The 122,938-nt window shown below is 55.0% G+C and overlaps 7 protein-coding genes and 2 long non-coding RNA genes across 20 annotated transcripts in view; 6 read left to right on the forward strand and 3 right to left on the reverse strand.

Moving 5' to 3' along the window:
• ENOX2 (ecto-NOX disulfide-thiol exchanger 2) overlaps positions 1–14,623 on the forward strand; it is a 28,741-nt gene extending 14,118 nt beyond the window's left edge. The window contains exons 6-15 of one of the 2 annotated variants that reach the window (XM_027662356.1): positions 471–704; positions 1,977–2,189; positions 3,692–3,798; positions 5,873–5,987; positions 6,924–7,105; positions 7,623–7,730; positions 8,512–8,568; positions 9,594–9,702; positions 9,961–10,046; positions 11,986–14,623. In XM_027662356.1, the coding sequence (XP_027518157.1) occupies positions 471–704; positions 1,977–2,189; positions 3,692–3,798; positions 5,873–5,987; positions 6,924–7,105; positions 7,623–7,730; positions 8,512–8,568; positions 9,594–9,702; positions 9,961–10,046; positions 11,986–12,117 (1,343 nt within the window). In that variant the 3' untranslated portion in view covers positions 12,118–14,623. The remainder of the gene's footprint in view (positions 1–470; positions 705–1,976; positions 2,190–3,691; positions 3,799–5,872; positions 5,988–6,923; positions 7,106–7,622; positions 7,731–8,511; positions 8,569–9,593; positions 9,703–9,960; positions 10,047–11,985) is intronic. The other variant, XM_027662357.1, reaches the window with a different exon arrangement.
• LOC113956150 lies at positions 3,806–5,670 on the forward strand. Its single transcript, XR_003530759.1, has 2 exons — positions 3,806–3,948; positions 3,982–5,670. It is a non-coding gene; the product is annotated as an uncharacterized LOC113956150 (long non-coding RNA).
• A 707-nt stretch (positions 14,624–15,330) lies between the features above and the next one.
• On the forward strand, positions 15,331–28,769 carry ARHGAP36 (Rho GTPase activating protein 36). Of its 2 annotated transcripts, XM_027662359.1 has the most exons (12): positions 15,331–16,156; positions 18,371–18,522; positions 21,451–21,513; positions 22,539–22,795; positions 23,321–23,516; positions 24,058–24,113; positions 24,562–24,712; positions 25,222–25,370; positions 26,293–26,463; positions 27,577–27,674; positions 27,826–27,918; positions 28,604–28,769. In XM_027662359.1, the coding sequence occupies exons 2-12, from the start codon at positions 18,408–18,410 to the stop codon at positions 28,740–28,742; spliced, it is 1,488 nt and encodes a 495-aa protein (XP_027518160.1). In that variant the 5' UTR covers positions 15,331–16,156; positions 18,371–18,407; the 3' UTR covers positions 28,743–28,769. The 2 variants fall into 2 exon arrangements, with proteins under 2 accessions (XP_027518160.1, XP_027518161.1); XM_027662360.1 differs by lacking the exons at positions 15,331–16,156; positions 18,371–18,522; positions 21,451–21,513; positions 27,826–27,918 and having other exon boundaries at positions 22,056–22,795.
• Positions 28,770–28,953: 184 nt separating this feature from the next.
• LOC113956147 (regulator of cell cycle RGCC-like) lies at positions 28,954–35,238 on the forward strand. 4 transcript variants are annotated; one of them, XM_027662382.1, is made up of 6 exons: positions 28,954–29,112; positions 32,344–32,499; positions 33,133–33,213; positions 33,535–33,597; positions 33,761–34,027; positions 34,659–35,237. In XM_027662382.1, the coding sequence occupies exons 1-5, from the start codon at positions 28,974–28,976 to the stop codon at positions 33,793–33,795; spliced, it is 474 nt and encodes a 157-aa protein (XP_027518183.1). In that variant the 5' UTR covers positions 28,954–28,973; the 3' UTR covers positions 33,796–34,027; positions 34,659–35,237. The 4 variants fall into 4 exon arrangements, with proteins under 4 accessions (XP_027518183.1, XP_027518184.1, XP_027518185.1 ...); XM_027662384.1 differs by lacking the exon at positions 28,954–29,112 and adding an exon at positions 31,647–31,744 and having other exon boundaries at positions 34,659–35,238; XM_027662385.1 differs by lacking the exon at positions 28,954–29,112 and adding an exon at positions 32,050–32,205 and having other exon boundaries at positions 34,659–35,238.
• Positions 35,239–43,394: 8,156 nt separating this feature from the next.
• Positions 43,395–79,902, forward strand: LOC113956128 (H(+)/Cl(-) exchange transporter 5). Of its 5 annotated transcripts, none has more exons than XM_027662351.1 (13): positions 43,395–43,468; positions 54,791–54,940; positions 64,243–64,394; positions 66,451–66,550; positions 67,949–68,133; positions 68,790–68,912; positions 69,359–69,565; positions 70,140–70,220; positions 71,290–71,832; positions 73,143–73,329; positions 74,496–74,894; positions 76,761–76,977; positions 78,254–79,902. In XM_027662351.1, exons 1-13 carry the CDS (start codon positions 43,465–43,467, stop codon positions 78,342–78,344), a joined length of 2,439 nt encoding a protein of 812 aa, XP_027518152.1. In that variant the 5' UTR covers positions 43,395–43,464; the 3' UTR covers positions 78,345–79,902. The 5 variants fall into 5 exon arrangements, with proteins under 5 accessions (XP_027518152.1, XP_027518153.1, XP_027518151.1 ...); XM_027662352.1 differs by having other exon boundaries at positions 43,395–43,444; XM_027662350.1 differs by lacking the exon at positions 43,395–43,468 and adding an exon at positions 51,442–51,576.
• A 6,614-nt stretch (positions 79,903–86,516) lies between these two features.
• Positions 86,517–92,258, reverse strand: LOC113956140 (tumor necrosis factor ligand superfamily member 10-like). The gene is made up of 5 exons (XM_027662371.1): positions 91,963–92,258; positions 88,544–88,690; positions 88,239–88,275; positions 87,752–87,859; positions 86,517–87,432 (listed from the first exon to the last, which is right to left on the reverse strand). Exons 1-5 carry the CDS (start codon positions 92,212–92,214, stop codon positions 86,996–86,998), a joined length of 981 nt encoding a protein of 326 aa, XP_027518172.1. The 5' UTR covers positions 92,215–92,258; the 3' UTR covers positions 86,517–86,995.
• Positions 92,259–99,455: 7,197 nt separating this feature from the next.
• On the forward strand, positions 99,456–105,209 carry LOC113956143 (carcinoembryonic antigen-related cell adhesion molecule 1-like). The gene is made up of 6 exons (XM_027662378.1): positions 99,456–99,686; positions 100,839–101,168; positions 101,258–101,527; positions 101,706–101,765; positions 102,935–102,983; positions 103,716–105,209. The coding sequence occupies exons 1-6, from the start codon at positions 99,509–99,511 to the stop codon at positions 103,717–103,719; spliced, it is 891 nt and encodes a 296-aa protein (XP_027518179.1). The 5' UTR covers positions 99,456–99,508; the 3' UTR covers positions 103,720–105,209.
• A 5,582-nt stretch (positions 105,210–110,791) lies between these two features.
• On the reverse strand, positions 110,792–111,620 carry LOC113956149. Its single transcript, XR_003530758.1, has 3 exons — positions 111,564–111,620; positions 111,270–111,371; positions 110,792–110,831 (listed from the first exon to the last, which is right to left on the reverse strand). It is a non-coding gene; the product is annotated as an uncharacterized LOC113956149 (long non-coding RNA).
• Positions 111,621–118,250: 6,630 nt separating this feature from the next.
• TMLHE (trimethyllysine hydroxylase, epsilon) overlaps positions 118,251–122,938 on the reverse strand; it is a 15,847-nt gene continuing 11,159 nt past the window's right edge. For all 3 annotated transcript variants that reach the window (XM_027662362.1, XM_027662365.1, XM_027662364.1), the window contains 3 exons: positions 122,381–122,617; positions 121,605–121,743; positions 118,251–120,730 (listed from right to left, as the gene is read on the reverse strand). In XM_027662362.1, coding sequence (XP_027518163.1) covers positions 120,599–120,730; positions 121,605–121,743; positions 122,381–122,617 — 508 coding nt within the window. In that variant the 3' untranslated portion in view covers positions 118,251–120,598. The remainder of the gene's footprint in view (positions 120,731–121,604; positions 121,744–122,380; positions 122,618–122,938) is intronic.

Consider the following 122,938-nt stretch of genomic DNA (forward strand, 5'->3'; position numbering starts at 1 on the left):
AGAGAAAGGAAAGACAGGGTAAGGCTAAGGGAGAGAAAGGAAAGACAAGGTAAGGCTAAGGGAGAGTAAGGGAAAGCAAAGCTGAGAGTGGAAAGATGTCTATAGTCACCACCCACGGGGTCCAGCGACGAAACTTGGTAGTTGCAGCTTCCATGTCTGTCAGTTGAAGTGGTGGCCTTGATCTGCTGGGGGTGAAGGAGGGAAGCCCCCACACTCCAAGAAGTTATGAGTTATTACATCCATGGTCAGTGTCACGGGCCATGCCTCGAGCCTCCAGCCTCTCCCTGGGCCCTGCACAGAGTTTCTGTGTCTGGCCTGGTTCCCACCTTTTTTTTTAGATTGGCAGAGAGGGGGATGGGCTCAACTGTCCACCCGAGGTATAATGCAAGTCAAAAGCCTGCAGAAGTCTCCTAGAACGCATAAATCATCGACCATTTCAGCCTCTGACAACCGCTTGTCGTCCCCACCAGGCTACCGCATCCGGCTGGGCTCCAGCACGGACAAGAAGGACACGGGGCGCCTGCACGTGGATTTTGCCCAGGCCAGGGATGACCTGTACGAGTGGGAGTGCAAGCAGCGGATGCTGGCGCGGGAGGAGCGGCACCGGCGGCGGCTGGCGGAGGAGCGCTTCCGCCCGCCCTCGCCGCCGCCCGTCGTCCACTACTCCGACCACGAGTGCAGCGTGGTGGCCGAGAAGCTGAAAGGTGAGTGACTCTCTGGGGGGCCGTGGCCACCCTTCTGTCCAGTGCTGGACAGAACTCCTGTGTTCTCCTGGGGTTGTTTTGCTGAGTTGAGGTTGCCCCTGGCAGCTCTCCGGGCCGTCTCCCTCTCAGAATTGTTTCTTTTTTGTCAAAACAAACCTGTACTTGAATTTATATTCGTAGAATCCCGGCTTGGAAGGGACTTCAAGGCTCAGCTGGCCCAACCTTTCTTGGCAAAAGCACGGTCTAGGCCAAATGGCCCAATGTCCTGCCCAGCCCAATCTTGAAAATATCTGATATCACAGAATCAACTAGGTTGGAAAAGACCTCTGAGATCATCGAGTCCAACCGATGACCCAACACCACCTCGTCAATTAGACCATGGCACTGAGTGCCTCATCCAGTCTTTTCTTAAATACCTCCAGGGATGGTAACTCTACCACCTCCCTGGGCAGCCCATTCCAGTGCCCCAATCACTTCTTCCTAATGTCCAACCTAAACCTCCCCTGGTGCAACTTAAGACTTATGCCTTTTTGTCCTACTGCTGGTTGCCTGGGAGAAGAGACTGACCCCCACCTTCTTACAACCTCCTGCCAGGGAGTTGTAGAGAGATATTGGGGAATCCAGCACTTCCTATGGCTGATTGTTCCCACTGTGAAAAATTGACCTCTTGTGCCCAATGGGAATCTCCCCAGGAGTACCCATTCCCCCTCATCTTTTCCTTGTGACTCCTTGTAAAATAAGGAGTTTCTGTATTTTTTGTAGCCACCCTTTATATCCTGGAACATGGTGACATGGTTTCCCCTAAATCTTATTTTCCCAAGACTGAACAAACCTTTGGAGTGCAACAAACTTGTGCGGATCAAAACTGCTCAGTACAAGTTTCTTCCAGAAAATTTTGGTTAAAGGTTTAAAGGACTAGTATAAGTCCTATACCTAGTTTGAAGCCTGAGACCCATGTTTGACCTGATGATTTTGGAGCTGGAGGGTATTTCCTTTCACAGAAGGGTACATCTGAGTAGACATGAAGTTTTGCAGTAGGTTTCTAGCAGTTGGTCCTCCTCTTGTTGCACCTCAGCAGATGATTTGCTCCATCAGTTTGGTTTTAGACTTTGTACAGCTGTGGGTTCAGATCATTCCATGCTTCCAGGAGTTGTGATGAGCCACCTGAAGGAAGCTGACCATTGAAAGAGCGGTTCAGCGCCAGGGAAAGGACCTGAAAGCTGCCCAGGCAACCCCATACCTGTGGTGTAAAGCTGTCCTTTCTTGCTACAGATGACACAAAGTTCTCAGAAGCCATCCAGACCTTGCTGACCTGGATAGAGCGTGGGGAAGTGAACAGAAGAACTGCCAACAACTTCTACTCCATGATCCAGTCGGCCAACAGCCACATCCGCCGGCTCGTCAACGAGAAAGCGGCTCACGAGAAGGAGATGGAAGAAGCTAAAGAGAAGTTCAAACTGGCTCTCTCAGGGATCCTGGTGCAGTGTGAGTAGTGTTTCCACACTGGATGTTGGTTGTCTGGTGTAGGGAAAACTCTCAATTTCTAGTCTGGAGAGGCCACACTAAAAGGGCTCCAGGAAAAGAAGTAGCAATGGCTTCCCTGCAACTACAGCTCGTTTAGAATCAGGTGTCATTCACTTGGCAAAAATTCCTCATGGTACTTTTTGCTGGGGTAAGAGTCCACATCTGGGGGGGGAGAAGAGAATGAATGTTGAATTTGTTTCCTCTTTTAATTATCATCTGTTAGTAGTTCTGTCATCTTTTCAACTCCTCCTGTGCACAGACAAGGTAAGTTCCTGGGAATCTGGTGCCTCAGCGAAGTGTGCAGGATTTATTCACCAAAGGTAGGACACAGCAGAGTGTTTCCAACAGCCTGTTGCAGAACCTGGGTCTTTCAAATCCCAGTGCTTTATTAAATGAGGAAATAAGGAAGAGGCATGGACTGTATTAATTCCAGAACGTGTTTTGTAACAGTTCCTCAGACCGTTCATTGCCTCTTACACATCTCTGTTAAAGTAAATCTGAGTATTTTTACTTCTTTATGAATACCTTCTCCACAATTGTACTAATTTTCTTTGATCCTCTTGCCTGGGTTGTGAACATTCTTAACTTTTGATTTTATATCTAATAATTTCAGCTGCTACTTGATTTTTTTTTTTAAATTCTTTTTTTCTTTAAATTCTGTTACTGGTAAAAAATATGGGCACACGGTCCAGAGGGACATACATTGAGCACTGCAGAGTAAGTAATTATAGAGATTAGTGTGTAACTCCACTCCCTAAAACACAACTGAGATCTCAGCCACTCTTAGGTTACTCTGAGAAGCAGGGAGATGCTGTAATTGTTACGAAATAAAAACTACTGCATCACAAGCATAAAAACCCAATCAGGTAGATGTGCTTTGTGCTGTGGGTGAGCACTCAGCCAAGGAGAAGCACTTTGTATATCCGAAATGCTTTGGGAATTTTCTAGAGAAACAGAAGGAATAAATTTCAGGACCAAGAAAAGCTGATGGAAAGTGCCAGGATCCTTTTCCTGTAGGTCACACAGGCTGTGGCACTGCCCTTTGGGATGTCCCAAGGGCCAGAACTCACGGTTGTACCTCATCATCCCCTTGTGGAGGTCGAGTCCTGCCCCCCTGGACTCCTTACACTCCCAGCCAGCCTTGCACAGCAAATTTGGATATTTTTCAGCACACACATGCTGCCTTTTTTTCCCACATGTCCTGCCTGTTTCCCAGCTGAGAGCAGAGCCCGTTTCCCAGTTGGTCGTTACCCGGGAGTGTTTGGCAGAGGCCTGGTGAAGCCCACACTTCTCTTTCCAGGCACTGAGCCTCTTCCCTGAGCGTAGCATCAGCACAGTACAGTGTTATAAGAAAAGGGTAGCCAAACCACCTGCCTGATTCCACTTTTTTACTCCTTTACTCCTCTTGTTCGCCCTCTCTGGATGCTATTCGGGCCCGATTTGCTGCTGATTTGACACTCCAGTCGAGCAGATAGTGGCCGTGTACCATTCTGCCTCCAAACAAAAGGCTTGGGACCATTTCACGAAAGCTCAGCGTAAGAACATCAGCGTGTGGTGCAAACAAGCAGAGGTTGGTAATCTTTTCTTGTGTTAGAATCCTCCAGCACGGTCTCTTGCTTGTCAGGATGTTGATGTTAAGTGTGCGCGATGCTCGCGTGGATAACAACACCTTCGTTCACAGTGTGAGGTGGGAATTGCTCACTCAGCTCTCCTGTTACAGGTAATAAATTTCCTCTTGGTATTCGTGTTACAGGTAATAAATTTCCTCTTGGTATTCGTGTTACTCCTAGCGACACATCGAGACCTGTCTGCTGATTGAAGCTGTGCACAACGATAGTAGTAATAATAGTAATAATAATAAATATTGATTTTTTTGTTCTGCTGGTTTTAGTATTAAAGGAAGAGGGATTTCTAGAGAGATGGTAAAAAAAAAACCAAACCAACAACAAACATTCTGATGACATTTAGGTCATCAGAATCTGTTTTATCACATTTTTCTGTGATATTTCGACCTTGAGAGATGGAAATAATTGCAGCTGGACAGTGTGGAAGGCTTGAGGGAGGTTTTTTTCAGATAAGGGAGTCAGGCAGAATGTCAGAAAAAAGGGAGCTAAGGTAAAGAAAGGGGGTCCATTGGGAAAGTGATGGTCTGGTTTGTCCTGGGGTCTGTGACTCAGGTGCAGGACCTTACACTTGGCCTTGTTCAGTTTCATGAGGTTTGATCCCACTCCTCCACACTGTCCTGGTCCCTTTGGTTGTCATTCTTTACCTGTAGTATAAATCATCCTCCAGTTCTGGGTTTTTCTTGGATATAGAGTTCCTTATTACAAACTTGGAATAGGCACATCTATCCCAGCAAAGCCAGGGGTCGTCTTTCACCTCTAAGATTATTTGACATCAAAAGTGAAATCGGGCAAAGCTGAGAGTCTGGTGGTCCGTGATCACCACAGGCTGGGCATGTCCAGGCCTGTGATCCCCATGGATTGGGGGTGTCCAGCCCACCTTCCCATACAGCTGCTGCCTGGGAAGAATCTGTGGCGCTGGATCATACCCAGCCAGGGCCCTTCTGGTACCAAGCAGATGGTCCCTCCTCCACCATGGTGGGACACTTTAAATGGCTGTGTTGTCCTGGGAAGTTTCCTACTCTGATCTCCCCATGAGTGTGCACTTCTGGGACTTTGAAATTCCCACTGAGTCAAACCTCTGTAGTCGCTAAAGGAGGAGCCAAGGTTTCCTCTCCACCTGAGATGCCAGGTGCAGTGTGACTCAGACTGTTCCTCCACCCCGAGCCCCAGTGCTCCCGTTCTTCCCTACTTTCTGATTGCTCACTATGGCTGGGGTGGGAGCTCTCTCTCCAGTTGGAGCTGTCTTTTGTTCCAAGGTAAGTTCTCCCGGTGGGAAGAGGCTGTGAGACCACTGGTGAAACCTCTTCCAAGAGCACTTGCTCCTGGGCTCAGCGTCCTGCTCTCCCCCAGCTTAGGGTCTGCTCTTAAATGAAGGTGGAGCCACAAGATGCAGCTTCTTGGTACAGATTTTGACAGATATAGATATATATATATATATATATATGTATAAAAACATTGCTAGCATCTGCAATTTAAAATGTCTCTTACGTCACTGTACATATCACATGCTGGGTAAAGGGTGTCTCAGCCTTTTGGGGTCACCTTGAGGAGGTCTCTGCTCAAGGGACACCCCACTCTGGTGCTGCACAGGTGGGCTCAGGGGGCTGCAGGTATTTGTAGTGCTAAGAGATGGACCTGTAGGCAAACCTCCTTTGCTGTACATGCAGGTGTGCAGCTGTAGCAGTCTTGGTTTGGTCTGTCCCAGCTCAGGCTGGGACTTCTTGGCTCCAGAGTATTTAAGGTTGAGCAGAATTCCTTGTGGTTTGCACAGCAAGTCTGACTTGCCTCGTCACAAGAGCAGAAGGAAGATGGAAGAGTCAATAACTGCAGTAGCACTGACAGATTAACTCATGCTGGGTATTGCCCTTGATTTAAATCATCTGTGTCAATTTTTAAATCATTTCCCCTTTCTTGTGTCACAGAGTTGTGTTTTGCAGACTTACATTTCAGCAACATTTCATCCAACCAACCTGTTCCTTCTAATCTGTATTGAAATTCCCTCTACTTTCTGAACCCCAGGAAATCCGTAACATCCATAACGATGAGCTGATGGGTATCCGGAGAGAGGAGGAGATGGAAATGTCTGATGAAGAAATAGAAGATCCATCAGAGATGAAAGAAACGGAAGAATCAGGTAAAATCAATTTTTGCAGCTCATAAAGCGCTTGTCTTCAGCGGTTTCTTTCAGGAGGCCCATTCTGAGTGTTTTGCACCCCAAAATGGTCATGGGCAGAGCAGAATCAGTGCAGTTCCCTGGAGTCATTTCCTCTCAGTGCCTGGGTCTGCAGCCAGTGTTTCACTGCTCCCTGCCATGGTCAGGGGAACCTGAGCTGCTGTCCCTAGTGAAGTGTGCTGGGATTAATGGGGCAGGATGTGGAGGAGCTGGAAGCTTTCTCCAGAGGCGAAAGCAAAGCTCTACCCTATGGAAGCTAATCCAGAGACAGCAGCTCAGCAGCAGTGTTACACTACAAACCCACAACCTGCCTTCTCCTGGAGATCATAGAATCCTGGGGTGGTTTGGGTTGGAAGGGACCTTAAAGATCATCCAGTTCCACTCCCTGCCATGGGCAGGGACACCTTTCACTAGCCCAGGTTGTTCAAGCCCTGTCCAACCTGGCCTTGGACACTTCCACGAATGGGGCAGCCACAGCTTCTCTGGGCAACCTGTGCCAGAGCTTCACTACCCTCGCAGGGAAGAATTTCTTCCCAGTAACCCATCTAACCCTCCCCTCTGTCAGTTTGAAGCCATTCCTCTTTGTCCTGTCACTCCAGGCCTTTGTCCAAAGTTCCTTTTCAGCTCTCTTGGAGCCCCTTTAGGCACTGGAAGGGGCTCTAAGCTCTCCCTGGAGCCTTCTTTTCTCCAGGCTGAACCCCCCCAGCTCTCCCAGCCTGGCTCCAGAGCAGAGGGGCTCCAGCCCTGTTGATATCCCAAACAGTGCCGGGGAGGCATTTCTTTGGGTGCTCAGCACTTTTCACCGGGAGCTGCTGAGCCCCTGTATGTGGTGTGTGAGGGGAAGAAGCACCCAGGAGCTTCTTGCCCCGGGTTGTTTGACTTTTGTTGCGTTCCCAGCGCTGGTGTCGCAGGTGGAGGCGCTGAAGGAGGAGAACGACAGCCTGCGCTGGCAGCTGGACGCCTATCGCAACGAGGTGGAGCTGCTCAAGCAGGAGCAGGGCAAAGCCTCCCGGGATGAGGACACCACCAAGGAGCAGCAGATGAAGCTCCTCCAGCAGGCCCTGCAGGGCATGCAGAAGGTGGGACCGGAGGCAAAAGGGGCTGGGATTGGGGGGGGCAAAAACACACGTAAAAACACTCCGGCTTTGGCGGGATCCAAACCGGCAAATGGGAGCGACTTTGTCATTACCAGTGTTGTCAAAAAAACCCCAAATGGCCAAATATTTCGACTGGTGGCTGTATAAGCTGATGAATCCCATGAAAACGAGTCATAGTTCATGGATTCCTTGTGTGGTCTTTGCTTGACCCTACTGTGACTTCCAAAGTACCAAGCCTGTGTGCCCCTATAACTGAGTAAGAAAGTGGGAAATCCATCCACTGGTGATGGAATTACTGTCCCATATTTACACAGTATGCTAATAGGCAAAGGCATTTCCAAGGTACATTGTAGACTCTTCTTGGTTTATGCTTTACCTTGTAGTAGTTCTGGATATGACCTGTCTGGTCTTCATGGAAAAGCCCTTCTTTGTTTTATAGTCTTTAAATAATAGGAGGTGGAAGGCAGGTTAAGAACTGAGTTTATCTTTTCTCTTCCAGCATCTTTTGAAAGTCCAGGAGGAATACAAAAAGAGAGAAGCAGAGTTAGAAAAAGTGAAAGAAGACAAATTAAAAGTGGAAACGTTACTAGAAAACCTGAAGGAGCAGGTATGTGTCGTCCAGGGCTTCTTTGTGCAGTCCTTGGATTCCATGGTCCATCAGGAGCGTGGTGAAGGACCTCTGTCCTTCTGTAATCTTGTAGAGGATGCCCAGCCCTGGTAGGAGCAGTTGTCCTTGGAAAGTGAGGAAAAACGAGCTGTTAAATTGGAGGATGTCTGTCAGTAATGGACCTGCTGGTGGCTTCATGTACCTGTGAGAACAACTGTATAAATAAATAGTAACTCTCATTGTACACAGCTGGTATCACAGCTGGAATGGGGTTTTCTGCAATCTGAGCTTTACAAGATAAGAAGAAAGGTCTCAATTATCAGACATTGGTTTTTAGATTTGTGGTTTAGGGGCATGTTTTGATCTGCCCTCCTTAAACCACTATGGAATTGAAAGTTTTTGTCAGTGGTGTAATATTTTTATGCTTGCTTTATTCCAAACGTAAATGCATAGTGCTGCTTCTCAGGTGTGATCCACTCTGCTTTCATTGTGGATCCCTGCATGAATCTGCACTTGCTTGGTCCTCTCCTCTGTAGCACAGAGACAATTACACAAGAAACATGAGGCAGCACTTCTGCCCATGGAGCCAGACGCTGGGTTTTATCTCAGATTTTCCATCTTTAGCCCCATTTTTTTTGTGCCATGAGCTAGGGAAGACAGTGAACGTCTTTCTAGGAACTAAATATGGCTTTGCATATCCCAGTAACAATCAGAGCAGGAGCCTCAGAAGAGAAATAATAGATTATCATCAGTAATCTTTCCTTTCTTTGCCCATATATAGCAGAGCATGGCAGATGAAGAGGACAAGGAGGGAGATGCAGCTGATTGTCAAGGGAATGTGAGTCCAAGAGCTTCTTTTCTCTTGTTTCAGACAGAATCTCTCACTGATGGAGTAACAACACCTTAGTGTAAAATGAGCAGTGGTTTATGGGTTAGTTTGTGTGAGGTGAGCCTGGTACAGACAGATTGGCTTCATGTCCAAGGGAGAGGTTCTTCCCCCAGAGGGTGGTTGGGCACTGAACAGGCTCAGCTTGTCCCTGGATCAACTTCCACCAGGCAGAGCTTTGCTTTCTCCTCTGGAATGTGGAAGCTCAGGCCATTTGGGCACAGCCTCAGCCCTGTGTAGCTGAGAACTGCACTGATGTATGAATTTGAGCAAACCCAGGGGACTATTCAGTTCTATGTTTGTCACTGGCCCCCCTCCAGCCCATCTCACTGGTGACTGGAAGCTGTTCCCAATTATAGCTGTCCACAGCTCTCAGGCCACTGGAATTCCGCATAAAACTCAGGAATAAAAGCAAGTCCTGCTTTTGGTGCACCCACCATCTTTGCATCGCTGTCAGACTTGTGTTTATTTCAGAGATAATAAATTACGCCAAATTCTCTTTTAATTCAGTACCACAAACTCAAGTCAGGGACAGTCTGATCCTAAACCCTGGGCGGCCCCTGGGCACTTGGTCCATCACATTTGCCTCAGTTTGGGCATTTGAAAATTAAAGCTCTTCAGCTGAATTAGCCATGGCAAGGCTTCTTGCTCTGGTCTGTATTTTGTTATTTAAAACATGACCCTTCCGGAGCAGACATCGTGTCACAGAGCAGGGCTGGTGCACTGAGTGTGGTGGCATCTGGCTGAACTCCATGGGCTTTTCATCTCACTTGGCAGATCACACACAGGACCACGGACACGGCTGTGCTTTGCTGGAAGCGTTTTGGAACATAACCAGTAGATACACCAGTGATGGGTGCAGTGACTCAGAGAAACAGGAGAACCCCAGGGCAGGCTCTGAGCCTGCCCCTGCCTCTGCCTGGTGTGCCAGGGTGGCTGCTCTTGCCTGCAGCGGGCCCTGTGGTTTTGTTTTGCAGGAGAGCAGCACATCCAGAGTTTGTGCCTGCAGCCAGGAGAAGGAATGTCCAGTGGAGAAGACGTTGAGCAACAGTCCTGTGAAATCTGAACGAGAAGTTCTCCTAGTTGGTGAGTTCTGAGGGGCTTGGTGGTGATGCTGAGCTGGGGGGACTTGCTTCAAGGTCGCCTCGCACTCCCTCTGGCCTCCTTTGGTTCCTTTGGTTATCCCAGGGGAGGTGGGACTCCTGGAACCAAGGGAAACCTCGAGCTTTGGCAGGGTCAGGGTGTCACTTTGTGACACTCTGGCCCCCAGCAGTGGCCCGGGGCTGGTGTTCCCAGCTGGTTCTTGTCTCATGACAATGACATTTGTGGTGTTCCTTTCCCCAGGAATAATTTCCACGTTTCTCCACGTGCATCCCTTTGGAGCCAGCATTGAGTACATCTGCTCCTACCTGCAGCGCCTGGACAGCAAGGTGGGTATGGGGACTGGTGGGGGCTGGACAGAGAGGACTGCAGGAATCTGTTCCCTGCAGGAATCTGCTGGAAGGGGTGAACTTTCTTGGAATCACACAATGGTTTGGGTGGGAAGGGATCTTAAAGCCTATGTCATTCCACCCCCCTGCCATGGGCAGGGACAGTTGCTACTAGACCAGGTTGCCCAAAGCAGCTCAGCTTTGGGGTTCTCCACAAACCCATGTCCCCAAGTGCAACATCCACATGGCTTTTAAATCCCTCCAGGGATGGGGACTGCACCACTGCCTTGGGCAGGGAAAAATCTCTGTAGCAGACGTGTTTTTGTTTATTCTGTTGAGTTTGCTGCCTTTGGGCAGTTTCCCTTTATTTTCCTTATGACCTCCAAGGAGAGGAGCAAACAACCACCTTGTGCATCAAACATCTCACACCCTCTGCTGTGGCCCTGTTTGTGTGTGTTCTCCCTAAACTGAGCAGTCAGTCTGTCTCTGAGCAAAGTTCTTGGGTTTTTTTTGATCCTGTCACCCTTTCCTGAGCCTGTTCTGTCTCTGATCCTGTTGGTGGGGGTCTGTGGGAAGACAGGGGTCGATCCCTGGTTGTGGGGTGACTGAGGGCAGTAACCAGCCATGCTCATGCTTTTCCCGTGGCACAATATGGAGCTGCTGTGTCCTGAAGAATTCCTGTGTCCTGCTGGCTTCACACTCCTTTTTTGGAGTAAATGGGAGCAACTGTCCAAAGGCTTTCGGATGTTCAAGGGAATTTCATCTCGCTCCTCTGCTGTCCTTCAGTTGTCTTCCCAGGAACAGGAGGCTCAGCAGCAAGGGAATCGTCTCTTGGGATTGGAACTTCTGTGCTGCTTGTGTTTCTAACTCAGTGTTTAATTTACCCTGGCCTGACTCACTCCAGCCCTACCAAGACAGAGTTAACAATTTATGTCCTCATTCTAGCTTGGAATTTGTCTGTGAGGCCAACAGCTGCCTTTATTTTGGTTTGGAGCTCTTATAAAAATGCCATCATAGCGTTCAGCTGCCTTCTGGCACTTCCTCTTTGGAATCCACAGTGCAGAGCAGGGCTGCTGGAAGTTTCTGCTGCCAGCTTGGGAGAAAAGGCCTATGCAGAGCCCATTCTTGAACCTCTGCTGTGGCATCAGTCTCCTCTTGCTCCCTGACACTCTGGACTCTTGTGCCTGCTCCCTTGGAGGATGTTCCTGCTTGTCCTTCGGGTTCCTCATGAGCTCTTCTGTCTCCCTCTTCACTCCTGCAAGAGCTCAAATTAGTTTGGGTGTTATTCTTAATTTCTAGCAGATCTTTGGGCCTGAGGCGAGGCAGGAGGAGAGGGAGTACCTGAAAGTACAATCTGGTTTCTTAAAGCTGCCAGCAGGAAAGGACAAGGAATATCTTTCCCCCTGTTCCCTGCCCATCAGTCTCACCAAGAAGGTCAGCAGAGAGCACAGAAATTAGGATCAAAGGTAGTTTGGAGCCGTGAAACAGCCCTTCAGAGGCTGTCTGTAGCCCTGAATGGGGCTTGGCAAGGCCTTGGGCTGACAAACTGCCCAAATCACCTGCTCAGGTTCCTTCTCTGCACCGATGCAACCCCACTTGGCTCTGTTGGAGCAGCTCCTGCACCATCAGATATGTGGGACTTAAAAAAAGGTAAAAGTGCTCCCTGTTCAGTGACTTAAATACCTGGGAGGTTTTAATCCATTATCCACAGGAGAAAAAATCCAGACAGTCCCTTTACCCTGACTGCCAGTGTTCATCCTTCCAGTCTCACCCCAAAGCGGGACAGCAGCACAACTCACCCCTGTCCCAACATTATCCCCACGAGTCCAGGGAAAGCCCAGATGAACTTCAGCAATTAAACCATTTGAGTTTGAGTATCTCCAGTCATCACAGGGCTTCCATCTCCATTTTTAGTCACGTTTTCCCTGTGTTCCTACAGATCTGCACGGCGGAAGTGGAAGTTCTCATGACGCGACTCCAGAACACGTTCCGGCAGGAGCTGAGCGGGGTTGGGGCCAGCTTGGAGAAGAGGTGGAAGTTTTGTGGCTTTGATGGGTTGAAAATGACTTGAGCTTTTGACTTAATGCTAAAAACAGCAGGATATGGACACCGAGAAAACCCGGGATGCTGTTCCCCCTGTTCCTGATGATTCCCTCGCACGCTCCATGGCCCCGGGGTACAATGTGTAAGTGAAACAAAGTCTGGAGCCACCACTGGAAGAACCCTCAAGTTCTGCAGCTCCTTTGATCAGTTATTTGTTAATGGGCAAGTGCTGTTCAATATATTTGGGGAAAAAAGCTCCTGCCTGACCTTTTGAAGCCCAGCGTGTCGACTCTGTTCTGCCAATGTTGTATGTGTTTGTGTGCCCAAATTCTTCCCCCTCAAGCTTCCTGCCAGCAGGAACAGCCATAGACTGTCCTGAAGCAACAACAAAGAGGCATTTTCTGGTTTCTCTAGATCACCAAAAGGGGAAAAAAAAAAAAGGCATTTTTTAGCCATTTCTATGAATAAAACCCGAGGTATGTTTAGATAGAAGATTCCGATGGCTCAGGGCTCTCAGAGCCAAGGAATTGGTTCTTTTTCGTGCTGTTTTCCCTGTTAGCAGTAAAGTTGAGGTGGGGGCAGAGCCTCTGGGAGCCAGGGGGGGATTCTGGCAGTGCCACTTGTGCTCTGGGTCAGTCCGTAACAAATTTCTTACATGGGAAGGGTGTTTTATTTTCTGTGGATGTGGGTGGAGCAAAGAAGCTACATCAGCCTGGGTTTTGGTGGTTTTTACCACACGATTCCTCTCCACCCGCTTTGCTTTGGAGACCGAGCTACAACCAGCACAGACTTCTCTGCTCCTGAACCTTCCCACCACTGTTCCTCATGCTCCCAGTGCCTTCCAGGCTCCTCCCCAGCCCTCTGCAGACGTTGGTGAGGTGCAGGGTAACAGCCTGCCCAGATATCCCTGTGGATTTTCCTGCCCTCCAGCAGATCCTCGCTCCCGCCCAGCCTGCTGTCACCTGCAGAGCTTACAGCCATTCCTTGAAGTATTCCCGTTCTGCAGGGCATCCTGACATGTTCCTGTGATGGCAAGTGTCACAGTTTTCCAGCTGCACACTTCCAGCCCCTCCTCTGTTCCCCACACAGTGGCCATTGGTGTAGGTGCCCTTCAGTTGGGCTGTTGATCCCACCACGTTTTTGGGGGAGAAGCCCCAGTTCCTACGTGCCTGTTCTCAGGCTCTTCCCTGATTTCTGACCCATCCACAATTCTTGTGTCTTTGCTGCTGGGGGTTCTCCACCCCCTGTCCCCTGCCATGGCTGAGGTGCTGCCCATATGAGCACAGGGACACTTCAGGTGTCTCCAGCACGGAGCAAACACCTGGTGTTGAAACCAACCCCTCACCAAAAACCCCAAAATCTGCTGCTGATGTTGGGCTCAGAGTCAGGTATTGACCTGCTGGCCCTGCCTGTTCCTCCCCTCATCATTCCCTGCAACTGGAAGGACAGAGGAGGGCAATACCTGTGCTCCTGATCCCTTAGCCCTGAAGTCTCTCTGGATCCCTCAGACTTCTTCCTGCAACTTCACCCTTTAACCCAGTTGAACTGTCATCCTTGTTGTTGCTTCCACTGGCAGAGCCCGGTACCGGTTCTCCCGAGGTGCTGGGGGAGCTGGGATGGTCCCGGAAGAGACACATCTCTTGTGCCAGGTGGGAACCTGTCACTATGTCCCCCTGTCCCTTGGGGTCAGCCAGGTGGAGAGAGGACAGGGTGCTGTGTGCTCAGTGAGACTGTCCCTGGGAAAATCAGGGAAGAAACTCCAGAACCAGGACTGTTTCAGAGCCCTGAGTGCCTGGAGCACACCGGAGCTGGGGCAGACATGACATCAGTGGGATGAGTGGGCCCAGGGGCTGGATCTAACCCGGGGTGGGAGCTCACGCAGCACAAGGACTTGCTGGGTCCCAGCCTCTGTCAGCTGCAGGGTGGGAGCTGGGATGGGGATGGGCCACCCTGGGAGGCCAGAGCCCCCTCCTGTGGGGCTGGGAGGGCTGGGGCTGTCAGGGGCTTGTTCCTGGGGGCAGCAGGACGGAGCAGAGCCAGGACCTACAGAGCAATGGCTGATGCTGTGGAAGCGAGTCAGGGCCAGAGCAGTGCAGGGTCCTGCTGCCTCCCCTCTCCTGTCTTTCCCTACCAGGGCCCTTTCAGAGGGACTGAGGTTTCCCCCAGGAGAAATCCACCCTGCAGATGGGCTCCCTGGCCAGCAGGGAGGCAGGTGAGGTGCCACTGCAGGTGCCAAACGCTCTCTGTCTTCAGGGAGAGCTCGGAGTGGTCACCCCTGGAACTGGGGCAGCAGTGGGAGCCCTGCCCACAGCCTGCTTGGGTGCAGGGGTGGGTGACAGGGACCTTCCCATTGGGACCAGGCTGTTCCCAGGTGGGATGTTGCTCTCTCTGCTCCTGACACCCAGTGCTTGCAGATGGAGCAGATGAAAACCCTTTAAAAGAATGTTCTGGATAATTGTGTCCCTGCAGATGAGTGCTGTATTTTTAAGGAATAAACATTTTTTTAATGGGCAAATCTTGGCCCTGCTGCTTCCCTTGTTTTGTCTAGTGTTTGTTGCCTGCCAGGGAAGAGGAGGGGCTCCATCCCAGGTCCTCTGCCATGCTCCATCCCAAGTCTTCCACCACCATGGGACTTCACCTTCCTTGTGAGTGTTGAGAGCTCCCTGCTTCCTCTGCAGCCTCTCTGATGATGTCTTTCCCCGGGCAGTGAATTTGGGATTCACGACCTCTTTCCTCCCTCAGAGCAGCTGGACTTTGCAGATTGTGGCAGTGTCGGGGTGGATGTGGCTCAGCAGCACCAGTTTATACTGGTGACAAGGACGGGCAGTGAGGTGATGGCAGAGAAAACAGAACTGGGCAGCCCCCCCCAGGGTGCAGCCGCCTCTGGAGGGAGTTCTGTGCCGTGGCTGTGTGTTTGGGAGGAAGCTACAAATGGGGCTGTGGCCTTAAAGTGGAGCTGCCTTGGGGAAGGGAGCTGGTGGTGACTGGTGGCTGCTGGATCGGGAGAGCCAGAGATCCCTCGGGCAGCAGGAAGGGCAGAGCAGGGGCCCAAACAAGCAGGAGGTGTCAAGGGTGAAAGGGAGCCTTCCCTCCTGGGGAATGATGCTCTGGAGATGCAGAGCTGGCGCGTGTTGCCCAGAGAAGCTGGGGCTGCCCCATCCCTGGAAGTGTTCCAGACCAGGTTGGATGGGGCTTGGAGCAACCTGGGACAGTGGAAGGTGTCCCTGCCCATGGCAGGGGGTGGGATGAGATGAGCTTTAAGGTCCCTTCCAACTCCACGATCATCACCAGGTCATGGCTGTGGTCCCCAGGGAGCTCGTGGGTGTGTTAGCAGGCAAGGAGGTGCCAATTTTGGGTGTTAACACGTGTTTTGTGGGTCACTGTAGGTTTGTGAGGCTCTCCAGGGTCTGTAACCCTCCAGGGACAACCTGTGAGCTGTAGATCCATCCTGTCAGGCCTGGGAGCTCCTCAGTGCCAGTGCTCTGCAGGGACTCTGCAGTCCCCCAGGCCCGTGGTGGGTGTGGAGGGCATCCCTGTGCCCTGCCTGTGCCAGACTCCTCTGGAGACACGATCACTGGGAAGACGCCGTGATGGAGCAGTGGGAAGGTCTGCATGGAGAGCTGAGGTGGAAACCATCTGCTTGGCCCACACTGACCAGTACAGGGAGCACATTCCCAGTTCAGGTTCCACCTGCTGGAACAGCCGGTGCTCTGGTGGGTGTCCTGGTGCAAATGGATGGGAAAGCTCAGGATGGAAGGGATTGAGCAATGGTCAGTCCCTGCCAAGGCACAGTGTCCGGCGTGGGAAGCGCGGCTCCTTCCATCTAACCCTGCCCTCTCTCCACACGCTGCTTCTGGCTCTCGTTTCTTTTGGCAGAAAATTCACATTCTCATCCACCCTCTCCTCCTCTCGGCTGTGGCGGCTCCTCTCCAGCATTTCCCTGCTTCTCCTCCTGCCTGTGGGCTGGGAAGGGACCCCAGAGCCATAGTGGAGACGCTGCTGTGAAAGGAAGGAAGAGCCAGGAGCTCCAAGAGCTGCTGGTCCTGCTGTGAGAGGACACAGGGAAGGTAAATGTGGGCCCTTTTTTCCAGCTGGGAAGAGAGAAACTTTGCTGCTGAAACTGGTAGAGTAGCCACAAATCCTTGGGAATGGAAGGGGCAGCTTGACTGAGCTTCTCCCCATGAGATTCCATAAGGAAGCCCTACTGCTCTTTTCGAGTTAGTGAGATTCCTGCTCTGGCATCCCCCTGTGAAGGAGGATTTGTGGGGCTCTGGCTTTGCCCCTGCTGTGAGCAGCATTTCCCTTCCTGCGGGGAGCCCTGGTGCCTGCCCAGGCTGAGGGAGCCCTCCTGTCCCACAGGGCTCTGCAGGGATCACCCACCCCTGTCCCCAGCAGGGACACCCACAGAGCTGCTGCTCCGCGGGGCTGGGGGTGCTTTTCCCCATTTCACCTGTTCCCAGGGCATAAACCCGCAGCTGGGGCAAGAAGCAGGGGCAGGTGTTTGGGGTTAACTCCTGAAGGATGAATTTTGGGAGCACCAGCGGTGGGGGCACATCACTGGGTCTTCTCACGGCGCCTGTGGTCGGGCAGATAAGCAGCAGCCTTTCCGGACTTCTCCTTCCTGCCTTCCCTCCGCTGCTCCCTCTCCCAACCGGGATTCCTTCTCCTCCTCACCCCGCGGCAGCCGCATCCTCCGGGACTCCGCTCAGGCAGGGGCTGTGCCTGTGGGCTCTGCCAGAGCACGGAGCTTCACCTGCACGAAGGTAATTCCTCCCTTCGGGGGTGTCTCTCCGGGGATTTGTCCGTCCGTCCAGCTGCAGTGGAGCTGCTCTGTCCTGCCGGGAGCTCCCGACGGGCAGAGCTGCTGCTCCTCCTTCGCTGCAGATGTGGCAGAGGCGCAGGAGCTGTCCCTGGCCCACGGAGATGCTCTCAGCTGTCACAGACAAGGTGTCACCTGTGCTCTCCCCAGCCAGGCTGTCCCAGGGGAGCAGGATGGGAGTTAAAAACCCCCCCTATATTGCATTTATTTTACTCTGCCAGAGGGCAGGGTTAGATGAGATACTGGGAAGGAATTGTTCCCTGTGAGGGTGGGGAGGCCCTGGCACAGGGTGCCCAGAGAAGCTGTGGCTGCCCCATCCCTGGAAGTGTTCCAGGCCAGGTTGGACAGGGCTTGGAGCAACCTGGGCTAGTGGGAGGTGTCCCTGCTCACGGCAGGGGGTGGGACTGGACGGGCTTTAATGTCTCTTCCAACCCAAACCAGCTTGGGATGCTGTGATGTAGCTGAATTTCCTTTCTGTTGTGCCCTTCTGACGAGCTCCAAACAACCGTTTTATATTTATTTCCTTCTTAAATTTATGTAACTTTCTAAACACCTCAAGGAACTGAAATTGAAAACCCGGCCAAAAAGAACCAGCCCCAGGGGCTGGGGGTGGCCAGCACTGTCCTGGGGCTGACATGGGAGACCTGTCGCGTTCCCGGGTGTCTCACCCTCTTTCCTGGAGACTTCCAGGCGTGTATTTTTCATTCCTGCCTCAAGCCCTCTTTGGGGAGGCTCCATTCACAGCCTGTACTCCGCCCTCAGCCCTGTTTTCCGTCTGCTGCTGTCGTTGCTCTTTGGACCGTGCCGGGCTGTGCCGGGTGCCAGGCCTGTGGCACAGGAGGCACCGGGCTGGAGGCACCCAGGTCAGTGTGGGGTGAGGAGCCACGTCCCTGTATGGGCTCTCCTGGAGGGTGCACACAACAGGGAGGGCTCCCCAAAGGTGTGGGAGAGGGGATGGGGTGTTGGTGTGGGGCTGTGGGCTGTGGTCCAGCCTGTGCTGGGGGTAAAGGGAGATCTGGTGACGTGCAGTTGTGATTTACAAGAGGTGAATCATAGAATCATGGAATTGTTTGTCTTGGGAGGGACCTCAAAGCTCATCTCGTTCCATGCAGGCACACCTTCCACTGTCCCAGGTTACTCCAAGCCCTGTTCAACCTGGCCTTAGACACTTCCAGGGATGGGGCAGCCACAGTTTGTGCCTCATATATCTTTCAGGGAATAATTTCTCCCTAATATCCAGCCTAAATCTCTTCCTTTGATGCCTCCAAGGCCCTTCCTTGGAAAGTCAAAGTGGGATGGTGTGTCCAGGGCACCTGCAGCCTCACTGGCTCTTCAGAGAGGTGACGGAGGGACAAGTCTCCTGCAGAGACTCCCTGGGCTGTTTCCAGCAGCTTCTCTCCAAAAACTGGCATCCCTGCTGTGTGCTCCTGACTCTTTTATTTCACATATGTGTGTTTTCCAGAGGACCTTTGTCTGGGCTGCTGTGCCAGGCCCCTGGGATGCAGCCCGTGGCCCTGCAGAGCCTGTCGGAGCTGGAAAGGGCCAGTCTGCAGGAGCTTGCGCTGTACCGGCTGCAGGAGAAGCTGCTCGTGGGGGATCTCAGCCTGGACAGAGGTACAGGGTGGGAGAGAGTGGAGAGGGTGGGAGAGGATGGAAACTAAGGCCCAAGGAGGGCTGAGGCTGAGCCATTAATGGTGCACGTCCCCACTCCAGTCCGCGGGATGGTGGTTACGGAAAGACATTTGTGACACATTTTGGTCCATTTTGTTTTTCATTCCTGCTTTGGTCTGAGCCCCAGGGGCTCAGTCAGCCTTTGGAAGGGGTTTGCATGTCCACAGGAGTGTGAGAATGTGACCCTACCCGTGTCTGCCTCCAATCTCCCCCTAACCCAAACCAGATGTGATGGCTTGGCGAGGTCCCCACTGGGATTGCCTGAGTGCCGCTGGGTTGGGACAGGCTTTGCTGTTTGGATCCACATCCAGCACAAATTCCCAGTGCTGGGAAGGGGCTTATGTGAGACTGGAAGACGCGCTGGGAGATTAATGGGTGGATAAATTTAGGAACTCCACAGGGACTGAGCACAGAGGCCCTGTCGGGGTTCCCAGGGCTGCCTGTGTCCCCCAATGTCCTCACAGCAAACTCAGTGAGCTGGGCTTCCACTGACTCCTTCCCACGTTTACTTGTTACCCCCTTGATGTGCCTCCTCTGCCCTGGGCCATATTTTGGCATCCCAGCAGGGCAGGGGGTGCCTCCAGCTCACCACCTCTGGGGTCATGGGGTACCAGCAGAGGGAACTCAGAGTTTCCAGTCCCCCCATCACTTCAGCAGGGCTGTCACCAGTACCAGGGCAGTTGGGGCTGGGACCTTCCAAGGATGGAGTCCCTGCAGTCTCTGGGGAGCTCTCCCAGGGATGGAGCATTTCCCAATGCCCAGCCTCATCCTGGGCAGCAAGTGACACCCGACTTTGGTTTCCTGTCTTAATTACTATCAGTAAGGTTTCACACCATGAAATGAAACTTCATTCATGAAATGGCTTCAAGAAGAGTCCAACAAAGTCCCCCTCTCCCTCCCAGAGCTCCAGTTGCTCCAGGGCTGCAGCAACAGTCCCTGAGGGACTTCGACCACAAACATCCTGGTTCTTTTTATATTTCATTTTATTTTGGGCTGTTGTGATCCCATTTGCAGTGACACCCTGCAGCAGTGGCTTCTCTAGGGACTAGTGCAGTGCCAACCCCCCCCCCCCCAACCCCAGTATTTCCTTCCTGGCTGGTTAATGTGCTGCTGGATAATTTTTTTGGCTTCTACACTCATGTTCCTCATTCCAGCTGTCACAACTTTCCTCTAAATCTTACAAAATAACCCAAACAACTAGATATAATCTGTTCCTATGAAGAGAATTGCTTAGGAATGAGGAGCATGAGTCAGAATAGGGTGATGGTGGATGAGGGGAAGGCTGTGGATGTGTCTACCTGGACTTCAGCAAAGCCTTTGGCACCATCTCCCACAGCACACTCCTGGAAAAGCTGCAGCCACAGCTTGGCCAGGGGCACCCTGTGCTGGGTTAGGAACTGGCTGGAGGGCCGGGCCTAGAGAGTGGTGGGGATGGAGCTGCATCCAGTTGGGATCCGGTCACCAGTGGTGTCCCTCAGGGATCAGTGTTGGGCCCAGTTCTGTTTAATATCTTTACTGATGATTTAGATGAGGGGATTGAGTCCATCATCAGCAAATTTGCAGGTGACACCAAGTTGGAGGGGAGTGTGGATCAGCTGGAAGGCAGGAGGGCTCTGCAGAGGGACCTGGACAGGCTGGATCCATGGGCTGATTCCAAGGGGATGAGGTTCAACCTGGCCAAGGGCCGGGTCCTGCACTTTGGCCACAACAACCCCCGGCAGCTCCAGGCTGGGACAGAGGGGCTGGAGAGCAGCCAGGCAGGAAGGGAGCTGGGAGTGGGGATGGACAGGAAGCTGAACAGGAGCCAGAGTGTGCCCAGGTGGCCAAGAGGGCCAATGGATCCTGGCCTGGATCAGGAACAGTGTGGCCAACAGGTCCAAGGAAGTGATTCTGCCCCTGGACTCAGCGCTGGTGAGGCCACCCCTGGAGTGCTGTGTCCAGCTCTGGGCCCTCAGCTCAGGAAGGACATTGAGGGGCTGGAGCAGGTCCAGAGAAGAGCAACAAGGCTGGGGAAGGGACTGGAGCACAAGTCTTATGAGGAGAGGCTGAGGGAGCTGGAGCTGTTCAGCCTGGAGAAGAGGAGGCTCAGGGGAGACCTCCTGACTCTCTGCAAGTCCCTGACAGGAGGGGGGAGCCAGGGGGGATTGGTCTCTTTTCCCAGGTAATGATCAGCAAGACAAGAGGGCTCGGTCTTCAGCTGTGCCAGGGGAGGTTTAGGTTGGATATTAGGAAGAATTTCTTTCCAGAGAGGGTGATCAGGCATTGGAATGGGCTGGCCGGGGAAGTGGTGGATTCTCTGTCCCTGGAGGTGTTTAAGGTGAAACTGGATGTGGCATCAGTGCCATGGTCTGTGAACCACAGTGGTAGTGGATCAAGGGTTGGACTTGATGATCTCGGAGGTCCCTTCCAACCCAGCTGATTCTATGATTCTATGTGTTCTCGAAGGATTTAAGGTGTGCAGTGACTGAGCTGTCAGTTCGTTGCTGCTGGATGTGCAACATGGGAGTCCTCCAGACCAGGATGGGATAGGTGATGGTGTTTTGTCCAACTTTATATGTCTGTGCCCTCTAAAACACTCCCAAAAGCCTTTCTGGGCCGCATTCCTCGTGTAGTGCCACGGGGTCCTGGTACCTGAGTGCCAGTCCCTCCATCCCTTCACTTGAGGAGGATGATGCCCGTCCCCAGGACTGTTCCCCAGGCATCTCATGGGACTCATGGATCCCTGCACGTTGGCATCTAGTGAGCCCTGGCCATCACCACAACATCCCCACATGCAGAGGCTCCAGAGAGACAGGTGTCTGTGAGGAGAGCCCATGCTGAACCAGCCCCACGATCCTGGTGCCGAACCTTCACCTTCTCTTCTCCTCCTAGATGGACCCAAAGGCAGCAAATCCATCCGACAGAAGCTGGAGAGCTTCTCAAAGGAGAGGAAAGGTGAGCAGCCTCCCCTTTCCCTGGGGTTTGGTCCCTGCTCTCAAGTGGAATTGGTGATTTTTGGTGGGGTGAGTCAGGAGGTGCCTGAATCCAGCAGGTTGCTTCATCCCAGGTTGTTTTGCTGTTTTTGGAGTGAGGTGGAACAGCACAAACGTGACAGAGCCTGGAAGGATGGAATATGTGTGCACATAAACATGCATTTTCAAGCTGCTTATAAATGTTGCATATAAATGTTTCTATCTGCCCGTTTTGCCCCAGTCTCGCTGCTTCCAGTTCCATTTTATCATCCCTTGAAGGATTTCAGTGACAGCCCTGGGGAACCCAGAATCCTAGAGCAGAGCCAGGTGGGAACGAGCTTCCCCACACCAGTACAAAGCCAGCTCAAGGAAACTATTGAAATTATTGTCTCATATTTTACTAAATGGATTTGTGGCTTGTGCTCCCAGGGTAGTGCAGAGTCTGGGGGTGAGAAGAGCTGCAGAGTCTGGGGATGAGGAGAGCTCTGCTTGTCAGAGGGATGGAGAGGGACAGTTATTTGGGAAGAATACCACTAACACCAAGGCTGTTCTATGTCAGCAGATGTAGCTGAGACAAACCCTGTAGAAAACTGGAAGGTTAGAATTTGGGAAGAACCTTTTGGTTTGGATATTTGTGGTGATTTATGGAGTCTTTGCTTCATAGGTACCATGGCATCTTCATGGGGTTGGAACCAGTAATATGAAAGAAAGCCCAGGAAAAACTGGGACAGGCTCAAACAGGCTCTCTGATGGAGACCAGTTTTCCTTCCCAGCTCCCCTGTGTCTTTTTCCTCTTCCTCCAGCATCCCATTTCCCATGCCATGCCCTCCCTGCTCAGATTTCTGGCACTCAGGGTCCCACCACACAGTGTCCTGGTGCTTTCCAGGGGCAGCAGCCTCCTCCGGGTTTGCCTGGGCCCTTGGGAATGCTCCTGGGGGTGGGAAACCTGGACTGAGTGCAGCTCCCTCCCCAGTGATGCTTTTGCTTTTCTCCCGTGTTGTTCCCCAGACTGCTCTCCTCACACCTTCGGGATCCCGCTCTCCCAGGTCATTGCCAACGACCGCACCCACCGGCAGCTCCAGGAAGCCGTGGGGAAGAGTCGCCGGCTCTGCCTGGAGGTGGAGGCCACGGTGACCAGGTTTCGGGCTCAGAGGCAGAAGAAATCTGGGATGGGCCCAAGCTGTGTCCGAGCACCTGATGGGGGCTTCCCAGAGGAGCCTCTTTCCCCAACTCTTCCGGACAAGAGCTTCTGGAGCCAGCGAAGGGTACGGTCCCAAAACGGGCTGTGATGGTGCTGTAGGATGGGGGGGTCTGAATTCAGCAAGAAATGGGGTTTTCCTGGGCCTTTTCTTAACAGATGTAAGTCAGTCGTGCTCCATGCAGGGCTGGTCCCAGGTTGCCCTCAGGGAAATGAGGATGGCCCTGCTCCCCCTGGAGAGGGACTGTGAGAGGTGGGAGGATCTTCACCAGCTGAACTCTTACTGAGCCAGGGTTACCAGGAGGACGTTTCAGGGTCAGGAGGGTCAGTTTATATCAGATATGAAGAAATTCTCCCCTGTGAGGGTGGGGAGGTCCTGACACAGGTTGCCCAGAGAAGCTGTGGCTGCCCCATCCCTGGAAGTGTCCAAGGCCAGGTTGGACGGGGCTTGGAGCAGCCTGGGCCAGTGGAAGGTGTCCTTGCCAGTGGCAGGGGGTGGAATGGGATGCTGCCTTTTCCCACAAACCTCTGAGGTGGCAGTGAGCACTGGGATCTGTGGGGTCATTCCTGCCACCCCTCTGCTCCATCCCAGGGGGCCATGTCCGTGGATTCCATCACCGACCTGAGTGACAACGCGTCCAAGCTGCTGGAGGCACTGCAGCTCTCACACCCCCACGAGCTGGACCCACGGAGAGTCCTGGGCAAGAAGAAGATGCTGAGCCTCAACCCCATCACCTGGCAGGTCCCACGGATCGTGGACAGGTGCTGCACACACATTGAGATGCACGGTAAGGGCGTGGGTGCCTCCGGCAGGTCCCGTGAGAGGCAGGAAAAACCCACTGTGTGTGGTGGGCTGGGACATTCCAGCCTGGCCATTCCCCAGAGTGGGAGGAGGCTGCTGGTTTAGAGGGCATGGATTTGTTTGAAGGTTGGATCTGATGATCTTGGAGGTCTTTTCCAACCTTAAATTATTCCACAATTCTGGGGGCAGACCACGCTCCCAAAGAGCCACCTGTGGAGAGTCCTCTGGGCTGGAAGCTGCGTCAGAAGGGAATGTCACTGTGTGTATCAGTGACCATGTCTGGTGCCTTAACTCCCACTGCACATCCAGGCCCTCCCTCAGAGCAACTGTAGGGATGAGCTCTCCTCCCTTGCCTACAGACAATCCCAGAAAATCTTGCAGCTCCACAACCTTTCCTTTTCCCCATGCTGCCTGGAGAGGGAAGGGTGCACACGAGAGCCCCTGCTATGGTGCTGAGGTGCTCCCAGGACCAGCTGGGGTGGCAGGGATCTGTGGGGATGCACAGCACTAACCTGCCTGTCTCCCAGGTCTCCAAACAGTGGGAATCTTCCGTGTTGGGAGCTCCAAGAAAAGAGTTCAGCAGGTAAAGGGAGACTTTTACTGCGTCCTCGTGGCCATACCACATCCAAAGGTCAGAGGCCTGTATAGATGGGGATGAATAGAACAGGCACTGGTGTGGAGAGGTCTAAAACATCCCAGGCACATGCTGGATCACAGGCAGCCTAGATCCTGCTGCTGGGTCCTTCTTACAGCCACGAGACCAGTCCAGCTCCTTCCCTCCAGCCTGTCTTGGGCAGAGAAGCCTCCATCCCCTGGTTGGCACTTCAGAGCCAAGGGCTCCATCTGGTCCCATGGTGCATCCAAAGGGCAGCAGAAGGCTGCTGGGCTCTGACACACCTTTTTGGGGTGCCCTGCTTTGGGGGGACATTGGGAGTAGCCGACCCTCGTATCCTGCCCTCCTGACAGGATGACCCCTCCAAAGAGTAAGAACTGACCGTTGCATTATTCTTTTCATCTCTTCCATCTCTAAGCTGAGGGAGGAGTTTGACCAAGGGCTGGATGTTTTTTTGGATGAGCATCAAAGTGTTCATGATGTGGCTGCTCTGCTCAAGGAGTTTCTTCGGGATATGCCGGATTCCCTGATTCCCAGAGAGCTCTATGGAGCCTTCCTCAGCACAGCCAGTGAGTACCTGCAGAGCGGAGACTGCACGGAGTCATGGAATGGGTTAGGTTGGAAGGGACCTTAAAGCCCATCTCATTCCAGCCCCCTGCCGTGGGCAGGGACACCTTCCACTAGCTCAGGTTGCTCCAAGCCCCATCCAACCCGGCCTTGGACACTTCCAGGGATGGATCCTTCCTCACCACCCTCCTTTTCCAAAACCACTGGACAATGGTGGGATGGGTGACGTGCTGCCTGCCACTGCCATGGGCAGTTACTATCATCTGTGGGTTTGGGGGATTTTTTTTAAATTGGATTATAATAATCCCTCTGGACCAGGACAGTCTTTGACTGTGGGGCTGTGAGATACACAAGACCATCACATCACAGCCCTTGCTGGGGTCTCTCATCCCATGGGATGAAGGATGGGACACCAGCCTGGCTTCCTCCCGAGCTCTTTCCCGTGGGTGTAGAGGAGGGCTGGAAGTGCCTGGTGGGCTGGAATCCTCACTAACAGCTGCTCTCTGCCCAGCCATGGAGGGGCCAGCACAGCTGGATGCCCTCCAGCTGCTGCTGTTCCTGCTGCCCCCCTGCCACAGCGACACCCTGCACCGGCTCCTGCGCTTCCTTGGAGAGGTGGCCCGGCACGCCGAGCGCTCCTGGGATGCCGACGGCCGGGAGGTGAGGCTGATCCAAAGGGAACCACTGCACGGGGAAGGGGTGCTCAGGCTGCAGTGGTTAGAACTGAGCAGAGCTGCTGCAGGCCTAGGTGAACCCTCTAGAAAAACCAAATCCATCACAGAATCGTTTAGGTTGGAAAAGCACTCCAGGATCACCGAATCCAACCTGTGACTGATCACCTGGGTGACCTTGTCACCCAGAACAGAGCACTGAGGGCCACATCCCGGTGTTCCTCCAGTCCATCTGCAGGGATGGGGACTCCACCACCTCCCTGGGCAGCCCCTTCCAATGCCTGACAACCCTTTCCATGAAGAAATTCCTCCTGATGTCCAGCCTGAACCTCCCCTGGCACAGCTTGGGGCTGTGTCCTCTTGTCCTGTCAAGACAGGATGAATCCCATGTCCACAACAGGCCTGTGTGGCTCAGGCTGGCTCAGAGATTTTCAGGGTGCCAAAAACCCCAGAGAGACCTGGCTGTGTGTGCATAGGCAGCGCAAGGGACATTTTTTGTGGACTAATTCTGGTTTCCCACCTCCCAGTTCCATGAAGTCACTTGTGTGACTGTATGTTGAGGTTGATTTTGATTCCTCTGGACAGCTCCGAGTCTCTCCATGATTCAGGTGTTGGTTTTGTCCCCTAATGGGAGATGATATGGAAATATTGATCCTTGGTAGGGGCTGGGAACGTGGGACATGTGGGAATGGAGGCCCTGATGCAAGGAGGGGATGAGTGTGTGCTTCAGCACCTCACACCCTTTGTGCTGGTCCTGACACCAGCTCAGAGAGGACCAAACTGGACCCAGACCATCACCCCAGCCCCACCCACCAGCTCATGTTCCTGCCCTGGGGTGGGTGACAATATCCTGGGACATCCCATGCTGGTACTTCCATAGTCCTCAGTTTCCCTTTGTGCTTCCTTGCTAGGTTCCTGGGAATAAAATGACAGTTTCAAACCTGGCCACAGTCTTTGGTCCCAACATCCTGCAGAAGGAGAAGCCCGGAGAGAAAGACGCCGGTGCCCTGAACTTTGAGGACAGTGCTGCCATAATCCTGGTGCTCCAGAGGCTGATCGAGCACCACCAGGCCCTGTTCATGGTAGGTGAGGCTCCTCAGGGCAGCTCCTCCAGACCTCCCTTCCCTCTGAACTCTCCCAGTGGCAGCAGAGCAAGGGGGTGTTCACAGCCCTGCCCAGGAGCAGGTGACTCTAGCTGGCTTTGGGAACACGGCTCATTCCTCACGGCGCAAATACGGATTTAGGATGGCTCGATTTAGGTGCCATCGTAAGGGCACAGCTGAGGGTTGTGCCGTGGAGGTCCCCTCTTCTCTGGCATCTCCCACCCTGGTGATGTCTGACCGAGCTCCTCTGGGACAGGGAACATCTGGCCAACAGCCGGGGTGGCATCTGGGGGCTGTTTCTCCCCCAGACTCCCAGTGAGGGGGGAAAGAAGTTGAAAAATGGGAGAGCCTAGAACAGGGAAGGAGCTGGAAGAGGATGGCATGGGGTGGAGTGCCAAAGCCTCAGGCAGGTGTGGGCAAGATGTAACAGCAGGGAGAGCTGGTGAGGGCAGTGAGGGACCACTTCAGATCCACTCTTCAGCACGAGTCAGGCAGTGCTCATCTCATACTGGGGCATGCATCACCCTGGGATTCCCAAAAGCTTCTTTTAGAGTCATATAAAGGCTCATATGGGAAGAAGAGAGCTCTGGGCCTCCAGACCAGCCAGATCAGGGCTGCAGTCCAGCTGGGCTTTACTTCTTTCCAGGGATGGGGAGCTGTGACCTCTCCAGGTTCTGTCCCAGGACTGCACCATCATCACGGGAAGGTTTTTGTCCCTGTCAGAGGTGCCCCTGCTGCACCTTGGTTTGTGCCCATCCTCTGCGATGGGTCTGGCTCCATCCTCTCTCCACCCTCCCACAGGATACTTGCAGGCAACAAGAGCCCCCACGGGTTCATGAGAATGGGACATTTCAGTCAAAAAGCTTCATAGCAATTTTGGGGGTCTGCGGGGAGCCAAAAGACCAGAGTTGCTGGGAGAAAAGCAGGGGCTGAGATCCTGCAGACCCTGGGAGGTGTGTGGGATGTGACACCAACATGGTGTGTCCACGACCACATGTTGTCCTGGAGTCCTTCCACTATCCTCAGCTGCCCCTGCTCAACCTCCTGCCGAGGGGGCCCCCATGAGTGAGTTGTGTCCGTGTGTGCCCCCAGGTGTCTCCAGAGACGCAGTGTGACATCCTGAGGAGGTTGTTCCAGACAGATCCCGATGTCATTGACTACCTACTGCGCAGGAAGTTCCCTGCTGTGCCGTAAGTCCCCACGAGGCTCCTCCCTGCTGATCTTCCTCCAGCCTTCCTCTTCCCTTCACTGCTTCTGCTCATGAGCTCCCCAGCAAACGCCCTTCACATCCCAGCTTTCCTGTCCCTCAGAGCTCCCTGTTCTCCTTGTTTCCTCCCTCAGGTCCCCTCCAGAGCATCAGAATCCCTTCTTATCCAGCCCCCTCCTCTGCTCCTGCCTCTCAGGGTTGCACGCTGATACCTGCTCCATGTTCAGGCTTCTCTAAATCGTCTTTGCCCTTGGTGCCCACATTTCCATGCATTTTTTTGCCTTGTCCTGTGTGGCTGTGCATCTACTTTTAGGCTCTAAGATGGGACAGTCCCACTTTTAGGCTCCAAGATGGGGCAGTCCCACTGAGGCTCAGAATTGGAGCTCATGCCCTTCCCTGTGATTAAATACAGTGGGATTAAATATAGATTAAATACCTCGTGTCCCATAAGCTGAGCCCACCATCACAGCACCTAATGCAGGAGGGGGTTTGCTCTCTGGGGTTGGAAGCAGAGGATCTTTGGAAGCAGGGGACACTCAGGAGCCTTTGGTCTCCTGGTAGAGCTGATGAGTCTTCAGCAAACAGGGACTGTCCTGTGTGAGGGGTTTTCCTGGGCCACAGGCCACATCCAGGCCAGGTTGGACAGAACTTGAAGCAAGCTGGTCTAGTGGAAGGAGTCCCTGCCCATGGCAGGGAGTTGGACTAGATGGTCTTCAAAGTCCCTTCCAACTCAAACGTTGGATTCTATAATCCATGGTACAGTTCCTTGTCTGTCTTCACGTTCCCTTTGGGGCTGTCCAGAGATGGCAGTCTTTGGGATCTTTGGGATCACTGCTAGAGGACATTTGGGAGTGGAGTTGGCAATAGAAACATTTGCAATTAGCATCTCTCTCTTTTTTTTCGCTTCCTTAGGCACCTGGAGCGCGAGGGTTCCGCAGAGGGCCACTCTCCCTCCGCACTGCCTGGCTGGACACGCAGCCTGGAGAGCAGCTCGGTCTCCTCGGAGCTCTACAGCAATGTCTCCTTCCTAAACCTGCATGTTGGCATCTAGTGAGCCCTGGCCAGGCCCTCTGGACAAACTGGGCAGCCTTTCCCAGCAAAAACCAGTCCTCTGCCCCACTTTGGGGGAAAGCCCTGTGCCTGTGCCGTGGGGGTGCGTGTGTGGGGCAGAGCTGTGCTCGGGAGCCACCAGCACGGGCTGTCACCTCCTTGCAGGTCCAAAGGACTGCTGTGCCCCTGGCACAGCCCTGCCTCTGTCATCTGCTTCATTGGAGTTTGGGGAATGAGATTCCCATCCCCAGAGCTGAGGGGACTGGAGCGTTCATCTTTCGGGGGAAGGCTGAGGGAGCTGGGACTGTTCAGCCTGGAGAAGAGACAACTTGTCCCCCAAAGGGACCTTATGGATGTATCTAAGTGCTTTTGTAAGGGCCTGGAGTGACAGGACGAGGGGGAATGGCTTCCCACTGCCAGAGGGCAAGGTTAGATGGGATATTGGGAAGAAATTCTTCATTGTGAGGATGGTAAGGCCCTGGCACAGGTTGCTCAGAGAAGTTGCCATGGGCAAAGACACCTTCCACTGGACCAGGTTGCTTCCAAGACTCCATCTAGCCTGGTCCTGAACACTTCCAGGGATGGGGCAGCCCCCGCAGAGGGATGAAAGAGTACTTTTGCAAACAAAACCAGGCTGGAGTGCCTGGTGGAACAGCAGCACGGGGAGGGATGGGGATGTCTAAAGGACCAAAGCTCCATCAGTGCTTCACTCCATGAGGGTTTTCCTACATTCACATCCAGAGTTGGTCCATGGATGATGGTCCATGATTCTAGATCATCTTTAAGGTCCCTTCCAACCCAAAACATCCTGTGAGAGGTGGAATGGGGAATCGCAGCCAGGGCCAGCTCTCCAGGAAGCTTTGGGCTGGTGGGATGCTCCCATGTGTCATAGCTCTGGGCACATCTTGTAGTTCTGAGAGGATGATGAAGGGCTGGATGACCCTTTCCCTGCTGCTGGCCTGAGAGGGAGGGTGGATTCATATTCCACATTCCATATTCTGCCACAGCCTGTGCCCAGTACTGGTCTAAAGGCACCAGAGCCTTGGGGCTGGGCTCTTATTTTGCAAAGGTCCCTTCCCTGAGGATGGGTACAGTTGGGATGGGTGGGGAAGTATTTCCTGGAGGAGTGTGTCTGTGAGATAGCTGGTGAGACCTCCCAGGTCTCTGGTCTCTGATAAGCTCCAGAGACCAGCAGTGCTGTTGAGTCTGTGGGAGTGGATAAGCTCGGGACACCACAGGACTGCTGAAGGTTCCTGAGGCCACCAGCACACCCGAGTGTCCACTGTGAAACCAACACCATGTCCAGCGGCTGGGCTGGGTGGGATTGTACCTGCTGCAAGAGCAGCCCCTCTGGGGACCTTCCAAATTCCTTCTTAGGGTGGTAAAACAATGGCACAGGTTGCCCAGAGAAGCTGTGGCTGCTCCATCCCCAGAAGTGTTCCAGCCAAGCTGGACAGGGCTCGGAGCAACCTGGGACAGTGGAAGGTGTCCCTGCCCGTGGCAGGGGGTTGTAACTGGATGGGTTTTAAGGTCCCTTCCAACCCACTTCATTCCTGACTCCGTGATTCTGTGGATGAGACAGGGATGCTGACACACGAGGCAGCTCTTTGCAGAAAAAGTCCTGTTGAAGTTCACTTTCCCAGAGCCACAAGGGGGGCAGGGAGGGCATGTGGGGCTCGCTGGGAAGTGCCATCTTTCTCCTTTTACTACCAAAACTATAAAAATCACTGTAGGGTGTTTCTCCCGCCACATCAGAAGCCTAAAACTGCTCAGTGCCGGTGGGATATTGCTGGAAACTCCACTTGAGGGCAGCCCAGCACCGGCCTGCCCACGGCCTCCCTGAGCTGCATGGACACTCCTCCGCCTGAAGGAGCAGCCGGCTGGCGCTGCTGGAACACACCAGTGCTCGCTTAGAGCTGCTCTCTCTCAGCCTCACAAAATAAACCCCGTCCCCAATCAGCTGCAAAGCTCATTCAGGGAGCCTTGGCATTGCTCCGAAGAGTCCAGTGGCTTTTGCCATGCTCCAGGTTCTGTTCTCGTGGGCTCTTTGCCCTGGTTGTTGTTGGGTTGTTAATGTTTGGGGGTGTCTGTTGTTGTTGAGGGGGGTGGTGGCTGTTTTGGGGGGTGGTGGCTGTTGTGGGTGGTTGGTGTTTCGGGGGCAGTTGCTGCTGTTGGAGTGGTTCTGGCTGGTTCTCAGCACCAACCCCACCAAAACCACCTTGAAGCAGTCAGCACTGGTGGGGTTTCACATCTAAAGTCAAGCTTAGGGCTTGTGTGAAGGGCACAACAGGGAGTATCTACAGGAGTGGGATCAACTGCTCGGATTCATGAGTGATTTTAGGGTCAACAGCAAAGAAAGTAGAGCCCATTCCCTTCATTTTTTTTAATGCCCCTGTCTACCCTCGTGCTGCTGAGCAGGATCCAGGGTGCTGCCCAGACACAGAGCTCTGAGCTTGACAGCTCACTGGGAAAACTGGAGGAGAAAATCATGGAATTGTTGAGGTCGGAAAAGCCCTCCAAGACCATCCAAGTTCAACTGCTCCCCCAGCACTGCCAAGGCCACCACTAACCCATGTCCACAAGTGCCACGTACACATGGCTTTTAAATCCTTCTAGGAATGGGGACTCCACCGCTGCCCTGGGCAGCCTGTGCCAGGGCTGGACAACCCCTTTCCATGAAGGAATTTTTCCCAATATCCAACCGAAACCTTCCCTGACACAACTTGAGGCCGTTTTACCCTTGTTCCCGGGGCGCAGAGCCCGACTGCCCCCTGCTCCACCCACCTCTCCGGGGTGTGTGGAGAGCTCAGGTCCCCCCCCGAGCTCGGGTACGGACGGGGGGACGGTGATCCCGGGATCCCCTGGGAGCGCCCGTTGGGGCGGAGCCTCTTGGAGGCCCCGCCCACCCCATCACCGGTTTGGGGCCAAAACCGCCGGGACCGGGACCCGCCGCTGCCGCGGGACCGGAGCGCAGGGAGCGGAGCAAAGCCCGCCGAGCAACCGGTGAGTGCCGAGCCGAGCCGAACCACCTCCTCGGAACCCCCCCTCCCCACCCGCAGGGATTCTGCTCCTGCATTCCCCCCCAAATCTCGCTGCGCAGCCCGTCGGGAATCCCTGGGAGCGGGATGGAGCCTGGAGCTCCCGGACTGTCCTGGCCGGGGATTGTGGTCCCTTCCACCTCCCATCCAGGCTGCCCAGAGAAACTATGGCTACCCCATCCCTGGAAGTGTCCAAGGCCAGGTTGGACGGGGCTTGGAGCAACCTGGGCTAGTGAAAGGTGTCCCTGCCCATGGCAGGGGGTGGGACTGGGTGGGCTTTAAGGTTCCTTCCCACCTAAACCATTTCGAGATTCTATCAAGCCCCTTACCTGGATAGGACCGTCTCGTACTGGGCTGGACACCAGCTTAGCTGTGGGATGAGCTGGAGGGATGTCCGGGGTGTCCGAGGAGCTGGATAAGCTCAGAGTAAGGCTGAGAACTGCCTGCAGGGAGGGGACCTGGATCCTGGCTCTGTCCCGTGCCCAGCCTGGGGCTGCTCCCAAGAGGGTCTTGCTGGGGCTGCCTGCAGGGTGGGTGCTCCAACACCCCCTTCTTGCCCCCCAGCGATGGCCGAGGAGCTCAGTGACCTGCTCAGGGAGTTTGATGAGGTGATGGAGGACTTTGACCGAGGCCCTGCATGTCAGTACCAGCAGCACCTGGAAGAGCTGAAGAGGAAAGTGGGACACAGCGTGTACGACAGCGGCATCGATGAGCTGGAGAGTGAGTCTGGGGCTGGGGAACGAAATGGATGAGCTGGAGAGTGAGTGTGGGGCTGGGGAACGAAATGGGTGAGCTGGAGAGTGAGTCTGGGGCTGGGGAATGAAATGGATGAGCTGGAGAGTGAGTCTGGGGCTGGGGAATGACGAGCTGTGGGGGAGGATGACGTCTGTTGGTGTGGGAGCTCTGGGGTTCCTCCATGGAAAACCACTGAGCTTTCTGCTGATGCTGCCTGACTCATCCCTGGTGGGCTGGATGAGCAACACTGCGGGGATGACCACTGGATCCTGGCCCACGACCTGCCAACATCTGCCAGGGCTCCTTCTGCTGGGCTGGCTGCTGCACTGCTGTGGGAGGCTTGGGATAAATGGGAGCTCAGAGGGACCCAATTCCGTGTAATAACCCTGAGAGTCCTCGTGACTGTGCCCAGACAGCCTCTTGTGATCTTTGGCCCAAGAAAGAAGCTCAGTCGCCTTTTTCCAAGCACTCCTGGTACCAGGGGAAGAGCAGATGGGCTGTCCAAGCACGAGGGAGGACCTGGCACCCCGTGCCACGCGCGTGGTCGGTCCCTGCTCCTGCAATGTGCCCATCAGGTGCCTGTGGCCGGGGCCAGGGACTGATGCTTTGTGTGTGCAGGTGCCAGCACGTCCCCGGGAAGCAGCCTCAACTCCAGCGAGGAGCACCTCAACACCCCAGCCGACACTTACCCCACCAAAGGTGAGCCTGGCTCTGTCCCCAGGGCTCTGCCAGTGCTTCCTTCCACGTGCTCAGCCTGGCTTGGTGACCATTGGGCTTCCCTGTATGGGGGGTGTCAGTGGGGTCCTGCAGGATTAGGAGATGGGACTGAGCCCTGGTGTTCTGGCAGGATCCTGGAACAGCCATCGAGCTGGATTAGTGTGTTCCTGGTCAGGAATGGATTGGCTGGGATGGAAACGGCTGCAGCTGGAGCAGCTGTGATTAGGAACAAGGGGTAGGGGGTCCTTTCTCTCCCAAGTAAGAGGAGGAATGGGAAGACCTGACCATGTTTCTCCCCACTAGCTAAGCTTGGTGACACGCAGGAGCTGGAGGAGTTCATCGCGGACCTGGATAAAGCCTTGGAGGGTACGTGCCCAGCTCTGATCCCTGCACTTCCCACGTGCTGGGGCTCCTCCACTGCCCCTGGCCAGCACCCCTCCTGCCTGGGGATCCTGCTGCAGGGCGCTTGGAGCCCGGGTTCGGTCTTTTCTTTTGTCGAGGGGCTCATGGATGTCACTTCCCTCTTCAGGCTCTTTCAGCTGGGGCAGAAATACAAAGGCTTAAGTGTGTTCCCTGTCTGCTGCCTCAGCTTCCCCCAGCTGATGAGCTGGAGGTGCTGGTACCTGGGGAAGGGACTGAGGATATGAAGGCCATGTTGGTCCTGGCAATGATGCCCAACAGGACAACCTGCAGAGCTGTTGATGTTTTTGGGAAGATGCAGAGGTGCCTGTGGCTCTCTGCCTGCAGCCTCCCTCCAGCTCCTGCTTGGAGGCTGCTCTTTGCTTGAGGGAGAAAGGTGAGCAGGAGGAAAAGAGGATTTTTCCTTGTAGTATATCCTAGCCCTGTGGAAATATCCCATCTGGAGGGAGCAGAGTGAGTCTGTGCGGTGGCAGAAAGGGGAATCCCAGCCTGTGGGTTGTGTTCTCCTTCTCCATGTGTTTCTGTCCTGATGAGGGCCAGGGGGTGTCACTGGGGAAGGGGGTGATGCTGTGTTGGGCAGCTCTGGCAGCTGCACCACAGCAGCTCTGTGATCTGTTGAGGTTGGCTGCTCCCCAATAGCTTCCTTGCTGGGGAAACTGAGGCAGGGGCCACACTTCCTCTCACAGGGGAACAGCATGACAGGCTGGAGGTAGAGAGAACTTGATTTAAAAAAATAATGAGATGTTTCCCCCTACACAGACCATGTAAGGCACAGTTCTGGTATCTGTTCCCTTCCCTGAGTATCCAAAATGAGGTGGCTGGTGGGAAGTGTTGCTCTGCAGGCCCCAGCTATGCTTGGAGGGAGTGAGACAAGAAGGGGACCAGAGCTGTCTCCCATCCCCCAGATTTCTGCTCTAACCCTGCTGCTGGTGGTGCCAGGGGGTCCAGTGCAGCCCCCCCCCAGCCATCCTCTCACCATCTTCTTTCCCCTCTGTATCATCCTGCAGAGATGTGAGATGTGGTTCGGGGTTTGGAGAGGAGGATCCCCAGCAGCTGAGCCCCCCTGATGCCTGCCTGATGCACCCTCTGCTTCTGCACCCACTGCTGGCCTGGGGATAGCTCCTGGGACCATGCTGGGGACGGGGACAGGCGCGGGGACAGGCGGTGGGGACGGATCTGGCCATGGGACAGTGGTGGCAGGGCCCTGCCAGCGCCGAGAGAGGAGAACCCGGGGTGGGCACCAGGCTGTGCCCTGCACGGGGGCTGGTGGCTCCTGGGACTGAGTGGGTTGAGGAGGTCTGTGCCACTGATGAAGCCCTTGGAGACCCCCTGGGTGATTTTGGGGAAGGACATCAGTGTTACCTTGGTGTCCCCTCCAGACTGGGAAAGCCTGTTCCCCCGGTGGCATCTGTCACAGGTGGTGGCAGCCACTGCTGGCCCTTTGCTTTGCATGGGGACCCCCAAATCTGGCCCATCCCTGCCCCCCAAGTGCCTCTGCCCCAGCTGCTGCTGCTGTAAATACTGTAAAAAGGATGTTTTGGGCTGTACAGAGAGAATGTGTTTCTATAAACAGGATTTTAAGCCTCTGTTTGTCTTTGTCCATCCTTTTCCTGTGTGTGTGGGGGGGAGCAGGGATGCCTGGGCCATGCCCTGGCCCTGGGGCTGCCAGCTGGTGAGACTGGCATTGGAAAAATGGAGGGAGAGACCTCAGGGAAGCAAATTCAGCAGCGTGTGCCTGCCCGAAGGAGGGTATTGGATTGGGAATCCCTGGTCCTCCATTCCACTTGGCTCTTGGACAGTGTGGAGTGGGCGAGGGGGCAGAGTCCATCCCTTTCCCACTCCATCTGCTCAGGGAGATGGGCCACTGCCTGCTCCTCTGTCTGGGGTGGGTGACACTGCTCTGAGGGTCCTGCTTCCACATGGACGTGCCCTGGTACCACTTTGTCTTGGTACTGCCACTGGAACAGCCCCAGGAACAAGCCTCCCGGGATATGGGTTTGCAGCCCTCTGCCAAGCTGAGCTTGGACAGAGGTTTGGCTGTTTACTGGGATGATGGGTCCCCCCCGGGTTTCCTCTCCTTCGTTTCCCTCCTAGAGTTTCCCCTCCCCAGGAGCTGCCCCGTGTGCATTGGAATGACCGAGAAGGAACGTGGGCGTCTGCTCGTCCCAGGGCTGGCAGCACTGCCCTCCCTCCCTCCCTCCCTGTGATCTGCGTGTGGAGCAGGGTCACATGTGGCTCTGCTGCAATGTCTGAGCAGGAAACGGGCAGTTTCGCTTTCTTCCCTCATCCCTGTCCGCGGGTGCTGAGCAGGGGGATGTTGGTCATCTCCTCTGCCAGCCCCTGGACTTAGAGCTGCCGCAGGAGTCTGCTGAGCCCGCACTAATCCGAGCCCTGGGAGGGAGGGCAGGACAGGAGCGGGGGCTTCTGGGCAGGTCCGGAGCCCCGGGCAGGGCAGAGCAGGCATGGGGACACTTTCTGCTGTCCCTGTCCCCGTGTTGTGTGATGTTACCGCTGATCTCCCTCCCAAACAGACCCCGAGGAGCAGCCAGAAGATGGGGGTGAGAGTGTGTGGCAAGGTGGTGATGTTTGGAGTGTCTGTGACACTCAGGGATCTGCCCGTGATGCTCTGTGGGGTCACACAGCCCACATCACCGGGGCCACAGGGACAGGAGACACGAGGACTGTCCCCACAGTGCCGATGGCAGCAACCCCCGTGTCACTGGGGACGTTTTTCCCCTCTGAGTCACTGCCCGCAGCGTTTCACCCTCGCTGTCTCGCTCTGACTCCAGGGTTCATTATTCCACCCACGGTCCCGTTCTGCCTCTGGGCAACACCAGCTCCTCCCCTGTGTGGGAAGGGGTTTTTAACCCACCACCCGCAGTGCTGTCCTCGATGGGTCACGGTGGTGCTCCGGCTGTCGCTGTCCGCAAGTGCCACTCACCCCCTCGCCCCCTGCGGCAGTGGCAAACGTTGCCAAGCAGCTACAGAAATAAATATTTTCCAGCCCCCAGTCTGCTGTGGCTGATACACCCCCGCAGCCACAGCACAGCCCCGGGGAAGCTCTGGAGGTTGTTTGTTGTGGGCGTTGCCAGGAGCGGGTTGGGGTGTCAGCCCGGGCTCCTGCAGCCCCTCAGGGTTGGGATGGGTGTGTGGGTGCTGCCCACGCCCCACAGCTGAGCTGTCCCATCCCGTCAGTGCAGGAGCCTCTCCAGGGCTCATGGGACCTCCTACCCCCCTGACTGTCAGCATCTGATTGGGTTGGGGCTGGGGGGACAGTGGGATTGCACTGGATACCCCACAGTGCCAGTACTGGGGGGGGGGTGACAGAGGACCTAATGCCAGCCCTGTCCTGCCCGGCCTGTGCTGACAGCAGCTCAACCTAAATCTCCATGATGGGCTTCCCAGGGCAGTGGTGGAGCCACCATCCCTGGAAATGTTAAAAAAAACCCAAGGAGATGTGGCACTTGGGGACATGGTTTAGTGGTGGCTTTGGCAGGGAATGGCTGGACTCTGATCTCAGAGGGCTTTTCCCACCTCAGTGATCCCATGATTCTATGGCTTGTGCATGCTGGTGAAGCAGATCCCTGTAGGCACAGCAGCTCTTCTGCTGGGACAGGGGCTGGATCTCTTTTCCTGGGAATCTCTGGAAGGGCTTGGGGACACACCTGGATGGTGGGGTGGCACTGAGGTGAGGGCTGTGGCATCCACTGCCCTGTGGAGGGACAGTTGCCCAAGGGCTGTTGTGTAGCCTGGGAGGACCCCTGACCCCCCCATGCTCATGGGGGTACTGGGGCTGAGCAGAGCAGTGGGTTGGAGGCTCTGTGGGTCGGAGGTGGCCCCGCTGTGCACGTGCCATGGAGGGGCTGCAAAAGCAATCAGCACGAACACGCACGTCCTGTGACACTGCCACTCCTCCCCTGGGCCCCCTGCCCACGGCAGCACGGGCGGGGGGAGCTGGAGCAGGGCCGAGGAGCAGCTGGGATGGGCTGGATGGGGTGTGGGGCTCTGCAAAGAGCCGTGAGAGGGACCTGAAGGGAACCCACTCTCTGGAGGTATTGGGAGCTGAGGGTGCCAGAGCTGCACAGGGGGTTCTGGAGGCCCCACCATCAGCTGGGAGCTGCTGGTCCGGGCTGTCGGGGTGCAGGGAGAAGAATGCCAGCCCTGGCCAGGCTGGAGCAGGGCTGTGGTGGTGCACAGGGCCCCCAACGAGGCTGTCCCCGCTCCCTGAGCGCTCCCCACTGCCGTCCCCAGCGGTTCGAGTGTTTTCTTAGAAGCGAGAGCAGCGTGCGCGGGACGGGATGTGGGTAATCACCGGAGCCGAGGCGGCTGCACGGGCCCCCTGCCTGCAGCTGTTCCCGCAAAACCAGCTTTTCCGGAGCCCACCTGGGTGTTTGCCAGCGGAGCAGGCGCTGAGCCCCACACGCTCCCTCCCCCGGCCCTCAGTGAGCCCCCTTCCCCAGGCTGGGGGATGCAGCTCCAGCCTGGAGCAGATCTGGCATCCTGGAGACCCAGATGGATGTGCTGGGACATGGAGGGGACAGCTTTAGCAGAAGTGGCCCTGGCTGGAGACAGTCACCTCCCTCACTGACTGCTGGGTGGGCAACCAGAAACCTCCCCGGTGGCCACCACTGTAGGGACCACCTGTGGGCAGGTGTTGCCTGCATCTCCCTGCTGTTCCCTTCTCTATATTCCCTGGAAGAAGGCATGTATGGAGGCATCCCTCAAGGCAGGGCCACCATGCAGGTGTCAGGGCTTCTGTCTGTGCCTGGGAGCTGATAGTCCCTCACCCCCCATGCCAGGGCTTGATGTTCCTCGATGAAGTTGCTGGGAAAGATCCCAGAGGGATCTTTCCAGCCTCTGAGGGGGTAAAAAGAGTCACCAGCTCTCCCCTAAAAGAAGTTGTGGCCACTCTGTGCTTCAAAGAGGAACCTCAACCCTCTGGGGAAGGGAAGTCCCCAGCTGCTCAGACAGTCTGGCAGTAGTGATGTAAGAGGCTGTAACTATTTTGGGAGACAGTGTAACCCTGGGGATGCCACCTGCTTTCTTTCCCGTAAAACCCCCTCACATGTTTTTGTGGAATGTAGAATGGTTTGGGTGGGAAGGGAACTTAAAATCCATCCAGTCCCCCCCCCCCTGCCATGGGCAGGGACACCTTCCACAAGCCCAGGTTGCTCCAAGCCCTGTCCAACCTGGCCTTGGACACTTCCAGGGATGGGGCAGCCACAGCTTCTCTGGGCAGCCTGTGCCAGGGCCTCCCCACCCTCACAGGGGAGAGTTTCTTCCCAGTATCCCATCTAACCCTGCCCTCTGGCAGTGTGAAGCCATTCCCCCTTGTCCTGTCACTCCAGGCCCTTGTCCCAAGTCCCTCTTCAGTTCTCCTGGAGCCCCTTTAGGCACTGGGAGGGGCTCTAAGGTCTCCCTGGATCCTTCTCTTCTCCAGGTGAACCCCCCCAGCTCTCCCAGCCTGGCTCCAGAGCAGAGGGGCTCCAGTCCTTGGAGTATGGTGGGATCTTCCCACATTTACAAGAAAGAAGGGAGAAGTTGGGCCCTTTTGGGTTTTCCAGGAGGCTGGTGCCTGCAGACCAGGGTTAGGAAATTCCTCAGCTGTGCTGGGACTCTGCCAGCTCCTGAAACAGTCCCTGGGGAGCCTCCATGTGACCCCAAATCACCCGGGGGACAGGAGAGCTCCACAGCAGGGTCAGTGGGGAGTGGCTTCTTCCCCCTCCCAGGGATGCCAGCATCCATAGATGGGAGTAGGCAACCTCCTCTGGGTCCCCCCAAGCTCCAGAGCGATCAGGGGGGTTTGGTGTTTCTTTGGCCACTGCTCAATCTCTGACTTCATCCCCCAGGTATCCAAAGAGACAATGCCGGTGGTGGTGGCCAGCAGGGCATCCTGTCCCCTCGCCCCCCCTCCCTGCCCCCAGTCACTTCCCAGGATTGTTCTGCTCCCTTGGCCAGGGGCTGGATGGGGAGTCCCCCGGGAGCGGGAAGGGACGAGCCTCACGTGCCTGGTGGCTGCTGGAGTTTCGTTCAGCGCCGGAGCACGGCCGGGGCACGGCATGAACCGGGGTAAGGTCATCCTGTCCCTGGGATTTCTCCTGCCACCACTCCCTCTGCTCCACTAGGAACTGCTCTCCTGCCCTGGGCTGCAGGGCAGGAGCCCCAATCCCATCCCGGCCAAAACCCTCTGTCTGATGGCACCGAGACTGACCCGGGTTGGGGTGAACTGGAGGGAGAACAGCGGATCACGGCGGAACCAGGACGTGCTCTCTGCTGGCTTAGCTGGCATTAACCTCGTGATTAAACTAATTAATGCAACACCAGGAGAATCCAGCCCTGTGTCACCGTTCCCTGGCTGCAAGCCTCCATTCAGGCAGGGGCTAAGCCTGCAAATACCTGTCCCTGACATAATCCCCCCCATTTCTGTGCCTGGAGGCCGGAGGCTGTTCCAGCAGCGATCTTTGGACCTGGAATATCTGCTTTTCCCCTTGCAATTCCTCGTGGTTTGGGAGCACAGTGCTCAGACACATGCTCTTTCCTTGCGTATCCCATGTCCTGCCCACCCAACTGCTGTAGGGAATGTTTAGATTATAAAGTTCAGTTCTTTTCCCGTTTTGCTGTGATATTTGCTTTTTTGGGGGGATGTGTTCACAGAATCCCACAATGGTTTGGTTTGGAAGGAACCTTAAAGCCCATCCAGTTCCAATCCCCCCTGCCATGGGCAGGGACACCTTCCATTAGCCCAGGTTGCTCCAAGCCCCATCCAACCTGGCCTGGGACACTTCCAGGGAAGGGGCAGCCACAGCTTCTCTGGGCAACCTGTGCCAGGGCCTCCCCACCCTCACAGGGAGGAGTTTCTTCCCAATATCCCATCTATCCTTGCCCTCTGGCTGTTTGAAAGAATTATTCCTTGGTCTCTGCTGGCTCCAGCAGCATTCCAACTGTGCAGGCGAGTGGGGGGACACTGGATGCTCCCAGATCCCCCCACCCCAGCCACGTGTTTCCAGCTTCTGCTATTTCAGGGCTTCCTGTTTCCCTGAACCAAGCAGCTTCCTGGCAGGCTGGGACGAGCCTGGGGTTGTCCCTGCTGTGGTGGGATGGGGCTGTGTTCAACATCCAGCCAGGGGCATTTATTCTTCCTTCTGCTGATGCTCCTGAGCATAGAAAACAATGGGCAGGAAATTGGGGTTGGGGGCTGTGTTCCTTCCCCATAGAGCAGCCCAGTCCCAGCCGAGGGAGCTGGGGGGGCCCAGCCTGGGGAAAAGGAGGCTCAGGGGGCACCTTCTTGCTCCCTACAATTTCCTGGTAGGAGAGTGGGGCCGGATGGGGGTCGGGCTCTGCTCCCAGGGAACAAGAGATAGGACAAAAGCACATGGTCTGAAGTTGTGCCAGGGGAGGTTCAGGTTGATTATTGGGAAAATTCTTTCATGGTGAGGGTTGTCCAGCCCTGGCACAGCTGCCCAGGGCAGGGGTGGAGTCCCCATCCCTGGAGGGATTTAACAGCCGTGTGGATGTGGCACTTGGGGACAGGGGTCAGTGGTGGCCTTGGCAGTGCTGGGGAAGGGTTGGACTTGATGATCTCAGAGAGCTTTTCCAACCTTAATGATTCCCTGATGGATACCATGATCCTGTGATCACCCTAGGGCTTTATGCTCTCCTGGGTTGTTTCCCAGGAGGGACCGGCCACGATTCCAGATCCGGAGAGGAAACCAGTCGGGTTTTGAGCCAGTCGCCATGGGGTGAGGAGGAGGAGGAGGAGGAGGAGAACATGCCCCCAGGGACACGGCGGGATAACGGCAGCTCCGGGATGCTCCCGGCCGGTGCTGAGCTCTGTCCTGCCCGCACCGCTGCTGCCCTCTAGTGACCCCCAGCACTGGGACTGGCGGCACTGGTGGCACTGGTGGAGGAATGGGAGGGTGGGCTCTGCTGATGGGGCTGCATGGGAGGGCTTGGCTCCTTCTGGGGCATCACTCCTGGCCCGGGGAGCTTCGTGCCGCTGAGGATGGATGCTCGCGGACAGGGGTGGAGATTCCCCCTAAACCTCTTGCCGGTGGTTCTTCCGTCCCAGTGCTTGGTCCAAGGTGAGGAGTACGGAAACTGAGGCACGGGGACTGTCCTTGCCTCCGGGCTGGGACGAGGATGGAGGGGGTTACGGGATCGGGGGGTCTGGGCTGGGGGGCGCCGGGTTAGGAGGGGGTCCAGGGCTGCCTGAGCTCCAGAGGGGTCCGCCCTGGGGGAGAGAGGGGATGGAGCACTCCGGGGGGCAGCGGAGTGCTGGATGGAGCACTCCGCTCTGTCAGTGGAAGGGGGTCAATGACAGGGGGGGTCTTCAGCAAAGGAGGAGTCAACAGGAGAGGGATCATTGATGGGCGTCTCTTCTGGGGAAGCCAGTGATGGGGGTCAAAGATGGGGGGGGCAGTGATGGGGGGTCAGTAATGGGGGATCTGTGATTGAGGGTCAGTGATGGGGGATGTCAGTGACGGGGGTCTGTGATGGGGGTGTAAGTAATGGGGGTCAAAGATGGGGGAGGGTCAGTGATGGAGGGTGTCAGTGATAGGGGGTGTCAGTGATGGGGGGTCGGTAATGGGGAGTCAGTGATAGGGGATCAGTGATTGGGGTGCCAGTGATGGGGGTGTCAGTGATGGGACGACAGTGATGGGTGGTGTCAGTGACGGGGGTCTGTGATAGGTGTCTACAAGGAGAGAGGTTGAACAGCGGGGGGGAACAGTGATGAGAGTTCTGAGATTGGGTGCGAACCACAGGAGAAAGGCGACAGGGCAGCGTGGAGGTGCCAGGACCCTCTGCCCCCGCTCTCCTTGACCCCCCCCCCCCTTTCATAACTTGGCGGTGCCGCTTTAAGAGCGCGGCGCCCACACTCAAGATGGCGCCGACACAGCGCGCCCGCGCTTCAGCGGCCCACAGTGCGCCTGCGCCACAGGCCCTGCCCGGAGGGGCGGGGCGAAAGGGGCACGTGACCCAACGGCGCTCCGCCCCTTCCGCCCGCCCCGACGGAGGAGCCGCCGGAGGGGCCGCGGGGGCGCCGGGCCCGGGACGGGCCGGGCGGGGACAGCGGACACAGGTGAGGGCACAGGGCAGCGCCGGGGGCCGGGGCAGGGCTGGGTCGGGCGGACAGAGCGGGCACGGAGCTGCGGGGCCGGGGGGAGCCCGGTGTAACGGTGCGGCCTCTCCCCCCTTCTCCCCCGCGGGTCCCGGTGGGGAAGGACGCGGCCGCCGCCGCAGCGGGAGCTTTGGCTAAAGGTGGTTTTGGGAGCCGAGAGGAGTCACCGATTTGGAGAGTTGTGGATCCCCCGCGTCGGGCAGGGAGGTGGGTGTGACAGGAGTCAGTGAGTTCCAGGAGGGAGGGCACTCCCCCAGGGGCAGAGGAGGAGGGTTAGGTGGGATAGTGGGATGGAATTCCTGCCTGGGAGGGTAGTGGGACACTGGCACAGGTTTCCCGGAGAAGCTGTGGCTGCCCCATCCCTGGAAGTGTCCAAGGCCAGGTTGGACGGGGCTTGGAGCCGCCTGGGATAGTGAGAGGTGTCCCTGCCCACAGGGTGGGACTGGATGGGCTTTAAGGTCCCTTCCCACCCAAACCATTCCAAGGTTCCATGTGCAGTGTCTAAAGTGTCACCAGCCCCTCTGCTCTGGGTTCGGGGCTGACCCTAATCCCACAGCTCAGCCTGGGAAAGGTCCTGTGTCCTGGCTATGCTTCCCTGCCTGAGTCACTGTTTCTCTTCCAGCAGCTCCAGGAAGTGACAGAGAGGAGGCAGGAGCAGCTGAGCCTTGGGAGAAGGTACTGATGGCACTTGTTGGATGGGTAAATGATCCTCTGGAATCGCCACTGAGCTCTCCATGGGGGAACGCCAGTGCTGGGAGTGGAAAATGGGACCAGGCAGCGTGTGAGAATAGGATTCCCTCCTGTCTGCCCCTGCTGCAGCACATGGGGGCAGAGCTGGTGTCCCCCTGGGTCTGTTTTGGTGCTCAAGCAAAGCTCCCATCTGAAGGAGCCTCCAGGAATAGATGGTGTGAGAAATAGTGCAGCTGCAGTTTGGGAATCCTGTGGCACAGCGAGTGTTCCCAGCCTCTGGTTCTGTGACTTTTGGCTTGCCCAAGCTTAAAACCCTTCCTTAACCTTGGAGGTTGTTCCTCAGGTTTGTGCAGGCAGAATGAAATGAATGGTTTAGCTTTTTACGTCTGTGGGGAGCAGGTGTTTGTGGAAGGCACAGCTGGGGAATGTTCCAGGCTTGGGGGTTTGTGGAGCAGGACTGGAAGCACCAGCACCTGGGAGGCTGCAGGGACGTGGCTGGCAAACACTGCTGCTCCTCTGACTCATTTTGTTTCCAGAAGGACTGGAAAACAGGACTGTTTTTGGTTTCAAATGCTGCATGAATGGTGCTTGTGTAGAAGAGAGAATTGTTTTTAATTCTTTCAGATGTAGCAGCCAAATCATCTCATGACTGTGCTGAGCTGCCCCCTTGGAAATGGCCCCCGTCCTCTGCAGGGGGCAGGGAATGGTCTCTGGTGTGTGTCCTTACACTTGGCTGCACCAAAATACCTTTTGGGGCTTGGATTTGGTTTGCCCAGGATTTTGTGGCGTTGTCACTGACAGTTGTTCTCCAGGAGCTGAAGTGGGTTGTTTGCTGGAGCTGTGGTGTTCCTGCACCTTCTGCCCCTCCCTTACTCTGCACACCTTGGAAACAGCAGCAAACCTCTTTTGCAGCTCACCATCCTCAGCTGTCAGAATGCTCAGAAGTAGGAAAATCACCATGGGTCCTAAAATTCCAAAGCTCATTCCTCTGCCGTGTTTGTAGGAGGTTCTTGGGGAAACTGTGCTACTCAAAGGTGCTTTTCCTTTCCCATGCCCTTCTCTGTACAGCTGTGCTTCTGCTTCCTACTGCCAGGTGCTCTTGGCAACTCCTTTGCCTTTCAGGATTGGGAAGGGTCTGATTTCAATCTAAACACATCCCTTCAGCCTCTCTCCAGCATTATTTGTTCGATCCCACTTGGCCTGGATTGTTTTTTATTTAAAAAAAAAACAAACAACAAAACCAAGAAGTCATGAAGCTGGTAAGAAATGGGTCTGTAACAGGAATATTTCAGGAAATATCTGTCAGGGATGCAGGATTCCTTTGGCTCCAGCTGCCTTGGCAGGGCAGAGGCTGGTGGTGCAATGACCACGTGTCCACCTGCAATTAGAGAATAATGAGCTGCTCAGCACAAACAACTGGTTTAATGGGAGGGGTCATGGGACAAGCTCTGGGGTTGTCAGCTGTCAGCATGTGAGCTGGGGAGGGGTTAAGCAGAGGGGCTCCAAAAATTGAGGAGGCCTCGCTGCAGGAGCACCAAGGCTTGTGCTGCTGCCCCTGGGTGTCGTGGGAGGGTTCTCAGTGCAGGGTGATGCACACAAAGCCTCTTTTTTCACCTGGGAATAGGATTTTCAGGGATAGATCTGTGGGGTGTTGGTGGCACCTGCCCTGCAGATTGAGGTGCTGCCTGCAGCCCCTCGGCTCTCAAGGCTCACCTGCTTCTTCTCCTTTGTCTTGCATCCACCTTCACCCCCTCCTCCTTCCCCAAATCCCATATTATTTCTTTCCCTCTGCCACAGTCCTTTATTTTCTTCTTCCATCCTCGTTGTGGAAGGTGGCACCAGCTCTGTCTCCAGCTGGATGTGGTCACCAGTGAGGGAAGGCAAACCCGTCCCGCAAAATTCCTCACCTGGAGCACGTTCAGGTAGGGGTAGAGTTCATCCATGTAGTATCCCAAGTCATTTGGGTGTTCTGGGAGTCTTGACAGGGCAGCTGGAGCCCCAGGCTGCACAGCCAGGGGAGGGCTGGCACTGACTGGCCTTGCCATGGTCTGGTCACGGGCTCATCCAGCAGGTTTGTCCAGCTCTGAGTGCCCGAGTGCAGGGCCGACAGCGTGGGGTTGAGTAGCTCTGTGCATCTTGCATCACACCTTTAATTATTCCCTCTGGGATAACAGCTGACTCCTGGTTGTGCAGCACAGCTTCACGTGCAGGTGTTTCTGAGGGACTGTGAGCCCTGGTCCTGTCACTGGGTTAAGGGTCCAAACCCCAAAGCCTCGTCGCAGCTGTGGGTACAAGGGTGGTGCCCATCAGCGTGGCACAGTTTCCTGTCTGCAGAGATCAGAGAATCATGGAATGGTTTGGGTTGGAGGGATCTTAAAGCCCATCCAGTCCCACCCCCTGCCATGGGCAGGGACACCTTTCCACTAGCCCAGGTTGCTCCAAGCCCTGTCCAACCTGCCTTGAACAATTCCAGGGATGGGGCAGCCACAGCTTCTCTGCCCAACCTGTGCCAGGGCCTCCTCACCCTCACAGGGAACAACTCCTTCCCAATATCCCATCTAGCCCTGCCCTCTGGCACTGTGGAGCCATTATTCCTTGCTCTCTGTGGATGAATATGTTTTATTTGGAACAAGGAATGCTACAGGTGTTCCTGGAGTTCCGGGAGAGGAGTGAGCCCAGCTGAGTGCTTTGGTCCGACACAGCAACCAGGGGCGTTTTGGGGTGGGAGATTTCCATCATGTCCCTGTTTTCCTTCTTAGTAGTTCTTTTGCCTCTTCGTGGCTTTTCCTGCAGAACATTTGGATGCTGCAGCGTCCCAGTTTGTACTGTTGCTGGGTGGAAGGTGAGGTTGGAATGTGTGTCCTGCTTTGGGAGGAGGCTGGAACCGTCTGTGGAAATTCAATGAGTCCCGGGAGCAGCTTCAATGCTGGGAGTCCCCCCATGGTGTGTGTGCCAGCCTGTTCTGCCTCAATGCCTCAGGGTTCAGAGCCTCTGGGCTGTGATCCAGCACTTCCTAAAGGCTGGCTTTATTCCTCCCTTCTTCAGGAACTTCAGTCTGTTTTTTAAACCATCCACAAGGAAGGAGAGTGCACAGTTCGGATCGAGGAGGTGCCTGTGAGCAGGATGAAACCCATTGCTTTGACAGAAATGCATTAAATCTCCATGTGCTGAGCAGCTAGGGCAGATTTGGTGGAGAGGGAGGGGTTGGAAAGGTACCTGGTGTGCTCAGCCCTCGCTGTGTGCCAGCTGTAATTCCCACTGCAGTTGGCAGCAGCTCCGGGTCGTTCCTGCTCCCCAGGAGCCCAGCAGCAGTTCCTGGCCTGGGCTCTGGCTCTCTTCCCCTAAGCCATCCCCTCACCACAGGGAGGCTTTCCCAGGCTGTTCTCTCCCAGGATTTTGTGCAAGTTGAGTGCTTTATGTTCTCTTTGTGCTTGAAAATCCCATTAAATCTGTTGTAGCCCATATTTCAGTATGTTGGGTATTTTCTACCTTGTCGAGCAAGAGGCTGAGCTGCATCTCCTCAGAATGAGTCTTAACCCCAATTCCACGTGGTGCTGTTTGGATTTCGGGGTGTTCTGAGAAGTGTCTCCTAAAAACAACACCAAAATGAAGGTGTTCTGCTGGAAGAGTTCCAGTGCTGGGTGTTCACAAAGTGTGGAGTGACAGCTTTCCAGCTGAGACTTGATGCAAGCATGACACTAAACTGGACTATTGACCATAATTGGAAATATCTGTTGAAGTCTTGCTTTTGTAGCCATGACAGTCCTTAAAAAAAATAAAGGGAAAAAGGAAAGGAAAACGGGAAAAAGACATGGTGTTTGAGGTGAGATGATATTTTTTTAGTGGTTATGTGGCTTCTTTTTTTTTTTTTTTTTTTTGTCTGAGAGATTTGGGCATCAACTTTCTCTGTTAGATCTGTAACTGCAAATTCTTGTTCTTTTTGAATTCCAGGAAAATAATTAAAGGCAGCAGATATGGGAAGAATGGGATGAGTGTAGGTCATGTAATCTGAAGGTGCAGATCCTCTGTGTTGGTGTTGCACAGGTTGTGGTGGATGGACAGTGTGTGACTGCCAGGAGGGACATTTGTAACCTCCAAACTGGAAATGGGTTTACAAAATACGACAAAACGAAGTTACAAACAAGTAACTCACTTATTTGGGAAACAGAAAATGATCTTATTTGTTGCCCAGAGAAGCTGTGGCTGCTCCGTCCCTGGAAGTGTCCAAGGCCAGGTGGGATGGGGCTTTGGTCTGGTAGAAGGTGGCAGGGGGGTGGAATGAGGTGGTCTTTAAGGTCCCTCCCCATCCAAACCAGTCTGGGATTTTAGGGTTCTAGGTGTTAAGATCTTCTCATCTTGCATCCCAGCCATTTTCCCGTTGTTTTTGTGGTGGATGTGCTAGGGCTGGTTTCACAGGCTGCTGGGAGCTGCCACACATTGCGCTGTCCTGGGCTGGGTCTGCGGGTCATGGGGCTGGACCCTCTGCACCCTTTCACAGGGAGAGGATGGAGAGAGGTCCTGAAGCCTCTTGAGTGCCTTCACTGCCATTTGGGAGTCCCTGACTCCACTTTTCCTCAGCGTGGACTTTGGCTGTGGCTCCTTGGTGTGGGCTGTGTGATGTGGAAATTCATCCAAGGAGCAGCCTATCCCCATAACAAAAAGAGGGCCTGTAGGGGATGTCCTGATTCCCAGAGCTCTCCTAGGGAAGGAGCTGGCCAAGAGGACAGCTGTGGTTGTGATCCAGTTTAAGAGGAGACATTTTGGCAGGAGGTGGCTTTGGAGCCTCTCTCCAAGACTCTGATGTTTTCGGGATGAAAGCGGTGCCGGATGAGTTCCTGATGCTCCTCGATGGAAACCACATGTGTTTATTCTGGCTGTTTCCCTCTGGGTCAGGTGTTAGTCACACTCTTCCTGTGTGCTGGGAGGGCTGAATGATGGGAAGGGTTTGCTAACCCCAGGGTGGCCGTGGATACCTGGGAGTCATCGCTTACCAGCCACACAGCTATGTTGGAAAAACAAGGCTCTCTGGTGATCCTCCTGCAGTCAGTGATGTCACCATCCTGGATTCCCAAAGAGGCTGGGAATGGCAGAGAAGCTGTTGTGTTGCAGTCTGGAAATTGCTGTAAGTAACTGAACTTAGTCTGGAAAATACAGCTTAAAATCCAGTAGCAACCTCCCCTCAACAGATCACAAGCTGCCTGTAAATTTGGTCTTGGGCATTTTTGTGCCGGGCTGTTTTTTGTCAAAATATTAAACTGAAAAACTGAAAGTGGTTGTGAAGAACCTCATGAGAAGAGGTGTCTGAGCTGACATTGTACTTTTTAACTGAGAATTAAAATGGAAATGACAGAAAGTTTAGAAGGAAAAAAATGAGGTTTCCTGGAGAAAGCAACGGATGGAGCAGATAACTGAGGCAGTAACCAGGAAAAGATGTTCCTAATCATGAGCTGTGATGTACAGGTGCTTCCAACTCAGCTGCCTTTGTGCTTAACAACGTTTCTTTTGGCTTTTGGAGGACTGATGCTGGTTTTGAACAGGGCTGGCAATGCCTTTGGTCACAGCTGTGCCCTCACTGTGCATCACCTCGGTCCACACGTGCCGGAGTGATGGCTGGAACCTGGAAGTGCCTGTCGTGCTTTCGGGATGGGTGTGTTTGCTGTTTGCCTTCCCTTGGGTGTTCCAGTGTCCTGGGCTGAGAGGCAGAAGCTCTGGGGAGTGATGGATTACTCCAGAAGAGGTGATACTGGTGTGGCTGTAAGGCTGTGGTGTCAGTGCATTCCAGGATAGCAGCGAATCCCAGAAAGTGCTGTATCAGCCCCATGTGCAGAAGTGCCAGGAAAACCCAAAATGTCACAGGGTTCGTGCTCTGCTTTCTGCCATGACCCAGACTCGTGACAGCGCCTGTTACCTTGCTGGGAGGGTGTCAGGGCAGAGCACTCCAGGGGCCTGTGTGAGTACGTGTCAGAGAACAACAAAAGAGCCCCAAACAAGCCCTAAAACAATCCAAGTCTTTGTGTTCGGCTTGTGTTGGTAGAATTCCCAGTTTCTCACAAACCTCCTATTGTTCAGGCCAGTGTGACTGGACAGCTCTGGCCCAAGGCAGCAGCATTCCCAGGGGGTGTTTGTCTTCGCTGGAGCAGCTGCTGAGGGCAAAAGGCTGCCTGGAGTGGTGGAGTCCCACTGGCCAGGTCAGCCTCCTGCCAGGGCCAGCACAGCCTGAGAGGGACAGGATTCTGCTCCTGCACTAGTGTGAGGCTGGGGGAGCCCCAGAGCCCCCCTTGGCCACTCCAGGAAGGGAGCAGTCATAGAATCCTGGAATGATTTGAGTTAGAAGAGACCTTGATGACCATCTACTGCTGTCGGTTGCTCCAAGCCCCGTCCAACCTGGCCTTGGACACTTCCACCCTTCTACAGCTTCTCTGGGCAGGGAACTCACCACCTTCACAGGGAAGAATTTCTGCCCAGTATTCCATCTAACCCTGTCACCGTGAAGCCATTCCACGTTGTCCTGTCGTTCCAGCCCTTGTAAATTTGGTGTAGTTTCCCATCCACAGAAGCAGAGGCTGGTTGTAGTCGCTTCAGACAGCACAGGGAATTGGAGCAGGGAATGACTTGGAAAACCAGCATTTTCTTGCCTGCGGCGAGTCACCGGCTTTGCTGTCACAGCGTGGGGAGAGAGGGCTGGTCCCTCCCTGGGGATCAATTTGGCAGCACGACTGTGCACGAGGCTTCTCCTTAAAAATCTTCCTGCACAGGGTTACAGGTCTCGAGGGCTGGAATTCAACAAAATCCAAACCAGCTCACTTAGTTTAGGTGTAGATGGATTTGCCCCTTATTTGCTTCAGGAGGGAGATGTGGGGGTTTTTAATGGCCCGTGAGCCTCTGGAGGGGTGATGTTGCCCAGAGAGTTTGTGGTGAGGGAGCTCCACGAGCCCCAACCCCCCTGTTGCCCAGAGAGCTTGCTAGACCAGCAGGCTGGTCTAGTGGAAGGTGTCCCTGCCCGTGGTAGGAAGGTGGAATTGGAGGAGTTTTCAGGTCCCTTCCAACCCAAACGGTTCCAGGACTCTGTGAAAGCCTGGCTCTGCTGGCTCCCAGCCAGGCACCATGAGTGTTGACATAACACTTGTGTTGACATAACACTCGTGTTGACATAACAACTAAACAGCTACATTTTTCTCTCCTCTCCTTTGTGTTTTTTTTTTCCAGTTACAGTTGGTTTATTCTGTGTGATTTTTTTCTTTTTATTTATTCTTATTATTTACTTATTTATTTATTTGTTTGTTTGTTCTTATTATCTGGTACTTGCCAGAAGGGACTGTCCGAGAGCCATGTGGGGCTGGGAAGAAAAGGGAGCCCTGAGCTGTCAAAGCATGGCTTAGATTTGCTGATCTTTAAAAAAAAAACCGCACTGTCTTGTGATCCAGGTTTTGCTTTTCCAGAGGAAACAGCCACTAGGTGGTAAACTGGCTCCTTCCCACAAGGAGAGTGACTCTGGAGGTGGCTGGTTGGGATTGTTACCCGCTCCTGGTGTTGTTCTGCTGTGATGTCCCTGTGGTGCTGGTGGAGCTGGGGTCAAACCTCCCCTCCGACAGGGACGGGGAAAATGCTACAGGAGCTTTTTCCACGCTCTGACTGGGAAAACCTTGAGCCTGTGTGCTGGAAGGGCTGCTCCGAGCGTGGCAGTGCCGGAGCTCTCCGGGGCTACACCTCAGCACTCCCACTCCCCTGCTGCCGTGGTGGCACTGGGACGGGTGCTGTTGGGTGACACTGGAGCACAAAACAAGGAGAAAATCTTGGAATGTCTGTTTTTTGGGTTTTTTTTTTGATTGGAAATCATGGCGAGGGCTGAGCATCCCAGCCGAGCTGGGGCTGGCAGCAGGATGGCAGCGGAGCTCCAGCTTCCTGGCTGCCAGCGCTGTCATCTGAGTCACTTCCAGGCGTCCTGGGGACCCTGTCGGGTTCTGCTTCGTTGCTTCCCTTTTTCTTGACTGCCGTGGGGAGCACCAGGACGGAGTAGAAAGCTGGAGGAGGTGGATGGGGGCAGCTGGAGGAGGTGGATGGGGGCAGCTGGAGGAGGATGGCGTCACACCGGCGTTGGGGACACCGGGAGCCTTGGGGTACGTACGTTTGCTGGGGAGGGGGGAGAGAGTCCTGGCAGTGCTGTAGCCCGTGGAAAGAGGCAGTTGTTGCCTGATGAGGAATGGTGATAAATTAACAACTAGATAAGCATGAGAATGGTCTTTTTTTTTTTTTTCTTTTTAAATTTTGTGTTTTGTGCATGTGGTTTAGCCTGGGAAAGCAGCGCTCGCCCGTAGAGGGAGCGTTTTGGTAAGAAAAAAATGACTTAAACCCGACGCTGCATCGGGGCTGGGGGGAGAAGTGGGCATGGAATTATCCTCCTTGTGTCCTCTTTGTGCTGCCAGGTGTTCCCTGGGCTCTGCTGCAGCTGGAAGGTGCTGTGTTTGCTGCCTCAGTTTTGGTTTTTAAAGCTGTAAATGAGAACAAACTTGGGGAGGAACTGGGAGAAGCAGGAGGTGCTGGTGCTCCGGTTTCTGCTCCTCGAGCAGGAGTCCGGCTGCCTGTACAACCTGGGCAGGAATTGATGCTTCTTGTGGAAAGCAAATGGGTTTAGGTGAGATATTGGGGAGAAACTCTTCCCTGTGAGGGTGGGGAGGCCCTGGCACAGGTTGCTCAGAGAAACTGTGGCTGCCCCATCCCTGGAAGTGTCCAAGACCAGGTTGGACGGGGCTTGGAGCAACCTGGGCTAGTGGGAGGTGTCCCTGCCCATGGCAGGGGGTGGAAATGGATAATCTTTAAATGCCCCTTCCAGCCCAAACCATTCCATGACTCTAGAAAGACAGACATATTTTAACCCCCCTTCCCATGTATTTACACACACAAAGAACCTTATTGGAAAATCCCTGTAAATCTGTGTTACACTGCAGATGAGCCCCATGACACACAAGCACAAAGTTTCCTTAGTTCTCTGCCAGGATGAACAGGCCCTCCCTGACTCCTGGGCTGGCAGTTGGACCCACTGTGTTCCCTGGAAGCAGCTCACTGGAGGAGCACCACAGCACTTTAATGACATTTAATTTTCTTTATTGTTAGCTGATGAATACTAACTTTGAACTCCTGGCTTTCTCCTGCCCTCGGCTCTCTATGCCACGCTGTCTGTGTGCTCTCAGGGAGCTCATATGCCTTCCTGAGCACCCAGCTCCCCTGGGCTCCCTCTTTCCTGGGGTGTTCTGCACCAGTTTAATGAGAAAACAGGGCTTAAAAGTTTAGGAACATCATGTTCCACACTGAAGAGCCCAGTGCGTCACTCTGTGCAGCTCCAAGGCTTTTTTTTTTTGTGTGCTGTCGTGGCTTTTTCTGTGTAATAGGAAGTGTTTTCTGCAGAGTGTGTAATTCAGCTCGTTGGGAAGTGCTGGCTGGCGTTTTCCCTTCCTGAGGCTGAGCCACATATTTGGTTCCTCTCTAATTCTCTGAAAAAATATCAGTGTTTGCAAGAGCAAAGCACACATGGCCAGCAGTGTGCCCAGGTGGGTAAGAAGGCCAGTGGCAACTTGGCCTGGACCAAGAATAGTGTGGCCAGCAGGACCAGGGCAGTGATTGTCCCCCTGTGCTGGGCACTGCTGAGGCCACACCTTGAATTCTGGGGTCAGTTTTGGGCCCCTCACAACAGGAGAGACATTGAGGGGCTGGAGCGTGTGCAGGGAAGGGAATGGAGCTGGGGAAGGGGCTGGAGCAGCAGGAGCAGCTGAGGGAGCTGGGGGGGCTCAGCCTGGAGAAAAGGAGGCTCAGGGGGGACCTTCTGGCTCTGCAACCCCCTGACAGGAGGGGGGAGCCGGGGGGGATCAGGCTCTGCTCCCAGGGAGCAAGGGACAGGAGGAGAGGGAACGGCCTCCAGCTGTGCCAGGGGAGGGGCAGGTTGGACATCAGGAGGAATTTCTTCCTGGAAAGGGTGGTCAAGCACTGGAAGGGGCTGCCCAGGGAGGTGGTGGAGTCCCCATCTCTGGAGGTGTCCAAGGAACGACTGGACGTGGCACTCAGAGCTCTGGGCTGGGTGGTCACAGGTTGGACTTGCTGATCCTGGAGACCTTCTGCAACCTCCATGATTCTATGAGTCTGTCTTCTCATGGAGATGTAAAGATTCCCACTTCCAGGTGGCAAGAGCTATTTTTGAGGCTCAGACATGATTTTTTCCCCAGTTTAGGTTATTTATTTATTTAGTTGATTATGTTTTCAGAGCTTGTGTGTTTGTACTTTCCTTGCTGTTCTGGAGAAGAGACACAACAGGTCTGGTGTTGTGATCTGACGTGGGTGGCTCCTTGAGATGGCTGGGGTCGAAAAAAAAATCATTGCAAAGCTGTTGAGAGCACGTGTGGAGGTTATTTAATAAATACATGGATGGATGGCACTTGCCTTGACTAACACTTGACCTTGGTCATTTTGGCTCTGTTGGGTCACGATGGGCAGACAGAAACTCATTCACAGCCTGTGGGAGGTACAAAGGAGAAAAAAGAAATACGTTGAGAGGCTTTTTAGACCAAGAACTTGGAAATATTGCTGTGGCTGCCCCATCCCTCGAAGTGTTCCAGGGCAGGTTGGACAGAGCTTGGAGCAACCTGCGATAGTAGAAGGTGTCCCTGGCCGTGGCAGGGGGTGGGATGAGATGAGCTTTAAGGTCCCTTCCAACCAAGCCATTCTGTGATTGTATAATAGAATTGATTTTCTGTAGAGTAAAGCATGTCCCGAGGTCTTTGGGCTGCTCGTGTGTTCGGGATCGTGGTCGGATCACTGGGAGCCGTGGCAGAGGTGACACGGGAATGGCACAGCTGAGAGGGGGCTGTTTCTCATTTTTGGGGTGATTTGCAGTTTGTTGTCTCATAGCCTTGGTAAAGCCTCATTTGTGGCTGACATTTCCTTATCCAGCATCCAGTTTGAGCCCTTTTCCAACAGTGGACTGATGGATGTAGGATCCCTGTTAGGGAGAATCTCTGTGGGCTTGGTTGCTAAACTTGTTCTTTTAAGAACTCAGGCACCCCATTGCTGCCATGTTTATGGCTCCCCAGTTGGGTTCAGGTGCCATACTGGGACCTGCTGTTGTTTCTGGCATGTGGCAGTATGAAATCTAGTGCAAGAACATTGTAAAGCTCTTCCAAAACCTTGGAATTCTAGGCTGAAATTCAGGTGGCAGCACTTCACCCACCCTTCCCATGGGAAGGGCAGTGCAGCTTCTGGGTCTTCAGGGTCAAGTGCGAGTCCAGTTGGCCTAGAAAATGAGGTTCCATGCTTGTGCTCTAAAAATCTCCCCTTTGCTCCCAGGTTTGGAAGCTCTGGCCATGGATCAGAAAGGCTATCGACGGGGGAGCTTCCAGAGCAGCACCAGTGATGAGGATATGCTGGAAATAGCTGGAGCATCTGTGGACTTATCCATGGCAGATGATGACCCACCACTCGACAGGGAGATGGGAGGTAACACCCATGAGCTTTCCCCTGTTTTTCCTGGTGGCTTTTGGTAGGATTTCATGCTAATGTTTTCTGTGTGGATCCTGCTGGCCTCTGCCCAGGATGGGTCTGATGTTTCCTGACACTGAGGTGAAGAGTTTGCAGGATTCTGTGCTGGATTGCATCCCTCTCTGTGTGGTTCCTGTGCTGTGAGATGTAGCATATTCTCTCCCACTGCTTTGCTTCCCAGACTTCTGGATAGTCCTTTCTGGAGTTTTCCAAAATAGCAGCTGTCGGGAAGAGCTGGTGGTACCAGGAGGGAGGGATGTGAGTGCCATGGGAAGGGATGGCAGCGCTGAGCAATTGCAGAGACTCTCCCCTCCCCTCTGCTCCCTTCCCTTCTTTTCTTCTTTATCTGTAGTTTTAAAGGTTTTCCCTTTATTGGCTTCCCCTGCCAACCCCAGCTGTCCAGAGGGTCTGTTCCTCCTCCAAGAGTCTGAGCTGTGACATTAATGGAGGAGGGATGGATCTGCATGGGTCTGTTGAGCTTTGGCACTGGACAAGCAAGACCTGCCTGTTTGTATCCTCTGTGAATTATCACAAGTTACTGTAAAAGCAGAAAGACTTCATTTGGGGCTCTGTGCCTTCCCATAAACCTTTTTGTCCTCTTCTTCCCCCACCCCTGTTACTGTAGGGCAGAAATTCAGAAGAAATCCCTCTGATTTGCTTCCCAACTGTGTGCTCTGCCTCTGGAAGGGAAGACAGGCTTCCCGAAAATGTCACCTGCCAGGAGCCCAAACTGCCAACTTTTCCACAGGGAGTCTTGTGAGGGCCATGTGATCCTTGCCCACTTGGCTTGGGCAGAGGAAGGATCACTGTGTGTGGGTGGTGGCTGCATCAGCTCTGAGAGAGAAACATCTGTGTGTGGTTCAAAACCCTCTGTCACTGTGCAGAGGGATTTATGGGCATGATTTACCTCCCAAATGTGTTCTTCCCGGGGTTCCATCCATGCAAAGGAGGGTGGTGTCAACTCTCTGGGGTGAAACCTGGGCTCAGGTTTGATGTTTAGAGAGAAGGAGCTGAATCCTTTAATTTCTTGTCAGGAGATTGTTATTCCATGGAGCTTAGAAGCAGTAGTGGGTGACTTGAGCTGGGTTTTGCTGTTGGCTGGGAACAGCACTTGGTTGTTCCTCTCTTTGTTTAACAGGCTTCTCCCATCTCCTCTGAGGACATTTGAAGGCCTGTGGCTACTTCTATAAAAAAACCAGGGCTCTGCCCCACTTGGCACGTGTGGCTTGAAGTGATAGTGGTGGCAGAACCTCAGAGGGCTGAGAATCACAGAATCCTTTGGGTTGGAAAAGCCCCCTAAGACCATCAAGTCCAACCATCCCCCAGCACTGCCAAGGCCACCACTAGCCCATGTCCCCAAGAGCCACATCCACGTGGCAGTTAAATTCCTTCAGGGATGGTGACCCCACCACTGCTCGGGGCAGCCTATGCCAGGGTTGGATAACTCTTTCCATGAAGAAATTTTCCATCATATCCAACCCTGGCACAACCTGAGGCCAAATACCTGAGGAGTGGTTCCCCTGGATGATGTTCTCTGTGTTGGCAGGATGCTCAAGGCCATGGGAGAGGTGACACAGAAGTAAAAGAGGAAATGTAAAAGGGGAAAGAGCTCCTTGCCCAAATGCCAGTTTCGGTTCACCCTGTGACTTTCCCCTACTGACTTCAGGAGAAGTCAGCTGGCAAATGTTTGGGTGCCAGGTGTGAAACCTGAAGCTGTGGGGGCACAGGTTTGACTGGAGCTGGGGAGGTGGCGACTGAGGTTCTAGCTGCAAACCTCTGCCTGGTGTGGTGTTGGATGGGGACCAGGTGGTGATGCCTTTGGGAACCACAACCCAGCCCTGCCTTACCCCTTCTCCAGTGCTGTCAAACTCTCCTGTAAGGGTGGTGGCTTTTCAAATTGAAAGAGCACCCAAAACTGGAGCTTCCAGCTCCTGCCAGGTGCCCAGAAGAGGAAGTGTCACCTCCTGCCTGATGGATCTGTAAACCTGGAATGTGTGTGGCAGCTGGAGCTCCTCAGAGCTTTCCTTGGGGGGCCTTGACTGGTGAGTGACAGTGGCAGGGCTCTGCTGGGAACCACCAACCTTGCTGCTGCTGAAATGTGGATATTCCAAGTACTTCAGGCCTGTTTCAGTCAAACTGCTCTAAACCCAACTGCAGTGGCTTCTCACGCCTGTTTGTGTTACTGAAACCTCACCATGAGTAACATGTTCTCTCCCTCTTATCTCCTCTGGTCTGGACTTCAACATTTTATCAGTAAAATGTAACAGATAAGACCTTCCTTGATTATTATGGGTTTTTTTCCATGCTGTTAAGTTGTGCTTGGGAGTCAAACTTGGCTTTTTAATCCCTTGCAGTCTTGGCACTGAGGTAATGGGGTTACAGCAGGAAATGAGGGAATCTTAGCAGTGCTTTCTCAAAGTTGTTGTCAGAGCTGGAATTTACATCTTGGCCAAAGGGACAGTCTTTTTAAGGATGCAGAATCCTAGAATCATTAAATTGTCTGGGTTGGAAAGGGACCCTTGAACGTCATCTGGTCATTTGGCTTCCCAGTTGTTGTTTCATCTTACTGGTATCACCTTCCTGTTTCACAGTAAAGGTGCCCAGAGCTACATGTGATGTCCAAGGTGCATCTGCTGCTTCTTGGCTTGAGGAATTAAAAGAAAAAGAACTGTTTCCTGGTTGCCTTTCCTCAGTTATTGAGCAACGACTTGCTGAGTGTTGTCGCAGACACTTGAAGTCAAATGTGCTGACTTAAAGCAGGAGGGTTTGCAGTTCTTTTGCTCCTCCTCTAAACCTTGTTTTTTGGCAGTGATTTTCTCCTGCTCCCTTGTATCCCAGCTGTGAGTCTCTAAAGTCAGCCCAAGACATGCTGGTTACCCAAAACACTGCCCAAAGTGTAGTCACCACTTCTCCAGACCTCTTAGAAATACATGGAATAGTCCAGGAGAAGCAGAACTGAGTGGGATTCCAGGGTTGCCTTTCTCCTGTTTTGAAAACAGAGGGATTTATTCATCATCCTCTGTCTTAATCCTGTTGCTTTTCTGTGAGAAAGTTTCCCTCTTACTCCCCAACAGCTTAATTTGCTTTAGATCTTGTAAAGAAAGTTCTGTCCAAAGCTTCATGGGTACCTAAAACACGGTCGGTTGGATTCTATCTGCAGTCCTGTTGATTGTTGGTTTTTTTTGAATGAAATATAAGATTTATGAGGCCTGATTCCTTTAGCCAAATCTGCTGGAAAACCTGCCTTGCCAAGAAACCTCTCCTAGATGAGGGGGTTGCTTCTGCCAACCTTGTTATGAGGGCAAGTCGTACCGATTCCTAGATAGCCCTTTCCAAGACTGTTTGAATGCCAGTGGTTACCCCTGAATAGGTTAAAGGATGTGGTGGGTGTTTAGGTGAGGTGGCAATGCTGGTTTGTCTTGTGTTTTATTTCATTGACCCTTTCCCCACTCGAGCAGTGGGGAGGCAGCACCAGCTCAGGAGCAATGAGATGTAATGCTTGGGAGTCATGGAAGCCTCTGGACGGGCTTTAAATTGTAGGAGCAAAGGACTGTGTTTCTCTTTCTTTCAGAGGAAGACTTAAACGTGTTTCAGTGGTGGAAGGTCTCCTTTTCTCTGTAGGATTGAATGTTTTTTTTCTCTTCAAGCTCTAAAGGCAAGAACTGACGCAGGGGGAGGGTTTGAACTGAGAGAGGGGAGATTTAGGTTAGATCTAAGAAATTCTCCCCTGCGAGGGTGGGGAGGCCCTGGCACAGGTTGCCCAGAGAAACTGTGGCTGCCCCTGGATGCCTGGAAGTGTCCAAGGCCAGGTTGGACAGGGCTTGGAGTAACCCAGGATAGTGGAAGGTGTCCCTGCCCATGGCAAGGGGTTGGAACTGGATGGGCTTTAAGATCCCTTCCTTCCCAAACCATTCCATGACTCCACGATCAGAGATCTGAATGCACAGTTTACCCTCACTGATTCCTGGTGCTTATGAACACAAACAGGATTTAGCAGCGAGTTATTCTCCATCTTACATTAAAAATTTAATTAAAACTTGAAGTGGGAACCTCAGGCTGGCACATCTCCCCTGGCTTTTTTCATCACCTGCCTTCCTCAGACAGAGCCCTGGAGCAGTTAATCAGTGAGACCAAAGTCAGCATGTGGAGGGCGTAGGGTTTCAGTCTCGCAGGCAAGGTCTGAATGACAAGTTATCACCAGCAAATTGGAGCTGGAGGAACTTAATCTCCAGTCCCTTCGAGCTCTTGTGTACATTGAATGGCAAGATAAAGGTGCTGGTGGGGGCAGGATGTTGGGAGAGTGCTTTGAAGTATCGACTGTGCTGAGAGGACAAAAGGACAATCCAGTGGCTGCCTGCTGGAAAGACAGTGAGCAAAGAACAGTTGTTGGGAGCTATTCAGCGAGGAAATTGTGAGGTGGGTGGGAAAAGAAAGGAGTCTGTGTGTCAGTACATCGGTGACACCTCGGTCAGGAGACTGTTGATAAATGTGTGTTTTCCTTTGCTGCATCCTGACTTGGTGCAGAGCTTTGGAAACGGGGTGCAGAGCAGGTTATGTCCCAGGCTGGTGTGCCAGGAGCATCCCTGGTGGGAGGTGGGGAGCAGGGTGCTTGTGTCTGGGGTGTCCCTCCATGGACAGGCTGGTAAGGTGGTTAAGGGTCGGGTTTGGTGGATCTTTGGGGTTGGACTGTTGGGGTGAAGGGGAATCAATGTGTGGGTCGGGGCAATCCCAAGCACAAATCCAGGCTGGGTGGAGAATGGATGGAGAATAGCCATGAGGAGAGGGATTTGGGTGTGTTGGTGAATGAGAAGCTCCACATGCCCTGGCTGTGTGCTCTGTACCCAGAAACCAGCAGTGGCCTGGGCTGATCCCACAGCGTGGGCAGCAGGGCATGGGGGGGGAATTCTGCCCCTCTGCCCCCTTAGGTGAGACCCCACCTGCAGAGCTGCCTCCAGCCCTGGGGAACAACGGCAGAAGGATGTGGAGCTGCTGGAGGAGTCCAGAGGAGGCCCCGGAGATGCTCCAAGGACTGGAGCCCCTCTGCTCTGGAGCCAGGCTGGGAGAGCTGGGGGTGTTCACCTGGAGAAGAGAAGGATCCAGGAAGACCTGAACGCCCCTTGCAGGGCCTAAAGGGGCTCCAGGAGAGCTGGAGAGGGACTGGGGACAAGGGATGGAGTGTGACAGGACAAGGGCTTCGAACTGGCACAGGTTGCCCAGAGAAACTGTGGCTGCCCCATCCCTGGAAGCGTTCAAGACCAGGATGGACAGGGCTTGGAGCAACCTGGGCTAGTGGAAGGTGTCCCTGCCGTGGCAGGGAGTGAAATGGGATGAGCTTTAAGGTCCCTTCCACCCCAGACCCTCTGTGACGCTGATCACTCTGAGCGTGCACTTCCCCCTGCCTGATTCCTGGTGCTTTTGAGCACAAACAGCATTTTCCAGTGAGTTTTCTCCAGCTCGAAGCCCTGGGCAGCCCCAGCTCTGCAGCTGCCAACCTGCAGCGTGGCAGATGGGTTTTAGTCCCGGGGAATCCATTCTGCCTAAGAAACCATCCCGAGTGCTGCCGGAGCGGCTCCGCTCACCGCTTCGGGGTGCAGCCTCTGCTCTGGACCATCGGGATTCCCCATCCCTGGCCAGAGCTCGCTCCCTCTGTCCTTGCCTGCGAGCCTGACCCTCTCCTTGTGCCTCTCCAATCCTATCCCTCCGTGGAGGTGCAAGGGCTGGCTCATGTGACGGTGCTGGTGACGACATGCCGGGTGGGGGGGGGGCCCAGCGCCGCTGCGGGATCGGAGTCCGGAGGAAGAGGATGCAGCAAGTGCCGCTGTGAGCCCCAGGAACATCCCCTGACCCTCGACCATGGCACAGGCAGACCCCCGGAGGTGCTCCCGAGGAGCGGCTGAGCCAGGGTGAGGAGACACTTGCAGGGAGGAAGAGGTGGTGTGAGCCAAGGGGAGCGTGTCCGTGTGTCCGTGCGCGCTGTGGAGGCAGCGGGCAAACTGCTGGCAGTGGCCCTGGGGCTGGGGTGAAGGCGGTGGATCAGGGTGGGTGGGCAGTGGGATTTCTGTCGTGTAATGGTTGTGCACTGCCTGCAAACCCCTGGCTTTCCCCGGATTTGCTGGAGCAGGGAAGCGGTGGCAGGGACCTGCAGGTGCCATCGCCGTCCCCTTGCTGCTGGCAGGACCCTTCCTAAATGCTGGGGCTTTGTGGGCAGAGTCTGTAAGTTTAACAAGCCCTGTCTGGTTTTCCTGAGTCAGTCTGAAGTGGAGGATTAATTAACCTGTTCTGGGGAGGTGATCAAAACACCGAGAAATCTGTGTTTAGAGATGAGCTGTAACAGGGTCACTTTTCACTTGCTGTCTCTGGCATTAAATTCTGATTTACAGATCTGGACATTCCCAACAGGGGGACCTGTGCAATGGCAAAGCATCACTGAGCTCATTTTCCTCCTTTATTCCTATCTGGTTATTCTGGGATCCTTGATTTGCAACCAGCTAAGGCAGGAAATATGATCTTGATAAATATTTATGGCTGTCAGCCATTTTATCATTCTGCATTACTCCTGAAAAAAATATAAGGATGTTTCCTCATTGTCTTCTGTCAAATGGACAGTTGTGGTGTAGGGCTGGAGACTGCAGGATTCTGCTTTGGGAATGGAAATCCTGGTGCTGTAGGATGGGCAGGCTGGGCTGGGTGGGGATCCTGGAGAGTGGGATCAGGCTCCAAACTGCACCTGCCTGGTCTGGAGTGTGTGAGTCCCTTCTGCATGTGGGATCACATGGGCTGTGGATGTCATCACCCAGGCTGAGGATGGGATCATGGATGGGATCAACACTGACTGTGCCTGAGGGATTGAGGGGGCCATCAGGGTGTTGCTGGGGGGTCCCATGACCTGCAGCCCCTCTGGCATTGCAGCTTTGTGCCCTCAGGGTCTGGTTTGTGGTGCTCCTTGGCAGCCCTGAGCTGGGAGAGCATTCCCAGGATAGCTCCAAGTCACTGGTCTGGGCAGTTTTTCTGGGACAGTGAGCACGGAATGCCCCGATCTCAACTTCTTGCAGAAAATGCTTCTCAGGGTGTTCTGTTTGCTGGGTTTAACTCTCCTTTATTAATACTTTAGTTTAGGACAGCTGTATCTTTAATCTTTATGAAACAGTGCAGTGGATATGCCAAAAAACCAATGGAATAGGCAGTGAGAGCCTGCTGTCTGCAGCATGGAGATGGGAATGGTTGGGGTACTTTAGGAGAGTTGGTCATTCCTGTAGAAGCAAAAAGAACTCCTCAGGCTGGGCTGCCTGGTTTGGGGATGGGTGTGCAGGGGAGTCACTCACCTGCTTTTCAAGGTGGATTTGGTGTTGCCTTTGGCATTGCTGGGCTTGGTGAACTCGTCATTCCCCCCAGAGCCACCTCATCCCTGGGAATGTGGCTGTGGTAGTTCCTTGTCTGGGGGGCATGAAGGCCTGGATGGATTCTGGCTTCCCACAATGCTCTCACCGGCCGTCAGTAACCACCCCTCCATCCCCAAATCCATATTCCAGCTTTCCCAGAGCACAAGGATATTAAAAACACGCTGTAGTGTGAGGTGGGGGGCCCTGGAACTGGGAATTGGATGTGGATGACTGTGGTGAAAAGGTCTGGTGTGCCACAGAGTCTCCCAGGTGGGCACTGGGATGTTGTGTGTCCCCATGGAGCTGGGTCAGACCCTGCTGAGCTCAGTTCTGCCACAGGCACAGTCTCCATGTCCTTTGGTGGCCTTGGCTGGGAAGAGCTGCAGCTCTGGGCTGCAGGTGGGACTTGCTGAGCTGCAGGTGACTGGGAGGAGGCCTTGGCTTGTCCCCTGTACCAGATCCCTGCTCCAGGCAGCTCCCATTGCCTTGGAGGCCGTGGGCAGCACTACCCAGGCTGGCAGGAGGAGCTCCAGGTACCTCAGCGCTCCACGGCCTCCCACCTGGCTGGATGTTGTTATCTGGGGGATTCATTCAGGGAGGTTCTTGCCCATCAGATTTATAGAAGAGCACTTGGAATTTCCAGTGGGGAGATTTGAACAGGGAAGCCTTGATGCCAGTTTGGGTATTTCCAAGCTTTTTACCTCAGAAATGTCATTAAAACCAGGAATTCCTTGCGGCTCTTGCCAAACGTGCCCTGTTTGCTTCCCAGTGCAAGCTGGGGCTCATGGCCTGTGCTCTCACCATTGGGAAGAGCTCTGGAGAGCTCCAGTTCACCTTCTTTTTGTCCCAGATGAAGCGAGGAGCCTTTTTAAGTGGGTTATTTTGTGGTGGTTGTCAGTTCTGTACGTGACTCATCTTGTTTTCCTGTGCCATTTTCCCTGTGAAGAGGCAGCTGTGCCAATCTGGGAGATGGGTTGGGAAGACATCACAGCTCTCTTTTTCCCCTCCTGCTTTAGATGATGGGGCAGAGAGCAGCTGTTTGAATTCCTTGTTTTTTCCATCTGGAGACACCTTTGCCCTGGTGATAGCTGCAACCTAAATACGCTGAGTGAAATATCAACCATTATCCTTCTGCCTGGGAGTTTTAACCCTGCTCTTCCCCACCACTTCCCAGTTTTGATTGGATTTCGGCTTTTGCTTTTCTGTTTTTTCCCTCTGGATGACTGGAAACACTTAGTGTCTTACAGAACCATGATTTTGGGAGTGTACACCCACACTAACCATCGTTTTCCATGGGCTGGAGCAGGTTAGGCAGCAGGTTGAGTGGTTTGGCTGAGTTCTCTCCACCAAGGGAGGCTGCAAGCCTCAGTTTGGTGTTTTCCCAATGGTATCCCACTTGATCCCACTATTTCTGCTTTCCATGCCCCACTGGATGCTTTGCTTTCCCTGTTTCCCTGCTCCCATTCATACCCTCCTACCCACCACGACCAGATCGACCAGGGATTCCCTTCAGCTCTCCTGGGGGTCTCAAATATTCCCTTTCTCCTCTCCCTCTCCCCTCTGCTTACTTCAAATGGCAAAATATCCTCACGGCAAGTCCTGGATTTAGGGAAAGTCAACATCTAGTGATGATTCACTTTGTTTTTGAACAGTCATTTCCAGAACAGCCCCATCTCCATGTGAGCTGCTGGAGCTGGGAAGGCTGTACCTGGCACAGATCACCTGGGAAGGTGTGCCTGGGGTATTTAGCTCGGGAACATCTCAGCAGCTCTTTGTTTCCACTGAAATCTGTGCTTTCCCCCCCTTAATCAGTGTTTTGGGCTTTTATAAAAAAGGGGGAAACTAAGAAATGCTCAATTTTCCCCGTTCCTCCCCCACCAGGCTTTTCCACGTATAATGGAGGAGGGATGAATGGCAAAAGCACCATGATGGATTTCCTGGAGGAACCTCTTCCTGGAGTGGGCACCTATGAAGATTTTAACACTATAGACTGGGTGCGAGAGAAATCCAGGGACCGGGACAGGCACAGGGAGGTAAAAATTCCTACTGCTCCTCACTGGCACTGAGGGCAGGATAATTAACTTTGTTAATCTTAGTTCTGATTGCTGGGGTAGGGAGGCACTTCCTGGAGACACCTGGGATGAAGAGGTTACCCTTAGGATGGGAGGTGAGAGCTTCAGTTAGAGGAAAAGGAACCTTAAATCCCCCATGTTGCAGTTTATCAGTTGCTACTTCTCTCCTGAAGATTTTTATTTATTTAAAATGTGGGTTTCAGATAGGCAAACCAGCCTGTTTATCTGCTTTCACAACTGCAAAGGTGAAAGATGCTCTTTCTGTTGGAATTTTCTTGTTTGAGAAGCGCAATTCTTCCAGAATTCTTCCAGAATCCCTTTGCACCACTGTGCAATTAAAGGAATTTGCTCAGACAGCAAGGGGGACTTTAAATGAACTACCCATGTCCTCAGTCTGCTCCTGCCTTGCTGGCAGCACTCTTGGAGGGTGATGACTGAACTCAACTTGTCTATTTGTTTCCCAAAATATTCTTTGATTCTTTATTTTTTTCCCCTGGGCCTCACAAAACAACTTGTGTCTTTGCTAACAGGACCCAAATAGAGCACACACTCTGCTCTGGGTGTGAATAAATACAAGAAATACAGTATAATGCCCAAAAATTTGAGTGAGTGCAGACCCAGCCAAGGGGCTTTGTGTCCCTGCTGCCTCCTGCCCCAAAACTGGTCCTGTTATTGGGTTAAGGGTCCAAACCCCAAAGCCTTGTCACAGGTGTGGGTACAAAGGTGGTGCCCATCAGCGTGGCACAGTTTCCTGTCTGCAGAGATCAGAGAATCATGGAGTGGTTTGGGTTGGAAGGACCTTAAAGATCATCCAGTTCTAACCCCCTGCCATGGGCAGGGACACCTTCCACTAGCCCAGGTTGCTCCAAGCCCTGTCCAACCTGGCCTTGGACAATTCCAGGGATGGGGCAGCCACAGCTTCTCTGGGCAACCTGTACCAGGGCCTCCCCACCCTCACAGCCAGGAATATCCTTCCCAATATTGCATCTATCCCTGCCCTCTGGCAGTGGGAAGCCATTCCTGTTTGTCCTGTGACTCCAGGCCCTTGTCCAGAGTTCCTTTCCAGCTCTCTTGGAGCCCCGTTAGGCATTGGAAGGGACTCTAAGGTCTCCTGGGAGCCTTTTCTTCTCCAGTCTGGACAACCCCAGCCTGTCTTCATAGGAGAGATCAAATCAGGTCAAGGCAGAAGTTAGGGCTGGCCAAAGAGGTGTGGGGTTTGTCCAGTGGAAAGAAATCTAAAGGAAGTAGTTTTGGCAGCCACCCCAAGCCCTCCTGGATTCCGTCACAGGGATCAGTGTGGCATTTGGAAAAACCCAACAGATGCTCATCCAGGCAGAAAGGATTCTTACTGCATTTATTCCTCATTTAGTGGGCATTAGTTGTGTGCATCAATGTGCCTTTTTATCTGGGAATAATAGTGGTGAGCTGGAATGTTTCCCTTGGGAGAGGCAGCTGGGTACTCGGGGCACACAATGACTGTTCTGTCCCCCTTTGTCTGCCTGTCAGGAGCAGTGAGACTGACAGGTCAGCTCAGCCTGGGGCATCTGGGATGGGGCTGAGTCTCACTTCCTGGTGCCACCATTGGCTGCTTCCCAGCCTGACCATTCCTCTGTGCTGGCATTAAACCTGTGACCCCCTTGATGTCCTGGCACAGAGAAGCTGTGGCTGCCCCATCCCTGGAAGTGTACAAGGCCAGGTTGGATGGGGCTTGGAACAATCTGGGATAAGGAAGGTGTCCCTGCCCATAGCAGGGAGTTGGAATGGGTGATCTTCAAGGTCCCTTTGCACCCAACTCATTCTGGGATTCCATGACCCTCGATCCATTCTCCTACACCTCCCAACCAGAGCTGCATTTACCGCACCAGCTGTAGGAGCAGCTGCTGTCTGATGCTTTTTCTCTCCCCTCACCCCCCTCAAAGTACAGTGACAGTGTCACCAAGTAGTTCTTAGAGCATTTACACCACAGTGGATCAGTGTCCTCATGGATTTTTGTTTCCTTTTGAAAACCCTTTCCCAGATCACCAACAGAAGCAAAGAGTCCACCTGGGCGCTGCTGCACAGCGTGAGCGATGCCTTCTCGGGCTGGTTGTTGATGCTCTTCATTGGGTTGTTGGCAGGTAAGGGCAAACCTCCAGGGAAAACTTAATTCCTGTGCTACAGCATCGGGATCAATTCCTCCACAAGCCCTGGCAGGTCCCTGGAGCAGGATTTGTCCCTGGAGTGAGGACTTGTGCCGCCACCGAGGGCTCTGCCGCTGCATTGTAGTTCACAGAGAAATATTTTTAAGTGTTTTGAGGCCCCGTTTGTGCAAAAGCAAAGTACAAAACTGAGGCTGAGAGCTGTCCTGGACACTGCTCTGGGTCTGCTGCTGGTGCAGAGCTCTGAAACAAATAAAAAATGTTAATTAAAGCAGAGCTGATGGAAATGCTGGGCTGGAGGAGAGTGCTGTGCTTTGTGTACACCTGTGCCAAGTGCTCCTTGGGGGCACTGCAGAGGTTAATGCCAAGGGCTGCCAGCAAGAGTTACTTCTTTTTTATTTTGGTTTTTTCCCCACTTTACTTGGATATAGAAAGGAAGAGGTGTTTTTTTGGAAGTCAGCTTCTTTCAGAGGTTGGCTGGCTGAGACCTTTTAAATGACTTAGAAGCAAACTTTGGCCCTAGGGCAGCGGGAGTAAATCCCTTGGATACAGATCTTCCCGATAGGAAGCAGCAAAGCATCTGTCACGAGGGTTGAAGTGAAATCTCCTGTTAATGTTTACCCAGGAAGGCTGCTGGCCAGTTTGTCATTAACTGCTGGATTTGCTGAATGTTGATTGCAGCCTCTGAAGCTTGTGCTGCCACTTGCTCCTATGGATCAGAGGTCCCTGTCCCTGGCCTCTGCTTTGCTCCAGGGGTTTGGGTGAGAGCAGAGCTGATCCCAGTGGTCTTTGGGGATCACAGAAGTTATTAATAGAAATTGCATGAAGATTCCTCTTTTAAAATCCAAATTAACTTCTGTGCTGGCTCTGCTGGCGTTGTTTCACTTGGCACAGTTGTAACTTTCCCCTCCTTTATTTTTCTTTTTTTGAATTGGCATTGGAAATGTTTTTTTCCAAATTCAGAGTTATTCCTGTCACAGTGTCGGCGTTGTTGGTGCAGCTCCTGGATTCTGGTGACACATTTTGTCTGAGTCCTCCAGGAATGTTGCTGTGCTATATTTAATAAACAGTTTTTCAGTGTCATTGGGAAGAATTAATTGCTGGCGATGCAGGGTGGGTTTGAACACAGTCAGCCTTTGAAATATCATCAGCCGTGCTGTTCCCTCACCTGCTCTTTTCAATATATTGAAATTATTCAAAATCAAGCAAATCTACCCCTTTAGCTCTCCACAGAATGAATTGTAGGCAGAAATACCAGTGTTTCTCTGTGTTGGAGGGTGAGTCAGGAACTAGTGGGGCAGGCTGTGACCTTCAGGTGTTTGATGTGCACAAGGTGATTATTAAACTATTTGGGTTTTTTTTTTTCCTTTAAACCAGGTTCCTTGGCAGGGCTGATCGACATCTCTGCCCACTGGATGACGGATCTGAAGGAAGGAGTGTGCTTGGCAGGGTTCTGGTTCAACCATGAGCACTGCTGCTGGAAATCCAACACCACCTTCACCGACAGAGACAAGTGTCCCGAGTGGAAGAGCTGGTCCCAGCTCATCCTGGGCTATGGAGAGGTGACTGCAGCTGTTTTTGCTGCTGGATTCCCCAGTTACCCAGCCTGTGTCATCCCAGGGAGTGATCTGGGTGTAGATGCCAGAAGTCCAAGCTCTGGGTAGTTCAGTGGTTAAACGCTCATCGTTGGGGTCTTCCAAGGGTGTCAACAAGTTACAAGTTGTCCTCAGATAGGGATGTGGGGAAGCAAAACACTGCCAGTTTTACAGGTGCAGTGTGTTAGTTGTGTGTCCAAGGTGTGGTGCTTGGAGGGTATTTTGCTCGTGAACATTTTGGGGGAACGTCACGGGCTCCAGTCCTGTGTTTGGGGCAGCTCTATGCAGTGGAGCAGCTGCTTGACTGGGACAACACTGAGCCACTTCCAAGCTGAGGTTGAACTTGATCATCCTAGAGGTCTTTTCTAGCCTAAATAATTCCATGATTCTACTCCCGTACCTTGTTTGCTGTTTAATGAACGGCTTTTGGAGGTGGGATTGGTTCATCCCCATAACCCAGCACATGTACCTTGAAACCTCAGGCTTAGGGTAGCTCTCTCCATTTTTGGCTGATAACTCTCTGGGATGACCTGCTGTTTCTCTGTGCTCCCTTCAGTGCACAGGTGTGATATGGGGTCACTTGAAATGATCTAATTTGGGCATTTTTCTCCGTGTTTTTTCAGGGGGCGTTTGCGTATATTCTCAACTACTTCATGTACGTCGTCTGGGCCTTGATGTTCTCCCTTCTTGCTGTGCTGCTTGTGAAGGGGTTTGCTCCATATGCCTGTGGCTCAGGGATCCCAGAGGTGAGTGAGAATGAGAGTGGGTTGTTTTTCAGGTGGGGTAGGGGATCCACCATCCAAAACTTACACACACCTGCTATGGAATAATTTCTTCCACTTCAGGTAGTGGTTTAACGTATGGGTGTTTTTCCAAGCCATTCCTGAAACATGTCTGGTACTAAAATCTCCGTGCAATCCCTTTAAAAATTAAGATTTTTTGGCATTTACTGCAGGAGGTACTGCTTGGGTGTTTCTTCATCAGGGATAGGGGCCCTGAAGGAAGGACTCAGGTGGCTGATTCTGCCTTTGCATGGAGGGAAAATTTTACAGACTCTAAGTTACTTTTGATAGCTCGTGGAGGGCACTCTGAAAGCTGTAGGGAAGGGTAGGGTTGGGAATGCCCAGTAAATCAGGAGCTCTGACCAGGGCTTGAATGAAAGCCTGTAGAGCTTTGTGTGCTTGACTTCCAGATCAAAACTATCTTAAGTGGTTTCATCATTAGAGGCTACCTGGGCAAGTGGACGCTGGTCATCAAAACCATCACCCTCGTGCTGGCCGTGTCCTCGGGGCTGAGCCTGGGCAAGGAGGGGCCCCTGGTCCACGTCGCCTGCTGCTGTGGGAACATCCTGTGCCATCTCTTCACCAAGTACCGCAAGAACGAAGCCAAGCGCAGGGAGGTACGTGGAGACACCAAAGTGGGGAGGTCGTGGCTCTGGGGCTTCCCCCGGGGGGTAAACTGTTCTGTTCTGGCATGTTCTCCGTGTGCCAGCGTGTACCACGTGTGCCAATGTACCTTCTGCTGAACCAAACCTGGCAGAAGACACTGGGTGGGCCAGCAGGGTTTGGAGGGCTCCAGAGCACCTCCACTTATGTTACACCCTGCTGAGACACAGGGGGAATGTGAGACAGGAAAACTCAGGGTGTTCTGTGGGGTGAAATTACTGCTATTGTATTGTACTGAAGCTTTATCTGAGGTGAAATCGGTTGAAACAGAAGAGGAAGTTGCCAGTGATGCCACTTCTACCCATTTGGGGCTGGGACTGTTGAAATGCTAACGCTGATTTTTTTGGAGCTGCTTCTCCCTCGGGAATTGGCTCACTCCACCTTTTCCCTGCTGCCTTTAAGGCAGGTCAGCCCCAGTTGACCGTGCACTGGCTGGAGATAAACATGCACAAATTTAAGTGGAGGCAAACAGAAGAAAGGAGTGGTTGGGAGGGCTGAGAAGTCTGACTGCCTTTGTCCCTCCCTCAGGTGCTGTCAGCAGCCGCCGCCGCCGGCGTGTCGGTGGCTTTTGGTGCGCCCATCGGAGGAGTGCTCTTCAGCCTGGAAGAGGTAACCTTGGCTCTTGAGCTGGTTTAGTGCAGAACTGGCCCTGCTGGGTTAAAAACACAGCCCACTCCTGCCTGCTGGGCTGTGGAAAGCAGAGCCTCTGGAATACTGTATGTACAAGGCCAACCCAAAAGCTAGTTGGGGGTTCAGGTAATTCTTGTGAGTGCTGGAGGGTTAATTTTGGATTGTGTCTGTCCATAGCTTTGCCATAAACTGGTTGGTTTCCCCTGGTCTGTCCATGCTCGGCATCGCTGACTGCTCACAGCCACAGCTGTGTTTTCCATATAGAATCACAGAATCACTGAGGTTGGAAAAGACCTCCAAGTCCAACCTGTGGCTGATCCCTTGTCAACCAGACCAGAGTACAGAGTGCCACATCCATCCCTCCAGGGATGGGGACTTCACCACCTCCCTGGGCAGCCCCTTCCAATGTTTAACAACCCTTTCAGTGAAGAAATTCCTCCTGTTGTCCAACCTGACCCTCCCCTGGCAGAGCTTGAGGCCATTTCCTCTTGTCCACTCTCCTGACAGCTCTGTCCCAGGATACTGGGGAACAAACTTCTCTGACTTATCAACCCCCTTTTCTTCCCAAGGAGCTTCTAAACCTTGATCTCTTGATCTCAGGTGTGAAAAGATCACGACTGCTTGCCTCAAGGCTTAGCCCAGGGGAGGGCCATGATGGCTTTTGGAGGAGGGCTGGAGTGGATTTGCTCAGCTGAGCACTAGTTGTAGTGGCAGTGATAGCAGGTGCTGCTGTTTGGCACTTTGGACCTTGCAGAGCCACACAGTTCTCCAGAATCAGCTCATGGCTGATGTGTAACACCTTTTATTATCTGAGTGAGTCGCTTCAGGGATCACAGAGGGCACTTGCTGCAGTGGAAGTGGGGAGGCCAGGGCCCATCCCATTCATTGCAACCGCTGTTGGATCGGGAGCTCCAAATCAAGCCTGGGCTGCTTGGCTGGAGAGGATGGAATGAGCCAGCAGACATGGATCTCTGCCCTGGCTCTGCTTCCTGCAGTGGGGCAGTGACAAGTGTTAAAGTGACCAAATCTGCTTTGTTGTTGCCTTCAGGTGAGTTACTACTTCCCTCTCAAGACGCTGTGGCGCTCCTTCTTCGCCGCGCTGGTCGCTGCCTTCACCCTGCGCTCCATCAACCCCTTCGGGAACAGCCGCCTCGTCCTCTTCTACGTGGAGTTTCACATGCCATGGCACCTGCTGGAGCTGGTGCCCTTCATCCTGTTGGGAATATTTGGTGGACTCTGGGGAGCTTTCTTCATACGCAGCAACATCGCCTGGTGCCGGCGGCGCAAGACGACCCGGCTGGGCAAATACCCCGTGCTGGAGGTGTTTGTGGTCACGGCCATCACAGCCATCCTGGCCTTCCCCAACGAGTACACCAGGATGAGCACCAGCGAGCTCATTTCAGAGCTCTTCAACGACTGTGGGATTTTGGACTCGTCCAAGCTGTGCGAGTACGTGAATGATTTCAACAGCACCAAGGGGGACGACCTGCCGGACCGTGCTGCCGGCCCGGGCGTGTACACGGCCATGTGGCAGCTGGCTCTGGCCCTCATCATGAAGGTCTTCATCACCATCTTTACCTTTGGCATGAAGGTGAGGCTTGCTGTAAAGGACTCCTGGTGTTAAAGTATAATTTCCTCCCTAACCGGACATGTTTTCCCCCCAAGCTCTGCTCTAAGGTGACAGGCTGCAGGTATTGGTCTTGCCCTTCGTACCTGAGGGCAGTAGAAACCTTTCATCCTGAGTGCCAGCACCAAATGCAGTCACAAAACTGGTGTCTCAGGGCTCCACATCCTGTTTTCCAGACACAGAATTGTCCTGCTTCAGGCCCTTTCAAAATATATGTGGTACAGATGCAACAGGTAATTGCAAAGCAATCGACACCTTAATTTGTAAATGCTTAATTGTAGCTGTTCCTTGCTCAGATGGTTTGGAACTCATTTGGTGCAGCCTCTGGAGCTGCAGTTGTAGTGCCCAGGTCTGAGCTCTCCTGCAGTGGGGTTCATGTGGTGGAGCTGAGTATCTCCCCTTTCCCCAGTCCTCAAGGATCTGCCCGGAAAGGTGACCCCAGCACAGAGGTTTGGCATCGTTGTTGCCCTGCTGACATTCCAAGGCAACCATTGAGTCTGTAAGAGAGACAGACAAGGTGTGACAAAGCTGTATGGCCACTGTGGAAACGAAAGGGGAGGGAGGGAATTCCCTCATTCAAACAACAGGTGCTTTCAGAGTCCTGGAACAGCACAACAGAGCTGAAACGTGCTGACAGTGGCTTTGCTGGGTGTCACTTGTGCTGCGTGTGCTAATTCCCTGTCACAGTGGAGTTTGAATTTCTGGCAGGGAAGAAGGATGATTCCACGCCCAGTGTGTGAATGAAGAGAGTGGGAAAATCCCACGCCTGCAATAAACATGTGGTCGTGTGGTTGGAAAGGCGTGGAGTTAGCGGGGTGAGGGTGAAGGTTGGTTATGTTCTCTTTTGAGAAGAGCTTGTCCTGTTCCACACCAACCAATTGTGTGGCTGGTTCTCCTGGTCAGAAAGGAGACAATTCAGACTCTCTTGCAGAGAATTTGGAGCACGAGGGTGCAGGAAGGGCAGAGGGGACAGGGCTTGGAGTAACCTGGTCTAGTGGAAGGTGTTCCTGCCCGTGGCAGGGGTTGGAACTCAATGAGCTTTAAGGTCCCTTCCAACCCAAACCACTCTAGTATTCTCTGATCCTTGACAGTTTTTATGTCCCTGCTCATTGCGTGGGGGTTGGCCTATAGAAGACCTTTAAAACATCGCTTCCAACCCCACAGTTCTGTGAGTTTAACTCCAGCAAACCCTCTAACTGTGTCCGTTTGGGGGTTCCATCGCTCGTCTGTGAAGCCTCCGGGCGCTGGCGCTCACCGACACGTTGTTCCCACAGGTGCCCTCGGGCCTCTTCATCCCCAGCATGGCCGTGGGGGCCATCGCAGGGCGGCTGCTCGGGGTGGCCGTGGAGCAGCTGGCCTTCTACCACCACGACTGGGCCATCTTCAGCGGCTGGTGCAGCCAGGGGGCCGACTGCATCACCCCCGGCCTCTACGCCATGGTGGGCGCTGCGGCATGTCTGGGTAAGCACAGCCCTCCCCAGGGCCAGCCCGTGGGCTGGGGCTTCGCTTGGCCACGTGAAGAGGCGTTGTAGGGGTTGGAGGTTGGAACTCGGGTGATCTTAGAGGTCTTTTTCAGCTTTAATCACAGAATGGTTTGGGTTGGAAGGGGCCTTAAAGGTCGTCTTGTTCTGCCTCTCAGTGGCTCTGTGGTGGGGGAGCTGCAGTTGTGGCAGGCCATCGAAGCTGGCTTCACCTCCAGAGCGTCAGGACACTTAGCAGAACGTGCCATGTGTTTCTCATCCTGTTGGTGTTCTTTTGCCAGCCCCAACCTGGTGCTGGACACGGCAGGCTCCGGTGGGAAGCTCCAGAGTGGGAGGCGGGACAGATGAGGCTGCCCAGGGGCTTACATTTTCCTATGGGATTTTTAAAGTAAAATGTTTTAATTCATTTTACTTCCTGTTCTGGCCTTAAGTATTATGATGCAATTCTGCTTTCAAGTGTTTTTTGGTAACACTTCTCCCTCTTGGCTGAGTTTGAGGGTTTGGGTGCACGTGATCCAACTTCACTTTCCAATCCTCCCAGACCTGTAATTCCCAATCCTCTTCTCCACAAAATATTTGTAACTCTGAAGGCATTACTTTATCAGGAAAAACTCCCAGGATCAATAAAAACATGTTACCAAACCCCATCTTGGACCTTTTTAGAGGGGATGCAACTTATCAACCTGGTCTAGTGGAAGGTGTCCCTGCCCATATCAGGGGGTTGGAACAAAATAGACTTTAAGATTCCTTCCAGCCTTCTGTGATTGTTTGAATGTAATGGGAAAATAAATAGAAATATGGAATATGAATCCAGTTCAACTTCATTTACAGTTCTGTTTGCCACTGGGCAGTACTGAAGTGCCCCTTTAGGGGTTGGGTATTGGAACAAAACTCCTCTGAAATGTCGCTTTGGGACTTGAATCTCAAAAGCATAATTAAAATGTGCCGAGACTAAACCACACAGAAACCTTGCACCCCATCCCACGGACGGAGGGTTCCACTCATGTCAGAGCCCAACAGCACCACCTGTGCTGCTGCCAGCCCTTCTCTGGGTGGCAGAGGGCGGGTGAAACACACCTGGGAGCCGGTGGAAAATCCCCCAAATCACCCGTTTGTGTCATCTGCCTTCCTGTGCTGTGCCCGCAGGCGGGGTGACCCGAATGACCGTGTCGCTGGTGGTCATCATGTTCGAGCTCACGGGGGGGCTGGAGTACATCGTGCCCCTGATGGCAGCAGCCATGACCAGCAAGTGGGTGGCCGACGCCATCGGGCGGGAAGGGATTTACGACGCCCACATCCGGCTCAACGGGTACCCCTTCCTGGAGGCCAAGGAGGAGTTCTCGCACAAGACGCGGGCCATGGACGTGATGAGGCCGCGCAAGAACGACCCTCCCCTGACGGTCATCACCCAGGACAGCATGACCGTGGAGGACGTGGAGACCATCGTCACCAAAACCACCTACAGCGGCTACCCCGTGGTGGTGTCCCGGGCCTCCCAGCGCCTGGTGGGGTTTGTCCTCAGGAGGGACCTCATCATTTCAATTGGTAAGGGGCAGTGCTGCTCCCAGAGGCCTTAAATGCCAGCTGCCATTAACCTGAGGAGTTCAGACACCCCTCGTGCTGGTGGCTGTGCTTCCTGGTGCCTCCTGCTTGCATCGGATGTGAAGGACAGGGTGGCTTGTCACGGAATCCCAGAATCACTTGGAAAAGACCTCCAAGTCCAACCTGTGACCAGTCCCCACCCTGTCACCCAGCCCAGAGCACTGAGTGACACATCCAAGTTGTTCCTTGAACACCTCCAGTGATGAGGACTCCCAGCACCTCCCTGGGCAGCCCCTTCCAATGTTTAACAGCTCTTTCTGTGAAGAAATTCCTTCTGATGTCCAACCTCCCCCGGTTCAGCTTGAGGCTGTGTCCCCTTGTCCTGTCACTTGTTACCTGGGAGAAAGGGCTGACCCCCACCTTGCTACAGTGTCCTTTCAGATCCTTGTAGAGTTATCCAGTGCCATTAGTGTGGCTCTGCTGAGTTTGTGAACTTCAAGGCATGGTTGTGAAGTGTGAGGCTCCTTTCCAGCAAGAGCAAAGCCTTCCTGGCTTTGTGGTGACTGGATGTGGGAAGCTTTGTGAACTGGTCATGGCTCAAACCTGTCTGGTTGGTCCAGGTGCTGATTACTGGGTCACTGCCCAGGTGGGTTGAGGGAGGTGGGTCCTGAGCTCGCTTTGTCTGTGGCAGGGCTAGAGGAGTTTTATAATTAAGTTTCTTCATCTGCAAATCAACTCCACGTGTTCCTTCTCTCTTTTCAGGTGAGATTTCTGCCTTGGTTTTAGGATATTCAGTACAGTTTTTGGAGCATGTGACTGTTGCTCTTGCTCTCCTGAATCAGTACCTGGGCAAATGCTTATGTCGATAGGGAACAAAATATCTAGGAACAAGTGACCTGTGACATTCTGTGCATTGCCTGCCTTCTGTGAGGCAGCTCTGTAGTACCACAACAAATTCCTGCCCTTGTGTTCCTTGGAATCTCCAGGGACTAACTAAGAGTGATCCTGGTGTTTGGGCTGCCAGGCCAGCCCGCTCCCAGGGAGTCTTGGAATGCTGCTATTGAGTTGCAGTGTGGCAGGTACCCACGTTACCTGTGCGTGCTCTCGTGGGAAGGTCTGAGGGATGTTGACATGTTTTCCATTCCTGACCCAAGTGACCTCCATGGAGCCTATGCAAGTCGTTAAGGGCTTAAAAATAGTCCTTTAACTGCTCTGCATGGGACCCGAATTGGTGACTTATAAAAGTACAAAGCACTTTATCTACTGCCTCTTAAAACTGGGAAGTTAAAGATCTTCAGAACTTGTATTTACCTGGCCAGAGCACAATGCTGAGGTGCAGCAGCCTTGGCCTTGGGCAAAGCACGTTCTGGTCTCACCCCTGGGGTGGAACTTTGGAGACCTTGGAGGTTCTGCTGTCTCTTCTCTCAGGTAACAAGTAACAAGAGGAGAGGAAACGACGTGAAGTTGCCCCAGGGGAGGTTTAGGTTTAGGATATTGGGGAAAGTTTTTTCATGGAAAGGGTTGTCCAGCACTGGCACAGGCTGCCCAGGTGGTGTCACCATCCCTGGAAATGTTCAGAAAACGTGTGGATGTGGCACTTGAGGACATGGTTAGTGGTGAACATGGTGGTGGTGCTGTGTTGGTGGTTGGACTTGATCTTAAAGGTCTTTTCCAACCTTATTGACTCTGTGATTCCATTAGAAGAAAGGCTGGAAACATACTCCCTCCCTCAGTGGGGAAAGAAACAGCTCAGGTGAAAGGAAGGAATGGACTTCTAAGGACATCCAGTGTGGGCAGAGGAAGGGGAATGCTCTTCTATTTAGAAAAGGAAAGGAGGGCTGATATTTAATCAGATATTTCTTCTTCCAGAAAACGCCCGGAAGAAGCAGGACGGGATCGTGAGCACTTCAATCATTTGTTTCACTGACTACTGTCCCCCACTGCCTCCGAGCTCCCCCTCTGTGCTGAAACTCAGGAGCATCCTGGACCTCAGTCCCTTCACAGTGACGGATGAAACGCCCATGGAAATCGTCGTGGATATTTTCCGCAAGCTGGGATTGCGCCAGTGCCTCGTCACTCACAACGGGTAAGAGCCCTGGGGGCCCTGGGTCAGAGCCTCCTCTGCTCTCAAGGGGCAAAGGGGACATCCATGGGCATCCATGCTGGATGCTGGAGCAGTTTTTGCCTGGAAGAAGGGAATTGTGACAGCCCAGTTCCAGCTGGAGCAGGAAGATAAGGGCTGTGAGGCAGAGGCCCAGCTCCTGTGCTGATGGGTCTCTGCAGCTGATGGGCTCAAACCCCCTCCCAAATCTGTCCATGTGTATCCTGGAATTTGCTTTGGTGCTGATAAGAGTAGTTTGAGGAGGGGAAGGATGAGAGCAAACTGAGTGATCCGTTCCTGGAGCGTGGCACCAGCAGGAATTCTCTCCCTGCTGTGGTGCCTTTGGATCAGGCACTGCCAGCTCCCCCACACCACTCCGTGTGCTCTCCATGGATGTTCTTCCCAGCTCCCTCATTCCTGGCCTGTCTTTGGGCACCTTTTTAAGGCCCAGCTGCCCAGTGCTGGGGCTTTAAAGACACACTGAAGTGGGTCTTTTTAGAGAAGAAGTTAGGAAGTTAATGATTATTTATTTATTTAAAGACCTCATAGCAAGGTGGGGGTTGGGCTCTTCCAGGTAACAAGTGACAGGACAAGAGGAAGTGGCCTCAAGCTGTGCCAGGGCAGGTTCAGGTTGGATATCAGGAAGAATTTCTTCGTGGAAGGGGTTGTTAAACATTGGAACTTCCCAGGGAGGTGGTGGAGTCCCCATCCCTGGAGGTGTCCAAGGGAAGACTGGACGTGGCACTCAGTGCTCTGGGCTGGGGACAAGGTGGGGATCGGGCACAGGGTGGACTTGATGGTCTTGGAGGTCTTTTCCAACCAGGAGAATTCCATGATTCTATGATTAATATTAGTCTTTTGGTTATAACCTCCTTACTTTTTTAATGTAAAATACTGATGGAGTGTCTGCTGAGGCTTTGTGAGTGTCACACTTCATAGAATCCCAGAAGTTTGAGTTGGAAGAGACCTTAAATCCCATCCAGTGCCACCCTCTGCCATGGGCAGGGACACTTTCTGCTAGCCCAAGCTGCTCCAAGCCCTGTCCAACCTGGCCTTGGACACTTCCAGGGATCCAGGGGCAGCCACAGCTTCTCTGGGCAACCTGTGCCAGGGCCTCCCCACCCTCACAGGGAAGAATACTTTGGGTGAGGTGTCACTTCAGATCCCAGAAGGTTCTTCAGCCCCTGCAAGGGCCTCAAATAGCCCTGCCAGGGACCCTTCTGGGGGTGTCAGTGCATTAAAAACATGTTTCATTTTCCAGGAAGCTGCTGGGGATCATCACCAAAAAGGATGTACTAAAGCACATTGCACAGATGGCCAACCAGGACCCAGAGTCCATCCTCTTCAACTAGAGGCAGACTGTAGGAATTGTGTGTCCACACACATGGAACTTTCTAGCCCATCCTGGATAGACTTTCCTATTTTTATTGAGACCATGGAACTGTTTCCAGAGTTTTCCTCCATGGAGCCGAAGAAGATAATTTTTTTTTCTACCAGATAACCAATTGCACTACGGAATCTGTGAACAGGATCTTCTTTTTAGAAGAAAAATAGACTTTATTTACGTTGCTTTTGTGAAGTTGCATTGGAAAGATTCCATGAAGGAGTAAAAGCAAAATGTTAGAGAATTGTATTTCCTCCTCTTCTTTCATTGGAACTGTTGTTACTAACCTGGGGAGGAAAATCCAAGGTGTTTGTGCACCTCCAGAGGTGTGGAAGGAGCAGGATGATCTTGCACAGTGTTCAGGTGGTGGCAGAGGGACATGGCTGTACTCAGGGTGGTGTATTCCCAATTAGCCACTTGGGAAAATTTAGAACCTTATAAAGCCAAAACAGGGGAGGGAAAATTAAAAATTGGCTGGCTGAGGTTGCTTGGCTGAAAGAAGATAAAAAACAGCAGACCAACCCTCCCCCTTAAAATTGGGCCCAGTTTCTGATTGGGAAGAAGCTGGTTTTAATTAATTAGTGAATGTATTAATTACTCTGTCGCTGCCTTGCCAGGAGAACCCCAAGGAGGAGGCAGGAGGAGTTCACAGATGTATTCCCCTCCTGATCCCTTTTACAGATCCATGCCCAAGGATTCCACCTCCTTGATTTCCCTTGAGCATGTAATGAAAATCCCAGAGGCCAAGCCTGACGTTCCTGCCCTTTCCCAAAACCCCCCGATGGTGTTGGACATTGCACAGGTGACCTCCTCCTCCTCACCACCTGTCCCACCAGAGAGCCCCACACCCAGAATGTCCACAGGGGTGTGTGTGTGCTGTTCCCTGCTCCCTTCTCACGCCAGATTCCAGCTGGAGAACTTCCAACACAGCCACTTCCCTGCGGCGCTGCTCCAGGTCTCCTTTGGCCAACAACTATGCAATAAACCCTTCCTAGCCTGGTCCACCATGTCCCTCTGTGCTCCTCAATCCCTGTCCCAGAGCTGACCAAATGATTTTCCTGTTAATAAAACTGTGCCCATTCCCTGGAGCTGGGGAGCTTGATGGGTGCTTGGGGAAGCTGATGCTGTTCCTCACGGCCGCAGTTGTTTTACGCTCTGTGATAAACCTGTTCTGTGGGGAGTGGGGACTCCTGGCTGGACTTGGCTGGAAGTTGGGTACAACTCAGACTCTCTCAAATGCAAACAAATTCCTCATCTTTCCATGGAGCAAAAGCCAGATACTTTACCTTCCAAAGCCATCCAGCAGCCCGTCCCTGCTGCTGCTGCTTCCAGCCAGCGGCGCCGTGGCGATGTTGGAATTCTTGTACAGCTCAAAGCTGCCTCAGCTCGAGATGTCACTGACAGATCCTATTCCTTCTGCTTGGAAAATAAATGCCTGGCCTGGTTTGTGGTGGTTTTGTGCAGGAGATGGTTGGAATGCTTTGTGTGCTGCTTCAGCCCGGGCCAGCAGCAACTCTGCCTTTAAATGTCTGTTGTTGTTCTACTTGGAGGGCAGGGGGATGCTCTGGGGATCTGGGGCTGAGTCCAGGGAGGAACCTGCTTTCTCCCACTCCCCTGGGGGCTCCTTCCCAGGGATGCCTGTCCTGCACATGCTGGCTTCTCTTCCCTGTGGCACACTTGGAATATCAGAAAGACAAAGCTTTTCCACTTTTCTCTTTACCTTATCATATGTAGGAGGGCTCCAGCTTGGAAAATACAGTCCCTGCTTCAATTAGATCCACGATCCATGAGCAGATTCCTCTCCCAGTGGGGAGGCTGCAGCAGCCCAGTGCAAAGGTAAGGGCAGGAGGTGCCAGAAGGGAAATCTGTGTGCAGTCTGAAGTATCCAGCTGGCTGGAGAGTCATCCCAGATGGAACATCCCAGCTGGCTGGTGGGTCATCCCAGCTGCTCCTGGGGAAGCAGAGGGCAGGGAGCACAATGTTGGAGGGGACAGCAGCTGCTCTGCCATCTGGGAACACGGGCTTGGGGCAGGAAACACCTGCCCAGCAGCTCTTCAGCCATCGTTTTGTCTGTCCCCTGGATTGTTTTTTTAGTGGGAGAGGTGTCCTGGAGAAACTCCTGCCTGGAAGGGTGAGAGTTTGGGAAAGGCAGGGAAAGCCCGGTAGGGCTGGGCTTTAGGGAGGCTCTGTCCTTGGTGTGGGCGGGATTTCAAGTCCTTACAATACCAAAGCAAATGCAGTGCCAATGGGAGAGTAGAATGGGAACATTCCAACAGTCCAGGGCCTTTCCATGCCTCCTGCTGGGCAGATCCTTTGCATTTGCATGGGGAAACTAATAAGTTTCCTGCTTTAGTGGCTGGAGGTCTGGAACGTGTGGGCAAGGTGGAAATGGGAGCTTGGAGCTGGGCTTTGGAGCTGCTCTGCCTGTCTGCAAAGCCTGCCCACCCTGTTATCCCACAAAAATGGTGTCCGTGCCAAGAAAATCCTCATTCCAGCTCCAGGCCTATTTCTGAGCTGTAGTTCTCTTTGTAGGGAAACCTGCAGCAGAATTACCTGATCCTTGTTACTGTGTTGGCTCCAGCAGGGATGCAGGACATGAGGCACATGTGGGGAGGTTGCAGGGGTGGATGGATGTATCACTCCATACTGGGATTGGTGCTTCCCTTCCCTAGTGAGCTGTGGGCTATACCAGCTCCTGGCTTTCATTGAATTCCTTTAATTTCTACAAAAATAATCCCTTTCTGGCTCCACTCTGACAGAGGGCAGGGTTAGTTTGGAAATCCTTCCCTGTGAGGGTGGGGAGACCCTGGCACAGGTTGCCCAGAGAAGCTGTGGCTGCCCCATCCCTGGAAGTGTCCAAGGCCAGGTTGGACGGGGCTTGGAGCAACCTGGGCTAGTGGAAGGTGTCCCTGCCCATGGCAGGGGGGTGGAACGAGATGAGCTTCAAGGTCCTTGCAGCCCAAACCAGTCTGGGATTCATCAAAACCTCTGTGCAGCAGAGAAACTGAGAAACCCCTTCCCTGGGGCACTTCCAGCTCCTGAGAAGTGTTTTGCCCTGTCCAGTTCTTGCTCTTTACTCCAGGAGGAGCCCTGGGATTCCCTTCAGCAGACAGCTGTGGATGCAGGTCAGAGCTGGAGATGAGTAACCCAGGAGGAAGGGACCTGGAGGGAGTTACCATATCCTTTTCATGACAGATGATATTTGGGAGTCTCCTGGTTTGAGGGCTGGCTGTGCTCAGCTGTTGGATGCAGGATGGGAGCGGGGGGAGGTGACTTTGAGCCTCCCTGCCCGTGGCAGGGGCTTGGAACGAGCTGGTCTTTAAGGTCCCAACTCAAACCAGTCCGTGATTCCAGGACTCCATCCTAGAGCTGGGGTTTGAACGAGGCAGAAAAGGGAGAATTTTCTCTAAAAGTGGAATTATCTTTTCCTGGTGCCTCCAGCTCATCTCACTGGGGAAATAATAAAGGGGAAAACTGCGTGTCTGTGGCGCACGAGGCCCGTGAGCCTGGATCGAGCTGGCTCAGCACTTTCCTTGTGTACAGCTCCGTCATTCCCAAGGGCAGAGCCGGGGCGGGGCCGGGGCCGCTGCCAGCGGGGATGTGTCTGAGAGGGAATGGGACGGAATGGGGAGGAACAGCCGCTGCAATCGGCTCCGCCGCCCCGGGGGCTGCTGCTGCTGCTGCGAGCCAGAGGCTGAGCAGGGAAAGGCAACTGGCACTGGAAAAGGAGAGAAAACCCCCTGCGGAGTAAAGAAATCCCCCTAACTTCCTCAGTGGGACCTCAGGGAAGGGGCTGGGAGCAGCACAGCTGAGATGGGATCGGACTAAATGGCCTTTAAAGGTCCTTCCAACCCAAGCCATCTGTGATTCCGTGATGGATGAGCTCCGGGCTCCTGCCTGCAGCAGCGCCGGGTCCCCTCTGCTTGATCACGGTGCCTCAGCATTAATGTTTTCCCAAGGGTTTAACGAGCATCCCGCCTCCTGCAGCTCCATGAATCCTTCGTGCCGTAGCAAAAAGGGTTTCTGTTTTTGTCTCCCTTTTTCCAGGCTGAATTACTGCCTGGGGGGGGAGCGGTGGCTGGTGAGGTGCCCTGCGTACCCTGGGGCAGAGCGGGGGGTGCCGGCAGCGATGGTGGGGTCACACCCCGCTGCCTTTCTTTGTGTGCTTTATTTACAATGTCCCAAGGAATGATTTCCTGGGGCGGTGACGTGTTTTTTTGGAGTGGATTTCCTCCTCCCGCCACAAACTCGGGCCGGGCTGGGAACTTGAAAGTAAAACAAGGTCTTGTCTGGGAGGAGATGGAGACTTGGAGGTAGTGATGAGGCTGGCTCGTAACAACAAACGGGAAAAAAAAGAGCCTTTGAACGCAGGATTTATTTAGAGACAAAGGGTCGGGGCCGTGAACGCCCTGGGCTGGGCTCCTCTGCACTGAGGTAAAAGCAGCTCCTCTGCAGGGGAGATAAGAGGGTCCTTTGTCAGTGGCTGCAGGAAGCAGTTTCTGCCTGGATTGAATCCACGTGGAGAGGCCAGGAGAAATCAGGTCAATGTGGAATTGTTATTAGTGCAGCAGTGACCACCCCCCCCCCTCTGGTTTAGAGCAGGAGGGGATCATAAACTCATGGAATGGTTTGGATTGGGAGGGACCTTAAAGATCAGCCACACCCTGCCATGGACAGGGACACCTTCCACTAGCCCAGGTTGCTCCAAGCCCCCTCCAACCTGGCCTTGGACACTTCCAGGGATGGGGCAGCCACAGCTTCTCTGGGCAACCTGTGCCAGGGCCTCCCCACCCTCCCAGGGAAGAATTCCTTCCCAGTATCCCATCTAACCCTGCCCTCCTTTGGCCCAAGGTTATCAAGGAAGGGTTGGGAACTCTTGGAGCTGTCACCACAAGGATGTGCTGCCTGGGGAGCTGGAGCCTCGATTTTGGGGAATTTCATTATTTCATCTGCACTGCTCTGAGCTGGAGGGATGTGCTGGCACAGGAGGCACTGGGAAAGCAGCCCTGGATTGTGTGGGATGATCTGCCCTGTCTTTTGCACTGGAAAGCCAAACTGCTCCTCACTGTGGGAGGGGTTTGGTCCCTGCACTGAGGCTCCTGTTCCCCCAGGGCACGTGTTGTGTTCCCACAGCACGTCCCCACCTGCCCTGGCCTCACCCAGCTCTGCCCTCAGCTGCAGGGAGGGATCTGGCCGGGATCCAGAGGGAAGGCCACGGCCTCTGCTGCTGCTGAGCATGTCCAACAGTGCAGTACCAGGTGAAACTTTGGGCACTATGTTTGTAGAAGTATCTGAGGTAACTGCATTGTTCCCCAGGCTGAGTTAGATGCAAATGAAGTGAATTGGTGATGCCAGAAATAAAGAGTTTCCCCAGATAGGGGGACTGTTGTGACATTATTTAGTAATGAATCTGTTGAAAGCAAATGTCTGTTGTGGCTCCACCACACCCCTCCTTCCAAGACCTCAAGTATTGGTGGTGTTTCTACTCTTGCTTGTCTTTAAAAAAAAAGCCTAAAGAAAACAGATTTTGGGAAGGATGTAGCAGGATCAGCTCAATCCTTTGATGCAAAAGTGATTTAGTGACCATTGACTTTCCAATAGGAGCTACAGTGAACTTATCAGGAATACTCAAGTTAAAATAGGGAAATGTCTTTTTTAATAAACAGCTTTAAGAATAAAAAAAAAAAATCTCTATGAGAAGTCTTCCATATTTTGGTTTATTTGCTTCCTCAGTTGGAGAAAAGTGTTGCATCCTCACCCAGGTCTCTCCACACTTTGTTCTTCTCTCTTCCCTGAAGCATGTCCTGGGGCAGGCAGTGTTGGTGCAGGTTGGAGGCTGGGTTTTCTGCTGCCACCCAATCCACGTGTTGTCCAGGTGGGAACAGTCAGCCAGGCTGCATGTCCCTGGCCAGGCTGAGCCCATCTGCTGGAAGCACCGGGGCAGAGGGGGGGCTGAGTCTGCTCTGGGCAACCCGTGCCAGTGCCTCACCGCCCTCACAGAGAGGAATTCCATCCCATCTCTCTTTGTACCACTCATCTCTCCCCAGACAGGGTGAGGCTGCTCTTTGCCCTGACACTGCTGGAGCTCTCCTTCCCCGATCCATCCACCCACACGAGCCCTCTCCTTTCCAGGAAAGCGGAGTGGCCCATGGCCCGCTGGCACCGGGCCCGGCTCTCCCCGCTCACGCACACGGGGCTGCTTTCCCTGCTTCCTTCCCGGCTCCATCGGGCCATGTCCACTTTAAACCCCCTTTCAAAGGAAATCTTGGAACCACCTGCTGCATTTCCTGCAGCCCTGGCTTGGCTGGTTCAGCCCTGAGCTCCCGTGGCTGCTGCCAGAGGAGCCAGGACGCGGAGCTGGGATGAGCTCGGTGCTCACCAAGGGGGGAGTTTGGGACTGGTGGGGATGTCAAGAGCCCTGGAAGCCCCATTCCTGTTGTGGGTCACCAAGGTGGCTGGGACAGGAGGAGGTGGGATGAGAGGTGGAGGGAAAGGGATCATTTTCAACGTGGTTTTGGAATGGAAGGGTTTGGAATGTGCTTTCGGGTTTTGTTTGCTTTGGGCAAGAGCCAAACGTGCCCCAGGGCCAAGTGCTGCAGAGCTGAGGCTCAGCTCAGCTCCCTCTATCCCTCCACCCCTCTGTTCCTCCCTCCCCCCATGGTGACTGGGGATATGGGACCCTGCAGCCCTGCCCTGGGGGGATCAGCCCTGTGACCCCCTTGGAGGCAGCAGGAGGATGCTCTCTGGCTTTGGATGAGTTTTTGGAGGCTCTGGGTGCCAGGGTGGCATCATGCCCCTGGGAGGGTTGTGTCAGCCCCCCTGGAGCCTGCAGGAGATGGGAGCTGGTGAATGGGAATGCCCAACACCTGGGGGTGTGGAGGGATGTGGGAACCACCTGGCTCAGCCCCCCAGGCCCAGCCAAGGATGCAGAGGGGGTGGGGGTCAGGCCTGGAAAGCTGTGGGAGCAATGGCAGGAGCCAGGAGCAGCCCCTGCCCGGCCACAGCGTGGTGGGGACCCACTGTGGCACCCTGGGGTCTGGCTGGGCCTTGGGCTGTGCTTGGCAATCCTGAAATGGAAAGAGGAGGAACACTGGCATCCCCCAGGAGCTGATAGGTGCAGGGAAGGAGGGGGAGGAGCAGGGCTGGGCTGGGGGATCTGCAGGAGCTGGTTCCAGTGGGGATGAAGGCACTGGGCTGGGAAGGGGGAACACATCTCCTTGGGCTTTCCCCCTGTCACCCATGGGGTGAGGAGCTGTGGGGCCCTTTGAGGTGCTATGGGTGCAAGACAAGGCAGGACGTTCACTGGGCTCTGTCTGGAGTTCTCAGGGTACTGCATGTCCCTGCTCCCCCGGGGTCCATGTCCAGTTTGCCTGTGCAGAGACCCCAGGCACGTATCCTGGGTGCCTGATGCAAAGGGGCCAGACCCATACTGGAGTACAGGCTTTATTCCAACCAGCACTGAGAGCCCCCCACAGCCGTGTCAGCATGGAGGTGATCCCATCCTTCCTGGGAGCATCATCCTCGGCAGGAGCCCACACTCCTGTCCTGTCCATACACACCCACAGTCTCAGCAGGATAGAGAGAGTACAGGGGCAATTAGAAAATGGGGCTGTGCCCACCCTGGTGTCCGTGGGCTGAGCCAGCTGGGCCCTGCCCGAACCTCTCTTTGGCCTCTGAAGTGGCCTCCATCACCTGGGGTGGGTTTGGTCCCTCCAAGGTCCTGCCATGACCTCTGGGCTCACCCGGTGCTGGAATCCTGCAGATGAAGGACTGCCAGGGCTGGAGGGGTGAGGAAGCGGGGGCTGCGCTGGTCTCTCAGGGCTGGGGGGGACAAAATCCCCAAGGGAAGAGGTGCTTGGGCAGCAGTGATGGAGAGCTCCTGGTCCTGTGCAGCCTGGCTGGGGCACCACACTCCCCAGTGCCACGTGCCGGGTGTGGTGCTGGGGCTGGCGACTGCTCCGACATCGCTGTCCTGCTCTTTGCCCTCTCTGGAGCCCATCACTGGCGTGGCCCCAGGTTTCTGATCTGCCCAAACCGAAACTCCTTCGCTCCTTTCCAGAGGCTGACACTGGATCTACCCCGTCCCCGCAGGCAGTGGCCTGGGGGTGCCAGCCCTCTGCCCCCTCTGGGGGTGCCAGCCCTGTGCCCCCTGTGCCGCTGCTCCCTGCTCACCCCGGCTGCTGCCCCAGCACCTCCAGCCCAGGGTCCCTGGCACCCACAGCCCAGCTAGGGCTGCCCCTGCCCGAGGTGGGGTCAGACTCATGGAGGGTCACCCCATCACGGGGACACTGTGTCTTGCCATGGCGGGTGTGGCCCTGGTGCCCTTCCTGCTGCAGGGAGCCACTGGGAGGTGATGTGCCACCAGGGCTGGGATGTCTCCCATGTCCTCTGTAGGTCCTTGGGGACCCTTCCAGGGTCTCAGGCTTCCTCCCACGTGGATGGTGGCCCCAAGCACAGCAGGTCCCTGTGGGCGGCCGCGCCTCGTGCCCTCTTTGGTTCGTCCCTCACCGCAAAGGACAAGACACACTGGGAAGGACCCTGTGCCACCCCCCTGGCCATTGGGCCGCTGTCCCGGGGCCACGTGGGAGCATCAGCGGGCAGGTGAGAGCAGAGGGGGTGTCAGAGGTCGAGCCGGAAGGCCCCGAAGTAACTGGCAGCTGCGTCGTTGTAGTCGATGGCCAAGGAGGACACGGAGACGAAGAGCTCGTCACCGGCCTTGAGCTCGAACAGTCCGCCCTGGTAGAGAGCGTGCAGCCCATAGTCCGCCTCGGGGGCCCAGCACTTGGTGCCCACGCCCTTGAGCAGCAGGATGGGCTGGCTGTGGGGTGGCTGCCACTGGATGCACTGCACGAGCTGCGGGCCCGAGTCCTGGGCGCCGGCGCTGCGGTAGCGGAAATAGATCTGGGAGTACACGTAGTACTTGCCCGGCTGCTCGACCCGGAGCCGCCCGTCGCGGTAGGTGATGTTCTGCAGGTGGGAGTGCAGGGTGCTGTGCTCCCAGCGGGTGATGGCGTGGCGGCACGACTGAGACAGGTTCCTGAAGCGCTCCGAGGTTCCTGGGGAAAGGGAGGGTCACTGAGGGGAGCGGCCTGGCAGGTTCAGGTGAAGGGGAGGGGGTGGCTCTAACTCTCTCCTGCTCCGGAGGGATGGGGAAGGTGGCTTTGGACTGGTTCCCATCTGCCACCCAACATCTCCTCCCATGCTGGTCCTTTGCCCTTTGGGAGAGGTCTCTCCCCTGTTCCCATCTTGGAGACCACCTGGTGCCCGGTGGGGCTCCCCAACCTCCTTGTCCTGGTCACCCGCCCTTTGGGGGAGTCCTCTCCCCTGTTCCCATCTTGGAAACCCACTGGTGCCCAGTGGGACGCCTCTACTCACCATCCTGGGTCAGGCTCTGAGGGCGGAGGGTGAGATGTGCCGAGGGTTTCCCGGCTGTTTTGGGAGGAACCTGCCCCTCTGAGGTGTTGAAGTAGCTCTGCCGGGCCTCTGCAGGACAGGGACAGTCAGCTGTAGAGGACCAAGTGTGGGGACACCCAGCCCTGTGCCAGCAGGGCAGGGAAATGCCCCACTGACCCATCAGAGACGAAGGTTATTCAGGGTCTTGTCAATCATTATCTAACGTGTCTGAGCTGTCCCATGGCCCTGGTTCCCTGGACTCCAGACAGGTGGACATGGCTGTCCCTCTAGCCCAATCCTGGGACTTGTGCCCTTCACCACCCAGTGGGAAGGTTCTCCCCTCTCCCACCCCGCTCACAGCACCAGAGTCAGGGCTGGAGCCCACCAGCCCCCCCCACTGCTGACATCCTGGTGTGTGCACGTGGATCCCAGCTCCGGCTGCTCCCCCGGAGCTGGGAGAGGGACTCACCCTTCACGGCGCTCCTGCGGAGGATGTTCTCTGTCACCTGGGCCACAGAGAGGAGAAGGTCCCACGGTTAAAGGTGAAACAGGGGTTTCCCACACCCCAGCTCCTCCTCCAAGCCCCCGTCACCCTGTTTGTCACACTGTCTCTGTGCCCCACCATCTCCTTGCTGTGGAAGGCCTGGGTCCAGCCCCCTCCTTAAACCATCCTTGCCATTCCCCCCCTCCTACCCCTGCAGGGAGGCGGATGGGCAAACTGAGGCAGGGGGGCAGCCAGGAGGTCTCCCATCCTCCCCTGGTCCCCAGGCTCACCATGGCCACGTAGGCTTTGATGGTGCTGGCCAGCTTGAGGCAGGTCTGGCTGCTGCTCAGCTCCTCCAGGCTGGAGCCCTCGGGCTGCTGATTGAGCATCTGCAGACACCGCAGCTCTTCCGCACTCCCCGGAGCCTGGGATTTCAGCTGAGATGGAAACAAACTAGGATGTCAGACTGGGACGGACAGAGGGGGCAGTGGGGGATCCCAGTGGGGCATGGACATGGGACAGCCACCTTCAGCTTGCCTCCTCCAGCATCAGGGGGGCTCAGAGAAGGACCCTGAGCTGCCCCAGTCCCAGAGCTGGCAGTGGGACAGGCGGCACCACCAGGACACAAACCCGGCCGTGTCTCCTGTGTAGGATGGAGGGGGCGGTAGGAGGCTGGGTGGATCTGAGTTCAGGCAAAGTTCTGTTTTTTGTGGATTGGACATGCTAAATCTCATCTTGTCCTCCCGTGATCCTTTGCAGAAGCCCATCCCAGTGCTTCTGGAAGCACTCCAGCCCCTTTCATGGAGTTCCAACGCCAAGCAGGAGGTGGAGGCGGAGGAGGAGGCAGGACTCAAGGACTCTTACAAGCCACAGAGCACCAAGTAAATAACCCAAAATTCCCCTTATCCATCTTCTTATCTCTTCCTCCCTCCCCTGGAGAAAATGAGGCTTCTCCAGCTCCAGGAAGTGCTCACTGCTCTGGGGCAGAAGCTGCCCCACCAGCCTCGGCTCCGTGGGCTCCGGGAGGCACAAGCTGCTGCAGGAGGCTGGACGTGCCTGGGCAGCCAGGGCCACACTCCTCCTGCTTCCTGACCTGAGCTGGGATTGCAAAACAAGCTCTGGCACAGCTTGGCTCTTCCAACTGCCGAGCTGGGACCCTGAGCAGTGCCAGGGCAGCCCAGGCAAGTCTTGGGCACTTCCCTGTGCTGGCTTGTGGTTTGGGATGGGAAGCCTTCCCTTCCCCTGGCCAGCTGCCCTTCCCCAGCTGTCCTGGGGCTGTCCCAGCTCCGCTCTGGCCGTGGTGTGGCTGTGGTGACCGTCACATCTGGTGGCCACAGGGTCACCCCACACTGTGCTGCTGTCTAGGGCATGGGGAAACTGAGGCACAGATGGAATGGCTGCCCTGAAATCAGTGTGCCAGGAGCTGGGAACGAGCACACTGGCACATTGGCCACCCTACCTCCGTCACATGGGTGGTTTCCAGATCCCAGGACAGACCCGGGAGGCTTTGGGTCATCACCCAGGGCTTGGCCACCTCCAGCACCCCCAGACCCCTCCCCTCCACAGCTGTGGGTACTCACTGCCTCACACCAATATGTGCTCACCTTTGGGATCTATATCCCATCTACATGTGGATATGCCTCTACATCAACAGAATACTGGGATCAATACAGCCTCTAGATCTGCAGAATATTGGGATCAGGATGGCCTCTATCAGGAGAATATGGGGATCAATACAGCCTCTAAATCCATAGAATATTGGGATCAATACAGTCTCTAGATCTGCAGAATATTGGGATCAGGATGGCCTCTCTATCAGGAGAATATGGGGATCAATACAGCCTCTAAATCCATAGAATACTGGGATCAATACAGCCTCTAGATCTGCAGAATATTGGGATCAATACAGCCTCTAGATCCACAGAATACTGGAATCAATAGAGCCTCTATATCCACAGGATATTGGGATCAATACAGACTCTGTATCTGCAGGACAGCCACGTGATGTCAGATTGAAGGGATTTGGGTTCCTTTCTGCACTCTTGTGCCCCTGGCTGGACCTGCCAGGGGGGCACGATTCCCTGTGGATGGGCTGCGGGTGACCCCGGAGGGTGTTCCCTGCACACACCTGCCCGCCCAGGTGGGTGCCGGGTGGTGCCAAGGCAGTGAATCCCGAGGGATGGGGCTGTTCCCGTGGCATCCCCGCGGCGGGTGCGTGTTCGGGCAGGGCAGTGCAAACACCTCCGGGCTGCCCGGAGCGCTGGCTATGGAGTGTGCCCGTGGAACCGGAGTCAGCCCGGCCCGGGGAGGTGCTGGAGCGAGTCCAGAGGAGGCCACGGAGATGCTCCGAGGGCTGGAGCCCCTCTGCTCTGGAGCCAGGCTGGGAGAGCTGGAGGTGTTCAGTCCGGAAAAGAGAAGGCTCCAGGGAGAACTTAGAGCCCCTTCCAAGGCCTAAAGAGGCTCCAGGAGACTGACTCCCTGTTCCCAGCACAGATCTCAGGAGGGATCCAGTGACCGGCCGCTGAAATCAGCCCCAATCGGTCCATTTCCGTGGTTTCCCCCTCCCTTCAGCTCTTCCCTGGGGCTCTGTCTCCCTCATTCGCCTGCTCTCTCCAGCGCCTTTCATGCGGCGCCTTTCATGTAAATCCCTCACAGCGGGATCACACGTGACTCAGGGATGGAAACAAAGCCCAAAGGAGGGCTGGAGCCCTCTCCGAAGGATGCTCCAGACAGGCTGTTTATTCCTCCGTGGGCTGGGCTTTTCCCTTTTCCCCGTCTCCGGTGTGGTTTGTGGAATGTCTGGCACTGCAGGACTCGTTTCTTGCTGGACCCTCCGGGATGAGGGTGCCCTCCACGGCGGCCCCGAGTTTCCCTCTCCCCGTGGATCTCTCGTCTGGTGTTTCCCTGACGCTGCTGGGGGGTTGTTGTGGGTTGGAATCAGCGGCTGGGGGGAGCTGGGAGGGTGTTGGCAGGATCGTGGCCAAGTTTGTGAGTGATTTGGCCCGAGTGACCCCACGGGAGGTGGGAATGGCGGGATCCCAGCACAGTTGTTGGGATTGCACAGGAGCAAGAGCACAAGAGCTGCTGGAATGGGGGGTGGTGGTGCTGGTATGGGGATCCCAGCATTTCACAGAGCGGGTGAGGAGGATTTGGGGGTCCTGGAGTGTGGAAGAGTTGGGAATGGAGGAAGGGGAAGATGAAGCAGGGACCAGGGGTCGGCGGGTCCCGGAGCCCAAGGAAATCCCCCCACATCCACTTCTGGGGCTGGAGACTCTGATGGGACCCCAGGGCAGGGCCCCCTTCCAATGAGGACCTTCAGCTCCAGGCAGAGCCCAGGACAAAGGCTCTGTCTCTCCACATCTGGATCCACGACAGTGTCCACCCCTCCCTCCTCGCCTCCACATCTGGATCTGCAGCTCCGGGCGGAGCTCGGGCAGTGTCCACCCCGCATTCCACATCTGGATCCGCGGCTCCCTGGGGGGCCGGGGGCAGTGTCCACCCCCTCCCCTGCCCCCACATCTGGATCCGGGGCTCCCGGGGGGCCCGGGGCAGTGCCGATCGCTGCCGTGCCCGGCGGGCAGAGGCGCGGAGCGGGGAGCGGGCAGAGCCCTCCCGCAGCCACCGGCGCTCCCTCCCGGGGCCGCAGCCGCGCCGCCGGTCCCGGCCCCCCCCCGGAAAACGGGGCGGGGGGTCGCGGGACAAAGCTCACCTTAGAGATGGCCATGGTGAAGTAGACGAAGAGGCCGGTGGTGGAGGCGATCTGCACTGCCAGGATGGCCATGACAGCCACGCTGCCCCACAGGGGACCGCACCGCCGCCGCCGCTGCCCCCGCACCGCCCCGGGGCCGCCGTCCGGACCGGGAGCGGGGCCGGGACCGGGACCCTCCGCCAGCATGGGCGCCTCCGAGCCGCCGCTGTCGGAGCGCAGGTAGTGCCCGGCACTGGGCGGGTGCGGGGCCATGGCCCGGCCCGGTCCCGCTGTCCCGGTCCCGCTGTCCCGGTCCCGCTGTCCCGGTCCCGCTGTCCCGGGCACCGAGCGGCGGCAGCGACCCGCGGGGGCGGGGCCGGGGCGAGGCCGATTGGCGGAGGGCGTGTCTGGGGGCGGGGCCTGCGGGCGGAGGGGCGGGGCCTCCGCGGGGACCGAGCGGTGACACCGGGACTGACGGTGACACCGGGACCGAGCGGTGACACCGGGACTGACGGTGACACCGGGACTGACGGTGACACCGGGTCTGACGGTGACACCGGGACTGAGCACTGACACCGGGACCGAGCGGTGACACCAGGACCAAGCGGTGACACCGGGACTGACGGTGACACTGGGACCGAGCGGTGACACCGGGACTGACGGTGACACCAGGACCGAGCGGTGACACCGGGACTGACGATGACACCGGGACTGACGGTGGCCCCGGGGCTGCGGCTCAGGGGGCAGCGGGGCCCAGGGAACAGGGCGAGGCCGTGGAACAGCGGGGATGCCGCGTGTCCCCAGGGAGCCGCAGAGTGACACTTCACGGGCAGATGGCGACAGGACAAGGGGGAATGGCTTCCCACTGCCAGAGGGCGGCGTTAATGGGGTATTAACCCCTGTGAGGGTGGCGAGGCCCTGGCACAGGTTACCCAGAGAAGCTGTGGTTGCCCCAGCCCTGGAAGTGTCCAGGGCCCTGTTGGGCGGGGCTTGGAATGACCTGGGATAGTGGGAGGTGTCCCTGCCCAGGTCAGGGGGTAGAACTGGATGATGGGCTTTAAGGTCCTCCCAACCCAAACCATTCCATGATTCTTGTTTAAGCCTCACACCACCCCCACACGGCAGTGTGGGTGCTGCCGGGGTGATCCCACAGAGCTTCAGACAGCAAGAAGCCCTCCTGTGCTACCTGGGCTGAGAACAGGGCAAGGTCTCAGGGCTGGGGGAGGACATGATCTAAGCTGGGTTTAGGTGATGGGCCACATGTCAGCTCTGGCCACCACAAAAGGCTCAGCGAGGTCCAGGTTTGCAGGAAGGGGGGAAGTGCTGCTGAGCATGTCCTGGAGGCCATGCTGGGGGAATGTGCCCACCCTGCCCACCTGGACTGGGCACAGGGCTGCCCTCTGTGCACCCTGAGAGCTCTGTCCTGCAGGTGGGTCACATTCCCATCGCTCTGCAATGGAAACACGGAGTAGTTTGGAAAGCAAACAGAAAGGTGGGAGTGGGTGAGACACCTCCAGCGCCACCCTGGAGATATCTGCCCCATGGGCCATCCTGTCCCCAGGAAAGCTGGCCCTTCAGTGTCTCCAGGCCAGCTCTGCAGCTCACAGGGACATGTCACTGAGTTGTGGCTGTGAAGCCAGAGCTCCTCTGAGCCCCCCAGGGCTGACGCCCCACGGGGTCCCCTCGGTGCTCCTCTGCTTGGTGAGAGCTGAGACCCAAAGCTCTGCCAGGCTGTGATCCATGATGGGCTCTAACCCATCTGTGATACCTCAGGAGTAACATCGGTTCAGGATTTGGCCCTTAAGCCTGGATTTTCTGGGATAATTCAAAGAGAAAGAGCAGGTCCAGTTTCTCTTCTCCTGATAGCTTTGTGGGGCTGAGGGGAAGCAGCATCTGCCTGTCAGGTCTCTAAGCACCTTGGGCTTGGGTGGGGGGACAGGAATTGTCCCTTCCTGCAACTGCCAGGGCAGGAGTTTGAAGGAAAACTTCCCCAGCATCTTTCCAGTCCTACTTTTCTGCTTTCTTTTCCCTTAGGGATGGTGTTGGTGTCTGTGTGGCACTGCCAGGCTCTTCGCCACGTTAGGAGAGGGGAGTGCCCACCCTCCTGTGGGTCAGGGGGTGATGATGAGGCAACATGAGGCTGTCTGGGGGTCTCCCTCCAGGACAAGAGGAGATGCCCCTTGTCAGGGGGTGCTCAGGGCTGGTCCCCTGCCTGTCCCCAAACGCAGCCACCACTTGCAGCATGGGGAGGAGAGTGGGTGGCCCCAATGTCCGAGCTGGTCATACATGGGGCAGAGCATGGCAAAGGCTCTGGCAGCTCCTGCCTTTCCTCCTGCCTGAGTTGGAGCCCGTGGGGTCACCACAAGTGACTCTGGACCCCTTTCTACGTCCTTTCCTGGGCACTCTGGGTTCTGGTTGTGGCAGCAGCTGCTCTTGATGGCCCCCGGGCGTCCCTGACTCCATGCAGAGCCCTTTGACCTGCCCTCATGACCTCCCAGCTGTGGGAAAGGGTGCAATTAGTCACTTTATCAGCTTGTGTTGCTGTTGTAAAAGCCTTTGGCCAGGCTGTACTAATTCCTTTGCATCACGGATCTAATCAGTTATTGGACCCGTGTTTCCAGTGTCTCCAAATGTCTCCAGTGGGCTGTGATGGCAGAGGATGGGCAGGAAGCTGGTGGTTTTCTGGCATTTTCTGGGTAGCAGAAAGGTTTTGTCTCTTGCTCTTTAAACAAAAAAGGCCACACTGCTGTAGTTTGGGGGCTGCACTCCCCTGTTCCCTGTCCCCTGTTGAGCTGCACTGGAACCTGCTCAGATCAAAGCTGCAGGAGCAGGGGGGCACCTCAAAAGACATGAGGGGGGGGGAATGCTGGAGGGCTGAGGACTGATTTATTACCAACCAAAGCCTCTCAGCTCAGGCTGCTTGCTGGCCTCTCATTGCTGCCACCTCTGCTTTTCCAGCAGGAATGGGCTGCTGAACTCCCCGGGGAACCCCTGCCCGTTCCACCTCCATGTTGCATCACTCTGGATGCTCCTGAGACCAGGGGATCTTCCACCCCAAAGCCTCTGCCAAGCCCTTGAGCATTTTTTCCCCCTTGTCTGCCAGCTCAGCGTGTACCTGGGGCCCAGAGCCTGGAGCTGCTCTGTTGTGGCACCATCCCTGCCCTGGCAAGGAGCTGTTTCCCCAGGTGAGATGCCTTCCATGGAGTCTGGGGAGGACACTGAGTTTCGGGGCAGATGACTAATTATGTCTGAAAAATACGATGACAAATCAACCCTCCTGGTTGTTCTCATGAAAAAGGCTCAGGGCCTGCAGAACCACGTGGAGAGGGAAGAGCTGGAAAAGGCCCATCTGGGAAACAAACTACTTTCCAGCCTGGTCTAGAGGAAGGTGTCCCTGCCCATGGCAGGGAGTTGGAACCAGATGAGCTTTAAGATTCCTTCCAGCCCAAACCATTCCATGATTCCATGGTTTGCAAGTGGGACATGGATGTACATTCTGAAGCATCTTGGGACCGCTGATCCTTGTGTTTCTCCATCAGATGGGGCAGGGACACAGCTGGGCTCTGCCAAGGAGAAGAGGGAAGCCAGGAGCAACCAGAACCCGGAGCTTGGGGCTGCTCTCCGGGCCTTGGAGGAGGGAGATTTGTCTGTGAGTCAGGGCAGGACCAGAACTGGAACTGTGCAGAGAAAACTGGGTGGGAGCCAGGGAAAAAAAAATGCCTCAGTCCTGGCTGAGGAATTGTTTTTCACTTCTAATGTTTCCTGGTCTGTGCACTGGGAGAGCCGGGTCAGTGGAGCCTGGAAATCTGTTTCCTCAGTGCTCTGCTGTGCAGAGCAAGTGCAGGGGAGCGGGAGAGGGGTTTGTTGGAGTCTCCCAGTGCCATCACTGAGGGGCTGGGATGGGGGAAACCCAGCAGGGGATACTTGCATGGAGATGGGAATTGTATCTCTGGGATTTCCCAGCTTGTCCCTTGGATTCACTTCAATTTGCTTCAGGCAGGATGGTGGAATGTGCCATTTATGTTATTTGCCATGTTTTATGGAATGTCCGTGGGTTGGCCAAGGCTGGACCCCCCTAAGCTGGGTCACTGTAAGACATCCCTCCCAGGGGAAGCCCCAGAGCCAGGTCTCAGCTCCCCGTGGCTGCTCCTTTAAGCAAAGCCCAGCCTGGCACTGGCTCCAGCAGCTGAGGCTTCCAAACATGTGTTGGCCACACGATCCTGATCCTCTGTCAGGAAACAGCAGCCCCTGGGACGTGGAGTCATCGAGTGCAGCTCAGGAGCTGCTGCAACCTCCCTGGAATGTGCCCTCAGATGTTTGTCTTTCGGTTTGAATCGATCAGTTCCTGTGCCAAGGTGTTTTTCAGGGAAAAACCTCTTCCCCATTACACCCTACCTCCAACAGGAAGGTCAGTGGATCCAGCTGATGCTCAAGATGAACTCACTTTCTTGACCAGTGAAGCACCCTCTGGGAACCCTGCGCTGGGCTCAGCCCTGCCCTGCCCTCTCCTGGTGCCAGGGACCAGCCTTGCTCCCATATCCAGCCTTATTCCAAGGCCCAGCAGAGCCAGGGAATTCACTGTGCCTTGGCTCCCTTCCCTTCTGTGCCTCAGCTTCCCCCTCTCCAGCCTGGGCTCTGAGTTCCTTAGAATCAGAATCTCAGAATGGTTTGGGTTGGAAGGGACCTTAAAGTTCACCTCGATCCACCCCTGCCATGGGCAGGGACACCTTCCACCGTCCCAGGTTTCTCCAAGCCCTGTCCAACCTGGCCTTGAACACCTTCAGGGATGGAAGTGTCCAGCCACAATCTCTCTGAGCAACCTGTACCAGGGCCTCGCCACCCTCAGAGGGAATTTATTCCCAACATCCCATCTAACCCTGCCCTCTGGCAGTGGGAAACCATTCCCCCTTGTCCCATCACTCCAGACCCTTGTCCAAAGTCCCTCTCCAGCTCTCGTGTGTGAGGGCAGAGACCCTCTGCCTTGTCTCCCAGGAATCTGGAGCTATGTGGAGGCTGGGGAGGGTGGTTTCAGTGAAACTATGCTTGGGGCTGACTCAGAGCCTCCCACTGCAGGTTTCCTGCTGGCTCAGCACTTTTCCATCCCCTCCTCCCTCCCCCTCCCCAGAATTCTCTCTCCAGCTCCTTGTGAAGATGCTGAACTCCATTCACTGCCTGTGGAGCTGGGAGAGGCCCCTTGCCCTCGCTGGGGGAGCTCACAGGGGTAGGGGTGTGTGTGTGTGTTCCCTGCCTGCCTCTGTCTTACAGAAACATTGTTTTGGGGTGAACCTTGCACATTTTGGGTTGATGCACACCTGGCATCAGGGTGGAGGGGCAGCAAGTTTTGGCCCCTCCCAGCCTTTGGGCTGCTACAGGGAGGAATCAGCCACGAGGATCCAGCCTCTTTCCCCCAAACCCTGGGAGCACCCCCAGCCATTCCCTGGGTCTCTCCTCTCCTGGAACTGGGGCCAGGGTTTGCTTGCCCCTGTTGTGATGGGGAGGATGGAGACCTTCCCTGCTTGGTGGCACCAGGACATCTCCAGAGCTGCTCCAGCCCCACACATGCCAGGCCCCAAGTGGGAGAGGATGGGTTGGCTTGGATGGGCACAAGCTGGTGCTCACAGCCCTTGCTGAGCTCAGGCTGGTGGGGGGACCTGGAGCTTGGGAGCCAAGGGGGAGGGAGGGAGGGAAAGGAGGAGCAGGGACGTTCCATGGTGATCCAGGGCAGCTCCTGTGCCGCTTGTGGGAGTTTGGGTGGAGGAGCCCCATGAAGCCTCAGACCAGCAAGGGATGTAGAACACTAAAATCTGCTGACCCAGCAACACCCTCTGGAACATCCCCAGGCGGGACAGCAGCTCCAAGACACGCATGCCCTGGCCAGGAGCATCCCCAGGCTCCAGCAGGGGATGATTTTCTGCTGCAGCTCCTTCCCTGGGTTGGGCTCCCTCATCCCAGCGCTTCAGCTCGCTCCTCGGACAGCTGATCTCCTCACTCCCTCTAGTGGGATGGCTGCGTGGCTCCTGCCTGAGTCCATGTTCCTCCTCTCGATGTCCTTCTGGAGATCCTCCTCTGGCCATGCTGGGTCTGGTCCCTGCTCCAGCCCCTGCCCCTGCAGCCACGTTCCCCTTGTTGGTCCTGGAGGGGTCTGGTACCCACGGAGGGAGCAGAGCATCCCCCATGAGACACCCCAAAAGCTTTGTGCGAGGCTTTTTCGGGTGTGGTGGCTCCATCCTACCCCCAGCCCTGCTCTCCCTGATGTTTTTTGCACACACAGATGCCAGGAGTTGTGAATTCATCCTGTTCCCAGCTGCAGCCACATCAGGTGTGTGACCTCTCTTGCCTGCCCTGGGAGCACCCGACACCACTGCTTTCACCCACACTGGTGATCCTGGCACAGCATCTCCCCTCTGAGGGGGTGCAGGCTGCCAAGCCACGCTCCTCCAGGGAAAAATGTCCCTCTGGATAGGGACCAAGGGGACCCAGAGGTGATGGGTGTTGAGTTTGTTGTGTTTCTGAGGTTGCTGGGGGCCAGGAATAGGTGTCAAGAAGGGTGTCTGAGCCTGCCTTCAGCAGGAAGATCTCCTGCACGGGGTGCTCAAACCAGTTTGGCTTGGCTGAGGTTTTTATGTCTGAATCTAATATATCTATATCTATCTATATCTATATCTATATCTATATCTATATCTATATCTATATATGCCTATATATATATCTATTTTTATATCTCTATCTCTATCTAATCTATATTTATTCACCTATCTATCTCATGGGTTGGTTTCCCAGCCTCCAGCCCCCCAAAGCACCACATAGGCTTTTCCTGCCACAAAACATCTGTTTGTGCCCTCTTCACCCTCCCAAGCTGCCCAAGTGATGGAAACCACCGAGGGAAGGAGAAGAACATCCTCTCCCTCCCCATCTGTTCCCCACGGAGCATTCCGTGATGAACCTCCTGGGGGAGCAGCGGGATCTTTATGTCCCAGCCGCGGTCCCGTCCTTCCCACAGCCCTCCCTGGAGCTGGAGGACTGCTCCAGGAAATTATTAATCCCCAGTTTTTGTTGCTGTGGTGGGATCCTTTGCCCCGTGAAGGACCCCCAGGGACAGGGGATGGGGTGAGGCCATTCCCTCAGTGCCTCTCTGCTGGGATTTGGGGCGTTTGCCCCGTGACAGGTAGAGCAGGTACGAGAGGGGCACGAGGAGGCAGCACCCAGGGCCTTGGGGGGGTTCTGTGGGTTGGGTTTGGATGTCCTGGGGAGGGGAGAGGAGGGAAGGCGAGGAGAAAGAGAGGAAGAGGAGAGGAGGAGGAGAGGAGAGGAGGAAAAGAGGAAGACAGGAGCAGGAGAAGAGGGGAGAGAGAAGAAGAGAGGAGGAGAAAGAGAGGAGGAAGAAAGGAGGAAGAGAAGAGGAAGAGAAGAAGAGAGGAGGAAGAGGACGATCAGGAGGGGAAGAAGGTAGGGGAGGGGAAGGGAGGGAAGGAGAAAGGGAGGAGGAGGAAGAAGAGGAGGAGAGCAAGGGGGGAGGGGAGGAGAGGAGAGGAGAGGAGAGGAGGAGGAGGAGGAGGAGGAGGAGGAGATGAACCGCCCGGAACCGCCCGGTCCCGCCCCAACGGATCTCCCCGAGTCTCGTGGCGGAGCCGCCGCTGTACCGGCCCCGCAGATGTTCCCCGTCCCCCTCCTCCCCTTCCTCCCCTTCCTCCTCCTCCTCCTCGTCCTCGCCCCCGGCAGCGCGGCAGCCGGCCCGGGGATCACAGGCGAGTCTCTGCCCCGGGAGGAGCGGGGGGAAACACCCGCGATCCCCCCGCGTGGGGGTCGGTCACGCTCCGGGGGTGCCCGCGGGTCTCACCCGGCGCGTTCTGGGCAGGTTTTGCTGAGTTGGGACCAGTCGGGGGCGACCGCGGGGGGAAAGGCGGGCGGGGGTCCCTCCCCGCAGCATCGAGCCCCTCCTGGCGCCTGTTTTAAGAAGCCAAGGCGAGTCCAGGCTCGGGCACGCCTTAATCCCGGGGAAAAGCTTTTAGAGGAAGGTCGGGAAGGGACTTGCGGCTTTTCTCGGCTCTCGGCGCGTTTTCCTGGCAGGGCCCCGCGGGCGGTGGGCTGTACCCGGGGGGTCCCGCAGCTCCGTCCCCGGGCTCTGGCCCCTGTAACGTGAGAGGAGCCTTAACGTGTCGCTGCTTAAAGACTTGGGGGTTTGGGTGGGTGAGAAGCTCAACGCGGCCCGGCCAGCACGGCTGAATGCCCACAGCATGGGGAGCAGGGCAGGGGGGGATTCTGCCCCTCTGCCCCCCCAGGTGAGACCCCACCTGCAGAGCTGCCTCCAGCCCCGGGGAACAACATCAGAAGGATGTGGAGCTGTTGGAGCAAGTCCAGAGGAGGTCCTGGTGATGCTCCAAGGACTGGAGCCCCTCTGCTCTGGAGCCAGGCTGGGAGAGCTGGGGGGGTCACCCGGAGAAGAGAAGGCTCCAGGAAGGCCTGAGAGCCCCTTGCAGGGCCTAAAGGGGCTCCAGGAGAGCTGGAGAGGGACTGGGGACAAGGACAAGAGGGAATGGCTTCTTGGTGAAGGTAGAGTCAGACAGGATATCGGGAAGAAGTTCCTCCATGTGAGGCTGGTGAAGCCCTGGCACACATTGCTTCCCAACACTCCCCATCCCTAGGAGAGTCCAAAGCTGAGCTGGACAAGGCTTGGAGCAACCTGGGCTGGTGGAAGGTGTCCCTGCCCATGGGACTGGATGATCTTTAAAGTCCCTTCCAAACCATTCCATGATTCACGATTCTATAAATAATTCCCTTCTCAGCGCCGCTGTTTGTGAGCAGCTGAGCCAGGAAGGGTTCCTGCAGCACCTCCTTCATCCCCGGTGGATGAAGTGGGATCTGTGTAGCCGTGGAGTCACTCCTGGTTTCTTTTCCAGCCCGCACACTCGCTCCGTGCTACTCGGCCGACCTCAGCCCGTCCTCGGGGAGCCTGGTGTCGGCCGTGGGCTGCACCGTGCTGCTCACGGTGCCACGGCTGCGGGTGGGCAGAGCGGTGTCCTGGGAATACAGAGCGGGCGTGGAGCAGGGCCTCATCCTCCACTATGCCTTCGGTCGGCCCCCCAGCACGTCTCGCCCCTACGAGAACCGCACGAGGTTCAACGAGACGAACTTCTCGCTGCAGATGGTGCTGCGGCGCGGCGACGGGCGGCTGTACCGCCTCAGCTCCGAGGAGGAGGCCACAGACTGGTTCCAGCTGTACGTTGTTGGTGAGTGATGCCACGGCCAACCCTCCTCCGTGGCCGGGCATCCGCGGAGCCGCGGGTTTGCCCGCTGACAGTCCGCCTGTCTCTCCCAGAACCGCTGTCCGAGCCAGAAATCGTGGGCAACTCGTCGGTGAAGGCAGGAGACGACACCAAGCTGGTCTGCAACGTCCTGAAAGGGAAGGCAGACTTGTACTGGTGGAAGAAAAACGGGGAGCTGCTTCTGGGAAGTGACCGCATCCAGTTTGAGGACAACAGCACGCTCTGCATCGTCAGGGTGTCGATGAGGGACAGCGGGTACTACGCGTGCGTGGTGCGCAACGCCGTGAGCCAGAACGAGACCTCCTTCCTACTCCACGTCCACCGTGAGTGGGGGCTCCTTCCCCGTGCCCGGGGAAAGAAACGGGGGAAAACAGCCCCCAAAGAGGGATCCTCTCTCTCCTGCTGCCCCTGTCTCCCTGTGCTGCAAGGGCAGGTTCTTGCTTGGAGGGTGGGGGGTTGAATTTCCTCTGGTGCAGAGGATGAGGGTTCTCCCCTTTGCAGACTCGGCGCACGTGGTGCTGCCCGTGGTCCTGGCGTGTGTGGTGGTCGGCTGCCTCGCAGGTGGGTGCTGGGGAGCAGCTGGTGGGTGCTGGGCTGACTCTTTACCCTGCCTGCTGCCTGGCTGGTGGGTGCTGTGGCAGGTGCTGTGCACCAGAAGGGTACCGTGTGGCAGGACCTGGCCTTGCCACCCTACATCCTACAGGCAGGGGCTGGGCTTTGTCCCAGCTGTTGTTTCAAGTGCGGTGTCCCCAATCCGAGGAAGTCCTGCTGTCCTCCATTGTCCTCTTTTGCCTCCCTTTGCCTCCCTCCCCCCGGGCACAAGAGGGAAGGTTGTCATGAAAACCCCTCCTGCACATCCAGAACAGGCAGGAGGTTATATTTGACTGTCCTGATCTGGGCCAGCCTCCAACAAAACCCCATGGTTGCCAGGGGAGGTCACGCATCCCTTCTAGGGTGACAGCCCCGAGCCCCCCACCGTACTCTGCTGTGGTTTTCTGCCCTCAGAAGGGAAATGTGCTTCCAGTCTTGCTTTTCCTCCTTTTTTGGAGCTGGAGAGCATCTCTTCTGGCCTATCCCATCCCATCCCATCCCATCCCATCCCATCCCATCCCATCCCATCCCATCCCTAATTGCTGGCGAAGTGGGGATTTTAATTCTCAGATTGCCAACTGAGAGACAAAAAAACCCCAAGAACCACCCAAGCCTGGACCTGGATCTGGTTTGAATGGAGTGGGAGGTTCTCCCTGGGGGTTGTAGGTGTGTTTTGTTGTTGCATACAGATTTCAGGTTTTTCCTGTGAAAAGCTTCCGGGCACTGGGGAGGTGCTGGAAAAGCTCCTGGCTGTGCTCCCACTCTGCTTATCCCATCACACTCCCCTTCTCCCTGCTCACACATGGCCAGAGCTGGTGGCTGGTCCCCTCCCTGGCTGTTGATGGGACTGGGACCTGTGGGGCACCGTGGAGTTGGGCAGGGGGGGTCTCCCCCATACCCCAAACCCCAGCCTTGTGTCGGGAAGGGCTGGTGGACGGTCCTGGGTTGAGGTTTCCCAGCTGGAGCACCACCTCCAGGGTGTTTAATGGAGATGGGGATGGTGGGGCTTGGAGCAACTTGGTCTAGTGGAAGGTCCCTGCCCATAGCAGGGGATTGGAACTGGATGGGCTTTAAGGTTCCTTCCAATCCAAACCATTCTGGGATCCTGGGATGATGCTGATGGCTGCTTTTATCCCCAGGTATCTTCGTCTGGTGCAGGAAAACGGAGCAGCCATTTCGGCTCTGTAGGTAAGATGCCTCCAGCCCCCTCCTGGGGGTGGCCCTGCTTCTCCAGCCAAAACTTACTATCTACAAGCCCAAGTTTGTCCTTGGCTGGATCTGAGCAAGCTGGAGAAATGAGGGAGCTTGGAGTGCTGTCCCAGCCTCTCCTGGTAAAAGGCAGTGGAGGGGCTGCTCTCCCCGCTCTGAAGGCTCAAAGGATTTGCTGTCCTCCCCTTTTTAATCCCCAGTACGATTTATGCTGGGATTTACTCTGGAAATATTCTTGATCCCCCTCCCCCAGAGCCTGATGGTCCTGGTTATCTTAGCTCTGGAACATGCTCTTTAATGGGTGGGTTTTTGAATACTCCAGAGATTTCTGGGAAGCGAGTGAGTCTCCTAAATGTTCTCAGAAATTGCTCACTCTGTGTGACCACACACACACTTGGGCTGTTAACTAGAGCTTCCTAGAGAGTCCTTAAGGGTGGAAAACCCATCCCATGTTGCTGCTGGTTGAAAACAAGAGAGCTCTCAGGTGTCTTGTGCAGCCAGGTAGGTCCCAGGTAACTCCTCCCGGGGATAAATTGGCCAAGCTATCTCGTGGAGTTTGGAGCAGAGCAGAATTCCAGACCTTCTGGCACTGCCACTGCCAGCATGGGACACCCTGAGCTGCCTGAGGCCTTGGAGGGATCCAAGTGAGCAGCAGATGGAGGATCCATGCCCGGGACATGGCTCAGATGAGAACCTCTCCTCTCCTTGCAGGTAGAGCTGCCTCAGCTGTTCCCTCGCTGCCCTTCCCTGGTGATGGACGTTGCTGGGAATGCTGGGTGTCCCATCCAGTCCCAGCCTCTCCTGGGCTCACCTCTGAGGTGTTCAAGCTGCTGAAACCCACAAATGTTTTTGGAAAACACCGGCTTGGACTATTTGTGTTGTCCTGCTCTTTCCTGGGGCCCCTCGCACGTCTCTGGAGGAGATGGGCACAGCTGTGCCTGCTCCATCTCTCCATCCCTCTCTTGGCTTCCTCCAGAGGCCTGGGTGGGCTTGTGGCTCTGGAAAGAGCCACCATCCACACTGGGCAAATCCACAGTCCTGGGGATGCTGGGAAGTGCTGTTTGGTGCCAGCCCTGCTGTGCCAGGGGCTTGCCAGGGGTGCTCTGTGGGCTTTCCACTCCCTTTGACCCTCAGAGGGAGGAAAAAGGGCAGGATTTTGCTGTTTGTGCATCCAGGAGGGGAGGGAGGCAGTGGAAGTTGGCAGGGAATGGGGGAACAGCAAAGGAGTTCAGTTTTCAAAAGCAAAACCCAAAGAAATCCCTGCTGCTGGATGATGGCGGGATGCTCCCAAACCCATCTCCTCTGTTCTCCTTGGGCTCTGGCAGGATCAGGGGACATCTCTGAAGACATCCCATCCTCTTCCCAACATGAGCCAGCTGGGTTGGCCATGTGTCAGTGCCAGCTTGTGCTTCCTGTTTGCTGCTCCAACAAGTGACAGCAGCCTTGGCCTGGTTGGATATGGCCAGGTCAGCCTTGCCTGTCCCCTCCTGTCCTCCTGTCCCCTCCATCCCTGTGCTGTGTCCACAGGGCTCTCCTGGGCTTTGCTGTGAAGGGAACGTTATTCCTATAGAAAGCATCTCCCCCCTGGAGAGAACTGGATGCTCTCCTGGGGTGCTGGACCCCGAGGTGTTTGTACCCCCCTTTCAGTCTGATGGGGACCACCCCAGGTCCCTGAGCTGGTCCCCAGCACCTCAGGAATGGGTGTTGGATGTCCTGGTCGCTTGGGGACCTCCCTGTGCTCCGAGCCACCAGTCTGGGGGCTGTTTCTGTGCTGGGGTCTTGCCTGAGGAGTTGCAAGAGCTTTCCTGGCCAGGGCAGCGGGGGGGTTCCCTCTCCCCAGAGTTATCCTTTCTCAGAGAACAGAAATTCTCCTGGGAGAGGCTCAAATCCCCTCCCTGAGCTCTCCTACACCTCTTTCTGGGAGCAAATTGGGAAATGGTGGGAGAGATCACTGGGATAGTCAGGCTCTCAGCCTGGGGTTTCTTGGAGCAATTCCAGGAAGCAAAAGTGTTTGGGTGGTTTGAGGTTCCAGCCCCGTTGGAAGCTGCAGGGCAGGTTGTCATGTTCCTTGTTGCACTTGCAGGTGTGAAAAGCAGCCACACAGTTTTACAAATAACATTTTTCTAAGTGTTTCAGGGAGTTGTCTGCAAATTGTTTTGGAGACTTTGTGTTTTTTATAGTGTCTTTTGCTGCTAATAAAAGCATGTGCGTTATCCCAGTGGGTATCCCTGTCATCACACGTCATCCCTGTGAGGTTTAGGGGTGGAAAATGCCCCCTTGGGGTATCTGGAGCCTGTGGTAGCAGTGGAATGTGCTCCCCGTGCTCCCCCGTGTGAGTGTCAGCCCTTGGGGGTGGGTTGTAGCTGGTGGCAGACGTGGGAATGCCGGATTTATCCTGTTGCCCAGCTCTGCTGTGCTGGGAAGGGCATTTGCTGCTGCTGTGGGGTTCCTGTATCCCCATCCCCTCCCTCACCCAGCTCCTGTGGCAGTGACAGCCTGAGACACTCAGCAGGGGTTAAAAACAACCCAACAACTCTGCTCCAAGTCTGGGTGAGGGTATTTTTAACCTCTCTCAGTTCCCTGAGTCACGGAGACCTGGCACGACCCAGGGAGGAGTCGCTTCCCAGGAAGCACGGCTGGGGCTGCCCCAGGGCTAGCCCGGGAAGGGGGGGATTTTTGGGGAGGTTTCACCTTTAGGGTTCATCTGGTGGCCTTTGGGTTTGTGCTCAGCAGCTGTTTGTGGTCAGAAAAGCACCTCTGGGCTGTAGGAAACACAGTGCATTGGAAGCAGCCTCTGGGAAAGGCTGAGTATAAAGTGTATAAAGTGATGAGTTTAAACGTGCCCCGAGTAAATAAATCCCTGTGTTTGTATCCTGGAGTGTGTCAGAAGTGCTGGGATGTCCTTGGGGAAGAGATCTTGGCAGCATCCATCTCCTCCCATCCTTGGTTTGTGCCTTCGTGTCCTTCCTCCACCTTTACTCCTGGTAAAGTCAGTGGGCATTTCAAGTTACTACAGGATTACTCACAGTTTATGTGTGTATTTCATGCTCCCACCGTGTGTATCTATGATTAATCCCTTACACAAATACCTGTATATTATATATAGGTGTTAGTGGCAGTCTCACTAGTGGAGTGCTCATCCAACCACTCCAGGAGCCAGGCCAGTTGTTGCTGGACAGTCTCCTGCAGGATGATCCATGTTGGAATCTGGAGTCGGGCTATCATTCCCCAGCAGGGTCGCAGCTCAGGTAGAGAAATTCCTGCAGGGGGAGGCTGGTTTTGGGTAGGAAGTGAGTGATTTTTGATACTGTAGTGACATGAGGGGGTGCAGGATACCACTCCTTGGAGCAGGTCTTTCTGTTGCACCTGGAAACTGCCTCCGATAATCGATTTCCTGTTTTTCTCAGGCCCATTTTTGCTTCCCTGGGCCCTTTCTCTCATCCTCCAGCTGGAACAGCCAAGACCCTTTGCCTCTTCCTGCTTTCCCAGACTGTTGTCTACCTTTTTAAACTCAGTTTCCCTTTTCCAGATGATGTTTGTTGTTGCTGTTTCTTGGTTTCGTGCTCCTCGGAGTGTCTGAGGCTGATCTTGAGCACCCAGTGGCACTTCCCGGATGCATCCTCAGGGATGCGCTGGCTCCCGGGCTGGCAGTGCCCTGGTTGCCAGATATCTCAGCATCCAGGCATCTCAGCAGACATCTTCTGCCAGGATTGTTCCTGTCACAGCCTTTCTGGCTGTTCCATCAGCCACTCACACAGCTGTCACACGGCGCTGGCACCAGGTCCTCGGAGCACATTTTGCCCGGGATGGGGCATTGTAGGGCCATGGACACCAGGCTGAGTTGGGACATCATGTTGAGCATGGACACCACATGGACCACGAGCATCATACTGAGCATGGACACCACGATCCAGCGAGGTAAAGGTGGCCAACAGTGTCCTGGGCTGCGTAAGGAGGAGCATCACAGTTGGACCTGATGATCTTGGGGGTCTTTCTGAGCCTTTGTGATTCTGTGACACCACAGGAGGGGACCCTTTGCCTCTGCTCAGCACTGGTGAGTCCCCAGCTGGGGACTGGGTCTGGTTTTGGGCTCCTCAGCACCTTGGGAATATGGGCTGGTTGGAGAGAGTCCAGCAAAGGGCCACAGGGATGATCCAGGTGCTGAAGGATCCCCCATCCAAGGAGAGGCCGGGAGAGCTGGGGGAGGCTCAGGGGTCTCGTCAAGGGGGATAAATATCTAAAGGGGCTTGTAAAGGAGAGTGAGACAGAATTTTTACTGGTGCCACTGGCAGGCCAAGAGGCAATGGGCACATTAATAAGGAAATTCACCCCAAATACAAGAAAACTGCCTTACTGTGAGGATGACCAGGAGATAACGTGGATTGTCCAGGGAGCTTGTGGCCTCTCCATGCTTGTCAGCATCCAAAAGCCTCCTGGCCACTGTCCTGAGCAGCTGCATGCCCTCAGCAGGTCTGGTGTAGCCTGAGAGATTAAATCAGCCACTGGTTTTTTTTAACCTTAATGATATTACAGGAAGGCCAGAGACTGCTGACAAGGGCTCAGCAAACACAAAGTCAATAAATAAATCAAATTTACTGTTCCCAGGAAGACAGAGCAGAAGGCTCAGGGATGTACAAACATGGCCCATGGCCTCCAGGGAAGCTCCTTTCCACCCAGCATTAATTAGAGATTCTCATAGGAGGGAGAAAATCCCCTTTCCAAATAGCAGGACCCATCAATTCCTGTTCATTCCCCTGTGAGGTTCCCCTGAGGGCCCAGTTGCAGAAATATAGGGGATGGGGGAAACCAAAAAAAAAAAAAAAAAAGACTTAAAAAAGCCAGAGAAATGGTGAATTCTCCCCTCCTCTCTCTAATACAGGCACGATCGCAGGTGCCAGCAAGAAGCTGAACGTGACATGGACATCCTGGTGGGCTGAGGGTGTTTTGGAGATCCTTGGTACGTCCAGGGGTTAATTCATCCCTGACTCTCTCCGCCGCCCCATTTGCTCTGTGCAATTAGCAGTTGGCAATTAGCTGGTGCCAAGGCCCTGCTGACCTCTGAGGCCTCTTGTGGTTTGATGGCCCTTAAACCTGCCAGACTCTGACCACTCAGGGATGAAGCTGCTGGTTGTGGTTTTCTTGTGTCCCAATGGCCAAACCTGCCACAAGCCATCGCTTACCCGGGGCTGAAACCACAGAGTGCTCCGAGTCCAACCCCCTGCTCTTCATTTTAATGTCTGTTTTTCTTAAGTCTCCATGTTACTCAGCTCCTGATACTCATTGCATTCTCCTCCTAAGGCAGGTTGTTTGGAGAGAGGTCCAGGAAAAGTGAAGAAAACAGGATTTCCCCCCATTTTCTTGATCCAAGAGGCCCAGGAGCTGTGATTTTTTTCCTACATGGGAAGGATGGAAGCAGGGGGCTGAGTTGTGAATGTGATGCTGCCTGTTCAAGCAGGAAAATCCACAGAGGAAGAGCAAAAAAAAAATAAAGTGGGTAGGGATCCAGGTTCCTGCTGGCCACAAGGAGTGAGCCCTGCCCTGCCCTGCCGTGTAGGCAGCACCCAGATCCTGGCCCCCCAAACCTCCCAGTGGGGGGCTGGTCCCCTGGAGATGCTGTCACAGACTAAAAGGGACAGGCAGCAGAAGGGCCTGTGGATTTAGGGGGAGAACACCCCAAAACATGCCCTGAAGTCACCTGCCCAGGGGGTGAAAAGTGACACGTGGATGGATAGGAAGGGTGGGGTGGGGTGGATGCTTGGGGTTACCCACAAATGTTAAATAAAGAGAGACTCCTGCATCTGTTGCTAAAAGTGCTTCTCTACTTCAGGCCTTGGTTTTATGGAGAAAGGGGAAAATGTGCATTTGGCCTCCCCTGGGCCTGTTTTATTCAAAAACAAAGGCAAAAATGGGTTAATTTCATTGACATTTATTATGGATGTTGTAGAGGATCTGACACTGAGAGCTCTGAACCCACTAAAGCTTGGGGAAGGCTGGGGTTGACTCAGCCAAGTGAGAAACACCCCAGAAGATCTCCATCAGCTGGGAATGATGTCTCTGGTGCCAGACATTTCGAAGGACCTGGAAGGAAGAGCAGAGGGGACAGGCTGAGCACTGCTGGAGCTGGGCTCTGGCAGATCCACAGGGGCTCTGGTGTGTCCCTCTCCCTGCCCACCCTTGCACAAGACCCTACACTTGGCTGTAGGGGTGACTCATCCCTCTGTACCTCCAGTGGTTTTGGCTGGGGCAAAGAGAAGCTGGTCAGGAGGGTGTGATGGCCTGAGGGCTTTCCTGCAGGGCACAGGGGGTGGTTAAACCCAAACAGCCCCATGGTATGGCTGAGATGGAGTACTGGGGTGAGAACTGCCAGAGGGCAGGGTGGGATGGGATACTGGGAAGGAATTCCTGGCTGTGAGGGTGTGGAGGCCCTGGCACAGGTTGCCCAGAGAAGCTGTGGCTGCCCCATCCCTGGAAGTGTCCCAGGCCAGGTTGGACGGGGCTTGGAGCAACCTGGGCTAGTGGGAGGTGTCCCTACCCATGGAAAGGGGTGGGACCGAGTGATTTTTAAGGTCCCTTCCAACCCAAACCGTACTTGGATGCTATGAAACCAGGTCTGCATCTTTCTTGGGGCCCAGGACTTAAACCAAGGCACAGGATAATTTCCATATGGTGCTCTTTTCACTTCAGGACAGTGTGAATTCACATGGAAAATGGGAACAGAGGATCTACCTCGCCTTGTCCGTCGAAGAGACGCAGTGGTCCTCCCGCCTCCCCTGCGTCATGTGATCTGCAAAAGGACAAATCCCAGCCCCAGGAAAACACGTGAGAGGCACCAAGGGCAAGGGATGGGATATTGTGTTTGGGGTGTGGTGGCTGGGGCTCACCAGGGAAGGGACACAGGCAATGGAGAGCTCTTGGTGTCCTCACAAGAGCCAAATAAACCACTTTTAAATAATTCACGGGCTGCCTGACGGGTGGGGACAGAGGGAGCCCAGCTTGCCTGGCAGGAGGCACTGGGAGGGGCTGGGAGGTGATGAAGCAGAGTGGGATGAAGAGCTGGAGAACAGAAGACTCACAGCAGAGGAAGATGGTGAGGAGCGGGAGGGCCGACACGGCCGCCGTGCTGAGCACCAGGGGGGTCATGTCCACGAAGGCAGCACATCCTTCTCCTGCCACCAGAGAAACCCGGGGTCAGCACGGAGCAGAGGGACAGGCAGGAGGAAGGCGAGTTACCACCGTGAAAACCCACACTCACACACACAAAAACACAAAGTAAAAATAGACGGGGGGGTGTTGAAACTGAACTTTGCTTCTGCAAAGATTTCGCTTCCCTGAAGCTCCCGGTTTGTTGGATTATTTTTTTTTCCTTTGGAGCAGGTTTGTCTCCAACGGCTGAGTTGAAGGGATAGGGGGATTACATGAGTTGTAGCCTTGAGGTGGGGCATCCCCGCTCACCGTGGCGCTGGTAGATGCTCTTGATGAGGAAGGAGGCCATCAGAACCACCACGAGCACTGCCCCTGGAGCAGCATAGCCCATCGTGTACTGAGCTGCCGAGGGACACAGGAGAGAGGGGTGAGGTCCAGAGGTGTGGATGGGGATCTGGCCTCACCCAGGGTCTAGTGCAGGATGCACTAGCCCCGAGTTAGCACAGGAGTTTTCATTTTGAAAAGCTGAGGGTGAGGTTCCACCTTGGTGGAACCACTCACCTGTTTTGCTCTTCAGCTGGGTGAAAATCATGGGCTGGAAGATGACGTTAGCGGAGACCAGGAAGGTGACCACGATGAGGTAGGTCAGGGTGATCTCAGGCAATATGATGGCAACAGAAGGGCCTGAAAGGTAACAGGATGAGGCAGAGAACCTGCTCTTACACTGTCCACCTTCTTCATCCCTTGGCACCTCTCTGTCATATCCCTTTCCCACCCTCTCCTGACTCCAAGCCTTTCCTTGCAAGCAGCCTCTCCATCCCTAGATGATTTTGCTGCTCTTCTGTGACTCACCCTGGGAAAGGGCCCTGGGGAAAGGGGAATGGCTGCATTAGTTGTACAGGTGGGTGTATAATCCACATGGTGGTCCAGCTCCACCCCTCCGACCTGGATATCCCACATGGGGAACACACAAATCGCTCCAGATGGATCTACCCTTCGTGTTTTCCAGTGTGACCCCCCCCCCCCCTCCACCACTGCCTTCTTCTCTGACCCCCACGAGTCTCTGTATCTCCCATGGGGTCCTTGCCCCCCACTCCAAACAGCCCCACAGCCCCCTCCTACCTTCCTCCCGCATCCAGAGGATCCCAGCAGTGCCGTCCAGGATGCAGGCGACGCACACCAGCCCAGAGGTGTAGGCACTGAGCCACCTCCACAGGTCCCCACCTAAACACCCAGAGAGGTGGGGTGATGGCTGTGACCCCCAGGAGTCCCCCGTGCCAGCCCCCAGGGTGGGATGCGCTGTCCCCACCCAGGTACGGGGGGGGGTGTCCCAGGACCTGGGGGGGGTCCCACAGCAAAGCTCCTCCCTCTCTCCCACCAGCCAAAGGAAATGGGGGTCTGGCTCCCCCAACTCACTTATTCGGAGCTTTTCAGACTGGCAGACGGGGATGATTAATCCACAGGCTGAGATGATGGCGAAGACCACGGCGACCACTGCAATCCTCAGAGTGTCCTTCAAGGGGCGGGAGAGACCTGGAAAACAGCCACCTGGATGGGACAGGAGTCAGGACACTGGCTGGATGGCTCTGGTGGCTACAGGGCTCCTCCATTACCAGGACAGATTCCATTTGTTTGCCTGCTGGTGGCCAAATCAGCACCATGAAATATCCAACCTGGGATGGGTACTGCCCACAGGCTTCCCGGACACCACCCCCTGCCCATGACCTGCTCACCATCACCTTGGCCAAGAGTCATCACTTGGGACCTGCTCCAAGAGGGAATGACCAATCAATCTCCTGTCAAGGACTGTGCCTTGGTGGGATCAGAGATCAGGAATTGCTGCTGACCATCCTACAGTGGGGAGCTCCCATCAACAACACGTGGGCACCACCTCACGGAGAGGGCGGCCAGACTGTGAGGGATGGAGGCAGAAGAATGGGATGGAACCACTCAGGGATGCCCATGGAAGGGTGGAGAGCAGGAGGAGCTATGGGAGGTGAAACCCCATCACCTGCAATGGTGATGTTCAGGGAGGTTTCTTGCCAGCTTATCCCGTTGCTGGCGTTGCAGGAGTAGGAGCCACAGTCCGACTTCTTCGCCGGCCTCAGGTGCAAAACACTGCGGCTGTTGGAGAGGTGGAAACTTCTGTCTGGGGGAAGGGGCTGCCCATCCTTCTTCCAGGTGATGGCGTCCACTCTGCCCTCTGCCACCTCACAGACCACCTCACCAGCGGCTCGAGCCACGAGAGTGCTGCTCCAGAGTCGAGGGCGGGACATGGGCTCTGGAAAGGGAACAGGGACACCAGCACTTCTCTCAGACATGGAATCATGGAATGGTTTGGGTGGGAAGGGACTTTAAAAACCATCTCCTTCCACCCCTTCCATGGCCAGGGACACCTTGTACTACCCCAGGTGGCTCCAAGCCCCATCCAACCTGGCCTTGGATACTTCCAGGGAAGGGGCAGCCACAGCTGCTCTGGGTGACCTGTGCCAGTGAACATGACCTGGAGCATCTGTGATGGACACCTGGGCTGCAATTGTCACCACAGCATCTGCCACAGCACAGTCACAGGTGCCTTTCCCTTGGGAAGTCCATCCTGCTGCTGTGCTTTCCAGGACTGGGGTTTGTTTTTTTCCAGCTGAATCATTGCTTTTAATGGACTTGGGTAAATATGGAGCATTTGGAAATGTGTCCGGAAACAAGTAAAAAAATGGAGAAGGCTGCAGATCCCATTCAGATTATGTGTGGTTGGAAGGAGAGGTGGGTGGGGCAGGGCTGTGGGAGCATTATGGCCACGGCATTATCAGCACAAGGATGGATAATGCCAGAGCAAATTCAGGGAATTGCCGGGAGCAATATCGAGGAGGGACTTCTGAGCTATTTCAAGTGCCTTCTATCTCTGTGGCAGTGGCTGGCGCCGGCACACAGCAAGTGTGGGGCCAGGGGGGGCTGAGGGGAGGTTGGGACTCCTCCACAAAGCCCACCCTGCTGGGCTCAGCTCCATCAGCCCTGCTGGCTGAACCTCGGCAGAGTGCTGCAGGGACTCTCTGCAGGTGGCAGTGGATGTGCAGCACCTCACTGGTCCCTCTGTCATCCCACCAGTCCCTCCGTCATCCCACTGGTCACTCCATCTTCCCTCTGTTATCCTACCCTCTGTTATCCCACCAGTTCTTCTGTCATCCCACCAGTCCCTCTGATGTCCCTCCATCATCCCACCAGTCCCTCCATCTTCCAGCCAGTCCCTCCATCATCCCACCAGTTCCTCTGTCATCCCACCAGTCCCTCCATCATCCCACCAGTCCCTCCATCCTCCTACTGGTCCCTCTATCCCTGGACTGAAGAGTGGAAAACAAAGGAGGGAATTCTTTTCCAGGATGGAGCCCAGCCCTCTGTCTCAGCCGGGCCTCCTAGAAGGTCTCCTTGGGCAGCACCACCAGATCTTCTCCCCTAGGACAGGGTGGGAGCCTCTTTCCAAGGTCTCCTTGGTGCTATCTCCATACATGACAGGTTCAAACAAGCTCAGGCCTGGCCCACCAGCCTTTGCTCAGAATCCCTTCTCCAACCCCCTTGATCCGGCCGATGGTCCATGTACAGTCAAATTCCACCATGGCTCTACCTGTATCCACTGCCCCGCTCCTCCCTCCCACACCCACCACTCACTGAGGACTTCCAGCAGGATTTCCAGGCTCTCTCTGTCTTCCCCGCTGACAGTCACCCTGTAGATGCCACTGTCGCTTTCCTGGACATTCTCCAGCGTGAGGGATCCGTTGGATGCATGGAACACAACTCGTCCCACGTAGGGCGCGTGGATGGCTGGGGTGTGAGAGCCCCTCTCGTGCTGCAGGATGGTGTGGGTGCTGGTGCCATTGGAATATTCCCATCGTGTGGAATGACTGTGAGTGACGTCATCCAGCCCAGGGAGCAGCACAGAAGATCCCACAGCAGCAGCAGCTCTTCCCCGGGGGGGTCCTGCTGCTCCCACAGCCTGAGGCAACGGCACCAGTGGCACTGGGGAGAGGGAGAGGGGCTGGGATGGGGCTGGGAGCAACCTGGTCTAGGGGAAGGTGTCCCTGCCCATGGCAGGGGGGTGGAACTGGATTCTCCTACTTGAGGTTTTGTCATCCTGACCTAATTTCCATGGCTTATTCCCAGTTCATAGAATCCTGGAATGGTTTGGGTCGGAAGGGACCTCAAAGCTCATCTTGTTTCGCCTCCTGCCATAGGCAGGGACACTTTCCCCTAGACCAGGCTGCTCCAAGTCCCCTCCAGCCTGGCCTTGAACACTTCCATGGATGGGGCAGCCACAGAATTCCCAGTCTTGTTTGGGGTTGAACATGTCCACACACTCCCAGCACTGGGGGATGCAGCCACTTCCCCAAAATTCCCGTGCTTGTCACAACTTGGGCTCTCGCAGGTGCTCGAGGACTTCAAGAGGAGCTGCTGTGGGAAGGTCACAGCTCCCATTCCCCCTCCAAAAAATGAGGATTCTAGGAAAGCTGGGCAGAAATCAATACTGCAGCCTGATCTTGTAAAGTGGATTCTTTAAAAAAATCAGAAGGTGAGGTTAAAGGAGGGAAAGAGAAGGGGAAGAGGAAAAGAAGGAAAGAGATCCCAGTCCATCTCCAGACACCCGACCCCAAACACCCTCAGCCACAGTTCCCAACAAATGAGATGGGATGAAAACATCTTCCTGAGCCTCAGAGCCTGGCAGTGAGGGGCAGTTCTCACAGGGGGGATTCTCACAGGCTACACAGCCTGTGTTTGCTCTTCATGGTGTCTCACCTCCTGCCTCGATAAGCAGCTGTTCACCTGCATTCCCACTGCACCTCCAGAGACAGCAAACAGCCCTGGAAACAGTCCTGCTGCTCCCACTGGGGATTGTCATGGGGGATTTTGCAGCACAGGTGGGAAAGAAAATAGATGGGACAATCCAGGTGAATCAAGTTCACCTGGTGATTTCAATGTCTCATTCTAATGATCTTGGAAACCAGCTATTTTTGTGCCTTTCTGCCCCCCAAACTGTAGCTGTGACTAAATGACTAAAACCCCTTTTTCTCTGGGAAAACACTGTTTATACGAAACATGCAGAACCACAAGCTGAAGGAAAGGGGAAACACTTCATCCCAGGAATCTTTTACAGCTGCAATGGCCAAAGCTCATCCTACAGACCCTCAGAGCTCACTGACACCATTCCAAAATTGAAGTATAGGGTAATGGGTTTCCTTTCTATCTCAGATGCTCATCCTAAAAATCTTTGTACATTTGGACCTGGCACAGGTTGCCCTGAGAAGCTGTGGCTGCCCCATCCTTGGGAGTGTTCAAGGCCAGGTTGGACAGGGCTTGGAGCAACCTGGGATAGTGGAAGATGTCCCTGCACATGGCAGGGGGTGGAACGGGATGGGTTTTAAGGACCCTTCCAGCCCAAACCATTCCATAGCTCTATGATTTGTGTTTCCAGGCAGCCAGTGAGTACCTAAGGAGCACAGTGTCATTGCTCACATAACTGCAATGAAATCTGGGGGTTTACATATATATTTTTAACACATATGTATATATGTTAATATATATGTGTTTATTTTTGCATTATTACATCTCTCAGCCCCACTATAAATCTGTCTGCAGCCGACTTTTATTCCCGGAGCTGTGCCTGGCTCTCCCACCTTCACTCTCCCTGGACACCCCCCTCCCCCTTTCCGTTCCAGATTAAGCTTTTTACCCCTCCCAAAAAGCTCCAAAGCTCCGCCGAAGCCTCTCCGGGGGTTTGGAGCAGGCGAGGACCTGGCGCGGAGCCCGCGGGACGGCACCGGCTCCCAGCGCAGCCCAGCCCGGGGCCACCTTACCTGCGAGGAGCACCCAGGTGATCCCCAGCAGCTCCGCGGGACGGCACCGCAGCATCTGCCAAGGAAGAACAGCCCCGAGTTTCCCCGATTTCAAATATCCCCTGGAAATTCCCCCGCTGGGATGAGAGCCCAGGTGAGGCTGTACCGTCACGTTCGCCGCCGTGAGGATGGATCCCCGACGCCGTGGGTATTCCCAGCCTGTTTTGCTGCCGATGGCTCCCCTCCCTCCGTGCCGCCTCCTCTTCCCGGGAGCCTTCCCGGCAGCAGTGACAGCTCCCGCTCTTGTCCCCGCGCTCCCGGGGATGGGAAGGGAAGGCAGAGCTGCGACGGCTCCGGCACCGAGCGGGGACCAGCGGCTCCTGCGGCTCTGCCGGGGCAGGGCAGGGGGGTCCCACGGGAATGGGAGTTACAGGGGACATCCCACACCATTTCTATGCCCCGAGGGCAGAAGATCCATCCCTATTCTTTTCCCACAGCTCCTCTCCCCCCCATCCCTGGAGCTCAGCTCCCCCAGTGGAGCCTGAACTCGCTCCCACCCCGGTTTGGGGGGCAGGGGCTCGGCCTGGCTCCAAAACACTCGTCCCACTGGGAGCAGCTTTTCCCTCCAACTTTTGGAGGTGGGCTGGGATCATCCATGTCCCACCGGCTTCCTGCAAAGGGAATTTCAGTTTAAGGAAGAGACGCTCCTGGGATCAGGGCCTGGGGACCAAGTGTCATCTCCAGACTGAGGGTGCAGAGGGATGAGGGGCTGGGGAAGGTTTGGGCTCTGCCCCCGAGTGCTGGGAAAGCTTTCCTGCCCTGCTGAGCACAGCCAGACCCTGCGACTCCCATGGAGCTCCAAAGCCAGATGCTGGGACAGGAGAGCCCTGGGGGAAGCATTAGGAGAAAGGGGGTGGATGTGGATGGTTGGAGAGCACCAACACAGTGGCACCCCTTGGCTCCATCAGCCCCGGCCACCAGGCAGGGAGGGAACCCAGCCCCCAACTCCCACCTCCCAAAGCACTTCCCACCATGTGCCCAACACTCACCTTCCCATTCCTTTTCCCGCTTCCTGACCTTTTCTTTCCCCACCTGCCTCCTCACCTTTTCCCCCACTGTTCCTCAGTTTGTTACATCCATGGAATCTCAGAATGGTTTGGGTTGGGAAGGACCTTAAAGCCCATCCTGTTCCACCTTCTGCCATGGGCAGGGACACTTTCCACTGCCAGGCTGCTCCAAGCCCCAAATGAGGAGTGAAGCTAAAAAAGGAAACGATTTTCAGCTGGGGTAGAAGCAACTTCTGTTTCACCTGAGCCCTGTGAGGAGCCAAAGGCTCCTGGTGGCACCAGAGGAAGGCCAAGGGGTTGCACCAAAAGCTGCACCAGAAGAATTTTGAGAGCTGGGAGTGAGAAGGGGGTGTGGGATTGCACTGTGGGAAGGCAGAAAGCTCTGGGACACACTGGAGGGAAAATGGGGTGGTTTGGTTTCACTGTAGGGCTGAGGACTCTGGGAAGCCCCAAAAGCTGAAGGAGGGGCTGCATTGCACAGCCAAGGGGTCTCAAGGGAGGAATTGGGGTCCTGGGGGGACAAGGGAGCAAACAGGGATGTGGGGGGGCACCGGAGGGCAAACGGAGCAGCCTGGAGAGGAGAGAGGGTGAGTGGAGGCAAGCAAAGGGGTGTGTGGGGTGGGGGGATTGCTCAGGGTGCACAAGGTGAGGGAGGGACAGCCCCAGTGGCAGAAGGGACCAAAGTGGGGGCCCTGGGATGTGCTGATGGGAACGGAGGATCCCGGGGTACACACCAACACCGGGTCCCACCAGGCTGGGCGGGGCTCAGCTGCCTTCAAACCAGCTCCACTTTCCTCCAGGCACCCTCGGATCCCCCAAACCGAGCTCTCCAATTCCCTCACATCATTCCCGCTCCCTGCTCCACCCTTTGCCACGATGGACACGGCATCCCACGGCTCCTTAAAAACGTTCCCAGCCACAGAGGCTTTGAACAGCAATTCCGGGGCTTCTCCAAAGAAATGGAGAGAGCACAGCAGAACAAACAGCGCCGGCACCACCGGGAACGCCGAGACCGCACTGGGATGGGACTCGTGGATTTTTTTAAACACCAATTTCTGGCAGCTTGTGCCATCGTGTGGCCAGGGAAAGCAGGAACGAGGAGAAGCCAAGTGGGATGCACTGGGTTATGGCTCCTCATGTGCATTCCCCCCTCGGCTGCATAAACCAGACTTATCTTCAAGCTCATCAGTGCTTAAATACATCTTTGGTTAGGCTGATGACTTTATAAATGATTTATTTGAAGAGTCGATTTCTCAGTTTGGGAAAAATCTTAAACACATCCATTGGATCCCCAGAGTGCTGGGAAGGAGGAGAAAGCAGTTCAGTGATTGGCTGAAGGAACTGGAAAAGCTGGATCACAAACCCTGACCCGCTGTCACGGCGGCCCCGCTCCAGGACACGGCCCAGCAAACACCTGGATGGGACAGGTGGCACCTGCCACCAGGTCCTGCTCCTTCACAGGACTTTTGGATGCCCAGGAAGAATTCAGCCCTCTTGGGAAGCGAGGAATGGTGAAACAAGATGGAAACACAGCTCTCCCCACTCCCTGTTTATCGTGGGGGTGGGTAAAGGATTTGAAATACGAGGAAATGTGTTTCTTCTGCATTCACTGGGGACAATTTTCCCCCCAAATAGGTTCCAGAGTCCTGGTGAGGAGGGGGTTGGCTTGGGGCTGGTTCATGAGGAGTTGGTGTCTGCAGAGCCCAGCCCAAGTCACCACATTCCTTGTCACAAAGGCACCTCTGTCATGACAGTGTGGTCAGCACCCTTGGTGGGGTCTCCCTTGTGCCATGGAGTAAAAACAGACTTCCAGCCTGCAGCTGATAAACATGGAGTTCTGAGCAGGGGAAAGAGAAGCTGATCTCTCCAAGGGAAGGTCCCATGGTACCCAAGTGTTTCCCTCAAATCCCAGGGGCACAGGGAGGAAAAAAGCTCAGGAACCCTTAAAGAATTTAAAGAGGGTTCCAAATACAGACCAAGAACCCTTTGCCCCCTCCTTTTTACAAGTAACTGACTGTTTTGGGCACCAACTCTTCCCTCAGCAGCAGCACAGGGTGGAAGCAACTCTGGAACACAAAGCTGGGATGGGTGAGGGACACCACATGCTCCTGCTGGGGTTTTCTGCTTCAACAGGATTAATGGAGAGTTGTGAAACTTCCCCTCTCAGTTGTGCAGGTGGAACTGGCACCTAAGGAGAACCTATAAAGAACAAACAGTGGGATCTGTCCATTCAGTGTTTGGATCAAATGAAGGCAGCAAGTTCAGTGCCTGCACCGTGGGCACAGAGCAGCTCACACGGCACAGCCAGGAAGGGCTCAGCCCTGCTCTGAGGTCTGGTCAGGGCAGAGGGAACACCCCAAAAAGGATGAAAAATAATCAAATCCTAAAATGCCCTCTTGGTTCTGAAATTCCAACGTTCTTGTAACAAAAGGATGTGCTTTTGTTCCTTACCCCGTGGCCTTTCAGTGTGCCAGATGCCAACTTACCCTCCCATCTCCTGGGAGCTGAAAGGCACCTCTGATACCGTCAGAACAGGAAAATTTTGGGGAAAAAAAAACATTCCCAAAAGGTCAGGTTTGTGCAGCAGGCAGCGTGATGACAACCTCACACAAATTCCTTAAGAAAGGATGGGAGAGAAGGCACAGTGGGAAGTTTGTCAGCAAATACTGTGGCTGCTGAGTGTCACAGGCAGAGGGGACACCAGCAGGGCAGCATTGGAAGTCAAGGAAAAGTGGGAATTCCACCCCTCATCTAACATGGTCAGCTCTGCTTCCCAACATGCAGATCTTGCTGCTTCCCTTTTCCTGCTCTAACCTAAATCTCCTCAGAAATGCCCAGGATCTCTCCAGGCAGCACACCTTGGATGAGTGACAAGGAGAAGATCCCGAAGATTTCCACTCTGCTCTGCTAAAAAAATTCCTAAAATTGGCAGCTGAAAAAAAAAGGCTGAACAGGGAATAATGCAAAGCTTCTAAATCCTGAAGGCACTTGCTTGGAGGAGCATTTCCTAAGGTGGGGTTTAACCAGAGCTGAGGCACACTGGAAAGGCCAGGCTGGGAGCACGGACAGCAAGAGCTGACTGTGCTCAAAGGCAGTCCCATAAAGATCACAAAACCTTTGGCTTCCACCTGCTCCCTCTCCTGAGCAGGCACTGGGAGCTGCCTGGAGAGGGTGGAGATGTCTGAGGTATGTGCAATGTCTGTGTCATGGGGAGGCACCAGCACGACGGGCCTGGAGCACGGGGAGGGGCACCAGCATTCCTGTCCCACCACGGGGGTGGGATTGGGGGCTGCCTGCCCTTCCCATGGGTAGGATTGGGGGGCTGCCTGCCCCTCCAAGAGGAGGGATTAGGGGGCTGTCTGCCCCTCCTGGAGGTGGCACTGGGGAGCCCTTCTCACAAGTGGGATTGGGGGGCTGCCTGTTCCTCCTGGAGGTGGGACTGGGGAGCCCTTTGCACAAGTGGGATTGGGGGGATGCTGCCCCTCCTGGAGGAGGGATTTAGGGGCTGCCTGCTCCCCCCCCCAGAGGTGGGACTGGGGGCTGCCTGCCCCTCCCGGGGGCTGGGCTAAGCCTGCAGCCCCAGCAGCCGGGCTGTGTTGAGCACGTCGTCCCTGGTCAGGTAACAGCCGCAGAGCTGCCGGTACCCCGTGAACGCCTCCCGGCCGTGCAGGACACGCCAGTTATCCACAAACAGGGCCTGCAGGACAGGGAAAAGGTCATCAGCAGGAGAGCAACCATGGCAGGAGAGGTCCTGGAGATCCCTGGAGACTGAAAGAGCAGGTAAGGGAGTGCCATGGTAGGCATGACCCTCCTGTTCAACACGGTGAGGCTGCAGCCATGGGATCCAGCACAGCTCTTTCACCTGGAGCCAGGAGCTGTGCCTAGAAGACGACAGGTACTAAAACAGAAGAATTCTGGGCTGTTTCTCTGCTTCTCCACTGCAGAGGTTGGGCAATAGTTCACCAGCAACAGCCAGTGGCCATCTCAGAATCCAAGAATGGATTGGGTTGGAAGGTACCTTAAAGCTCATCCCATTCCATTCTTCTGCCATGGGCAGGGACACCTTCCACTATCCCAGGTTGCTCCAAGCCCCTTCCAACCTGGCCTTGGACACTTCCAGGGATAGGGCAGCCACAATCTCCTGCCTCTGTGGTCTCACCCACGTAAGGAGTCAAATATAACCTCAGAACTGTAATTCAGTTCCATCAAAATAAACTTATCTTCTGGAAGAAGTTAAAGGCTGAACTCAACGTGTTTCATCCCCTTTGCTCCCGAGGGTCCTCATTTCAGTGACTGGAAAGATCTTACTTCTCTCCCCCAGCTGAGACTAAGTTCCCTGAGGCAGAGCTTGACCTAAACATTTCTGCCTCACCTGGAAGCTCACATTCCTTTAGGACAGCAGGAACACACAGACACACACAGAGGCCACTACTATAACACAAGGCACCTCGAAGCAGCTGGAGGGAGGAAAGCTGCCACACGTGGAGCTTTCAGCTCAGCGGCAGGACACCCGTGGAGCACCCTGCTTCCTTCCCTGGACCAAACCCACATTATCCAGCTCCAAGTCCCACCTTGCCTGGCTTCAGCTTGACCCACAGCTCGTTCTCTGGCCGCCTGAGCTCGGTGGTGAGCGCGCGGTGGGCGTGGTACCAGCGGCGCACCACGTCGTGCGGCACCGTGTTGATGACGGCACGGTCGTAGTTGTTGTACCTACAGGGGGGAAAAAGAGACAAGGGACGGCCCAGCATCACTCCAGCTGCTTCCAAGGGAACCTCAGGAGCCTGCAGGGTTAGTCAGTATTTAAGGGAGGATGGAGACATGACCAGGGAGGTCACGCTGCAAGAGCAGGACTATCGGGAATACACAACACCGGGAGTAAGAGGAGTTTCCTGTCAAGGTAAACCTCTTCTTCCTGGTTTTCCATGGAAGGATGTGGTGAGTCTGAGGATTGTCCAGACTAAAAGTGCAAAGCAGTGCTGGACAACCTTCAGCACTGAGCCAAACTGGAGTTCCAAAAAAAAAAAAATCAGCCCAAATTTCCTCTAGAAAGGATCAATCTGCACTCTCCCTGTTCCCTGCATGCCAGGAGAGCTCCTAGGGCCTTCTCCAGACAAGGGTTGAATTCTTCTGCCGCTCAAAGGGAGGGCATGGAGCTGCAGGGAGGATGCCAGGAGTGAGAAATGAAAGCTCAGCACCGACCTCCACGTTTGTATGGGCAGTTCTGACGCTTCCTCTGAAGCGGGAGGGACACTCAAAAACATGCCCCTCAAAACCACGCGGGTTTTTTAGTTCACGGCCTCTCCTGGAAAACCACCCCACGAGCAAGAGGCCTCACGTTGGACGTTACCTGATCAGGTAGAGCTCGTTGTTCCAGGGGTACACGTTGAGCACGGGCCCCACCCCGATCATGTGGTTGTGGCAGCCCCCCACGTTCTCCACGTACTCGTGTTTCAGGGGCACTCTGCTGAGCAGCTCGAAGTGCTCCGGGGCCCGGCGCAGCACCTGCTCCGCCGCGTGGAAACCGTCCACCAGCAGCGTCCGCCCGCCCGTGCCCTCGTGCTTCAGGCAGTGGAACACCTGGATGCTGTTATGGGAGACACCACCCAAGAGCAGTGACCTGGGCTGCCCGTCCTGAGGGCACGAGGCGCTGCCCCGCGGGCACAGAGGGCTGCTCCACCTGCCCCAGCTCCACCTGCCCCAGCTCCACCTGCCCCTGCTCCACCTGCCCCCCCAGCTCCACCTGCCCATGTTCCACCTGCCCATGTTCCACCTGCCCCTGCTCCACCTGCCCCCCCAGCTCCACCTGCCCATGTTCCACCTGCCCCTGCTCCACCTGCCCCTGCTCCACCTGCCCATGTTCCACCTGCCCCAGCTCCACCTGCCCCTGCTCCACCTGCCCATGTTC

This window comes from Corapipo altera, unplaced genomic scaffold, assembly GCF_003945725.1.
Source record: "Corapipo altera isolate COAL_440 unplaced genomic scaffold, ASM394572v1 326, whole genome shotgun sequence".
NCBI classification, from domain to species: domain Eukaryota; kingdom Metazoa; phylum Chordata; class Aves; order Passeriformes; family Pipridae; genus Corapipo; species Corapipo altera.

Excerpts from the sequence above, each read along its gene's own strand:
- ARHGAP36 (XM_027662359.1), top strand. The coding sequence starts at position 18,408 with ATGCAGCCCGTGGCCCTGCAGAGCCTGTCGGAGCTGGAAAGGGCCAGT. Across the intron at positions 18,523-21,450 it reads GGATCTCAGCCTGGACAGAG|ATGGACCCAAAGGCAGCAAA; the intron begins GTACAGGGTGGG and ends TTCTCCTCCTAG. Across the intron at positions 27,919-28,603 it reads GATACCTGCTCCATGTTCAG|GCACCTGGAGCGCGAGGGTT; the intron begins GCTTCTCTAAAT and ends TCGCTTCCTTAG.
- LOC113956147 (XM_027662382.1), top strand. The coding sequence starts at position 28,974 with ATGAGATTCCCATCCCCAGAGCTGAGGGGACTGGAGCGTTCATCTTTC. Across the intron at positions 32,500-33,132 it reads CGGCATCGATGAGCTGGAGA|GTGCCAGCACGTCCCCGGGA; the intron begins GTGAGTCTGGGG and ends TTGTGTGTGCAG. Across the intron at positions 33,214-33,534 it reads CGACACTTACCCCACCAAAG|CTAAGCTTGGTGACACGCAG; the intron begins GTGAGCCTGGCT and ends TCTCCCCACTAG.
- LOC113956128 (XM_027662350.1), top strand. The coding sequence starts at position 51,537 with ATGGCGTCACACCGGCGTTGGGGACACCGGGAGCCTTGGG. Across the intron at positions 54,941-64,242 it reads ACTCGACAGGGAGATGGGAG|GCTTTTCCACGTATAATGGA; the intron begins GTAACACCCATG and ends CTCCCCCACCAG. Across the intron at positions 73,330-74,495 it reads GGGCGCTGCGGCATGTCTGG|GCGGGGTGACCCGAATGACC; the intron begins GTAAGCACAGCC and ends CTGTGCCCGCAG.
- LOC113956140 (XM_027662371.1), bottom strand. The coding sequence starts at position 92,214 with ATGGCCCCGCACCCGCCCAGTGCCGGGCACTACCTGCGCTCCGACAGC. Across the intron at positions 88,691-91,962 it reads TCACCATGGCCATCTCTAAG|CTGAAATCCCAGGCTCCGGG; the intron begins GTGAGCTTTGTC and ends TTTCCATCTCAG. Across the intron at positions 87,860-88,238 it reads CCGCAGGAGCGCCGTGAAGG|AGGCCCGGCAGAGCTACTTC; the intron begins GTGAGTCCCTCT and ends CCTGTCCTGCAG.
- LOC113956143 (XM_027662378.1), top strand. The coding sequence starts at position 99,509 with ATGAACCGCCCGGAACCGCCCGGTCCCGCCCCAACGGATCTCCCCGAG. Across the intron at positions 99,687-100,838 it reads AGCCGGCCCGGGGATCACAG|CCCGCACACTCGCTCCGTGC; the intron begins GCGAGTCTCTGC and ends TTTCTTTTCCAG. Across the intron at positions 101,766-102,934 it reads GGTGGTCGGCTGCCTCGCAG|GTATCTTCGTCTGGTGCAGG; the intron begins GTGGGTGCTGGG and ends TTTTATCCCCAG.